The sequence below is a fragment of the Pelodiscus sinensis genome, chromosome 13 (assembly GCF_052426305.1).
Source record: "Pelodiscus sinensis isolate ZL-2025 chromosome 13, ASM5242630v1, whole genome shotgun sequence".
Lineage (NCBI taxonomy): Eukaryota > Metazoa > Chordata > Testudines > Trionychidae > Pelodiscus > Pelodiscus sinensis.
This window is the reverse complement of record NC_143064.1, coordinates 22,808,327-22,923,509: the sequence shown is the minus strand read 5'-3', so window position 1 is coordinate 22,923,509 and position 115,183 is coordinate 22,808,327. Positions and strand designations below refer to the sequence as shown.

At 43.3% G+C, this 115,183-nt stretch overlaps 1 protein-coding gene and 1 long non-coding RNA gene across 5 annotated transcripts; one reads left to right on the top strand and one right to left on the bottom strand.

Annotated features, from left to right (window-relative positions):
• Positions 1–4,769: 4,769 nt before the first annotated feature.
• AMOT (angiomotin) lies at positions 4,770–102,435 on the top strand. Of its 4 annotated transcripts, none has more exons than XM_075940902.2 (14): positions 4,786–4,921; positions 30,884–31,138; positions 45,989–46,156; positions 47,661–48,561; positions 60,011–60,464; positions 64,698–64,842; positions 66,796–66,888; positions 71,431–71,576; positions 86,897–87,046; positions 89,316–89,506; positions 92,030–92,152; positions 92,885–93,117; positions 93,698–93,922; positions 96,600–102,435. In XM_075940902.2, exons 4-14 carry the CDS (start codon positions 47,708–47,710, stop codon positions 96,698–96,700), a joined length of 2,715 nt encoding a protein of 904 aa, XP_075797017.1. In that variant the 5' UTR covers positions 4,786–4,921; positions 30,884–31,138; positions 45,989–46,156; positions 47,661–47,707; the 3' UTR covers positions 96,701–102,435. The 4 variants fall into 4 exon arrangements, with proteins under 4 accessions (XP_075797018.1, XP_075797017.1, XP_075797016.1 ...); XM_075940901.2 differs by lacking the exon at positions 4,786–4,921 and adding an exon at positions 30,079–30,517; XM_075940903.2 differs by lacking the exon at positions 30,884–31,138 and having other exon boundaries at positions 4,770–4,921.
• LOC142831235 (uncharacterized) lies at positions 55,671–56,561 on the bottom strand. The gene is made up of 3 exons (XR_012906906.1): positions 56,448–56,561; positions 56,258–56,343; positions 55,671–55,835 (listed from the first exon to the last, which is right to left on the bottom strand). It is a non-coding gene; the product is annotated as an uncharacterized LOC142831235 (long non-coding RNA).
• Positions 102,436–115,183: the final 12,748 nt, after the last annotated feature.

Sequence of the window (115,183 nt, the reverse complement as noted above, 5' to 3'; positions counted from 1 at the left end):
AAATGTGGCTTAGCTGAAACTTGGAGATCCTAGAACCATGATTAGAGAGGTTAATTGGGGAGCAAACATAGAAACTGCATTTTAAAGAGCATAAATATAAAATGAAAGCACCTCTCAGAAATTTCCACTGCCTGGTTTTGTTCTAAATATGTTAGGGTATGTCTACACTACCCCGCTAGTTCGAACTAGCGGGGTAATGTAGGCATACCGCAATTGCAAATGAAGCCCGGGATTTGAATTTCCTGGGCTTCATTTGCATAAGCGGGCGCCGCCATTTTTAAATCCCCGCTCGTTCGAACCCCGTGCCGCGCAGCAACACGCGGCACGAACGAGGTAGTTCAAACTAGGCTTCCTAGTTCGAACTACCGTTACTCCTCGTGGAATGAGGAGTAACGGTAGTTCGAACTAGGAAGCCTAGTTCGAACTACCTAGTTCGTGCCGCGTGTAGCTGCGCGGCACGGGGTTCGAACGAGCGGGGATTTAAAAATGGCGGCGCCCGCTTTATGCAAATGAAGCCCAGGAAATTCAAATCCCGGGCTTCATTTGCAATTGCGGTATGCCTACATTACCCCGCTAGTTCGAACTAGCAGGGTAGTGTAGACATACCCTTATGTAATAGGATGTAGCTGCTGTGGAGATTCTTAACACTAGCAGCTTCCCCGAAGGGGACATTTAGGGATGTGTTTCTAAAATACCCAGACTTCCAACAGAAGGAAAATACAGGGCAGAAAGGAGGTGGCGTACGCGGTGTCTTTTGGGACATACCATGTCTCAGTGAAATGTGAGGCCTGTGTTGTGTATATGCCTTTTGCATGCTGCAGATTTACATTTGTCCCAACATCCAGTTAGCTTCTTTCTACTGATTCCTTTTGGCCTCTTAATGGGTTAGTCACAATGTAGGCCCTATTGCAGTAATCTGAAACAAGACTGAGGTAAAGGCAGTGCGAACAAAACATTTTTAAAGTATAGGTATGTGGGTCTAACACACTATACTCTGACACTTGTGCATATAGACAAAAAAAATGTTTCCAAGTGGGTTGTAACCATGATTCACACATGCAAATTAGTCAGGTCACCCAAAGCGTGTTGCTTTTTGAGCACCTGTAAGACTAAGCCTCTGCCTTCCCCCAGTCTACTCTTTTCTAACTACTAGATCCACTTGAAAGACAACAGCCTTAATTTTCCTGTAACACCACTATTTCATGCAAGTAACTGCAGTAGGTCCCACAAGAACATCACGTGCTTGTATGTGAAAAGGGTGCCACCAGTGAGGAATTCTTTGTTAAAATATGGTCTGGATTATGACTAAGCTTGCGAAACCCTTGACTAAGAGAAATAAAACAAGGAAGATCAAAAATAATGCCTCCAAGGGGAAGAGGGTCTCAGACATGCTGAATCAGTTGTGACTCAGGAAATGGCTGCTGGTCTAGTTTACATACAGGTGCCATAGAAATTTAAATATGCAGGTTACGTGTTAACAATTGACAGTTCTTCCTTGCTTCTATATTTTTTGTTACTCTTCACTTACTAAATATCTTATTCTATACTATTTTCCCTTATCACCTTCTGATTTCTGTATTGTAGAACCACATTTCCACTATGTTGATTTATGACTAATATAATGTGTAGTTAACCCAGTGATGGGAAAACTAAGACAGTGAGTAAGCTGCATGAGTGGCCCTCCATCTGAATGAGCAGCAAGATTGTTGTAACCAAGACTGTCTTTCAGGATGGGGTAGTTTTGCTAACTCTGCTCGTGTACCTAGAATTTGTAAAGTATGCCAGTTGAACAATAGCAGCACTTTGACTGGATTGCAGAGGGAGTACATGGCACTCAGTCAATATTTTGTGCAGTTAGTATACCACCTCACTTCATGTGCCTTTGCTTTATGTGCCTGTCACTTTAGTAATACTGGTAGGAGGAAAATTACATGGATGGAAGCCAACAGAATCTGGCAACTCTGCAACAATAAACAAAGTGTGTCATGGGCCACACGTAGAAACCTGATGGGCCATATGTGGCCCACAAACCACAAGCTGTGTATCAGTGAGAACCTGTAATGTTTTTGATTTATCACTCCCAACCAAATTCTAAGCAAATATAATTAAAACATAAAAGCAGAATATTAAAGAAGATTATCATTTAAAACTATGCCAGGTTTATGTAAAAAAAATGCAAATACAGCAGTGTATAAGAAAAAGCCATTGACGTCATCTATCAAGATATTTATAAAGTATTTCATCACAGTGGTTTCTAGGTGCTAAAACAAATTTAAGGGTAGCATGAAATTTTAAATGGCTGAGAACTATGCTGCCTACTAATTCAATTAGTATGGGGATCTCCTGTATGCTCATTTTGCAATGTTCTTTTTTACTGTATCTTTGGCCCTGTCAGGATGGCATATGTAAAGAAAAAGTTCTCAAATCACATTGTGAACACAAAATGCAGGACTATGTAGCACTTTAAAGATTAACAAGATGGTTTATTAGATGATGAGCTTTCGTGAGCCAGACCCACTTCCTCAGATCAAATAGTGGAAGAAAATAGTCACAACCATATATACCAAAGGATACAATTAAAAAAAATGAACACATATGAAAAGGACAAATCTCATTTCAGAACAGAAGAGGGATGTGTGTGGGGGGGGGGGGGGCGAAGGAAGGAAGGTAAGTGTCTGTGAATTAATGATATTAGAGGTGGGGAAAGTTAGATGTCTGTGAGCTACCATTACATTTTTTTTAATTGTATCCTTTGGTATATATGGTTGTGACTATTTTCTTCCACTATTTGATCTGAGGAAGTGGGTCTGGCCCACGAAAGCTCATCCCCTAATAAACCATCTTGTTAGTCTTTAAAGTGCTACATAGTCCTGCATTTTGCTTCAGCTACACCAGACTTACATGGCTACATTTCTATTACTACAGGTAGTCCCCGGGTTACGTACCAGATAGGGACTGTAGGTTTGTTCTTAAGTTGAATCTGTATGTAAGTCGGAACTGGCGTCCAGATTCAGCCGCTGCTGAAACTGATCAGTTTCAACAGCGGCTGAATCTGGACGCCAGTTCTGACTTACATACAGATTCAACTTAAGAACCCCAGGCATCCCCAAGTTAGCTGCTGCTGAAACTGATTAGCGGCTGATTCCAGGAAGCCCGGGGCAGGGGCTTCCTGTAGTCAGCCACTGGTCAGTTTCAGCAGCGGCTGACTTGGGGACGCCTGGGGCAGAGCAGCTGGGGTGCTACTGGGTTGGTCCAGTAGCACCAAGGAGCGGTGCTGCGGGACCAACCGGCAGCGCCCCACCTGCTCTACCACAGGCCTGGGGCTTTGCTCCACGTCTTCCTGGTCTGCTGGAGCAGGGAGGGGGACCACTAGCTGCGCCCCCCCCAGCAGACCAGGGACACGGGGAGCAAAGCCGCAGGGGCGGTGGGTCTGCCTCCCCGGCTTTGCTCCAGGTGTCTCTGGTCTGCTGGAGACGGTCCCCAGCAGACCAGAGGCACCGGGAGCAAAGCGGCAGCGGCAGTGGAGTCTCGTGCCTCTGAGGCTTTGCCAGAGCAAAGCCTCAGAGGCGCGGGACCCCTCCGCCTCCCCAGCTTTGCTCCCGGAGCAGCTTTTCTCGCCCCGGAGGTCGAGGTGGCGGGACCGCTGCGCTCTGGGCAGTCCCACTGCCTGCGAGCTCTGGGGCGAGAGAGCCCCGTTCGTAAGTGCGGATCCGACATAAGTCGGATCCGCGTAACTCGGCGACTGCCTGTATTGTGAACACAGTGAGGCTTGGAATCATTTAGGGGCAGTGAGTTTTATGGGTTTAAAGCTACACTAATTCAGATAAGTGATTTTGAAACTGAAACTTTTTAAATATAAGTAGCAAATTTCATAATCAGGCAACAACAGAAATCACTGTGTATGGATGCTGCCCTTAATCACATTTGCTTCTGAGCAATTTTTATGGTGCTGATGATGGAAAAAAAATGTTGGTAGTACTTGATGGGCACATACTGACCTTTTACTGGAGAAATACTGAGAAAACTGCTACATAAAGAGAATTTTTTTATTGCTCCACCACAGTCTAAAGAGACATGGAATGGCACAGCATCTACTGTGCTGTGCTGTGTTGTGTTGTCAGTAGAGCTAGATGGATGAGACAGGACTGTGGAGTGCAGCTACCTACAAAACATGAATGATAGCTGAAGCCATACCTGCAAACATCTACATAGCTTATTCTGACCTGCATGAATAATTAAGATTAAAATGTTTGTTTAAAAAGCTATTTCTAGTTTCTTTTCTCCCACAGGCCAAATTGGATTCCACAATCTCAAATGTAAAATATAAGCATTTAGATTTCATGTGCAATCTACTAAGTGCAAATTTCAACCTTCTGAAGTTGTAGCTTTCCTCAAATTGAATAAAATCGGGGGAAGAGCTTTTATGGTCAGAGGGAGAGAGAGGGTGTGTGTAAGTAATGCCTAAAATAACACGTGCCTAAAACAACACTATGAGCAGCCAAGAGTGAATTGGACACCCTCTGCCTTAGCCTAACATCAGTCACTCAAGCAAAAGGTTGCTTTTTGTCTAGAGAAAAGACTATGGCAGGGGTGGTTATTTTAAATAGGGCTCACAACGCATTGGGATCTGGGCTGAGAACCCTGAATGCAGCAGCGGAATCTCGTCTTCCCTGGGGACCTTTCGGGGGTGGGTGCCATGGTGAGAGAACTACACTTCCCAGAAGACCTTGCAGCGGGTTCCCACAGCGGGGCATGCTGGGAGTTGTAGTTGGAGCCGCCTAGTGAAAGTTAATCCCCGAAGCGGCGTCAGGCAGTTCCCAGAGCTCCTCGGTGTGTCTCATTGTCGTGCCGCCTTGGTCACCTCTAGGGGGAGCGGCGCAAGATGGATGAGTGGGCGGCTGCTGGGGCAGGTGCCCACGGGGTAAGCACATGGGGCACTGCCCCCCAGGGTGCGTGGGGGGGATGATCTACCCGGCACACGAGGGCACCTTGCGCAGTCCCGCGGCTGCCGGTGCAGGCGAGCTCCGCCCCGGGGCTGTGGCTGCCGGGAGGCAGCGCGGCTTGTTTGCCGGGCACTGGGCGTTCTGCAGGGAGCGGCTCAGCAGCGCCGGGAAGGAAAAGGCGCCGCAGGAGCTTCTCCGCCGCTGCCCTTTGAACTGCTTTGTAGCCACTAACAAAGGGCAGGGGCGGGCTGGTTGCGCCGCTTCGCCCTGCCGCGGGGCTTTACTCTCCAGGACGTTTGCGGAGACGGATTTGTGGCTCTAGCTCCCTCCACTCGGCAACCGGGAGACACAAAACCTGCGGGATCCCCCCTCCCCCACCGGAGCCAAGAGGGGGGGGGGGGGCTGGCTTTACCCTGCTGCCCATCTCGTCCCCCCTCTGCTCCTTCCCCAGAGTCCACTGACTCCCCGCAGTTGACGGAGGGGGCTGCCCTCCCCTTCTGCCCCCCATCTGCACCGGAGCCAGAGTACTGAGAGAGGTGCAGGCTGGCTTCATTCACTCCTCCGCACACTCTGTATGGCTCCAAAGGAGCTGTCTTCCCCCCCCCCCGGCATTGAGAGACGGGATGTCTCCCCTCTCTTCCCCTCCTCTCCTTTTACACACCAGAGAAAGGAGCTGTGGGGTGAGTTTTTGTGGCTTGGGCTCTTGGAGACCTATGTTTAGTTCTTGGCTCTACCACAGATTCCTTTTATGATCGGGGAGGGGGGGGAGGCTGCGGCATTCATTAGTATCTGTGTGTACTAATACAAGAGGAGTGGGGGCATCGATCGGATAGAGGAAAGGACCCCACCTCCAGCTTACTTTATGGCCCAGAGAGAGCCCCCTTCCCCATCACCAAAGTGAGGGACTGTCCTGCTCTACCTGGATCCACAGCTCCAAACCTGTAGCATCTGCATAAAGATTTTGCTCCCTTTCCCTGTCCGCTATGGCCTCATTAAATTTGGAAGAGAGTAAGTGAATCCATACCCCTTGTCTGGGATGTGTTGCGAGGACAAGCTTTTCACTCAGTCTGCAATAATCCCAGCAGAGGCAGTAGGTCTAGTATTCTGCCACTTCCTGCAAATCACATGTAGCTCCACAAATTTATTTCTGTTTTTTAACAAGTGTAGGGATCCTGCTAATCACTGCAGCCATGGGCAGGGTCTGGGCCTAGTGATCTTGGAGGCCAGGCACTGAGGTGATGGCAAATCAGGAGAATATAAAGGTTGGGAGTCTGTCTCTGTTAAACCTATTAAATATCCACTATAAGCCTGACCTTGTAATCCAAGCACAGGGAGGGAATAAATCCCATTAATTTAAGTGAGCATTAAGAGCTAGATCTTGGGTTCTGTGGAAGCATAGCTCATAAAGTGGACTGAAGGTGGGTTTAAACTTTCTATGTTGGGCACAGCCAGGAACAGATAGACCCTTAACATCAGTTGGAGCAGCCCATAGTTCCCACGGCAGTAGCTTCCTAGGATCTGTTCTACTAGTGGATAATGCCTGCTGCACAAGTCTCTCAGTAATGCTCCTTTTTCCTGCAGCTTCCTATATTGGAGGAATCCTCAGCTGCATGGCTTACATATCTCAAAGGGATCAGAGCAGAGACCAAAGTGCGGGGTTTAAACTTCCTCTGTGTCACTTCACATAAATACACATCTGACAAAGCGTTTTTTTAACCAAGAAAGCTTATGCTATGGATGTTAAAAAGTGGTTAATTAGGTAACCATGTAACCACTGAAAATTCTCAGCAGTTACATGGTTACACTGCAGGCTCTGCAGTGTAAAGCTTATACTGCAGAGCCCCAAAGCACAACTGGCTCCTTGGGAGCAGAGCTGGCTGGCCCCACTCCTGGGGAGCTGGCAGCGCTGCAGACTTTGCAGTATAAGCTTTAAAATGCAGCCGGCTCCCTGGGCATACTGGCTTTTAAGCCGGCTCCCAGTGCATACTGGCTCCTGCCAGCTGGCCTGCTGCCATCCTGCATTGCAGGCTCTGATACAGAGCGAGCAGCACAGGGTGGCAACCAGCTCCCCAGGAATGGGGCGGAGAACCTGCATGTAACCGTTAACGGTAACTGATAAGCCTAGGCTTATTAGTTTAAATTATGGTACTATTACATCCCTAGCTTCTACACAAATAAATTTGTTAGTCTTTAAGATGCTACAGGACTCCTCATTGTTTTTGCAGATACAGACTAACAGGGCTACCCCTCTGAGATTTCACACACAAAAAATCGGTTTACTCTTAACAAAGATCCTAATTTCAGTCCCAAAATGGTATGAGAGAAACAAGAGATATGACTTTTTTGGGGAAGGAAAGCGTCTGTTTTAATTTTATTTTTATTCCAATATATAATAATAAATGGTAATACCTAGATTTTACTAGCACTTTTCATCAATAGATCTCGAAGTGCTTTAAAGAACAAGTATTAAGAATGCCTGTTGCAGGCTCTGAACAGATAATTAAGAAAACAATCCAATAATGAAAGCAGCAGTGGCAAACCACAAAAAGCTAGTTCATATAACCACAATTTCCACACCCCTCAAATAAAATTCCATACCTCCAGTACAGGCAGTCCCCGACTTACGCGGATCCGAATTATGTCGGATCCGCACTTACGAACGGGGCTTTCTCGCCCCGGAGATTGAGGTGGCAGATTGCTACCTGCGAGCTCCGGGCGAGAAAGCCCTGTTCGTAAGCTGCTCCGGTGCCCCTGGTCTGCTGGAGACCGTCTCCAGCAGACCAGGGACACTGGGCGGGTTCCCGCGCTTCTGAGGCTTTGCTGACCAGCGCTGACTACAGGAAGCCCGAGGCAGAGTTGCTTTGCCCCAGGCTTCCTGGAATCAGCCGCTGATCAGTTTCAGCAGCAGCTGACTTGGGGAAGCTTGGGGTTCTTAAGTTGAATCTGTATGTAAGTCAGAACTGGCGGCCAGTTTCTGCAGCGGCTGAATCTGGACGCCAGTTCCGACTTACATACAGATTCAACTTAAGAACAAACCTACAGTCCCTATCTTGTACGTAACCCGGGGACTGCCTGTATCCCCCAAATCTCAGTTCTCCTCAAACATTTACTTAAATCAAAGAGCTTTGTGGTGTGCCTTGTAGATCAATGTATTTAGGTTATTACCGGCTAAAGGAAAGGGAGCTGGGGAGTGAATTCCAAGGAGGGGCCTTGTGGGAAGGAATGTTCTGTCAGTTGGTCCCTTATCAAATTTCTGTTGTTTGAATAAATAGCTGAATGTTAGGGAGCTTATTAGAACCTGGAGTCTGAACCTGTCAGACCTGGGTCTACTTCTGTTATTTAAAAAAAGAGATTGCCCAGAATTGGAACTTAGAATCTAAATTCAGTTTATCATTTAAGATGAGGGAAACTTAGTGAAGAATGCTGGGCGAACATCTTATAAGTTCAGCATGTAACACTTTGCTATAAATTATCTGAATTCTCCTGTGTCAGCCTCAAACCCAAACTCTGAACCCTGTCCCTTGTGCTATCCCAGATCTGCATATTTCATCCTCTTCCTCTGTCTATTGGAAATGGAGCAAAATGCAGGACAATGTAGCACTTTAAAGACTAACAAGATGGTTTATTAGATGATGAGCTTTCGTGGGCCAGACCCACTTCCTCAGATCAAATAGTGGAAGAAAATAGTCACAACCATATATACCAAAGGATACAATGAAAAAAAATGAACACATATGAAAAGGACAAATCACATTTCAGAACAGGAGGGGGAAGGAAGGAAGGTAGGTAAGTGTCTGTGAATTAATGATATTAGAGGTGGGGAGAGTGGGATGTTTGTGAGTTAATGGTATTAGAGGTGATTGGAAATGGGACACCCTTGGATTGAGATTTCCCTTCCTTGTTCACTTTGAGTACCACTGCAGACAATATACTCTTCCACAGTCTGAATGCCTGATGTCCTGTCTTGTTATTCTATAGGAATGTGTCTGCCCTGCATTGTGATGATAATGCTCAGTGGTGACCTAATTGTAGCATTCTCACTGGATAGGAAAGTTGCTTGATTGTGGTCTGTTGGCTTGTCTTCTCACCATAAAGATCACTGCTTTGCAATACAATGTGCCCTCAGTTGCTGTCACTTCACTGTATTATATAATGAAATGTATAAAGTTGATTAATGCATCTGAAGACCTTGTCTAGAGCCCTGATGTCTAACCCTGTTCTGAGCAGGTGTAGACAATAGGGAGTAAAAATGCCAGTGTCTGGTCAAAGCTGGCTTTCCCACAATTGCTACCACTGTGGAATTGCACCAGTGCAAGTACAATAGTGCAGCATTTCATGAAAATTGCACTACTACAGAATTAGCGCTAAGATTTGCAACAGGGACTTAGACTCAACATGGTGGCATCTCATTTTTAGGGGTTGTACCTCCTAATAGACTCCACAACCCTGAGTTAGGTGCAGGGAGCGCCTAAGCTAGCCAATGGGAATGGCTGAAGAGAAAAGCGGTGCCTAAGTCTTGTCCCTCAAAAGGAGCTGAGCACCTAACTATGGGCCAAAGGGAAATACTGCTCTCTACTTGGAATGCAAGCTCCTTCCCTGAAGTTAGGAGCAGGTGAGCCCTTTCTTACATACAGGTGGTGGAGGATATGGAAGGGTTTGCCTGATGTGGAAGAGGGAGTTGAACCCAGGTTTCCCATATGAATGTAGCATCCAATGCACTAGAACAATGTTTCTGAACTTTTTTTTTAATAAAGTACTTCTTAAAATATAGTACGTTCAGCCTTCAGTTTTCAGATACACAATTTTTTTTGCTACCATTGCAACACATTTGTTTAAACAACTTAATTATAGCCGGGCCAGTAGGAATAAGGGATCTTCCGGAAAAGGCTTTATTTACCGCAAGATCCCGTGTAGACTGGCGCTTTTCTCCGGCAAAACCCCGAGCCGGAAAAAAGTGGCAGCCATGTTCATGCAAATGCCACGGGGGATATTTAAATCCCCCGCGGCATTTGCAATTCCGAAGTGTCTCATTGGCACCCTTTTCCGGAAAAGGGATGCTAATGTAGACACAGCCAGGGTGTGTATGAACAATGGGCACTGTAGCTCCATAGCATAGATCAGGGGTCTTAAACTCAATTTACCTTGATTTTAAGGTCAGTGACAGTTCTCAAATTCTCTTAGCAGGCCAGCAGCCATCCCCCTCTGGCCAGGCTTCAGAGGTAGGTGGGAGTCTCCACATGTCATCCCCCCACATGGCTGATGGCCTGCTCATCCCCTAGCTCCACCTGTCACCCCCAGATGATTTAATATGTCCTGGGGGCTTTTACCACAATCACCAGCACTGGAGCAGGGCTAGACCAGCTTCTGGCTGCTAGCGCCGCAATGCTGCCAGGCTAGGGTTGCCAGATGGTTTCAGAAAAAAATACCGAAAAAAAAAAAAAAAGGACTCAGAGTTGTTAAACAAACAAACAAACAAACAAAAAACCCCTAACCTCACAGCATGGCCCCTTTTAGAAATGCATGGTGAGGCTTTTTGGCTCTAACAGGTTCCCGGCAGTCACCCGCCATTTTACCTCCCTGTGCCGGGCCAGACAGCTCCCCAGTAAGCACTAGGGTTGCCAGAGTCCTGGCTGAGAAAAAATCAGAATGTATCGGACATTTTAGGTGTCTGGTATTTTCTGAATATTTTTACTGGACAGGAGGCAAAAATAACGAACTGTCCGGTTCAATACCGGGCACCTGGCAACCCTGCTGCCAGCACATCCTAGTGGCTCAGGGGAGGTGTGTGCAGAGCTGTCCAGTCTATAGGATATTTTGTGAGGCTGTCCCAGGCCCGGTGCTGTGGCTGGGTCCTGCGATGGCTGCCGCAACCATCCTATGGATGTGGCAATCCCCCATTCTTAAGTTAGACTGTGGGACCCCGGGCAGGCTGGGGGCCGGCAGCAGGTATTGGGCTCTCCACATTCACTGTGACCTGGCTGACCTGGGAAATGGCAGCGGAGCAGAGAAGGCTGCTGTGTCATTCCACTTTCCTGCAGTTCCTGCCGCTGCACCGAGTGCAGGGGGCCTGATGGCTGCTACTGCCCCTTACCAGTCCCCTGGTCAGTAATTGCCACGGCCACATCCCTCTGGATTAAGTAGCAAACAGTTAGCTCTCAGTCCCATGGTTATATAAAGTCCTATATAAAAGAGCTCAACACCAGGTTTTTGAATACTCAAGCATCACCAATGAGGGTTAGATTTTCAAGAGATCCACTCCCATTTATGCACCTAAATGAGGGCCATAGCTTCAAAATTGCTCAGCATCCAGTACCTCCCATTGTGCATTTTGAAAAGACCTCAGTGTATTGGGTGATGACCTCCTGAAAATTCCACCAAGAAGCACTGGGTAATTTTTTCCACTGTTGTGGCAGGATCACAAGTGGTGGAGACATGAAGCTGGATGTTCTCAGCCTGTTAAATAAATTGTAGCCTGTGTCTCATTAAATGTTACCTACAAGCAAGAGTTCTTGAGGCAGTGGCAAGGGTTTGATGACACTGCCGCAAAAACTCCACCGGCGGGTTTGTAGTGCTGTTTTTGCTGCTGTTAGAACTGATGGCGATGCATGTCATAGTCCTATGTATTTAAAAAATATGTATGTATTTAATACTTTAGACCAATATTTGTGAGGCTCTTTGAGATCTTTGGATTGGGTATATTAGGTAAAGGTCAGATCTCAAGCCCATTACAATCCATCAGAAGAGTCCCCTTCCTGCTTTAAAGACATTTAACAAATAAAACAAACCATTTAAAACAGTGTAATGTGTGTTTATTGACAAGGCAAGTCACCATGAAATAACTTGAATATCATGGCTTTTCATTACTATATATAAAGAAGGAAATCAGAAGAACAAAAAGCTACTTTTGAAAAGTGTTCAATGAGGAAACAAACTGGCAAAAGCCAGGAAACTCAATCCAAAGACTACTGAATACTCCGTCCTGAACTCACATTGTTTCTTTTGTTTTCCACACTCTCATGTGCTGCACACAGATTCTGTTTGCCAGTCTTAACCCTTCTGACTAAGGCCTGATCTCCATACAGTTTTTGTTCTAGTATACCTGTGTTGTGGGGTGTGATTTTTATTATTTTACCAATATAGTAATACCAGTGTAATAGGTATTGTAGACACAATACTGCTGATATAAATACCACTATAATTACATCTACACTAGGGGAGCTGTATCACTTTAAGTATACTATAATTTAACTAAATAACTTTTGTGTATAGACAAGCTTATGTGTACACCAGGAAAATTAAGATCAATGTTAAGCTGTTATTGCACTGTCATGGTGGAAGCCATAGTGTATACAGGGTTGAGAGCAAGTCTGGACTGCACTTTATTTAAAAAGCCAGTGACCAGCCTACACTTGCTTTTCTGCCTCCATGCTTGTGATCCAGTGGGAAAAACAATGTACTGTAGATGCATCTTTAATGTGTTGCTGTTACTTGTCTCGGCAACAGCAAAATTGATGGAATGCCAAGGGACAGCTGGAAGATTACCAGATTGTGTCTGGACTATCCAGTAGTGCAAAACAGGTGCTTTCTACTATGAACATCACTAAAAACTGGATGTTTAGTGCTTTCATACATATTCCAGTATGGCCCAAATTATAAACAATGGTTTCTGAGCTGGCAAAGATATCTAACACAATAATCTGCTAGGATGATTCAGTAATTTGGCCTCTTAAAAACAACTTTCTATCTGCCAAAGTTTAGCAAAATGCTTAGTGTTGCTGTGGTTTGTTAACTTGAAAGGGGTCTGATTTGTAGCCCATTTAAAAGAAAAATTGCATATTGTGTTTTAAAATAGAATTTTTTCTTTGTTCAGGTTTCCTCTAACTGAGCTATTTAAACTTGGAATCACCAGCAGAGGGTGCTGATGTTCTGTCAGAACTCAGAAGCAGTCTCTCTGCTCAGACAGAGCTCTGTGATCAAATAGGTACCTTTTTAATTTTAGGAAAATAAAGTGTGAATCAATTATTTGATATTCACTGTCTTGCTGTCTCTAATTGCGATTGGTGTATTTTTAGTTCCATCAAAGGAGGAATGTAATTTTTCTAAAAATTATCCATTTGCTTAAAAAAACCTTGATGTTGGTTGTCTTTTTTGCTCTCTCTGTGTAACCTTTGAATAGATTCATAGAATACTAGGACTGGAAGGGACCTTGAGAGGTCATCGAGTCCAGTCCCCTGCCCTCATGGCAGGACCAACTTCTGTCTAGACCATCCCTGATAGACATTTATCTAACCTACTCTTAAGTATCTCCAGAGATGGAGATTCCACAATCTCTCTGGGCAATTTATTCCAGTGTTTGACTACCCTGACAGTTAGGAACTTTTTCCTAATGTCCAACCTAAACCTCCCTTGCTGCAGTTTAAGCCCATTGCTTCTTGTTCTATCCTCAGAGGCCAAGATAAACAAGTTTTCTCCCTCCTCCTTATGACACCCTTTTAGATACCTGAAAACTGCTATCATGTCCCCCTTCAATCTTCTCTTTTCTAAACTAAACAAACCTAATTTTTTCAGCCTTCTTTCATAGGTCATGTTCTCTAGACCTTTAATCATTCTTGTTGCTCTTCTCTGGACCCTCTCCAATTTCTCCACATCTTTCTTGAAATGCGGTGCTCAGAACTGGACACAATACTCCAACTGAGGCCTAACCAGTGCAGAACAGAGCGGAAGAATGACTTCTCGTGTCTTGCTCACAACACACCTATCAATGCATCCCAGAATCATGTTTGCTTTTTTTGCAATAGCATCACACATGTTGACTCTCATTCAGCTTGTGGTCCACCATAACCACTAGATCCCTTTCTGCCATACTCCCTCCTAGACAGTTGCTTCCCATTCTGTATGTGTGAAACTGATTGTTCCTTCCTAAGTGGAGCACTTTGCATTTGTCTTTATTAAACTTCATTTCGTTTACCTCAGACCATTTCTCCAATTTGAATTATGACCCTATGCTCCAGAGCAGTCACAGCCCCTCCCAGCTTGGTATCATCTGCAAATTTAATAAGCCTACTTTCTATGCCAATATCTAAATCATTGATGAAGATATTGAACAGAGCCGGTCCCAAAACATACCACTGCGGAATCTCACTTGTTATACCTTTCCAGCAGGATTGTGAACCATTAATAACTACTCTCTGAGTACGGTTATCCAGCCAGTTATGCACCCACCTTATAGTAGCCCCATTTAAGTTGTATTTGCCTAGTTTATTGATAAGAATATCATAGAAGACCGTATCAAATGCCTTACTAAAGTCTAGGTATGCCATATCCACTGCTTCTCCCTTATCCACAAGACTCATTATCCTATCAAGGAAAGCTATCAGATTGGTTTGACATATTTGTTCTTTACAAGTCCATGCTGGCTGTTCCCTATCACCTTGCCACCTTCCAAGTCTTTACAGATGATTTCCTTAATTACTTGCTCCATTATTTTCCCTGGCACAGAAGTTAAACTAACTGGTCTGTAGTTTCCTGGGTTGTTCTTATTTTCCTTTTTATAAATGGGCACTATATTTGCCCTTTTCCAGTCTTCTGGAATCTCTCCTGTCTCCCATGATTTTCCAGAGATGATAGTTAGAGGCTCAGATACCTCCTCTATCAGCTCCCTGAGTATTCTAAGATGCATTTCATCAGGCCCTGGTGCCTTGCAGGCATCTAACTTTTCTAGGTGATTTTTAACTTGTTCTTTTTTTATTTTATCTTCTAAACCTACCTCCTTCCCTCTAGCATTCACTATGTTAGGCATTCCTTCAGACTTCTCGGTGAAGACCGAAACAAAAAAGTCATTAAGCATCTCTGCCATTTCCAAGTTTCCTGTTACTGTTTCTCCCTCCTCACTGACCAGTGGGCCTATCCTCTCCTTGGTCTTCCTCTTGCTTCTAATGTATTTATAAAAAGTCTTCTTGTTTCCCTTTATTCCCGTAGCTAGTTTGAGCTCATTTTATGCCTTTGCCTTTCCAATCTTTCCCCTGCATTCCTGTGTTGTTTGCCTATATTCATCCTTTGTAATTTGTCCTACTTTCCATTTTTTACATAACTCCTTTTTTATTTTTAGATCATGCAAGATCTCGTGGTTAAGCCAAGGCGGTCTTTTGCCATATTTTCTATCTCTTTGACGTAGTGGAATAGCTAGGTTTTGGGCCCTTAATAATGTCTCTCTGAAAAACTGCCAACTCTCCTCAGTCGTTTTCCCCCTCAGTCTTGGTTCCTATGCGACCTTACCTATCAGCTCTCTGAGCTTACCAAAATCCGCCTTCCTGAAATCCATTGTCTCTATTTTGCTGTTCTCCCTTCTACCCTTCCTTAGAATTGTGAACGCTATGATTTCATAATCACTTTCACCCAAGCTGCATTCCACTTTCAAACTCTCAACCAGTTCCTCCCTATTTGTTTGGATCAAATCTAGAACAGCTTCCCCCCCCCCCGATAACTTTTTCAACCTTCTGAAATAAAAAGTTGTCTCCAGTGCAGTCCAAGAACTTACTGAATAGTCTGTGCCCCGCTGTGTTATTTTCCCAACATATATCTGGATAGTTGAAGTCCCTCATGACCACCAAATCTTGGGCTTTGGATGATATTGTTAGTTGTTTAAAAAAAGCGTCATCCACTTCTTCCATCTGGGTAGGTGGCCTGTAGTAGACTCCTAGCATGACATCACCCTTGTTTGTAACTCCTTTTAGCCTATCCCAGAGACTCTCAACACTTCCGTCTTCTATATCCATCTCTACCTCACTCCAAGTGTGTTCATTTTTAATATATAAGGCGACACCTCCTCCCTTTTTTCCCTGTCTATCCTTCCAGAGTAAGCTGTACCCTTCCATACAAACATTCCAATAATGTGTATTATCCCACCAAGTTTCTGTGATGCCAACAATGTCATAATTGTACTTATTTATTAGCACTTCCAGTTCTTCCTGCTTATTACCCATACGTCTCTCATTTGTATATAGGCATCTAAGATACTGATTTGATCTTGCCTCCCAGTTTTGCCCTGACCCTCCCTTCTCTCTGCCATTATAGTCCACGTTCCCATTTCCGATCTATCTCCCAGGTCTCCATGTTTTCCACTTACCCGTGGGCTTTGCTCACCTGTCGCCGTAGAACCTAGTTTAAAGCCCTCCTCACTAGATTAGCCAGTGTGTATCCAAATAGGGTCTTCCCCCCTTCTCGAAAGATGAATGCCATCTCTGCCTAGCAGTCCTTCCTGGAATAGCATCCCATGGTCGAGAAAGCCAAAGCCCTCCAGGCAACACAATCTTCGCAGCCAGGCATTCACCTCCAGGATGCACCTGTCTCTGCCCGGGCCCCTACCTTGGACAGGAAGGATCGAAGAGAATACCACCTGCGCTCCAAACTCCTTCACCTGTACTCCCAGAGCTCTGTAGTCACTCTTGATCCGCTCAGTGTCACACCTTGCAGTATCATTTGTGCCCACATGGATGAGTAGCATGGGATAGTAGTCAGAGGGCCAGATAATCCTCGACAGTGCCTCCGTAACATCTTGGATACAGGCCACCGGCAGACAGCATACCTCCCGAGATGAAATGTCAGGGCGATAGATGGGTGCCTCCGTCCCCCCCAGAGAGAGTCTCCGACCACCACTACCCTACGTTTCCTATTTGCAGTGGTGGCAGCAGACCTCCCAGCCTTGGGGGTACGAGGCTTCTCCTCCTCTGTTGCAGGGAGTGATTCCTTATCTCCTGCATAAAGAAGAGCATAACGGTTTCCTAGTACCACGGCGGGAGGGTTCAGAGCAAGGGTGGAGCAATGCCTGCTGCCAGAAGTTTCATATGTTTTATCCTCAGCACAAAATATCTTCCTTTTTAGATAATGAATTCTAATTTTTCTGCTACTTTTTAATTTTTGGTTAGAATTAATATTTAAAGTCAGTTTAATATTTAATGCAGCTTTTATTAGGAGGATAATATAGCCCAAATCCTGTAATTAGTTCCACTCAGGTGTGGAGGGTGGCAGGAGCCGTGTGTGTTCACTGTTGGATTGAGGCTATATATTATTATTCTTGCAGGAGATGGATAAAAAGATCTCATTAAGTCTTTTTCAGCTTTGTGACCCTAATAGTGGATGTGATCTGCAAAGGACTTAAATATAAATGGACTTGTTCTTTTTATTTTTTGTTATTTTTGTTGCTTTGCTTCTTTATAATGTATAAAGAAGGTTTGAAAGATCTTTCTTTTTCAGAAAAGAAAATTTGCTTTTTTTTAGCCTTAGAAATACCACGTCTACTTTTTCTGGAGTACCCCTTGAATGTCTGAGAAGGTATTCTATTGTGCGTTCTCAGAATTTAGGCTTGAAATTTTAGCAAAGACTTCTTTTGGTCAAAATATTCATTAATTTTGTAGTTTAAATAGTTATTAACAACACAAACATTACACCATATGACTAAAAATCCCATTCTTTTTGGGGTGTTGTCATATTGTTACTTCTCCATTCATCATAGTGTTATACAGGGCAAATGGTAATTTTAAAGGTACATATATATTGGGCTTTCTTTATACAGCTCAAAGAGGCAGAAAAAAGAGATGCATGAATCTAATATTTTTCTTTGTAAGTGACCTTTAAGATAAGTAAACTGCAGTCTAGAGCAAAGGCATTAATTTTGATTGGGGGGAGTAAAGAAGCCCATGTATAATTTTCATTGTGGTGAAATATTGATTATACTGGAATTCCAAGTCCTCAATTAGTTTTTATTGTGACATCTTTCCTTAATAATGTGTCGACATTAGATAAAAGGAGATTAATATTAGTGATACAAATAATTACTGATATCACTGATGATGGTGCTTGCAATTGATATTTTCACATTTAAATATTCATTGATGAATATGAATTAGTTTTATCAAATGATCATTGTGATGGAGTGCATGGAAAGCAGTGCCTGCACTATGCCCTGCAATGCCTTTTTACACACTACTTTATAACAGTGGTTCTCAACAAGGGATCTGGGGGCTCCCTAGGGGCTGTGAGCAGATTTCAGGGGTTCTATGAAGCAGGGCCAGCATTAGACTTGCTGGGGCTCAGGATAGAAAGCCAAAGTCACATTGCATAGGGCTGAAGCCCTGGGGCCCCAAGCCCCACCCCCTGGGGGGTGAAGCTGAAGCCAAAGCAATGTAGCTCTGCAGAAGATGTTGTGACATAGGGTCTGAGGCAGTTGTCCCGTTTGCTGCCCTGTAATGCTGGCCCTGGCTTTTATATGCAGGAAATCAGTTACTGTGAGACTAGTGGACTAGAGTTTTTATAGCATGTAGAGGAGACCTCAGAAAGAAAACGGTTGGGAACCCCTGCATTATATCACACAGTGCACTGTGGATCTGATGACGGTTCCCTGTAAGGTGTGCACCTGCATGGGCGCGCATCAGGAATTTCAGTTCCGCCCAGCCCCTTAGCAGAGCCCGCAGCTGCAGCCTCAGCTGATCCTGGGGGTGAGGGCCGCGTGGCAGGAGCAGCTGGGAGGCACCAGGAAGGTGAAGGGGGTAAGGGAAGGTATCAGGTGCCAGGGGCATTGTGAGGGTGAAGCAGAGGGGTAGACACAGGGAGGGGAGTGGAAGGAAGGGATGGGCACCAGAGGGCAGAGGAGAGAGGCAGGCAAATGGGTAAAGGGAGAGAGGATGGGCAGGGGAGCTAAGGGAGGGGTGGGAACGGGGGGAAGGGCAGGTGCAGGAGTCAGAGAGGATGGGGAAGGGAGTGAGAAGGGCAGAAGCCAGGACAGCAGAGGAGGGTGGGGGCAGCAGCAGGCATCAGGGGAGCACGAGGATGGGAGACATGGCAGCAGAGGGGAAAAGGGAGAGGTTTATAACTTGGGTGCCACAGTGGTAAATGTCCGAACAAGCGCCTCTGACTTCAGTGTGGGTTCACAAGACAAAACTCACTCCACTCATGGATGGAAAATCTTAAAGGAAACACTGGATCAGATGCAATGGAAGTCTTTCCGTTGACTCCGTTGGGCTTTAGATCCTGTGAGGAGACAAGCAGTGAACTTTTACATCCTAAAACATTTCAGAAGGCCTGCCAAACCGGAGTGGGGGGCAAACGGGGCCCAGCGATTCAAAAGGGGTTGGGGCTCCTGGCTGCCACTGCTGTTACTGTGACAGCTGCAGCTCCCGGAGCCTTTAAATCATTGCTAGAGCACCACTGTTGACTGGTATTCCTGGCCGAAAAGGAACCCAGCCTAAAGGAACGTCTCCCTACCCACTTCTGTCATCGGAGTTTGTCTCAGCCCCTTAGGAAAGATATACTGACTAAAATGTGGTTCTAACAAACGGCCTTTATTTAACCTTTCACCCAAAGTAAAGATCATAACTATAACCAGGACCTCCATAACTAAAGGAAAGCAACACAAAGGTGGCGCACGACTGTGTCTCGGGTGAGTTCCCTCCCCCCAGGATAGGACCCTGGTAAGGAAATGGAGGATTATGAAATCACTACCATGTCCTGCAGCTTGTGGACCCTCGTGGTGGTAAGACAGCTCCAGATCCCGTCTCCAGATGATATCACAGGCAAAGAGCGATCCGGCTGTGTCAGCTGTGCTCCCACTCCCCTCCCTGCGCCATCGTGGGTGTGTGTATGTCCTTGGTGATGAGGGGTGGCAGCTGGTAGCACACCCCGTGCATGCAGGTACGTTCACCCTCCCACAACCGAAACCTATCTGCGTGATGCTGGCGTACTCCTCTATGTAGCGCCAGACTCTGCCACTCTGAAGGGCAGCCCCTTGGAACTCAAGAGGTAGCCCTGAAATAAGCTGCTGTTGCTGGGCAGAACCTAGCTCACGTGTCTGCCTAGTTTTCCCGCCAAACGGTTAAAAGAGCGGGAAAATGCCCTCAGGGGAGGAGGAAGAAGGGTGGCCAAGATAGAGTCCATGTTGTTGTTTGGACTTTTCCAAAATGGCATACGTGTGTTGTTGATTACCAAAACGTTCCCCCTACACTGCGAGGCACACTCCGGGCAGCTCTGAGGAATTGGTGGCAGGGCTGGCATGGCGCGCTCCAGGCCTTTCTGCCTGAGGCCCCACCCTTTCCAGGAGCATGGAGTCAGTCCCCTCCCTGTTGCCCAGGGGCCTGATATGGCTGTTAGCTCCCCACACCTACAGATGTTGGTGTGTTCACAGTTCCCCTGTGAAACTGGTCTTTATTCATATATTTGTAGAAATGAGTAAATCAAATCCTTTCTTAAGAATGTGATCTTGAAGCCCTTGCTCAGGCAAAACTCTCACGTAAATCCATGGGAATAGGACATGGATTTAGTCAGAGCAAAGCCAATACATTTAATTTAATTTTCTGTAGTCAGTGATTGCTTATCGGCATTCTGTTTCTTCAGGAATTGCTCTGTACAAGGGAGCCTGTGCTTGCTAATTATAGCACATCCCATACAGGCTGTAGCTGAAAGGGATTCCTGGTAGAAATATTGCTGCTTATTTTGTTTTCCATGTTCAATGGGTGAGGCTGCTGTTTTTGTTCCGTTGCACATTAAAGCACCAAGTAATCTGTGCTGGGAACTGGGTTAAGGAACTGTGTTTAAACTGTACCAATCCTACTATTAGCTGGAAAAAAATTCTGCATAAAGCCTGCAATAGATAGGGTCTGAAGCTGTCTATGGCCATGTCTGCAATACAAATTTTGGTTGACACAAGTTATGTCAGCATAAAGCTGCAGCAGTGAGTATGGTACTTGTGTGTGTCTGTACTTGTCTCCTTCCATCAGCATTAGGAATGTAGTAGTATAGTCGATTAACCAATAAGCAACAGCTTATAAGTCAATGGTATAGACTACACACATTTCCCTTCCCCACCCCTGCCAGTTATTTTTTTAGCAGGCTGGCCAGCAGCCTGGCTCAGATCTGGCTTACGCCAGATCCGGGACCTACCCCGGATAGCTCTGCATTTAAAGTGCACTGTAGCTCTGTATTTAAAGTGTATTAGGAGCCAGGTGGGCAGGCAGCCTAGCTCAGTTCAGGCTTGTGCTGGGTCTGGAGCTGAGCCCCCTCCTGGACAGGGCCTGTTGCTATTCCACCTTGCTGCCTCTTTATCAGAGGAAGCAGCACATGGTGACAGGCAGCCATTCCATGAGGGGAGCTGGATTTTAAACTGGCTCGCAGACCAGCTCCCACCTAGCACCCCATGATACAGAGGCAGCAGTGCAGAATGGCAGGGGGCTCCTTGGGAGTGGGGCAGGAGCCCACTGACTGCCAGCCCCTCTCCCAGAGACTATAAGATAGGCAAGTAACCAATAAGAATTCATTAGGTTGATCGACTATTCAGTTAACTGATATTTAACATCCCTAATCAGCTCTGCATTCAGCAGGAGTGCTTGTGTCAATGACGAATGTGGTAGGTAGCTCAGTGTGCAGCTCACCATTGTTCAACACACTAGCATTGGGGAAGTTTTGGCAGTAGGAAGAAATGAGTCTCCTAGGAGTGTCTGTGAGCCAGAGATCAAATTCCCAACATGCAACTCTCTCCATCCCATAATGTTGTGTCTAGCTTATAATTTTGTGCCTTTTATACAAATTTCACAAACTCATGCAGATCGTATCACTGTGAACCATCTCTGATAGAAATATGGGACTCACAACTCTATACTACTGTCATAAGCATTGGACTGTATTTGCAGAGCTGTAAGAAGAATATTAGCAGGGAACATGATGATTTTCTTGTTAGGGTAGATTGCTGTGGAACATAGTGAAAACCAATTCAAGGTTGGGTAGCTTTTATGGAGCAGTACTAGATAGTAGAGCACTACTTCTAGACCCAAGAAATGATCACTTACTGGTAGGATTGCATTGGAATGCAGGCATGAGATGACGAGCAATGGCTGCAGAACTTTCACATGCACAAAGCTATGTTCCTGGATCTGTGTGCCAACCTCACCCCCTGCCCTCCAGCATGGGGACACCAACATGAAGAGCTGCACTGAAAGTGGAGAAGCAAGTGGCAATCTCACTGTAGAAACTTGCAGCATTGTATTGCTGCAGGTCAGTGGGAAACCATTTTGGATTGAGAAAAATCCAGTGAGAGGTCTGTTGTTGTGCAAGAGTACAGGGCTGTTAGTTGTCTCCTGCTCCTCTGACTTTTGGTAAGGTACAGGACGTAAGGGATGCAGCAATGGGGTTCCCGAACTGTGGTGGAGCAATAGACAGCACGCTTGTCCCTTTTTTTGGCAGTGGACAAACTTGCCTCAGAGCACATCAGCAGAAAGGGCTACTTTTCTATGGTAGTGCAAGTGCTGGCGAATCCCGGGGACACTTGACTGACATCCGTGTTGGTTTTCAATACTGACACCATTTCCCACAGCAGGTAAGGGTTTTAGAGGCACTGAGAACACAGGAATTCCAAACACAGCCCAGACCTGTATGCTGTGAGCCTATTAACTGCAATGGTGCCTGCCAAAGTTATCATTGACTGGCGTGGGCAATTGTCCTACCATGGAGGAAAAAAAAATAGGGCTGCCATCCGTAGAAACCTTCAGCTGAGGACTGCAGAGGTCGTCCAGGAGAAGTTGCATCAGAACCTCTCAGGAGGATTCAAGGGACATCCTTGTGTACAAAAACAAACTGCTCCACATACACTCCCCCCCCCCCATTCCTTACCTCTACAGGAGACTGAAAAACAGATAACGACGCTCCCTCTCTTTGTTATACCACTACCTCTTCTAGTGCAAATAAATTAATGAGAAGTTGATGGCTGTGACCGGTTAAACTGGGGCACTGTCAGTATATCACTGTAATGGGAAATACATTTATATTCTTGCCTTGCATTGGGTTCACCCATGCTCGGCTATTGGGACTGAGTGGGTGGAGTATCAAACTGGTCCTGGATCGTGGTATAGCTGAACTACCCAGTCACATGTTCCCCATCCTCTTCCCCCTTCTCTTTTTTGCCCTCACTGTTTACACCAGCGGCTTATACCTTGGGCTACTTGAAGATATCCCTGGTGGCATGCATTGTCTCCACCAAGTTTGGCATGCAGCTCTTTGTAAAACTGGCAGGTCTGTGACTCAGCACTGGATTGACTATTTGCCTTCCTCACACTATTCCTTTGCTTTCACATGCCACTGCTGATGATCCATATTATATTCTTCTCCTGCATCCCCCTTGCAATCTGCTTGTAGATGTCAGTGTTTCCATTGCTGGTCCATAGCTGTGCTTGCATACTCTCATCTTCTCATATGTCCAGGCTTGGAAGATCCAATATCTCCAATTTACTTGAAGCTAGAGCACATCTGGATTGTGCAACAGAGAGCAAGATATGCTTGCCAACCTGGACAATCAGGGAAAATCATTAAAAAAATTCTGAGGTTTTTAAAGGGGAGGGAGGCCTCTCTGTAACTGCTGGGCAGCAGAGATCACAATTGTGATGAGAATGGTTGTTATTGGGCATTGTGGGACAGCTATTGGAAGACTGTTAAGGCTGACATAAGTAATGCAAGGTCTATACTTGTGCTGCGTCAGTCTCATTTCATAAACTGTGACTCATTGCTGCTCAGGAAGGTGTTATTACGTTGCTGTAATAGGGTACTTATATCAGTAGGAGACAACGTTAAGTGTAGGAACATGCACGACTAGGTAGATTGAAGGTGAGTTGTGTCAGCCCAACTTTGTAATGTAGACCAGGCCTATGTAAACATTTTCTACAATAATTAATTTGCCCATTGCAGTTTGGTAAATTATATGGTTATTAAAATGTTTACACGGCTACAATTTTATTGTGCAGAATTAGTAAACTGCTGTAGAAAGACACTGTGAGCACTGAGATGGGGAAGCAAGACCACGTGGCCCATGGGAGAGAAAAGGTAGGTGAGGCAGTATCTTTTATTGGACCAGCTTTTGATGGGGAAAGAGATGAGCTTTTGAGCTACACAGAGCTCTCCCGCACATATGGCCCATAGCTGTTCAAATGTATGAATTCTGGAAGGCAGCATTTTCCTAATAACCCCAAACATGTTCGGTTTTACAGTAGCAACTGTAAATATAATTGGTATGCAAGTACCCATCATTACCATCTCTTGGTATACTGTTTCACATTGAACTTATGCCTTATCTTCACTTCTGCTGGGACAAGTGGATTGAGCTTTCTCTTTTCATTAGGTGCAGTTTACCCCAATCTCACCAGAGGGGAAGCTTTAAGATGGCTCCACCTTATGTTTTTCTATTGATACTATGGATGATCCTTTCATATTAAGCCATTATTGAACTCAGTTTGTAGGTTTCTTGAAATTCCATAAATCTCTGAGTGAAACGAATGTGTAGGGCCTTATTCTCTGTTTTTCTTTGGCAATGTTGTACCTCACATACAGCGGGGAACTCACAGGCATTGGGGAGCCTGTCAAGTGTTCCCTCTAAAATTTTGCATGAGCGGACTGAGTTTTGTCTTGTGCACCAATATTGAGGTCATGCGTGCTTGTTCGGATGTATGCAGGTGTTGCACCCACCAGTTACTAACAAATATATTTGCATATATATGAATACTAAAACAGCCCTTTCCCAGTCACAAAGACTAAATAGAGCTGTTAAACCAGCACTTTCACCCACACATCTTTATTATAATGGTTGACCCTAAGTGTCAATGTGCTGTATTTTCCCGCAATCTGCATATCGACTGCCCCTGCACTATATGATTGTCACCACACACAACACAGAGGCCTTACAGCCGTTCTGAAGGAAATGAGTGCTTCCCAACAAATGAGCCTGTAAATAATGAATTGTGATGGGTGCAGCAGGTACAAGAACAATCCCATTTAAATTGTTTAACTATAAAAAATGTAGTTAAGATCAGAAAGCTGAAATCTGGAAGAAAAAGATGGAACTAAACATTGCTAAAATACAGAAGTTATCAAAGCCCAGGCCAAAAAAGATCTTAGCTGGAAAAAAACTGCAAATCCTCCAATGTGATAGATGTCAGCAAGTGCCAGCAGTGACCCTCTGTCATATTGGCCCAACTGATGTTCGAAAGACACAAATCAGATGTTTGAAATGGTAACATACAGAAACTTGTTAGGGAACATTTTAACTTGCCCGGGCACTCATTAATGGATTTGAAGGTGGCTATTCTCTAATAAGACAATTTCAGGAATCAACCAGAGAATCTGCAGGACTAGCCTTCATATGAAAATTTGATACTCTCTCTCACAGCTTGAACAAAGACATGAACTGGATGGGCCATTATATTCACCCAAATGACATCAAAAGCCAAGTAGCAGGCACTTACAGCCTACTCTATTGGACTCATTTTGCATGGACCCTTTAATTGACGATTTCTTCCCTTTCTTTCTCTTCCCCCTCTTTTCTGCTTTGTAGTTCAACCTCTGTGCCTCTTGCTCCATATTTGTCATCTGAAGTAGTGGGTTGTGCCCATGAAACCTCATGATACTATTTATATATTTTTGTTAGTCTCTAAGATGCTACAGGACTTTGTTCTTTTAGTTAGACTAACATGGCTACACCTCTGAGAGTTTTTAATGGAGTAATTGTAAAGAGTGGGGGTTAGCAGCCCCTCAAAAATCATAGGTTGCAGGGGGGGAGGCGGAGGGGAAATCTCAGGTTATCAAGTACTGCTCAAGGAGTAGGATGGGCTTAGGATTTATTTTTCTACTTCCAAATTGTTTCCACAGCGCCATTTATCTTCTCTGCCTTTGAATGCATCTAATGTAACCTTTGCATGATTGCATAACTTGGCCTGAGAATGCTGGCATGGTTTTTAGGAACTTCTTTCTTCTGCTGTTTCCTGAATTCCCACATTATAGTGTGATCTCTGTGTGGAAAACCGCTAACTTCCTTCATCTGGCAGCGCTTGAGTCAGTGTGTGCCATTAGCTTGTGAGTGCTGCACTAGGTAGAGGGGTGATGGTGCAGGGTCATAAAGGAAGAACATTTTCTGAGGAGAATTTGGATTTCATGCATCTCTCTTTGTTCTTTTCCTGTTCAGATAAAGCTGTTATCTCTGATTGGTTAAAAAAAGCGCTGCCCTAATGTTCTTTAGAATAAACAGAGGAAGATGACGACTTGAGGTTAATATGCCTTGGGCAAGGCAAGTCACTTTTCACTATGTGAATGAAAAATATTTTGCTTTGCTGATGAATCTCCATGCCACAAGTTTTCTTTTGGGATGCGGGTGGAAGGCATTTGATGTGTTGGGATATTTCAGGGTTATTTATAAATCTTTAATCTAAGTTATAGCTATATATTTCCAGTACACTCCTCAGGCACACCATAACTTCTGGCATACTATTCTAGCTGTAATGTAGGAATGTTAATGAATTGTTTACATGTTTTTGCTAAGAATTTCCAACGTATGAGCGTCAGTTACAGAAAAAAGATTATGTATTTATATGCAGGTTTTTGGAAATTTGGGAGAGGAGGGAGTTTGCTTTATTTTCTTGAAATTGTTTCTAGATTATTTTTATAGTAGATTTGTGAACATATGTAAATAACAGTCTTGTGAGTAAAGCAATTAAAAGGTGAAGGGCCACATCAGGCTGTCCTCCCTCACAACAATAGTCCCACTGAACTAACTTGAATAGGAAAAGTTTCAGAGGGATAGCCATGTTAGTCTATAACTGGGAAAATGTAAAAAACAATTAATGGTCTTGCAGCACCTTAGAGACTAACCACCTTAGAGATGGTATCATGAGGTTTTGTGGAAGTGAGTTGTGCCCACAAAATCTCATGATACCATCTACATTTTTTGTTAGCCTCTAAGGTTCTGCAAGACTGTTTGTTTGTTTTTTTTATAAAGTTTTTGAATAGGAAAAACAAGGTGGGTGAAATAATATCTTTTACTGGGCAAGTCTTGTAATGCAAGCAGCACAATTTTTTACCCAGTGGAAATTGCTGTTTGCTGAACACTTTTGGAAATTGGTGTTACTTTAAGGCCTGATCCTGTAAAGTAAATGAAGCTACTCAATAGTGCAAATATTTGCAGGCTTTGGATCTTAAGGTATCAAAGTGGGGAGATGAATTATCATTGTGGATACACATCTTCCCTCCTTTATTGTTCATTTTATTCTTTCTTGAAATTGCAAGTTACTGAAAGAGATAGTCACAAAACAAATAAACACTGTCACTGGTAATCTCCATCCTGCTTTTACAGACAATTAAATGACCTCACAGGGAGGCTATGTGGCAAACAAAGGATTAGCGCTTATTGTATGTAAACAAAGGAGGAGGTGAATTGTGAGAAAGGCAGGGAAATAGTTTGTATATAAATATTCTGCTACCCATTGGACCTTTTGAGAGAACGGGTCATATTGTTATCTCAGACCATATTTGGATGGATCGGGGAATTTGCCCTGATTACAGGGCAGGGGGCCATAGACAGGCAGCTGCTATTTGTACCAATGGAGTTTACCTGTTTCATGCTCCGCTTGGGTGCCAATAGTAGCTTTGCCTGTCTAGGTTGGAAGTTTGTACAGTTAAAACCAACGGTTGCGGTATTGCCAATTGCTAGTGTTGAAACACTAACAGGCAGACCCCCAAAATAATGAGATTGGATAAAAGATCATGAGATTTGGAATTATTACATTTTGGGTTCTTTGTCTTCTGTTTGGAAGGCACATTCAGAGTTGTGATTTCAAGCTTTTTTTCTACAATCTGGAGAGAATGAAGCTTCCTTTAAAAAAAAAAAAAAAAAAGGAGATTGAAGGAAAAAGAAACAAATATTGTGAGATGTCATAAGATCGTGAGAGTTGATAACATTATGGCTGTATTTGGGATAAATTTTCAAGTCTCAAGAATACATGGATGGGGCATACACTCTTCTTAAATCTGTCTGTCAGGGCAATTTTGAGAGGGCCATGGGGTTGTAAATGCACAGAACATACAGGTTTGGGATTTGGAAGAATATTTGTTTTATTTTTGAGTGAAACATTTAGCACAGGGGACTCTTTAGTGTCTTGCTTAAATGAATTTATCTAATTGTCATGTATTTAGTTGTCATCTGTCTTTGCCACGCTTTTAATTGTTTTCTGCATTTGGTGTAAATTGGAGTTATTCCGTTGAATCATTCTGACTTGGCTTGATGTTTTTAGAACTGTGGGGCCTAATCCTGAAAACACTTAACTGTATGACTGATTTCACCCATGTGATTTGTCCCACTGAATTCATGCTGCTTTTTTTTCTGCATTGAAGTAAGGATAGATTAGGTCTAAATAGTGTTGCCAACTTTCTAATTGCAGAAAACTGAACATCCTTGTCCTGCTCCCTGTCTCACCCTTCTCTGAGGCATGGCTCCCCCTCTTGTTCCATTCCCCTCTCCCTCTGTTGCACACTCTCCCCCACACTCGCTCATTTTCACCAGGGGACAGGGGCTTGGGTGCAGGAGGGGGTGAGGACTCCCAGTGGGGGTGTGGGCTCTCAGGGAGGTCTAGAATGAGGGGTTCAGGATGCAGGAGGGGACTCCAGGTTGGGGCAGAGGTTTGGGGTGCAGGCTCTGAGGTGGGGATCAGGGATGAAAGGTCTGAGGTGCAGGAAGGGACTCCAGACTGGAGGGTGGAGCTAAGGGGCTTGGGCATGTGGGAGAGGGGCTTCGGGTTGAGGTAGGGGGTTAGGATATGGGAGGGTTTACAGACTGTGGGCCGGGAGTGTGGGTTCTGGGATGGAGCCAAAAATGAGAGATTCAAGGTACGGGAGGGGGCTCTGGGCTGGAGTAGGAGATTGGGGTGTAGGAAGGGGTGTAGAGAGAGGACTCTGGGTGGCACTTCTTGGGCAAGCTCCCCATAAGCAGTGACATGTCCCTTGGCTCCTAGGTGAAAGTGTGGCCAGGGAGTTCCCAGCCAATTACAGCTGTGGAGCCGGTGCTTGGGTTGGAGGTGGCATGTGGAGAACCCCTGGCCATCTCTCCACTTAGAAGCCCAAGGGTCATACTGCTTCTTCCAGGAGCTTCAAGGAGCTAAGTAGGGAGCCTGTCAGCCCCATCAACTGGATTTTTAACAGCCAGAGCCGAGCTGCCAGGGCCCCTTTTCAGTCAGATGTTCCAGTTGAAAACTAGACACCTGGCAACCCTACTAATGAACCCAGATTCTTATATGTCTATATATTTATTATTATTTATTTATTAAATATCAGTGAGTAAAAACTGCACTTATGCACATACACAAGAACATTCCTTGTTTTTGCAACATCACAATTACTTCCTTACCTTGCAAGGATATTGTGAAGCTTAAAATATTTATAAAAGCACCTTAGAAGTCACTGGCTGAAAAGTGAAATCACTATATATTTGTTATATAATTTTACACACATTTTTATATAATTATTTAAACAAATATATTTTATGAGTATAGTCCTATTTATAAATCATATTTCTATAGTCAAATATAGACTTCAAGTTTTTACAGCTTGATATTTGTAAAAACATCTTGAAAGTGTTTTTCATCCAGTGATCTCAAAGTGCTTTTACAAATATCAAGCTGTAAAAATATTTTACTGCTTAAAATATGTGTCTTAGTATCCAAATAGGACTACACATATGAACTCCTATTTATATAGAAATTATAGGGCCAGATTGTGCATAAGATAAACACAATGATACACAGTTAAGAAGCTCACAGTGCTTTTTCACTTACAAAGCCCAATTAGCCACTGCAGATAAAGTGCCAACTATTACACAACAAAGTTTGTGCACACATTTAACTTTATTTTCTTTTAAGGAGAATTGCGGCACCTCTCCAAGGTGAAACAAGGTATCCAATTTCGGATGCTACAGCTTCCAATCTGTTGGAAGGTGTTTTAAGGAATTCAAGAGAGATGCTGCTTCTGTTATGTTTTCCCCTTCCGTCTCAAGATAAAAACAGATTTTTTAGCTGCTTTAGGGGGGCTTGCAGTACTTCACTAGTTGTCATTTTCCTTGCAGTATTTCCTGCAGGGGCACTGAGTCCTGGTTACACCTCTCCTGAGACTGGAAGCTCAGAATTAAGTCTCTCTGCTGCTCCAGCAAGAATACAATGGAAGCTTGTCTAGGCTTTCTGGTGTTTTTTTTAAACGTGTGTGGCGTGATTGACAAGTCAGCCAGCCAACAGAAAGCGGCACCGAAGTTGGAGCTGTCCAATAGACATAAAAAGAGTGGCTGGGGGGAGGCTTTCTTTCCCTCCTGACTCCTTCTGTGGCTCTGCAGCGTGCTGAAGCGGCTCCTTCCAGACTGAACTCAGTTCAGCTAAACTTTCGGAGGGATTTTCCTGTGGGGTGCCTCCGGCTGCAGAGCGGCGTTGCAGGGCTCCTGCTAGAGGGAGGTGGAGGAGGTGCGCTTCCTGCATTCCTCTCATAGCACACTCGCACAATCCCAGCTGGAATCCAGGCTGGGGGGAGAGAGAGCGCCAGTCGGAAGAAGGAAAAGGGAAGAGAGACGCTGCTCTGCCTGGGGTTGATCTCCTTTTGCAGGATTGTCGCCTCCCCAGCCATGTTTTCCCATTAATGGGAGCTCAGCCCCTGAGGTCTGCGGGAGATCAGAAGCCTTTGGATTCTGGTTGCACTTCTTGCCTGCTTTTTGCACAGGGCAGCTTTGGAAACAGAAACTCTTGGTGAGTGAGGGACATTGATTAAGAGCAGGAACTTCCATCCGAGGCCGGAATGCAGTGTCTGGATGGCCGCTTTCCCTCCCAGGGCAGAGGGGGACTGGAGTTTCCTGTGCGGTTCTGGGGCTGACCAGCAGAATTTGTACTTAGCCAATTGCACTAGGAAGGAGGAAACTTTTAAATGTCTCTTCTCCTTTTTGCCATTCTTAAATAAGCCACGTTCTTTCTCGCAGGGGAGCCAGGCCGCCGGCTCTGACTGCAGTTGGATTTTTAGACATCGATCTTTATTGCTTGTATTAAAAATCCTCCCAACACTCGAGCCACTGATGCGGTCCACATAATCCCCGGAAATCAAACCATTATTTTTTGCAGTTTTAAAAAGTCCACTCTCCGCTCGCTTGCTTTATCGACACGGAGGATGAAGGATTTGCAGTGAAAGCTCCCTGAAGTGCAACATCTCTGCACTCTCCTGTGAAGCCAGCCTGTTAAATCGTGTGCGGTAAAAGCAAGACAGAGAATACCGTTGGCAGCAAGGCATCCTTTGTGTAGCTGACCCAAAGAGCTGCAAGTGTGCCGTCAGTTTGGGGGAAAAAGAAGAAAATCTTTTGGTCTCCAGCTCACCAGGAGGTAAGAGGAGTGTGGAGCTTGCATTATTTGTGATAGCAATGAACCGAGGTCCTAGGAATTCGATTTTGCTCTCCTGTCTTCTGCTAAGTTTCTTCGTCCATCGCTGTGGTGTCTGAGGACTTTGTGTCGTTATTTGAACCTTCACCTCCTGCAAATATTTAAGCTTAGCCTTGCAGAATTGTCTGAAAGGGCACCCATGACATTTTATTTGCCCTGGGTGACAGGACAAGGCTGGCTTTGCACGAGGCTCTAGTTAACAGCAGTGGTGTTTCTCGTTTTCTTCTACTTCTGTGGCAAAAGAAAAGTTACAACCTGAGTCTACATTTCAAGCTTTTCTGCTTTTATTTTACAGAGAAATATCCCGGGATCAGTGTATGTGTGTGCACGGGTGGTGTGTGTAATCGTGGCTTCCATACTTTATTGATTTTTTTTGGTGCTTACATTGAAAGGTAGTTGTATATGAAGTGTTTAATTCAAGTGTTTTTTCTCTGTTGTGCTTATCGAATATAAAAAAAAGTGGTCACCAATGCCCAAAGCTAAGAGTGAGTCTGTATGAGTGCATAACAATGTATTATTTATTAAGCGTGGTTAATGAACTTGTCACTGTACTGAACTTATAGGTAGCGGGGAGCCTGAGGTGCCTCTTAGAATGAAACTTCCAAGTGAGATGAGCAGTTCTGTATGGGCATGCACAGAGAATGACTGGATGAAGGCCCAGTCTCATAGCGCGGCAATGTACTTTTTGTTGCATGCTGTTTTCGTTAGTGAGGCTAGTGTTAATCCATAGTGCACATGCACTGCGGCTCAGCTATGAGAGCTGTTTCACTGTGCTTCTAATGTTTCTTTTCCCTCTTCTCTCGCCTTCATTTCCTCCAAAACTCTGTGTCATGGCTACAGAAGTCTCTGTGGGATTCTACCTGGGCTAGGACTGCTCTTATCCATGGAGGGCTTCTGTGTTCCATGTTGAAATGTGAAGTGTCTCCATAGGATGGTTCTGGCTGAGTATTCCCTGTTGCAGTTCCATATTCTTTTCCCTGAGGATAACACAGGAAATTCCAAGTTTTGGCTTGCAACATTTCCTTCACAATATCCCTTTCTTTCTGGAACAGCAACATGTGAAGGGGAATGAAGAGGCCTTGCTCTTCCACCACCATGGAATGGGCAATTGTCAGGATCCTTTAAATAGGCTTTGAATCTCTGCTTAGCTACCCTGTTGGCCCTTCATGTTAGTAGGCCTGGCTTTTCAAGGAAGCAGTAGCATTGATGGCTGACTGGAAATTCAGTTGGGGATCAGATGAGGGCTGGAGTAGGGAGAGGGAAAGGAAAGGGAAGCACACTGTGGCCTGTGGCTGCTGATTTGCTCCACGTTTATCACCTCATTTATTTTGGAGACCAAGTCTCCCTACTCCTAGAGTCCTATGGCAGATCCCAAGAAGTATGCTAGAGAGCTGGTGCTGCGCCTGCTTTTCCAAAGTGGGAAGAGATGACATTTGCTCATGAAAATGGAGTGAAAAATATTGCCCTTTGCCATCCTGGCAGTCTACCGGCTGTGAGTTGAACCTGTGGTCCACATGTAATGTAGAATCTGAGATCTGAGGCACCTGACCATCCTCTTAATTTGAATGCATAATATCTCACTAGTATAACGTATACTTAAAAAGGTGGCTGATTTGGAAGTAGGTAAGGTCATAAGGATCACATTCCATAAGTTACTAGACCGGAATGCCTACATAAGGAATGTCTGTATGATCGATATGGAAGGAATTGGTAAGTATTTATACTTCTGCCCCACCACCTTCCAAAGAGACTATATAATGAAAGTGTCTTTGGAGGGTTGCCTTTTTACCACTTCTCTGTGCTGAAGTAGGTTATATGGTAACACTTGTGTGTACGTTATTGGTGAATTTCTGTGGAATTTCCACGGTGCTGTATATGCCATCCACATAAATAATCAAGGGCACTAATGTTTTTAAATGCAGAATAACTTACAATGCACAAGCACTTAAAGTTGGGTTTGATAGTTTATTTACTCATTATTACCTGGTAGGGATCTTTCCAGGATAAAGAGGAGTTATGAATGTAAATGAAGCACTGAAATACGTTCTTTCAGATGGACCCTAACTGACACAAGCCATTTGCGTTGTAAAAGAATATTAAGACTTTCAGAACAGGAGTATAGAAAATTAAATCTTTTTCCTCTTCCCTACCCCTCTCCTATATAAACAGACTATTTTCTTTTGATATTTAATAGTAGGGCTATAGTATTTCACTGCCAAGAAATCTTTACAAAATGCTAGTGAAATTGATGACTTTTAGGTTGCAAACTCTCACATCCCTTTTTTCTCTGCTAAACAGGTCTAGAAATAGCATGTTTCTCAATGGGGATGTCTTACTGGGTCATTGTGATCTGTATTTGTACAGTGCCAAGCACAAAATAAATAATAAAGTAAAACTTTCACATTTCACAACTTTCACAAAATAATAACAATTATGTAAAACTTCTAGTCCCCAATGAGTCTTCCATTTTTTTTTTAAAATTAGAAAATATTTGACATTGATTCAGGGCACCGATATCTTGAAACAAAATTAGTGATGCAATTTTGACGAAGAAATGTAGCGTTGAACGCGACATTCGAAAGAGGTAGACTTCTGATAATTTCCAATTCGACTGTCAACTTCTGTTGATTATCTTTTGTGTGCTGATGTAAAATTATTGTTTAATACTGAGTGTACCTACCCGCTGATAAATTTTTAGGGCACACTTCTGGTTTTCAGTTCTTCATTCAACTAAGTTATTGACTTTTAAAAGTGTCATTGATTTTATCCCAGTGAAAGTACAACAGTTCCTAAATGTTAAGATTTTACATTAGAATTTGGTCTAAATAAAAAAAACCTGGGTCTAAACACTTGTAAACGTAGGGATTTTCGATTTGGAGCAGAATGCTATATGGCTTTGGGACATGTTTTAATTTATAAAGGAAAAGCACATCCTCATTCTTGGCATATGGTTCCCACTCTTGGATTATGTTATCTTTTTCAATAATAATTTAAAAATAAGCAGGAGACCCTCTTTTGTCTCCCCCACCCATCCCAAACTTTAATGGTACATCCTGTTTTTATGGACTTTTGGTGCTAATCGTAGATGTTCATTGATTGGGAAAGTGTCTTGGAAGATTTTCTCAGGGTAATAACCTTGCAGAGTTTTTCTCTTATTGTGGATGATGTGGGTGGGAGTGGAATGTTCCTTGTTGCTAGTGTTTGCTGCTAGGTATGCCCCTTCCATGGAGACCAAGTGTTTGTAATATTGTAAGAACAGTCATGCTTAGTGACTGGCAGTAAGGTAGAAGGCTCTTTCTCTCCTTATAGCCAGTTGGAATATAATAAGGATGTGGCTTTTTTGGCTGTTCAGATAAGTGTTCCAAGCTGACTGTTGCTGTAGCTATGCAGTGCCATTAAATAGTAGAGGATTTACCAGAACCATCCATTGTGCAGTGTATAGTGGGGATGCTGAGAGCCACAGAACCAAACTGTAAACCATAATGGAAACTTCTTCAAGGCAGGTTTGGCCCATCTTGTAGTTACTTTAGATCTTCTATAGCCAGCTTGTTCACAGCAAGTGCTCTGTTGGTGGTCAGGATAAATGTTATACAGGTATCTTAAAGGCCAATGTGAAGTCACGGGGCATATCTCCTAGTGACCTGGAAGTCATAGCACAGGACGGATTGTTCTGATAGCAAACTTTTGTGCAGGCTCTCAAACATTTTTAAAGTCATCATACTCAGACATTACAAGAAAAGTGTAGGATCTGAAAAGAGTACACCACGCACACATGGCGGGTTTTTAATGTGACATCTGTAATGAGGATGGTAAGAAACGAGTATTTTGCTAATTATGCAGTCGATAAAATTTGTATCGACTACATGGTTAGTTAGTAAGGGGAGCCACTCTGCTGAGCCGCAGTGGGGGTACTTCTCAGAGCCGGTGAGATGGGACTGAGTAGTCTCGGCTTGCGCTGACTCTGGGATTGCTGTGCCTTTGCCTTTTAAATATAGTAAGAGCCTAGCAGCTCCTACTACATTTAAAAGGCAGAGGCGCAGCAGTCCTGGACCAGTGTGAGCTGGGACTGCTCAGTCCCAGCTCACGCTGGGTCCAGCAGCCCCTGTTCGTGGCGGCCCAGACTGACCGTGGACAGGGGCTGCTCCGGAACTAGCCCCTATTTGCGGTGGCTGGGGCTGGCTGTGGGCAGGGGCTGCTGCCGGAGCAACCTCCCCTACTTTCTCTGCCCCCGCTGCCTCTGATAGAGGCAGCATGATGGAGGGGGGAGAAGTGGCACTGCGGAGCCGGTGCTGTGGGGAATAGGCTTTTAAGCCGGCTTCCCCCAGCACCAGCTTCCCCCCCCACCCCATGCTGCCTCTCATACAGAGGCAGCATGGGTGGGCGGAAGTGAGGAGTTGAGTACTCCACCTGAATGTCCAATAAGCTTAGTCTTATCAGGTAGTCAAGTAGTTGAGAATTCACTTACATCCCTAATCTAGAATTGGATTTGCTGATGGATGATTGGCTTTGTCGCTCACCAATGGCATCATAGAAGATGAGATCCATTGATTAACGGCTCAGTCCATATTTTCTTGGGTGGCCTTTTGTCTGTTCCTTGGATTTGCTTTCTCCCCTGTGGGTCATTATCACTTTAGGGGTTGAGCTTTTCCACAAGGTGCTGAATTCCTCGCCCCTCCTCCCAATATTAATTTATTCAGCTGAAAACTATCTTTAGATCAGTGATACTCAGACTGAGGCCGAGGAGCTGCAAGTGTTTCTTTAATGTGTCTCCTACAGCTTTTAGCAGCACATGATAGTAAAACACTGTGATTTAATTATTAACCAATCACGATGCTTTTACTATGTTACTGATCATTTGTAGTTGATAAAATGATAATAGTTGGTCACTTCAGTCATTTTGCTGTGAGGAAAATATAGTAAAGGAAACAATGAATTCACACTACATGTAGCTCTTTGGGGTAATGCTGATTGCTAATTTGGCTCCTGAACCACTGAGTAATTTGGCTCCTGAACCACTGAAGGTCTGAGTATCACTGCTTTAGGTCATTGTCTTTTACAAGAGAGGTGGCAAATGGCTTTCTTAGGAATCCAAATTGGTGGCATGGTCCACTAACTTGTTAAGTTCTATTCAGAGAAAAAGAGCGCGTGTTCCAAAGCCGTTTTGGAATGCAGGGCCAGCCACATAGCATGACTACTGCATACTCAGTGCTATGCCTATAGCTTCAGTACTTGTAAAAGTATTTGGTTCATGCTTCAAGTATCTCTAGTCTAGATTTTCCACTTAGATGGACAATTTGTCCTTATGAAAATGTTGCAGTTAAGTGTATTAGAAGACACCATAAACACATAATATTTCTGTAATGTTTCATATAACTCAGCCTTGCAAAACTGTCATGAAACTTCAACAACTCAGGCAAAGATCTCTCAGCACCAATGCAATGACAGGAGACAATAAAAGCAAAAGAATCGTAAGACCAATTACAGTTTAAGTCTACAGCATAATATTTACTTTTCTTGTCTGTTAAACCCCTCCAAGCGAGTGGAGCTCTGCATTTCTTTAGACACCCAGACATATTTTTTAAATAATTTATTAAATCTTACCTTTATGAATGTGTTGTGTGTATTTATAGCCATGGAAGTGTGAATCAGACAATTGATTTTTGTGAGAGATCAGTGAACGAGGAATGTATGAATAGTTTTGATCTGGTAGAGTGAAAAATAAATAAATAAACAAGCAACCGTTTCACTTTGCAGTGGAGAAATATAGACTGCCTTGCAGTTTGTTTTTAAAATGGTATATTTGCTGTGGTGATTTTAGGTGAATGAGGCCTGTGTGCTGGAATCTTGCACAGTGATGTAGTGGAGGGAAGTCAGTGCTAATCCACCTGTAATAAAAATCTAATATGGCATGTTGTGGAGGGCAAATCTTATACCATTTTGGTGATGAAAATGTAATTGCCTTCTCCCTGTTTATGAGCAGCCAGCTCTTCACCCATTTTCTTTCACGGTCCACAGACTTGCTCTGCATTTGCTGTCCTGTAGAGAATGCTCAGAAACAGGCACTGCCATATAGTGCCTCTGGATCCTTTTTATTTTTTTACTTCTATTTCCCAGGATGACTTGTGTTAAATTAACCTCTGAATAGCAAACTTATGGTTAAAATACTTTCTGAGGTTCTGAATCATTAATGACTCATGCATATAAGCTTAAATTACAGTTATATTTTAGAACAAAGTATGTGAAAATTGTGGAGTGCTTGGATTATTTTGGGGTTGTTTTCCCTGCAACTGCTGTTAATGCATATACAGCCGATCCCCGAGATGCGAATGGTCGACTTAAGACCGTTTGCAGTTACGACCGAAGCTGTCGTAAGTGGCAGATCCTGAGTTACGAACACTTGGTCCAATTGCTTGGTCCGTAGCCGGTTCATAAGTCGGGAAGAGGCTGTAATACACTAGTGGTGGCTAGCACATAAACCTAGGACATTGCTTATACTAGACAGGTATACTAATTTGACTAAGTTGATTTAAAAATCTGCCTAGTCAAACTGGTGCAAGCCCTGAATATGATGACACTTAAATCAGTTTAACTCTCGGTTTATGTTGTGTTGGTAAATTACAGACCTAAATTAAATGGATATAAGCCAGGTGTAATATGATTTAAAAGACTCTTCATCAGTATTTGCAGTCTTTGTACCAAATTGATTTTAACAACCATTTCTGGTTAAACTAGTGCAAATTTCGTGTATAACCAAGTCTCCAATTTCCTGTGTCCTTTAGCAAAGTCATCTAGGCCAGATCTGTGTTTAAATGTTTTTTTATTATAACTAAACTGGCAAAAAAACCTAGTGTATATGCAACCTCTACTGGCAAACAAATCTTTTGCCAACACAGCTTATACTAGTTCCCTGTTCGAAATAAGTTTACAAGTAAAAGCAAGTATTACAATTGCATCCTTTCTAGGGCTTTTAAGAACATTACTATATATTGTCAAAAATATCACTCCCCTAACTGGCAAAATATGGGCAAAATATAGGGAATTAATTCTATGCTAACATCAGGCCATGGTAAAGTTTTTTGCCCCCTTAACCACTACCAGTTTTTATTAATATTAGAGATCTGCGCTAGCTTTTTTTTTTTTTTTTTTTTTTTTTTGCTTTTTGCCATGCTATACCTGACCTATCAAGAAAAACTACCTTAGAATAACATGTAACATAAATGTGTGGCTAGATAATACATGTCCGTGGCCATTGTGTCATATTGTAGGAAGGAATTCTGCTTTTTAAAATGTGGAACTCGATTCTGACCTTTTTATTCAATGCACAACTTAACATTTTGATCCTATTTATAGGAACAGATGAACGGCCCTAAATGCTTTGCTCAGTCTTGATAATGCAGGTGAAACTGATTTATGGATTTGAAGATTTTATTTTGACCTCAAGTGGTTTTCATTATCTGAAAATCCAAAAGAAAGGCCTGGACTAAATCAGCAAAGGAAGGGAGAAACCACACAATGAAATGAAAATGACGCTGATGCATACTTGGGATATTTGTGGGATGGGGCTGCTGACAACAGAAGCCTGAGTACAAGCTGCAGTAAGGAGTAAAGTGTCTATAAAAAAACCCCCAAAAACTAAATGTTGAATTCAAAAAGCTGTTTGAGTTTGACAATTCACCAGACCGCTCTGAAAAATTGAAGAATTATTGAAATCAGTAAAGTTCAACAAGAATGAATCTGGCCCAATATATATTTGCAAAACGGCACCAATAACCTTATTGTGGTGTAAGACCTGGTATTAGAAAACTTGCACCAGTTGAACAAAATCGATTCAATATGGATCTAGTTAAACCATGCAAACATCTATGGTAAAATTCCTATTGACTTCAGAGTAATCAGGATTTTGCTCTAGATGTACAGGAATTGCTATGTCGCTTGCTAAACAGTAGTCTCCAGAGTACAGGGCGTCACCACTATAAGTCGCTCCAGTATATGTCCCCTCCACACTAAAGTTGTTGATGCTTATAGGAACTGATGTGTTCTAAGTCTTCCTGTTCCCTGTCGTACAAAAAAACCCAAACCAATTTGCACAAATGCAAGTCAGCCGCAGGAAAAAAATTCCCCTCTTTAAGTTGTTTTGCTATAAGTCCCAAGTTTTTTTGGAACGTATCTTGGATTTCTAGCGAGGACAGCTTGTACATTGCTACAGCTGTGTCGGAGCACACTGCAGCACAAAACAGTATAGGACAAGAAGTGAAGAATATCATATCCCCTGGAAACAGCTGGATAAATTTTAACTCTATAGATCTTCCATTTCGACCAAGACAACAGGCTATACCTTTATCTGTTTGAGCAATGCTACTGAGTTTGGGTTTCCAGTATTGCTGGACAACCTTTGAATCCCTTATCACACCCTTTTTACTGAAATATTTAAACTCAAGTCCAGGAAACATTTCCATTTATACTGGGTTTTGGAAAAGCATTTCCTGCTTCCATTTTAAAACAACTAACGTTAATTATACTGGGCTAAAATTACTTGATCGAGTCCCTCTAAGGAAACTGATATTTTGTGATGGAAAAACAGGAATTGGGAGTAGAGGTGAAGTCTTTTACCTCTCTTTCGATCAGGCTCCTCAGCAGCCTGTTGCACTTACTGATAATATCACTCAACTTTTATTAGGTTAATTTTTTGTAGAGTTTTCACTCAGTACTTTCTGTTCAGGCTTGCTGAGGCTTTTCTTTATTTCACCCTGACCCACTTCCAGTGTGGTGGGGCTGTAAGGGAAGATATTGAGCCATTTTCATCAAAGTGATACAGTTCTTGCCAAGAGTGTATTTGCAAGTTGTGTCAGTTATTAGAACTATGTTCCATCTACCTAGGCCTAGGTCTGTGAGCCCCTCCCTCGCTGCAGTATTAGAATGCCTGATGATCTAATGCTAAAAGAGCGTGTGTAATTTGTATGATTCCAGGTGGCATTACTTCTTCTTTTTAGCTAAAAGGAGGAAGTTTTCCTCTTTTGTGTGGTGACTCTGTCTCTGTGGTATGAAGATGTGTAATGCTGGCACTGATGCATGCACCTGCTGGGTGCCACACCTGCAAGATCACCTGAGACACAGTCAGCAAACACAAGCAACTGAGAAAGGGATAATTGAATCCCAGATAGGGAAGCATGTTAGGTAACCAGTTTTCTTTGATGTCATTTACCTGGGGGCACTGTACTTTGAAATGTATTTGGTAACAATTGTGCTCTGTTCAAATGCAAGGGTAAAATATTATCAGAACTCTGAGGATTGGAACATGCCTGTCCCTGGGGTTTTAAGTGTTGGAGACAGCGGGCATGCACACCTATAAAACCTTTATTCTCAAGGGCAATTCTTCTCCTCCATATTCTTATCTCTCTTCCTTGGAAAGGGATGGAATATAGGTAAGAATGTTTAGTTATGACCTGCGTCAGGAGTGCCGGAACCTTGGCAGAAGAAGGGAGCCCCCAAAGCACTGCTCCTTCTGTGGTCCCATGCCCTGCTGCTCCTCCTCCACCTGACGCCCTACCCCCTTGCCAGCCTGGAAGGTGGAGCTGGGCCATGACAAACCTAGGAACCCTTCAATTATCCTTTGTCCTTGCTAGCTGGGGTGCACCACCCAGGGCAGGTGAAGGGCCCAGGGCAACGCCTCAGGGGGACGAGGATTCGGGTGCAGGACACTGAGAGGGGCCCACCCCAGGAAGAGACTGGCGCTATAGGCAGGAGTACAGCTTTGTGGCGGTGGAGCGGATCATCCTCTCTCCCACAAAGCACAGCACCTGCCTGTGCTGCTCCGCACTTGCTCAAGCCTTGTAATTTGTCCCCAAACTATACCAGAGTTAAAAATGGGGGACTGTGGTTCCCTGATCCCTGCTGTTCTGGCCCATCACCTACCTCACTCGCTGAACAGCTTTCTGCCCTCACTCTCATGAACCCGACATTTCCAGCCCCTTCAAAGGGTGTGCGCGCATGTGCAGTAACTGCATTTCTGAGCAGTCTGCTTGTAAGGGCTACTCCTGAATCAGAGATTGCAGGACTGGGACCGTATCCAGGCTGCCTGCTGAGGGCAAGCTTGCTTTCTCTGCTATAGATGACTCTGAATGTGAGCTACTCTGTGCTTTTCCCCAGTCCTGTCTAAGGTATCTATTATGCGTCAGGGTCCCCCTTCATTTAAGCACTTCTCGAGACATCTTTTGGTTTCTGACACAGTCCAAGCCCCTCATCTTCATGCTAAATATCTCCTCACCTTTCTCCTGGAGCCAACAGAGTTCTCTGAGATCACAGAACTTTTCAACTGGCTGTGAAAGCGTAGTTGGCAGAGAACCAAATGGTATCTGCTCCTGCTAGCATGGGGTCTGGGTGGGAGAGAGGAGGAGGATCTGCATCTCTAAAGAAATAGACCACGACACCAGCCATTAGACTCACTTGGAAATGCTCTTATTCTCCACTTTGAAGTGGCTGGATATATGGAACTTCTGAATCCATAAAGACATTGGATTATGTTTTATTTGTATGGATGGTATAGGGCTGAATAAAACTGAATGTGCTTAACTGTACTTCAGCCCTTGGGAAGAGGAGGTGAACCTGTTCTTATCCCTCCTGATACGCTAGTTAATTAGCTTCTTGGCTAAGCAGTAATGCAGGGCAAGTGTGTACAGGCTGCATACATAGGGAATCTTACATTCCACTTACTTTCGCAAGCAGAAATGAGACACGTCCATTTACCTGTGTTGTTCTTAGTGCTGCAGTCTCTCCACACAGGGTAATATGTAGCTATGCCATTGTAGCCACTCTTCAAGAGTGGGTGAGTATTTCACTTATCTGCTTATTTTCATAATGCAGGCAGAAATGTGAGTGAAGAACTGAAAATACACTGCTGTGTTTCCTGATAACCAAGCCCTGTGATCATTTTAAATTCTGCACTAAATCTGAGTGAAATGAGTGATGGACAAGGAACTCCTAGGATATAATAGTTTGGTCTTTTGAGGCGGGAGCCAGTGTGTAACCTGCAACGGGAGGCTGGGCCTGCTGTAAAGAGGGGTTGCTCTGATCGGAGCAGGTCCCCATGGAGCTGGAACAGCCTCCTGCCAGGGGCAGGAGGGGAATTGCTCCAGCCCCTGCCGGTTAACCGGGCCCAGTAAACATTACCCATTTTGGGTGATGCTTACAAGTTAGCTGGTTAACCGGTTAACCTTTCACATCCCGAGTGTGAGCTGCTCCATTCATCTTGATGGTAAAACTGAAACCTAAAGCTGACTATTTAAGTGGCAGCATCAATTATTTCACTGCCAATCATTTTGTAATAGCTACCATATAACGTGATCATGCCCAAACTCCAGCCTACCATGCCTTGCCAGTTGCCAAAACCTTCAGCTTCCCCTTGACAATTTGCAGTACCCTTCTGTATTTTCAATACAGAAACCTTTGGCATACTGAAAACTGAAAATATTGGGAGTTCATACCTAGGATTTAGAATCCCAACAAATAACACACAAACTTCAGTCCTGATTGTACTGATCATTGACATGTTTAATTACATAAAACCCACTATTTAAATTGATCTGCTATAGAATTTCCAGCATTCTGCATACAAGCACTGCAGAATCCAGGGATCTTGCCACAGAAGCAAGTTGCACAAAGCCCTCTTTGTGAGTGATAATTAAATAAGGTGTAGCTAACAAAGTTGGGCTAGCAGTAACGTTGCTAGCAACTTAAGTTTCAAGAAAGCAGGATCAATTGGCTAAAGCATTCCTATAGTATAACTGGATTTGTCTCATGTCCTGGTTTTCCAGGGATGGTTCCTAATTTGCACCAAAAGTACAGGCCAATTATGTAGTGTTCCTTAATCACACTGGTAGGGTTGTTTTTTTTGTAGTGGAATGTCGTCTTGTTTGTTCTATTGCTTCAATGCAAGAAGTTAGAGTTGTGTGATGTAAGAGGGTGTGTGTGAAATAACTATGGTCGTACTTAGTACTTTTCTGCTTCAGGAATATTAGAGGACATTAGATTGAACTGTTCCATTGAGAAATCTTTTACACTGAGAAACAGGATTTATGGAATTTGCCCTCAAACTACATTGTTTTTTAACGAGAAGATAAAATCCACATTTGCCCACTTAACACCAAAGAGGTACTGTAGTTGGGTGGAAAGATAGCATCATATTACAGGATAAAAGCCTTTGTGTGCACTCATAAAAAAGGTTGCGTAGGGTGACTTTGTAAAAAGTGAATAAATTATGATGTTGGTATGAACAAGACTAAAGATCCTTGAACCTTACATTGTGCAGTACTGGAAAAGAAGCTGCAAATTATTCTAGTTATCTGCTATCTTAAAGCCTGGGTTTAAAGGATCTCTTGCTGCATATTTTTAGCAGCTGTTTTCAATATATCCCTCTCAAGTTAAGTCACTTGTTAAGAATTTGACACTAGGTGTTAGTTCTTAGCCACCATCTTGCATGTAGCACACCAGACAACAGAGGCTTGTTCCATAGTTAGATATTGTTCATGTGTACTGAAATTGCTGCAGACACTCTAATTAGTTAACTTACGGATCTGAGATCATTTCTTTGGGTGTGGATGGGCACCATAATAAAACGGAGACAGACGTATTCATGTCTGCATTCTTTCATTGCATCTGCTGACTTTATATTTTGCAACATTCCAGGAAATCATGTTAAATTACATATTTCAGTGACTAATTTTGGGTTTTTTTTTGCTTGTTTTTGTTTTGTTTTGTTTTGTTATAATTGTCCATTCTTAAAATATGTGCATAGTTTATATACAACTGTGTTCCACTTCCTTTGCATTGATTCACTCCCTCTTCAGAGAACCTTGTTCTAAGGATGTTAAGGAACGGGTATTTTGCTGATTGTATAGTTGATGCAATTTGTATCAACAACACGATTAGTTAATAAGGGGAGCCTTGCTCCAGGACCGCTGCGCCTCTGCATTTTAAATGTACAGCCGCTCCCCGAGTTGCGAACGGTCGAGTTACGATCGTTCGCACTTACAACCAAAGCTCCCATAGAGTGGTCGTAAAGGCGGTTCCCGAGTTACGAACGCGACCCGCGGTTACGAACAGTGTGGTCACGTGTAACTCAGTGGGGTCCGAGTTATGAACAGATAGAGTTACGGCCAAGTGTTTAGTCCGTAACTCGTTCGTAACTCGAAGAGAGGCTGTAGTAAGAGCTTGGTGGGCAGGACCCCCCATGTATAGGGACTGCTGCTGGAGCAGCCTTCCCTACCCCCAGCTCGCTGCCTCTATTAGAGGCGGGGGGGAGAGGTGGCTGGAGGTGGCACCGCCCCCAGCATGAGCTCCTCCTTTTAGCCTCTCATACAAAGGCTGCAAAAGGGCGGGGGAAGGGGAAGCAAGTAGTTGAGTACAGCCAGTCCCCAAGATACGAACGAGCTATGGACCAAACACTTGGCCATAACTTGAAGTGTTTGTAAGTCGAACCCCATTGATTTACATGCGACTGCGCTGTTCGTAAATGTGGGTCGTGTTTGTAACTCAGGGACTGCCTTTACAACCGCTTAATAGAAGGTTTGGTCATACATGCGAACGGTCATAAATCGCCTGTTCGTAACTCGGGGATCGGCTGTACTCTACTCGACTACCCAATAAGCTTATGTGCATGCTTATCAGATAGTTGAATAGTCAACTTACATCCGTCCTTACCTCATTCAGTAGTAGAGTTAACATCCATCTTTGAGAGATTCAAGAATACACCCAGGAATTTATGTTTAACTTAATCTCTGTTTTTGCGGGGGGGAGAATTTGTATATAGACATAGATATAGAAGTTTGATCTAATTTTTGTCTACCTCTAGTATCTGAGGGTATGTCTACACTACCCTCCTAATTCGAACTAGGAGGGTAATGTAAGCATACCGCACTTGCAAATGAAGCCCGGGATTTGAATTTCCCGGGCTTCATTTGCATGGAATGAGGAGTACAGCTAGTTCGGATTAGGTTTCCTAATCCGAACTAGCTACTCCGTGCCGCGTGTAGCCGCGCGGCACGGGGTTCGAACTAGCCGGGATTTAAAAATGGCGGCGCCCGGTTTATGCAAATGAAGCCCGGGAAATTCAAATCCCGGGCTTCATTTGCAAGTGCAGTATGCCTACATTACCCTGCTAGTTCGAACTAGCGGGGTAGTGTAGACATACCCAAAGATATTAAAATATTTTAATTGCCTTTCATCCTAAAAGGCAAAGGATGATGCTAAAGACCAGGATTTGGGAGGTAGCTCTGGATTCTGCCTTATACGTCTATGGCAACTGTTCCTCATTTTTCCCATCTAAAAATTGGGATAATTCTTAACTTGCCTCATAGGGATGTTATGATGCCTAATTCGTTAATGTTTGTAAAGTGCTTTGAGAACTTCTAATGCAAGGTAATATATTTATTATTGACGTATTTATACAGTACTACTGAAAGACAGCCAATAAGGCATCTTCAGCAGTGTAGCTTTCATTCCTACCAAAAAGGAAACCAGTGGATTTAAATAATTAGGGAATTTTTATCACCACTTTTCTTGGAGGCACAAAAAAGAGAGAGCATAATTAGATGACAGTTGTTCTCAAAGCAGAAAAACTAATGATTAAGAAGTGTCTGGGGTTGGGTGTTAATAGGATTTGTTCATCTCAAGGGAACCAAAATTCATAGGTTCAGGAGAAGTTGAAAGTAGGTGAAGGGTTGGGGAGCATGGCATATTGATCAAGTTTTGTAACTCCTGGTGTCCTCACTGCTAGTTAAAATGTTCTCTCTTTTTCAGATTTTTTGGGGAGGATTGAAGAGAGCCTCAAGTGAGCCCAATTACTGAAAGGACTGAAACCATTTCTGAGTGGAGATTTTGGACCTTCAGGAGGAAGGCCAGGTGTCCCCCCCCTCATGTATCAGAATTGCTACACCTGGCTGAGGAAGTCAAAGTGACAGAAATAAGGTACAAGCCATAGAAGATATGATTTCAAAGGAGTATCATTCCAGTGCCTGTGTTGGTATCTAAATTTTTATGGAATAGGGCATGTTCTGATTTTCTCTCTAGAAACTTCTCTCTTGACAGTACAGTAAAACTCCAATAGTCCGGCATCCAATAGTCCAGCACTCCTGATAGTCAGGCATCAAAATGGCAAGAGCATAGTGAGTGAGCTTCAGCAAAAAATGAGTCATAAGGTAACAGCAGCAGCAGCTGAACTGAGCAAAAAGGGTAAAAAAGGCTTAAAAAAAGTAAAACATTACAGTATGCAGTATACAGTATGTACAATAAAAAGGGTTAAGAACACTTTATATACAGTATATAATGTATACAGTGTGTGTGTGTGTGTGTGTGTATATATATATATATATATATATATATAAAAATAAAACCAGCTTATAGTACCTCCTGATATGGCTGATAAATGTCGTCTGTAAGCTGTCATGACAGAATAGGAGTTAAGACACAGAATAAAGAGACTTCATAAGAATCCGGAGACCTTATTTCTATCCCTGGCTCTGTCACAGACTGTGGCACTTGGGGCAAGCAACTTTTTGCTCACATTTTCAAAAATGACCCTGGATTTGGAGTGCATCAATTCTTGCATGCCCAGTCAGGGGCGTATTAGGTTTATTTTTCAGAATAGTTGAATACTTGCAACTCTGACGGGAGATTTAGTGGCTTTGTCCCCTGTATCACCACTTTGGCTCACTGACCATCAAGCTCCTATTTAGTATGTATTTGTTATTGATCTATGAGTTTAAGTGACACTCGTTATGTTTTTCCTTTCAATTTCAGACTCGTACTCAGAGTCTGGATTTTGTAGACCTCAGTCTGATGACCCTTTCCCTCCCCTCCATAGTTGTGTGGTTACAACTGATGTCATTTAGGCATCTAACTACTTTATTATGCTTGTGTGTCAGGAGTTTAGATGTTTAAATAAAATCACATAAACCAATATTTAGTGGGTAAAAAAGGGAAACTGGGCTTTACAATTCTGCCCCCAAACCTATAACAATTATCTAGTCAGATGTTCATTTGTTTACTGTAAATTACCTAAGTGATGGGGATTCTCCTTTTTCACTCTTAAGCATATATATCTTGTTTTTTCCTTAAATTTAACCAATTATTTTCTTCTTGGTCCTTGATTATGATTCCCATTTCTGCCATGTAATTTACCATTGGCAGGAATTAGTATACTGTGGACAGGGCTTGGACATTTTTACCACCATGTTGTGAATTATAGATCATGAAAAACCTTCCTGTTTGGGTCATTCAGTCCACAGCCTGGTTACCTTCAGTCACTGGAGGCTTCGCCACGCAGGTGTCTGATGGCCTTAATGATCCTTATTGTTAAGAAATCCCTTTTAATCTGTTTTATAGTTTTTTTTTTTCAGTTTCAAACCATTGCTCCTAAATTGTCCCTTCCTTGATCCACTAAAGAACTACTAACCATATCTCCTCCCCTTAGGTCTAGGGCAGCTTTTGCATTCCACCCCAAAGGAACCACAGTTTGAGATGAGGAATTCAGAAGAGCAAACAGCTACGACAGTTCTACAGCGTCTGCTGCAGGAGCAGCTCAGATACGGAAACCCAAATGACAACCGCAACCTCCTTGCTTTACATCAACAAGCCACAGGGAATGCACCCCCTTTCAACAGCAGTGGGAGTCCAGGGTCTCAGAACGAAGGGCTGAGCACCCAGGACCATCAGCTTGTGACTCATGCTGCCCGCCAAGAGCCCCAGGGCCAGGAGATTCAGGTGGACAATAGCATCATGGAAAAGCAGCTTTCTCCAAGACTTCAGAACAGTGAAGACCTCCCAACGTACGAAGAAGCTAAAGTCCAGTCACAGTATTTCCGGGGCCAGCAGCATGCTAGCGTTGGGGCAGCATTTTATGTGACGGGAGTAACCAATCAAAAGATGAGGACTGAAGGGCGGCCTACGGTTCAGCGAGTGAACCCTGGGAAAGTCCATCAGGATGAAGGACTTAAGGACCTCAAGCAAGGACACGTTCGCTCTCTCAGTGAGAGGCTGATGCAGCTGTCATTGGCCACAAGCGGCGTCAAAGCCCATGCGCCCGTCACCAGTGCGCCGCTTTCCCCCCCGCAGCCAAATGACCTGTACAAAAACTCGAGTTCCAATGATTTCTATAAAAACTCAGTGCCCACGCCGCCCCAGCCAAATCTGAAAGTGATAGAGCACCGGGGCCCTCCGCCAGAGTATCCTTTCAAAAACATGTCCACCCCACCCATGAACTGCAAACCTCAGGACCCTGGGCATTTCTATAGTGATCATCGCATGAGCCAGCAGAGTCGATCCGATGGGCCTATGATGAGATATCAGCATCCTCCTGATTATGGATCAGTCAGGTGAGTGGCCTCTTAACTGCTTAGTCACCTTCCCAGCTCTGTGGTTTTTATCTTTGTAAGAAGCAAAAAAGGGGCAAAACTCTCCCTTCCCCCCCCCCCCCCCCAGTACAGGTTGAGTTTTTATGATGATCCCAGCTCTATTAAGCTATAGCTGTAGTATGGAAGGACTGTAGGCTGAGCATTAGGGGTTAGGGTCCTTGCAATAATAGCCTAACACTGTTAAATATAGTTTAATATTGCAGCATAGATGGGTCCACACTGAGTTCTAACCTACTTCCTGAGTCCTGCAACAGCTCTGCTAAACAGCCAAAGCTGCATGATTCACTGTTGAAACATTCAATCTCTTGCTTTAGCTGGATCTGCCAGGACAATAGACTATCAGGGTATAGACCACGCCTTAATGTCTTCATATCAGATCACTTAGGAAAGGGGAAAGTGCACCAACCCAGACTTGTTTGTTTATCACTGCAACCATTATTTCCTCCTGAATTATTGAGATCCTGGCCTACTCTGGTTTGCTCTAGTTCAGTTGCTAGGTCTGATCTGGGGGCAAATACTGATATCCAGGGGACGGTTGCCAACTCTGATTCAAGCTATTCTGGGAGTTTTTCCGAGCATGCCATAATACCATTTTCTTTCTCATTAAAATCTTCCAGTTTGCTTTTAGTAGTTACTGGGAGATTGGTTCCAATTCTCACTGACTCTAGGATAGGGATGTAAGTGACTAGCTGCTCCACCCCTTGCTGCCCCTATCAGAGGCAGCAAGTGGGCAGGGCAGCCAGCTTAAAAGCCGGTTTACCCCAACACTGTCTTTGCAGGAGCCAGGGAAGGTAGGGGGGCAGGCGGACCAGGCGCGAGCTGGGAATCCGCTAATTCCTGGCTCGCGCCCAGTCCCAGATGCAACACCTCTGCTTTTTAAATGTATTAAGAGCCTGCCAGTGCTTAATACATTTAAAAATCAGAAGCACAGCACAAGCTGTGGGAATCCGCTGTCCCGGCTCGTGCTGGTTCCCCCCTCTCCTCCCCCACTGGGTCCCTACCAGGGATGTTAAATATCGGTTAAATGAATAGCTGAGTAACCTCATGAAATCTTATTGGTTGGTCTTCTATTCTATAGTCCCTGGGGGCGGGGCCAGCAGCCACTATTGGCAGGCTCTTAATACATTTAAAAGGCTGGTGCGCAGTGGGGGGACCTTGCCTGAGTGGGAAATCAGCTGGCCTGCCAGCTCTTAATACGTTTAAAAGGCAGAGCTGCAAAGAGGTTAGCTCCTCGGGCTGGGAGCTAACCCTGCTGCAGCTCCCCCGCTTATTGATTAAACTAAATTTAACATCCCTACTCCAGGACAATCCTGGAGGATTGGCAACCTTTCCGGGTGGGAGGAACAGATCGAGTTTATTAAACTGGAATATAGCCTGGCTCTAATGTACCTTTTCTTTTGTCCGACCCAGCTGGGGTGGGCGGTCAGATTTCTCCCTTATATCAAGTAGAAGCCCTCTTACAATGTTTTAAGCTAGTGGACATCAGTATAATAATTTCTGCCTTGCTTGGTGGCTGGAAAATGTTCTAAAACAGCAACATGAGGTCAGTGAAGTATTACAAAGGTAGGCAGAGGAGGCTGTGTGTATTTGTGTCTAAAAAGTGGGGGAGGAAGAGGAAGAGAAAAGCCAATGTTTTTGGAATAGATTCAGAGTTCTGAAGAATCTGAATCTACCTGGATCCTTTCCAGCCACATTGGAAGCTATTTTCAGGCTTTGTTTGCCATTGTTTGTGCTCCAAAATGCTTTCTGTAGCAATTGGGCCTGGTGAGAAGGCTCTTTGATCTGCCTACATAAATCTGCTATAGATTTGAGAGAGTTTGTGCATCTGTGTGTCTGTCTGTGAGTCTGTTTGTTCAAGAACGCCTCCTAAAACAGTAAGAGCTAGGATCACCACATTTGCTATGCAGCTTCCCCTTATCATAGCTTAAAGCAAGGTGAGGGCTGGGTTGTGCCAGAAATGCCATTTTTCTCATCAGACAGAAGGGAGGGTTGTGATAGCACAGACAGTTATATTCTTGAATGACCATGGGGGGGGGGGCAGCAAGTGTTACAGCTCTGGGGAGCAGCTAATAGCAAAGATATTTTCGCTCACCACCCTGTGTTGGCCTCAAGGACCAGCTGACAGTTGCCCTTGCGTCTGTCATTAGCCCCATCTCTCCTGGGCCTCCCCGCCTCACAACCTCCTTTCCTGACTCATGCACCCCACCCTCTGCCCTGAGATGTTCCTTATCCCCTAACCCTGAATCCTGCACATCCTGAGCCCCTTCTCATTCTCCAAATCCTGAATCCTGCTCCCCTCACACCTTCAGCCCCCTACCATGAGCCCCCCACATCTCCAAACCCCTGCATTGACTCCTGCACCCCCCCCCCCACACACACACACCGAGCCTCTGCCCTGAAGTACCCAAGCAACACCGGGTATATCTTCTAATAATAAATGTCAGGAGAGGAGGGGTTTTTGTTTGTTTGTTTGTTTTTCATGTGGCGAATGACTGGAGAAGTTGGTTGTGAATGGGCCACACATTTCTATCAAAGCTGAAAAGGTCAAGAAATCTTTAACAGTTATTCCCTCACCATAAATATTCTTAGGCCAAGTTTATGCTACGGAAGGAAGTTGAACTCACATATGAAATTCCACCTACATGAATAAAATCTTAGCTTGACTTACTGGGACATCCCCAGAGTGGGAGGTTGACTTCCCTTACTCCTTACAACCCGGTGGAGTACCAGAATCAAGGGGCATAATTAGTGGTTGATTTATCAGGTCTTTACTAAATCGACTAAGTTGAACCCTGGGAAATCAATCTCTGCTGGAGTGATTTCCCAGTAAAAGGAGACAAGCCCTTACCATTAGAGACTTAGTTTTTTCTCTGTGTACAGAGAGAGACATTTGAAATCATGCTAACAACCAGCTTGTCTGTATTGGACACAATGATGGATTCAGAGAGGAGATTCAGTTGGCAAGTTTTGAGGTGATGGGAAGCAACTTTATTTGTCTTCAAAGCCCTAAGGAATCCACCAAGGTTACTGTTTAACCTGAATAGCTGCATAGAGCAGATACTTCCTTTGGAAGCAACTGCTGAAATGGTGGAACAATTAGAAGATTAAACTGTTAGCTCCTAATCCATAAATTATAGAGCAGCATAGCAAATGCTCTTCCCCCCCCCGCCTTTCATTAACCTTACTGTCATGAAAACAATAAACCTTCTGTGCTGCTAAAGGTGCAGCTGGGGTAATGGATTGGTGTTTTAAAAGCGCATAACTTTTAAAAGAGAGACACTTTCTGAGAACAAAGGAAGGGCAATGAATGACTTTGCAGCCTAGCCTGGAATGAAGAAAATCCTTGAATTTTTCTCTTGACCATGCAATGAGGCTTTTTCTCAGAATTTGGTTGGGATATTCAAATATATATATTTTTAACTGCACATAAAGGAAACAAAGAACTTTCTTTCTGCTACTGAAACCACACCCATTTCTGAGGGTTTTTTCCCTTCATTGTTCCGTGGAATTTGAGGGTGACCTAACAACCCAGTTAAATGAAAACTGGTTGAGCAAGATAAACCCTGGGGAATTCACAGCATTCTCATGAGTCACCCTTTTGAGTCTGGGAAAAGAGTGGTTGGTGTGGTAAATTTAACACTGATTGCAAACTGTCTGCCTCACCTGCTTCTGATGGTGTTAGTTTGGGAACATAGGTATGTCTACAATGATGTTAGTTTCATGGAAATATCAGTCCAGACAGAGATTCAGGCTGACATATCTGTGTTATTACTTGGCATTTTTGGATGTTTTAAAAATAATTTAATGCTGATAAGACATGTGAAACTTCACAGGCCTGATTCTCTCCCTCTTATCTGCCTGTGGCACTTCAATGTTCAGGAGGAATTCAAATTCCAGCCCATTTTAGGGCCTGATCCATGAGCTCTTTGAATGGGGGCCTATTTCTGTTGCCCACAGTGGGACTGCACTTGTTAATAAGTGCTGCACAATTAGGCCCATAATTAGTATTTTTTGGGCATACTGTTTCCCCCTTGATAGCCTTAGCTGTATCAAAGTAGATGATAATCAGATACGAATAGGAAAGCAGAACAAAAATACTTCTGTTGGATTTCAGATGTCTGTATGATCTCTTGAGAAGGCTGCTCATTTTGAATGTTTACAGCTTTGAGACAGGAATGTTGTGGGAGAAAGGGGAAGTGTAACTGCTTGAATACGATGCAGGTAGGAGTGAATGGGAAAAAGGAAAGCTTTTAACAACAGGCACATTCTCTGGTCTCTTTATTTCCCCTGGTGATCTTGTGCATGAAGTCTTGTATATAGTGTGTGCAACACTTAGGGCTTTTGTGCAGGAATCTAATTTTTTTTTTTTTTGCTTGATGCTCTTATTGCCATGTCTTATTTTCACATGTCTGTGCCCTCTCAGCTAAAATACCCGCTTTAGTGTTTTAATGGGCAAAATTCTCAAATCCCAGTATGTGATCTGCACTAGTCCATGTTGTATGCTGCAGAGATGCACTGTTGTGTAGTTCGATTTATTTTGGATCCAAAGGAACCAGGATACTCTAGGGATACTTAACCACTTTCTTAGTTATTGCAAACTTTAAGGAGTTAATACAGTTAAGTTTTACAAGCCTTAAAAACAATTACTATACAATTTAAACCTTAAATACTATAAATTCTAAAGCAATTCATATAGCGCAAAGCAATGCAAAAGCAATCAATAGATCGTCTACTATAATACAATAATAAAGCCTAATTCACTTACACTTCACCCATATCATGCAACCTACAGTACCGGGCAGGAGGTCGTGGTTCCTTTTCTTCCCATGCTTTGGAACACCATGCACTGGGTCACCGGCATGAAGGGCCTATTTACTTTTAATTACATTGAGCAGGACCTGTGGGTCAATCCTGCCCATTTCCTCCCATCGATTGTTCTTGCTAAGCCCATTTGTTGTTCTAATAACATTTACCAATTGATTACGTATTGTGTAGGATACGTAAACTGCCCAATACCCTAGTTGGAGTACATCCTGTCACTCAAGATGTTGCTGCTATGTGCATAGTTCACAGTTGTATGGCTGCATCTATAATTTTTGGTTATCAGAAACAGAAATACCAGAACAAGGTTGCTTGTTGTGTGTTCTTGACGTGGTCTTGCCTACCACGCTTAATCTGCATTGTTATTAAAAGCATTCCTGCGTCTCACCGCTTCTCCCTCCCAAACCGTGCTTTATGTGCACCAGACTTGAGACAGGCCTGGGTTTTGCTTTTTAGGGATCCGCACTGTGTTAAAGGCAGACATCACTATTTATTGTTAAGGCAGGGTAGTCCAGGCTCCCCTACATGCACCCGGGAGTGGAAAAGAAGCAAGAATTGTCTCAAGATGCAGTCTTGAAAGTGAAGAGGTCCCTTAGGAATCTCAGAGGGGTAGCAGTGTTAGTCTGTAACTTAAAAAAAGAGTGGTCCAGTAGCACCTTAGAGACTAAAAAGATACATAGATAATATCATGAGCTTTTGTGGGCACAACCAACTTCTTCAGATGATGACTCATGAACTGTTGAAGTAGGTTGTGATCATGAAAACTCATGATACCGTTTATATTTTGTTGTTAGTCTCTAGGCTCTGGTCTACTCTAGGACTTGATTTTGAAATGACCCCCCCCCCCCAAGGTCAAATTTATAAGGAGAGCGTCCACACTAACCATTCCCGTTATTTCGAAATAATGGGCCATGGAATTTAAAATCTGTGCTCCTGTTTTTCATCAGGGGTAACACTTATTTCAAAATAATGGTAGTGTGGATGCTCTGGTGTTACTATTTTGAAATATTTACTCCCTAGAGTAATTTGAACTAATTTCTTCCCAGTGATTCCTGGGGCTCTAAGTCTGAGGTAGCACGTCGACATGAACAGAGCCTGCCTTGGACTAATTTCAAGGTTTCTCTGTAGTGTAGACATGCTAGTTTGAATTTGTTATATTGGGAGTTATTAGGTCAAATTTACTATTTTTGGAATGGTTTAGACATGGCCTAAGACGCTACAGGACCACTCATTGTTTTTAGCAGTCTCTTAGGAGTTGGTCTTCCCAACTTTGGAAACACTTGATAAAATTATTGCTCTAGTTTCTTCTGCACCTGGAATTACTGATGTCCTCATCCAATATAGCTTGTCACTAAACACACACACGCAGGGATCCCGGCTGTATCCGGCCCCCAAGGCTCAGAGCTCCCTCCCCAGCAATGGGGAGCCCGCACTGGCAGTTCAGCTTCCTGCCGCCTGCCTGTGGGGTTGGAGAGCACTAGCACATTAGGCTCTGGTGTGTGTGGGGAATGTGTCGGGGGCCACATTTGTTTTTGGGTGGTGGGCTTTTTCTTTTTACTTGTATATGATTCCTGACTTTTTTTTTTCTGTGGGTCAGTGGCCCTCGACCCAAAAAAGGTTCCCTTCCCCTGCATTAGAGAGTAGAGAGTCTGTCTGTGAATCCATTTGTTCAGGAACTCTTCCTAAATGGTAAGAGCTAGGATCACCAAATTTGACATGAAGCTTCCTCTTATCATAAGTTAAAGGAAGGTCAGGGTTTGCTTGTGCTGGGACAATGGGATGTGTGTGAAATGCCATTGTTTCTCATCAAATGGAAAGGGAGTGATGTGATAGCAGGAACAGTTATACTCATGAATGATTACAGGAGGGCCAGTCCCAGAGAAGCGGGTGGGTGGCTTGCATGGCCTGTGCCACTCGTGGCCATGGGCCTGGGCGCGCGCGTGTGTGTGTGTGTGTGTGTGTGTGTGTGTGTGTTTAGAGAGAGAGAGATTATTTAACATAGTTTTTGAGCCATTTCTTGAGTTTGGATGATGTTGAGCATGTAGTAAGTAGAATTGTAAACAATATGTATTTTTAAGCTATGCTTAAAAGGCCAACCTATTAATAGCCCTTGTCTTTCACAGAGTGTAATATATGTTCAATTGATTAATAACTTTCCAGCCCCCAACAGCTCAAAAATAATGAGTTGGGCCTCAAAACATAATGCAAATGGCTTCAAAATCCTGAGCTCAAATACAAACCAAGTCATAGAATGTTTTGGGTTTATTTGTCTTTTGGTTTCTGCGCTTCTAGGGTCCAATCAGTTATATGCTCAAGTTTTTCCCTATAACTGTGAGAGTTAGAAACAGATTGTATTAAAATAAGGTGACGGTTGTAATTCTCTCATCATCAGAGGAATCCATGAGTTGAGAAAACTGCCAAACAAGAGAAAAATGCCAGAGTTAACAACACTGAATAAGAGTTTGAACTTGTATATTGAAGATTTCAGCATGTTTTAAAAAGGAGGTGGCATTACCCCTGTTTTACAAATGGGCAAAGTAAACACACTTTGAATTTGTGGCTTGCCCAAGATCGCACATCTAGTTAGTGTCAGAACTGGTAGTCGCACAAAGGAATCCTGGCTCTCCCCAAGACCAGCCTAATTTTAAAAGGTGAGATGAAGCATAGGTGAGCTTTGAGGTTCTCGGTCTACTGGCAATCTTGGAAATATATTCCGTTTAGCAATAGCTCAGCTGGGATTTCCTTTACCTACTTTTTTTCCTTTCGTTTTTTGTTTTCAATTATAACGGTTATCAGAAACACGTGTACAAAAACGGTAAGTCCCTTCAACACTCACCTGCTCCTGCTTTTTATTCATCTGCCATCTTCTCAACTTCACTTACCATTGCAGAGTAACAAGATACTTCCACTAAAATGATCTACCTTGAAATAGTAAACAATGTTGACATTTAAATGAAACTTATTAGGCTACAGAATTAACAAACCATTTAGATAAATGGAGGCAGTTGAAGTGTGTTGGTTATTACTTCAGGCTGTCTGCTGCGTACTTGGACAGAGAGTACAATGTCAGCTCATGACTGGAATGTTTTCTTGGCAAATATAAGGGTTGGCAACTTATTTATTTAACTTGTAAATTCATGCAGAAACTGATGGGACCACAGTCAGTCAACATAGTGCTGTGTTTGACATCATGGTTAGGTCATTATGGAAATGATTGACACACAGAGGATTATGATGTCACATGGGAATAAACCCTGAGAGGCAGTGAATTCTGAAGAAGCAAAAATTCTTGCTTTTCATGTAATTTTCTTTGATGATTTAATAAAATAGCTCAAGATTAGCTTCATCTGCAGAATTTTCTCCCATTGTGGTATTTTTTAAGAGGTTTCTGTGAGGCATTTGTGTCCATTTAAGATGGAATGTTAAGGGCCAAGTTCTCTTTGGTTTTATGGTTAGAGGAAATGGTTGTGTGTCAGTAAGACTCTGGATTCCTCTCCTGGTTAAAAGCATTGACCTTGAGCAAGTCATTTGACCTTTTTGCCTCACTCTCCACTATTAGGTTAAAAAATAAGTATAAACTTAACGCAGTGACCTCCCAAAAGGAAAACAACCAGATGCTGCATGTGAGCTGAACATTCTTGAGGAAATGAATTACACAGCTTCTGTTTCTGCCCCCAATTAAGGATGTTAAATATTGGTTAATTGAATAGTCGAGTAACCTCATGAGTTCTTATCGTTTAGTCGACTGTTGTATAGTACCTGGAGACAGGGCCAGCCGCCAGTGTGATCCAGCCCCATTTCCGAGGAGCCCCCAGCTGCTCTGCGCTGCTGCCTCTGTATCAGAGACAGCAGTGTGGGGTGCCAAGTAGGGGCTGGTCTGCAAGGGGAGACAATTTAAAAACCAGCTCCTGTAAACTGTTGGTCCTGTAGACCAGCTGACTGTCGCCCCATGCTGCTGCCTCTGATACAGAGCATCAGCTCTAGCATAAGCTAGAGCTGAGCTGTGCTGCTTGCCCTCCTAGCTCCTAATGCACTTTAAATGCAGAGCCACAGCAGGCGTAGGTCCCGGACTAGGTGTGAGCTGGGTTCTCTGTCCACCCAGCTCCTAATACACTTTAAATGCAGCAAGGGTAGGTTTGGGACCTGTTGCAAGCCAGGACTCAGCCTGCTAAAAAATGTACTGCCAAGGGGTGGGTGGGACAAATGCATGTAGTCTATAACATTAACCTATAAGCTTTTGCTTATTGGTTAATGGACTGTCCTATTACATCCGTACCCCCAATCCCTGAGAGCCACATTCTGCATCTGATCTGTCCTAGGGAAATGCATTCATTAAAATAATGCTGCTATCAAACAGTAAGTACCACAGTCACTAGAGGTAGTAATGAAATGGACAATAACCAGACCAGTACTTAGTTTTTCTGAAGTGACAGCGATTTGCCTTTCTAGCTGCATTTATTAGCCTGCTAGGGAACATGAAACAGAGCCAGAATGGGGATTTCTAACCTGTTCCTAGTACAGTAATGAGAAACAACAAATGTAACTTATTCCAGGTAAATGGGTCAATTTCACCAGAAGAAGGCTAGTTAAAAGTAACAGCCACATGGAGGATACAACGGTATGTGTTTATGTTAAGGCACAGGACATGTAACTCTGAGATATTATATCCCATGCAGAGGCTCAGAATATGTGACCTCTAAAATATCTTGCTAACGAAATGTGATTAATGCAGATGTTTCCTCTTTGGATGTGTATGAAAAGTTGATGCATTAACTTTTTACAGGAAGGTCAATTCTAAATGCTCGAGCATCCTCTGACAAATATTTTGTGTAACCCTTTAGCTCCTAATCCATTTAAGCACTTGCAATCATTAATTAATGCTTCTCTGGATGGAATGGAAAGGTGTACCTGGCAAATTCTACAGCACAGCAGAACAGACCAGTAGGTGCATTCCACTGGATATACTTGGTACATTCAGCAGTGCAGAGCAGCACAATGTGTCATTCTTCCTGATCATACCTGAGTCAGGGTTGCAAGTGCATTCCACATGTAGGTGTGAGCAGCAGCCAAAGATTTTAAGAAGCTATAGCAGAAGAACAGGAATGTTTTACAGAATGGGAAATATCAAGCTAGTCCCATACCAGGGTACTTCTTAGGAGGGGTTTGGACACTATTTGAAAAACTAGACTGTCCTCAGAACTTCAACAAATTGTACTTTTTATGTGCATGGGAGATTTATGTTGAGGTGAGGGGGGAGAGATCATCCAGTTTCCTCATCTTTTTCTCCTTCTGACAACAGCATGAGAGTTTTTTCCTCCAGGGCTGGCAGGGACTCCCCATGCAGGCTGAAGATGCTGGTTCACAATCAACCAGTAGGGAGTTTCTGGAGGGAAGTGCTTTGGCATTCCTTTCCCTATGGATGAGCAACCTATTAGAGATGTGAAGTGCTCAAGTGACAGCTGCCCTCTTGACCAACACACCAGGATATGGGGTGGGGAATCTAAAGCCTGGGGGCCAGATCCAGCCCCTGGTGTGCCTAGATCCAGCTCCCAAGGCTCGGGGCTCCCCCCCTAGCATTGGGGAGCTTGCACTGGCACTCCAGCCTCATGGGCCCCCTCTGGCTCCTTCTTCGGGGCTAGAACACAAATGCTGTCTCCCTGCTAGGCTCTGGGGTGTGAGGGCGAATGTGCGGGAGTGTCTTTCTGCTTCTGAGTTGGGAGCTTCTCACTTTTGTCCAGCTCCTGACTGATTTTTCTGTGGGTCAGTGGCCTCGACTCAAAAAAGGTTCCCCACCCTTCTACAACTTGAGTTAAAGTTGTTGAGGTGGATCTGTAATAGACTCTCATCCTCTGCATATCGGGTGCAGCATTGATCTGTAAAACGCCTGTTGTGCAGAGATGGAGGAAGTTTCTCGACGCAAATTCTTATCCCAACTGTCAGGCCAACTTTCACCTCCTTGTAACCTCTCTCTCTGCTGGCAGTGCTGCGACTCAGTAGTGGGTATTTCAATGTACTTGAGCCAACAGCAGCTGGCACAGTAATAAACAAGACCATAGCCTGTTTCTTTTAAATCTGTATCCTCAATTGCAGAAGGATTTTCTTTGTTGGCAGGAACTTTGCAACAGAGCCTTTGCAGTTTAGTACAGGACTGGCTCAGCTGTGCTCAGTTTTTCTCATTTTACATGGATAAAATATTAAAGTAAGTGCTTATAAAAGATTTCTCCTTGGTCAACAGCGCAAATTTGATTTTCCATAGTAAATGTATTGCCTGTGTATTCTGAATTGTAATAGTGTCATTCTGGAGCAGTTGAGGGAGTGGATCTCAGGTCGTTTTTGATGCCATCTCTGTACAAATGTACTCATGATCTTAGGACAGTGGTTGTGTTTGGGATTTTCTCCCTGCAGCAGTTAGTGGTTTTGAAGAGCTTCTTTAATGCAGTTGTTAAGTATGAAAAATCCTGTAAAGTCATGGAACATCCTTCCGGTAGCAGCTCTGATACGTACTTGGGTTCATCACCTTGCCAGAGGGTTCGATTGGTGTGTGGTGATCTGTAGAATTTCAGCTGAATGTGATCTTGTTGTTTTACAGGCAAAACCCTGATCTCCACCTGCAGTTACAGCAGAGACCCCCTCACCATCACAGCCCAACATCCTCCTTAACCTCCTTGGGATCTTTGACCTTACTACAGTCTCCACCACCATCCAGACTGTCTCCTTCCCAGCATCAGCAACCCCTGACTCCAAATCAGGGAGACCCGTGCTATCTACCGCGCACTCAGCAGCTGTTCCTACCTAACCAGGTCCATCAGGGAGACTTCTACCGACTATGCCAGCCCAGTCTCAGCCAGCAGCAGCAGCAAGGAGATTCCTACACGTTAATGCCAAGAGCTCAGCAGATACCTTCTCCTTATCAGCAGATGCAAGTAGATCCTTTTGCCATTGTTTCCAGAGCCCAGCAGATGGTGGAGATCCTGTCGGAGGAGAATCGATCCTTACGGCAGGAGTTGGATGGGTGCTACGAGAAAGTGGCCAGGTTACAGAAGGTGGGTGTAGAATGGAACTGCCCTTCTCCTTTGTATAATGTTCTCTGTAATGAAAATGACGACAAAACCAATGTGAGCTGGATGGTGCAGGGGGCTGGTAATCTGATCTGGAGCTTTTCAGAGCCAGACCCAGTTTGGAACCTGCCCAGGTTGGTAGTGCCTGTTCTTTGGCATCTGCTGGCATTCTGTTTATCTAGGTGTGCTGAGTTGGTGGCCTCTCTTCTGCACTTGGTAGATGATTGTACCTATTCCAGTTGCCAGTAACAGTGCCAGCCTCACAGAGGTGAATTCTTAGATTGGTTAGCTCTGTTCCTTAAAGCCAGTGCTAATAATAAGGCTGCCGCTGGTGTGATCTTCCTGTTAGATTTGGAGAAAGCTTAGATAGTATGGTGGTGGATTCCCTAGACATAGTTGCGATGATATAGGAGGGATGTGAACGGGTTATGTTTAGCGGGTAATGGTTAACTGGTACTTGGGAGCAGCTCTCTGCCTGGTGGGGCTGGAGCAGCCCCTCCACCTGCTCCCCTGTAATTGGTTAACCGTAATGTTTAACGCTATGTATAACTGGTTAACCAACTAAGTGGGATTTTATCTCTATTACATAGCCAAGAGACTATGTGGGCCCTGGGGACTGGACTACCTTTTTGCCCTAGAAATAGTCCTCCAAAACTGACTGACTGGGCATTGAGGGAGAAGCTTGCATAGCTGCTGCCCATCAGTGTTTCCTCTAAGCTGTGGGGCAGCACAGCTTCACAGGTGATTAATCAGTCCTGCCCAGTTAGAGGTTCAGGGCTCCAGTTCAGAGGGAACAGCCCGTGCTGTGTGTATCCCATTCTTTGGGTGTGATGAAGTGGGGATTGTATTCACTCAGTTTGCTTTGTTATGTTGCATGTGATTTCTACTGTCCTGTGGTAACCCTGTGTGTGCCTCAGTTTCCCTGGGCACGGCATCACAATCTAGATGGGGATGGGAATTCCAAGTGTGACTCACTGAAGGAGGATGCCCAGGCCTGCAAGTTCACAATGACCCAGGCTCATGGTAACCTGAGCCCAAGAAGGGAATGTGACCTGGTGACACCTTTTGCCGGGGAAGCTGGACAAAGGCTGGAGATGGGGTGGCTGCAGACAGATGAGTGGCTGAGAGTATAAGTGAGTCTCGCTGGCTTGGGGTGCAGAGATGGGGAGCAGGACCATTGGCTCCAAGCTCCCCTCACCCCCAGATGGATTGTACTGACTGTTACTGGTTCCGGAGCTAACAAGTCTGCTCTGTGCTGTATCCCTGTTGATTAATAAACCTTCTGTTCCATCTGCTGGCAGAGCCGTCTGGCTGCAGATGGGGGTGCAGGACACGGTGTCTCCCCACACCTCGGTGACAGTGGATAAATAAAGAAGTTTGGACCTACAGGGCTGTAAAGCCATCACTTCTCTCTGGCACTGTAAATTCACTTAAATCCTAACACAACACCAGTCATGTGTTATTCTAGGAGTCCCACTATTGCTTTCCTTATACAGCAGGGATTGTCAAAGTAAGAGAGACAGCCTTCGCAATCACACTGGCATGTATGTTTTTATAATTCTTAAAATAATTGTCAGTAGCGTGTGTGGAGTTGTGCTCCTCTGATAGACAGCAATTTAGAATCAGCAGCTGGTCAGCTTTCTCTTTACTCTGCAGCTGTAGAGAAAAGGTGAGCACTGGATGCAGTTCAGGACTCTGCAAACCTCTTTTGGGGCCTTGAACTACACTTGGACCCCTGAACAGCTTGCAAGTGCCTGGCTGTTCAACTTTAAGTGGGTTGTTCTTGTTCCTTTACCATGTCTGAATTCCTGTGTTTACTATTTCTTCCCACTTCTTCTAATTCCTAACAGGACTTCTGCCCAGGTTCGTTTGTTTTTTAGGGAGGTTCCAGTGAGGGAAGTATTTTAGTGAAGTGTTTGACAGCTTCCTGATAACAAGAGATAAAGGAATTCTCTTTCCTCCCCGCCTCCTCCCACTAATCAGCTTCTTGCTGACGGAGAGCTGGTGAGGTTTGCAGTTTGGTGGCTGTTAATACCAAAGTGACATGAGATCCTGCTGGTTTTGGAGAAAGTCAGTGGGCATCTATCTCTGGTGAGCAGTTCCCTGCTTAGACATCAAACTAAGAGACAGTACGGCAAGATGGGTTGGGCAAAAGCTATATTTTACTGTTTCAACAACTATGGCAATACTGTAAATTGAAGTTAAATGACCGACTGATCAAATAGTCTGATCAAATAGTTGTGTCTCTTAGTGGGTAGGATACTAGACTGGGATTCAGGACCCAGGCTATGTTCTCTGCACTGTCACTGTCTTGCTGTGGTACCTTGGGCAAGTTGCATCACTGCTCTGGGCCTCCATTTCCCTAGCAGTCAAATGGGTGTAGTGATACCAACCTTCATTGTAAAGCTCTTGGAGAGCAACTGATAGAAGCATTATCTATGAGTTGGGTATTGTAACAGGTTTAACCTCTCTGGTCCGGCAATATTGGTGGTCGGGCTTGATTTTAGTTTACCAGATGGCCTCTTTTCCTGGGTGTGGCCAAGTTTCCCATAGTCCTATAAAGTTTGTTTACAGCCACCAGTCCTGGCTCTCAGTGTTCTGGGCTGTTACTTAGCCCTAAATGAATTTTAAGAGCCCAATAAGCAGTGGAAGTGTTGTTAGTGCTGCTAGACAATATTGACTTCCCATGGTTCAGCACCAGTCAAGTCCTGAGGGTGCCGGACTAGAGAGGTTCAACCTATATTTATTAATTAGATAGAAGTTTAGTAAGTAGTACAAACAAAATAGGAGGGTTTAGTACCCACTATCGATTATCGTTCTGTAAATAAATACAAATCTGCAACTGTCAGCCGACGGTCAGGGCAGTGAGTCCCTTATTACCGGCTGAAGTTCTTTTAAATTGTGCTTGGTTCTGTTACAGCAACTGAAGGAGTCAGGTTAAAGCTTAAACAGTTACTATTTATTGTTACAGGGTAAACTTAGTTGTTAAATGCTACTACTGTGTTACAGATAACACAGACACTACAAAGGACAGGACAGAAATTACACTAATAAGACTTACAGGTACCATGAAACCCTTTGGTTCTCTGAGCTCTTATTAAATGCATGCAAAATAGACACATAGCAGGTATATATTCTCACCCCTGCGTTCCAGACTTGGCGTGGCCAGCGTCTTTCTCTCAATCCCTCGGGAAGAAGTAGGGCGAGGTTGGGCGTCCCACAGACCTCGGGAGACAATCAATACCTGCCAGCAGGTATAGATGACTGGAGCTCAAATAGGGTGGGCTGCTGAACCTCTTTTTATACCCCTTGGGTCATGTAGGCTTCTTCCTGGTTTCAAGTGGCCAATTAGGAAAAATGGCTTTGAATGCCAAGTTTCCCACGAAGGGTGCAAAGCATAATTTACACCTGGGAAAATGCAGACAATGGGCACCTCTGGTATGTGATGGGCGAAGATTCCTCTCCTGGGACAGTGCAGGCGTGTCAATTACTGGTACTAGCCATCAGGGCGACGGGAGGCCCCGGGTCGTCAGCTAGCCCATTTACTGTCTGGTTTCTGTTTATGGTAGAGTCAGGGACAGGCAGCAAACCTGTGTTCCCAAGGCATCAAAGGCTGACTGCCTTTCTCTTGCTCTCTGGGGGGGGGGGGGGAACAAGATGGGGCTCGTGGAAAAACAAGATGGGGTTTTGTGTCTGGCTACAGCAACGCACATCAGAAATTTACATTTTGATATTAATATTTATAAATATAATTTTATATATCTGCTTTGTATGTTCTCAGGTTTTTTTTTTTAATCTGTTTATCAAAGACCTTCTATGAAATTGCTTTTTGACCCAGCTCATGGTGATTTCACCTGGTAGTTATGCCCCTGCTTTTAGGCCCCAGCATCAGCATCTGCAAAAAGGCCTTTCTGTAACTGTAAAAAAGGCCCTTTCCAGTAACTGTTTCCAGTAATGAAGAGCAAGGGCCTGAGAGACAGGACTCCAGCACTTTATGTCTAGCTGTGCTTCAGACTCCCTTTGTGACCTATGATACATCACAGCCTCTTTGTGTTGCAGTTTTACCCACCCGTACCATGGCAGTAATCATGTTTTCCCTCCCACAAGGCTTAAATCTTTGTTCAATAAACCACTTTGAGAACCTCAGAAGAAAAATGCTGCCTAAGTGCCAGGTATTGTTAATGCTAAAGGAAATGGATTTATTAATTTGTTTTGCAGCTGGAAACAGAAATACAGCAAGTTTCAGAAGCCTATAAAAACCTGGAGAAGTCCTCCTCTAAGCGGGATGCCCTGGAAAAGGCTATGAGAAACAAGCTGGAAGGAGAAATTCGTAGGCTTCATGATTTCAATAGGGATTTGAGAGGTAAATCATTAAAAATTTCAATTTAAATTTTTTTGTATACTTGTCTGGTGAGTGTGTTCCTTTGTGAGTCACTTGTTATGGCTGATACACTTACAGAACATGACATGATATTCCAGGTATTCTCAACTGTCTAATGTTGTCAGCAGAGAGCTGGGAGTGTAGAAAGGTAAGGTTCAGTTGATTAGTGCAATATCTAACTTCCAGCCTGTTAATCATTAAGGAAACAGAAAGATAGCAACAAGCCAAAACTGTATCCCAGGGTATAATCCTGGACCTATTTCTCACGTTGTATTCTAAAAACATTGTGTACAAGCGCCAATGTGAAACTATGAATGCTGACATCCATGTCCTGTCCTTTGGGCCCTTTGCACTAACACACACAGGGCTAACTGCCTGCTCTTCCTGAAGGCTTTCAATATTCCTTATCAATCCAGACAGCTCTTCCTTCAGACTCCCCTTTCCCTTCCAGGGCAAGACGCTGCCTGTATTTCTTCAGTAATGTCTGGCTCCTGTAAGAAGTTACAGCAGTACTGTGGCTGGGAATCGGGAGTGTCAGTGAATGGTGTGCAAGCCTAGATTGGCCATGGTTAAGCTTTTAATTTTCAAAGGGAGAAAGTGGCTTGTGGTTTAAAGAAAAATAATAATTGCAGAATAATTTAAGCTGGTTGTTCAGCCTTTTCTATAAATGTCTCCTGGTTCCCCTGCATGTTATCTACTGTCGCTGCCCTCGTGGTCTCTACTCATTTAAAGCCATGTGACTTGGGAGAATGGGAAATACTTTGTGTTAGTCTAAAAGTCACCACAGGGTAAGTCTACATTGTTGTCTTAAAACCCCACAGCAGCCGTTCTTGGGCATTGAATCTTGGGCTGCAACTTGGATTCCCATGCCTCAGAACCTGAGACCCTGCCAGAGCCCAAACCTCTACATAGCTGTTTTTAGTACTCTGCATAAGCCTGAGACTCATTGGCACAGGTTGTAAAACACAGTGTAGACTTACCCATAGTGCCCAGTACTGCAGTGGAAGGTGTCATACAGAAGCTTGTAATAAAGAAATTAACCTCTTTTCCCAGCAAATCAAGCAGCATAAGCACTTAATATGAATACCCAAAGACTAATACAGACTTTTGTCTTTCAGAACACAAATGTTGATTTAGGGTTTTTCATTTTTTTGGGTAGTCAGGTAATCAGAAATCAGGCCACTAGTCCTTTTAGTTTTCCAACTTCTGCCCAGAATGCTTAGTAGAGGATTGCTAAAGAATTACATACCCTTATTGAAGTTAATTTTAAAAATTGATATCCTTTTTATAGGTTTTGTAACCATCCTATGTTATTTAAAAGCAAATTATATTCCTGGGATATAGTTCCATAGAATGGGTCAGCACTTGTGTGATTTTTTTTTTTAATTTTCCCCCTAAACTCTCACATGTGTTAGCTCTTTAGAGAGATAAGATGGGTGAGGAAATCTTTTAGTGGACCAACTTTGGTTGATGAGAGAGGCCTGAAGAAGAGCTCAGTGTAAGCTTGAAATTTGTGTCTCTCTCATAGACATAAGGTGGTTCAACTAAATATATTGTTTCACCTACCAGTCTCTTGAATATCCTGGAATCAACACAGCTGCAACACCACTGTAGTGCATACATAGATTTTTAGAGTAATTTCTATAGAATTCCATTGGCTTCATCCCCTGCTGAATTCTCTAAAATATTTCCATGAGAGTGTTGTAGCTAGAAATAGTTGAACAGCATTTGTATATGTTGTGAAAGCAACTGCCTCTTTGGTTTCTGACCCCAGCCGTTTGTTGCAAATCGTTTAGAACCAGGAGTCCTTTGCATAGAACTTGTTTTTACATATGTCCAAAATAGATGCAACTAACTTAGTGAGCTCTTAGAGCATTTCTGAAAGGTTTTTATTTTTTTGTTTCCCTTCTTAAAAAAAACAAACAAACCCTGCAGAGCGGATGGAGACGGCCAACAAGCAGCTCGCTGAAAAGGAATTTGAGGGATCTGAGGACAATCGGAAAACCATCTCTCAGCTCTTTGCACAAAGTGAGTCAGACGTTCATTGTGGTCTAGGAAGAATGTGTCACTCAGGCGGTTTTGTGTACTCCGTATCACCCTGTCTTGTTATGTGCTCTGAGATTATTGTGATGTAGGCACATTAGATAGTCTTTAAAACTACCAGTGAATAAAGACATTAAATTCAGGGCTTCTGTCAGAACATACAAAATTCTTCTGCTAACCTATATGAAGTGGTGAGGTATCCGGGATGCTGGAAAGAACACTAAGCAGTCTACTTAACACTGGGTAATGAAGATCTTTAACATCAAAGTGCTTCCATGCATAGGATGTAGCTCTGGACCCCTTTTATGTCCCAAAGATATGCTTGGGCCTGATCCCTCATATGGCCACGGTCTTGGAAGGGGGCCAGAGCAGATGAAGAGGAGCTAAGTTGGGATCCATGGGGTAGGGATGTTAAATATAGTGTAATTGAATAGTCAGTCATGTGACCACATGACATCTTAGCAGTTACATGACTATTTGAATAGTCCCCGGGGGTGGGGCTGGCAGCTAGTATGCTCCTGGTCCTGCTCCCGAGGAGCCCACTGACACCCTGCGCTGCTGTCTCTGATACAGAGGTAGCAGAGTGGGGCGACAGCAGCTCCTGACTGTGGGCAGCTCGGACCCCCTGGACAGGGACTGCTGCCACGGACCAGCCTCTGTCTGCGGTGGGCCCAGGCTTGCTGGAGCAGCCTCTGTCCGTGGGGAGCTGGGACCCCCTACAGACAGGAGCTGCTGCCGCAGACAAAGGCTGCTTTATGGCTACCTTCTCTGCGACTCTGCGCTGCTGTAGAGGCAGTAACATGGGGGAGGGGGAGAACTGTTTTTTAAGCTGCTCCCCCCAGCACTGGCTCCTGCTTGCCCCCCCCTTGCTGCCTCTGTGGGAGGCAGCAAGCCTGGGGGAGGTGGCACATGCGGGGAGCCTGCTTGAAAGCTGGCGTCCCGTACGTTTTGGCTCCAGCTTGCTCTGCCCACCCTCCGCGGGGGGGCAGGCAGATCTGATGCTTATGGGGAGCCTGCTTATGGGGATCTGGTGCTTATGGGGGAGCCTCCTCATGGGCACTGGCTCCTGCTTCCCTCCCCCTTGCCAGACGGGGTGTGCACACACATGTAGTAGACAAGATTAACCAATAAGCCCAGGCTTATCGGTTAATCGTGTAGTTAACTACACGTTGAGATCCCTCCCATGAGGTGGATCCCCCAGCTATTCCCTCGACAGTCGCTCATTGGCAGAGTCAGTTTAATGAAGATGCTGGCAGGGAGAATTTTCAGTCTGAAACAGTAAAAAGGAGGAACTCCAGTATTCTGCTGGGCTGGGCAGAGATACCCAAGGGTCATGACTTATTATCCACAGCCGTGGATCCATCACAGGGCAAACCAAAATTGTAGGTGTGAAATTTTGCCTTTCCTCCATCCTGAAATATCTTGAGGCTAAGGGCAGTGAGTCAGCTTCCCTCCTAATTCCATGGTGCACTCCACCCTTCTGACACTGTTTGCAGCTCTTCAGTTGTGTTATATAATGTGTGTATAAAAAAGGGGAGAGCATTGCAAAATAGAGAGAATTTGCTGTGGTGCAGTACATTCTGCTGCTCCTGCTTTGTGGTGTCGAAATCCCTCCCTTGTGCTGTCCTCAGTCTACCTCCATTGAGTTAGCAATTTGGGCCTTTGAAGTAACTGTTTAGCTTTCCATGTAAAGCCCTGAAAGTGGTAATAGGAAGTCTGCTTAGTTGTGAGATTAGTTTGTTTCTTTAAACTGGATTAATAGATGTTGAGATAAGGGGACAAGAGGGGGGAAATGCTGTGTTTTTATTGCTTGATAACTAGAGGTAGCCCACAGCTCATGTGAGATCTCAGTTTGCATATATGCTACAGGCTGAAACTTGTTCTCACTGAAGTCATTAGCAAAACTACTGTTCACTTTGGCTACGTCTACACTGCAGCACTATGTTGGGATACCAGAGGTATTCCGAAAGAGCTATCCCGTGTCTTAACAGCAAGCCCATTATTTCAAAATATAACAGGCTTACTATTCCAACGTTGCTATAAACCTCATTCCTCAAGGAGTAAGGGACATTTGGAAATAGCGGGTTATTTTGAAATTTAGCGCTGTGTAGACAGTGCCAAATTACGAAATAAGCTATTTCAAAATTGACTCGAAATAAGCTACGCCATTTGTGCAGGTCAGATTGCATAGTTTATGTTGAGCTATGGGTGCAGTGTAGACGCACCCTTTAGGAGCAGAATCAGGCCCTGCATGAGTGAATCTGTAGGTTACAGTCCTCCAGGCTGTGATTTAAACCTGTCGTACCAGCTGATGGTATCCTTACTCTATAGGAAAGAATCCCCTAGGGAAGGGCAGATAGTTTGTTGCTGCCTGTTGTCCTGTGGTGTTTCTGTCAGCAGAAACCAGTTCAAGGTTGTAGTCAGGGCTACATAACAGTTCCTACTTCAGAGGCTGCCCTGGGAATGTGCTGCATTGGCACATTTCTTCTTGGATGCTCTGACCATGCTCCCGCCCTGCCACAGCAACCATTTTTAGGCTGCTCTGATCCCCTCATAGAAGAGAATTTGTAGCTGCTGTATGCTGCCAGGACTCCACACTTGGCTCTTCTCTGATGGAAGAATGGGAACTGCTCTGAGCCTGTAGATATATTTATACGTCGGTGTACGCCACGCACTGTCTGTATTAACAGCTAAGGTCTGGCATTTGTTCTTCAAAGACTTCCATTGCTTGTCCTCATTCCATTCCATGGGATATTAGTTTTTGGAATGCATTTTCTCTGGTGTCATCAGAGCTGAATGTAGATTGCTGCAGGGGTGCATTCTGTGGCTGTTCTCTGAAGCTGAATTAATGTTACCAGTGCAAGTGATTGGCTTCTGCTGAGGACTGTAGTGACTCCGCAGAAAGCATGCCAACTCAGCACTCTTGTTCTGCTTTGCTTTATGCACTTGCATTATATTTTTCTGGTCCTGCATACTTCTGTGAATTAATGTGCAATGTAACTGCACAGATTCTAAGGCCGTGGTCTCCATCAGTTCTGAAGCAGTAGCCACTAAAGTGGACTAGCCACATTATTCTGAAAACGCTATAGTGAACTAGCCACATTATTCAAGCCAACTAGCTACACTCAATTGGCCAAACAGCAACGTGTGGCTAGTGTGTTGGACACCACGGTTCTATGGCATTCGCGAAGTTCATCTTTTGATGGATGGCAGCCTACCTGGAACAGTCAAAGGACTGGAATATGCTCCATGTTCAATCTTCTCTTGACTTGGTAATTTTCATCATAGGATGACAACGTGTGCGTTTACTGCTGGCATTTGTGGGTGTGTATGTATGTGGACCAGCTGGGACACTAGTAGCATGGCTTGGATTCTCCCAGTATGAATTAGACCTGATGAGTGTAGAGTTGACTGCAAAGAGAAATACTGTCAGGACTGAAATCAACCCTTTAGAAGACGGAGGAAGCAAACATGTAAAACAGTACCAATAGCTCAAGTAAACTTGTTTCTGAAAAAGATTTAAACTTATTTGCCTGAAGTCCAGACTTGCAATCTGTGTGCCTGTGCCTCCTTGCTAGCAGTGTGATCTCAGCCAACTAATCCCTGCATCAAGAAATGAGAAGCCAGCAAGGAGCAATGTTAAATATGAAATCCAAATAACTGAATAGATTTGAGGGCCAGAAAGAACCGTTATGATCTTTTAGTCTGATCTTCTGTACAACACATGCTTTAGATTAGAACCTCATCCAGTAATTCCTGCATCAAGTATCAGTTCTTCATCCAGTGTAAACAACAGGAAAGTGTATGCATTGGTGGCAGATGATGCCTGAGAGGGTGAGTTCCTTATGTAACCAAAGCTCAGGTACAGCTGTGACAGTGCAGGCCAGCATGCCTTGGTCCTGACCTGGAGTGTCACTTTTAAGGGCAGATGAGCTTTTTTGTTGTTCATTCATTTCCTGGCCCCTTTGAAAATGCCTGCAGAGGGAGCCAATTGGGGTGGTGCTTCAGTAAGGAAGGCACTTGCCCACCAGGAACTCACTGAGGTCAGTGAGCTGTATTTATTTATATGTCCGTGTTTGTGAATTAATTTAAAAATGTGCTCATCTCTGAATAGGGAGTCCCGAAAGCAAATATTACATCATGGCCCTAAATCAGACAGTTTCTCCCCCCCCCCCCCCCCATCCCTCAGCTCCTGGGCAGTGATGTTACTATGTTAGCTTGTTTTCTGATTTTAAACCAGTGATTTTAAACCAGTGAGTTTGAGATGAAAGGTGCTGCATCCTCTTAGCCATCTATCTAATCAGGGTATGATAAATAACCTAATTGAACATATTTTTCCAAGCAATTCATTTTTCTATCCCTCTGTATTTAGACTAGATAGAGATCTGCCCTTTACTCTCTTTCGAAACCAAGCAGCTGTTGAAAAGATCCCCTCCTCCTTAATCACTGGTAGAATTTAGGAGAGACTCCTAGAAGTCTGTGAGGGAAAGCTCCGTCCATTTTATATTTCCCACTTTATTTCTGTAGATAAAGAAACGCAGAGGGAGAAGGAGAAACTGGAGATAGAACTAGCTGCTGCACGCTCCACCAATGAGGATCAACGAAGGCACATTGAGATTCGTGATCAGGCCTTAAACAATGCTCAGGCCAAAGTGGTGAAACTGGAGGAAGAGGTAAGGTCACTCGTAGAGAGAAATTGGGGTAGCTCAAGGTCCATGTTAACTATTTGCCTTTCACAAACTGGGTAGGAAATCGGCTATCTTTAAGGCTGTTTGTATCAGTTCAGCTCGTGTGGGTGCAAAACCATCACTGACATAAAACAAGCCTGTATTTCCTTTAAGGACTTTCATCCTTTGAGCAGTGACATTTCATTTTCCTCTTGTTTTAATTGGTGATAAAGGTGGGCTTGACCTGAAATCCCAAATCCAAACACCCCTAGAATTTTGCGGGAGCTCATGTCAGGATGGACTTTTAACTAAGCACAAATTAAGTCCTCTCTCTTTGTTGTCAAGAGTTCCACTAACTCTGTGGTGGTGGTATGGCAGAGAGCTCCAATGACCATTCTATATTCCTTATTCATATCAGTGTTCCGTACTGTTATTTAGCTTTTATTTACCCCTAAATGTCTTCTGAGCAGTGGAAGTGTTGATCATACCGCTAGACAATATTGACCTCCCATGGTTTGGCAAATTCTCTGGTTCAGTACTGGTCAGGTCCCAATGGTGCCGGACTAGAGAGGTTCAATCTGTACTACATGAATAGGAGCCATGCAAATGCCACTTGGTCATTGCAGTGGAGTGGGAGGATTTTCAGACACTTTAAAAAAGGAGGGATTGATATGTCTGAGAGGGAAGATCTGAAGATACAAGTAGCTGAAGGAGTAAAAGTGGGATGTCTGGGGAAAGACTTTGCAAATTCTGAAGGTTGTGGGAGGAAAGGAGGGCAGAGAGACAGGTGGGTGTCAGTTGGAGGAATGGAACTCTCAACTTTATGCTGAGTTAGAGAGTTAATGGATATGGATTAGGAACTCTCCTCTGAACACACGAGGGGGTTCTTGCACATTAGGGTTGAAGTACCTGTGTGGGAAAAATTGTCCATGCTGCTGCCTGTTCTGGAGATAAGCAGAGGAATTCAGGCTTGGGGATAGTTGACCTAGCTTCCTCCACCAGCACTAACGTCACACCAACACTATAGAATATTTGACCTGTTGCAAGTCTAGTGCTATGCCCAGCTGTGTGGGAGACTTGGCTTTGGTCCTCAAGATACCAAGGGAAGTAGACCTGAGAGGAGGTGGGACTTTGTGAAGCTAGAGGAGGCTGGAGAGCTGAGAGGTTGCTAAAGACCAAGAGGCAAATTCAACCCTGGTAGCAGCCGTCACAACTCCATTGACTTCAGAAAAGCTGCAGCAGCTTATGCCAAGGCTGAATTGGGCCTTCTGTATAATCAGGAGAGTAAAGAGCTGTCAGGTGTAGGCTAATTTAAAATGTGGGACGATGCTGTTTGATGATTCAGACTGTTAAGGGGCTCGTTCCTGCAAGAGGCGGTGTGGTGTGCTCAGTCTTTGCAGTTCTGAGCACCTATTTGAATTCTGAAGCTGCTTCCATTATGGTGTCATCTGAATGCTTGCAGGTTAGTAGAGCCCTGCAAATCCGTGGATGTGGATATCCGCATCTCATTTTTGCAGATATGTATGTGGATGAGGATGCTAATTTTGTATTTAGAACACTGCATATTTGCAGATGTCCGCTTTATATCCACAGGTACCCACCTCCGTGGATACAGATGTGGATGCAAATGTATCCACGCAGGGCTTTACGGATTAGTAATGTATAAACCTCCACATGTTGGATTTCTAAATAGCCTTCTTGGATTAGTAAGAGATTTATGGTATGCTGCTCTTTTATAAATATTTTATGAATAGACTTTTAAAATATGGGTTATACGTAATGATTCCTGTTTTTAGATAAAATGTATTATAGTCCGTATGATGATTTGTCTTGGTTTTTATCTAGCCACTGCTTGAATCTAGGGCTCACAGGAAGTGCCACCTTTCCTGTTGCAGATGAATATGGAAGCTTTTCAGTGAGTGAGCAGAAATTAACTGGGTTGTACTTGTTAATGGAGGCATGGGGAGAATAGAAAAAAATGGCTATTCTTTGTAGGTCTCCCAGATCCCTTTTCATTAATATGCTCAGGATCATAAAGAATTTTTTGCCCTGCTGGCACTAAACTGTGAGGGCTTCTCAAATCATTGCTCTGCTCTTTCAGTAAGTTTCCAAAAGAAGGCACAGGAAGCAGTTCAGTGCTCAGAGTAACAATTTGAGAAGGCCTCGAAATGTCAGGCTATGATTTAGTGGTATCCAGTGACCAAGATATCTGAAGAATTTGTCAATGATTTCTTTTATTCCTGCATGCTTTGCCCGAATATGTAGTCCGCATAATTGCCAGGAATTTCCAAATTAGTGCTGCAGAAGAGGGTGGGGTTAGTTATGCTAACACTTGGCAGTGGCCCTGGTTCAAGCCCTTGGGGATGCTGTGTGTATGTGTGTGTAGTCCAGTTGTTGCATCCTGTAGTGTGGGGCTGGTTTATTTTCTTCCTTTTTGGCTTCCTACTCAGCAGATTCTCATCCTGCCTGATATCTATCAGATCCTTTAAAAAAACAGAATTTATTCTAGTTTATATCAGAGCTAGCAACTGTGTGTTGCTGAAATTTTGACTTTCAGGTTGAAGGAGTTCTTTTCTCAGCTCTGTTACTCACTGAGCTGGGCAGGTCACCTAACTTTCTGAGTTGTTGAATTTTAATGAATATTTCTGCATTCTAAAATCTTGGTGGCAGGATGAAAGGGTTCCATAAATGCTAAGTACTGTTAATATTGAGAAAGCAGGCTCCTTGAAGTTCTCCAAACACATTGTGGAGGCTGCGAAAGTAGCAGAAAGATGCACAGAGTATTTTCCTGCACCGTTAATAGAAGATTATATGTTTCTTTAAATAAAAATTTAAAATAAGGTGCAATTAAAATTGGATGATTTATTTCTGGGAAATAGCAAGGATATGATCACAGATACTTAAAGAGAACTCAGAGTAAGGATGTTAATGGTTAACCGATAACCTGTGGGGCAGCCCTCCCTGCTCCAGCCCTGCTGGACCCTCATATGGGGCTGCTGGCTCCCAGACTACATGGGAGCCAGACTACGTGGGAGCCAGCAGCTCTGGAGGTGCTGGGCTGGAAACAGCTGGGCTGAAGACTGCTCCAGTGCACCCACCCCAGCTGCACCAGATAACTAGTTAAACTTAACATTCAACAGTTAACTAATTAAATGGGATTTGACATTCCTAACTGAAAACAAATACAGGTACTCAATATATGGCTATGTATATCATATAATGTTTGCCTTTTACTGCTTATCTGTGGTTTACAAATTATTTTAGGGGTGTTGATCATCTATGAGGGTTTCATTGTCCTCCCATTGCCGGAGGGCCTTGGTAAGATCTTGAGAGAGGATCTTCATAAGGGCTTGAAGCTGTAATGTGAGCTACAGCTCTCCCTCCTCCTATTGCTCACCTACAGCTGAGCCAGCGGTAACTCCGCACTGCTATGCATGAGTTGCTGACTTGACTATAAGCTCTGAACTTACGTTCTTCAACATGCAGTAGGCCAGGGGCATGCCTTTAACAAGATAAGTAACCCAGGGAGAAAAAAACAGAACCTCATCTCCCTGTGTATTTATCTTAAGTGTTCATAAGGCACTTGTCTCATTGGTAGCTAAGGACTATGCTTTTATTAACTGTGCATTTAAAATAAAATGTTGCTTTTTAATGTATCTGCGAGAAATCTTCATGTTGTATTACGACGACAACATTCCGATGTTGTGTCTTATCCTATGTCATTGCTTTCAGTGGGGGGAGCTCCTGTTTAGCAATCAGTGCTAAGCGAAGACAAGTTGACTCACACGGCAAGTTTGGAATAGGGATGTAAAATCCCAGTTAATACTTAACCAGTTAAACATTATGTTTAGCTGGTTAACTGATTAAATGGGGGTGGGCGAGGTGGCCATGAGCTGAAGCAATCCCCCTGGCATGGTGGAGAGACTTCTCTGTCCAGGCTGGGCCCATGCGGATGGGAGCTGCTCTGACTTGGCTGGACTGCCCCCTTCTCTTGGCTGGAGCAGCTGGAGGGGGACTGCTCCAGCCCACTGGTTAACAGTAACTGGTAAGCATCATTGTTAACCAGTTAACAATTCACATTCCTAGTTTTGAGAGGAGTTCAGCTTTCACAGGATTCTCAGTGGCAGATGCTGGGGGCTGACCACTTGATATTCTGTTCAGCTCATTGAGGTGCCTAAATGAGAGCTCACTCTATAGAAACCAGGCTCGTAGTTTACAACAAAATGTGTCTAGTTTGGGCTGTGGGTGCAAATTAGTAAACACTTGTTAAGCTCCTGATCAAAGAATCTCTCTGTTTTCTTGTGTCATGGCAGTCTCATTAAGGAGAAAATTTACTTAATGTAGTTAAGGAAATGGCTGGCCCTAATGCCAACAATCTAGGCTAATGAATCTTCTTCCTCGCTGTTGGCTCAGGATGATCCTGAGGACAGCTATCTTGGTGGCTGTTGCAGGGATCATGGGAAAACACTGCTGGCTTTTTTGAGATGTTGAATTTAAAGAATGGGTTGGCTGTGGAGTCTAGTTCTTTCCTTTGCTTCAATGAGCGTGTGAGAGGCTGCCGAGGGAAATGTTAACCATTGCTATGCTGTATAGGGATGTTATTATTTTTTCTAGCATGTCAGAAATGTACAGCATAGGGCAGACGGGGAGAGAATTTGGTGCTGCGATTGGAGTAGGCACCTGGGCTCTGCTGCTGGCTGTGCCCCTGACTCTGTGGCTCCTTGAGCCAAGTACTTACATTTCCCCAATTGCATCAATTTTTCATCTGAACATACTTGTCCATCTCATAGAAGTGTTGTGGGCCTGAGTGGTTTAAAGCACTTTGAGTTAAAAGGTACTATTGAAATTCAAGTATTATAGCATTAGCACGGGTTGGCTTCATGTGTGCTGTGGTGTGTGGGGGCTACGTTGTTATATACAGTAGGTAATATATTTGTCAGTTTCCATCTCCCTCCTACTTTAGGCCTCATTACTAAGTGCCACAGAGTCATACCCTAATAAATTTGTTAGTCTCTAAAGTGCCATCAGACTTTTTGTTTTTTTCTGCTGAAACAGACTAATGCAGCTGCCTCTCTAAAAAAAGGTTTCCTCGTAGGACCTGAGTGATTAGAGTGTCGTACCAGATCCGTTTCTCGGGCAATATTCAGCCTTTTCCTCCTCAGTTAAAAATTCCGATTGTTTTTATAACTAAAGCATAGTATATATTGTTAAAAAATGGGTAATTAGGTAACTGCTGAAAAAAATCAGCAATTATTTGCGGTGTGGCAGCAGGCTCCAGGAATGGAACAGGAGCATGCATGTAACCGTTAACGGTAACCATTAAACCCAGGCTTATGGGTTAATTGTTTAAACAGTTATGCTCTTACATCCCTAGTGTACATGAATTCTGTATATCTGAACTAAAATACATACTGGCTGTAAAATGCCTTGCAGTCCCAATGGTCTGATTCTATACAGTGGAGTTAATACTCCTAGCTACTACAGAGACATTTCTTCAGCTCCCGTTGTAGGACTCAGTAGTTTTGGAGCACAGATGGCCATTCTGTGTTCAGTTGCATTGCAGAGTTTAAGTGGTTTTGGGGTACAGCATGCAGGCTGATGCTGGGATCATGGAAAAAATGCTGTCTTTTTTCAGATGTTGCATTTAAAGAAGAATGGACTGGCTAGGATTTGTTCCAATATAGGTCTTATCTGGAGTAGGATTTAAAATTGATATTGGCATGTGTTGGGTTACCTACTGACTAACAGGTTTTAAGAGTCTACTATGGGTTAGACATTATGCCTGCAAGTAGCACATGCTGATCTGGCTAAATTAAAGTTAACAGAGTTGCAGAGTCTACAAGACTGGCCATACTGATCAGTGATCAGACCCACTGACTGTGAGTACCAGGTGTTCAGTATGGCAGCAGGAATTTGTCTTGGGTACCTACTGCTGCACCCAGCCACAGCTGGTGATAATGGAGGGAAGGGTCGTCAGCACTGCTTTTATAAGTCTTTTGTTAAAATGACAATATTAAACTTGTGATTTTCAATTTCTCGTTAAGCCAGTCAATTCTAGGGATGTAAAATTCCATTTAATTGTTTAACCCGGGGTGGGGAACCTTTTTTGGATTGGGGGCCGCTGACCCACAGAAAAATCAGTTGGGGGCTGCACACAAGTGAAGCCAAACCCCCTTCGCCCCTCCCAACCTTCATCGACATGGCCCCTAACTGAGAAAGAGAAAGACATTCCCCTCGCACACCAGAGCCTAGTGGGGCCCAGGTTAGTAGATTTTGTGTGCTCCAGTCCCTCACTAGGGACTCCCCAATGTTAGGAGGGGAGCCCTGAGCTTTTGGGCTGGATCCAGGCAAGAGCCCCTGGGCCTGAGGTTCCCCACCCCTGATGTAACTGATTAAACGGGGAGAGGATGGGGATGACAGGGGGCTACTCTAGACCATATGGGCTGGAATGATCCCCTCCCACCCTCACGCCACTGCAGACAGAGGCTGCTTTGGACATCTGGAACAGCTCCTATCTGTGACTCTCCCGGGCCTGCCATGGACAGGGTTGCTCTGGCTGAGCTGGCGTGCTCCTATCCATGGCAGCTGGAACAGCCTCCTGCCTCTGGTGGGCAGGGAGATGCTCCAGCCCCTACCAGTTAGCCAGAGCCTGTGAGCATCACCTATTAAGGGTGATGCTAATCGATTAACCTTTTACATCCCTTGATGATTCCTAACATTCTATTGGTGGAGGGCCATACTTCAACTAGTCTGCCACATCTTCCTTCAAAATGTACCTTTATCTGGGTATAACTTTTGTCTTCATGGTTCCATCACTGAACAGACTCTGAGTGCCTTAAGAAAATAGTCCCAAACTAAAGCAATTGCCCCATGACATATAGATTACTAGATAACACACGCAAAATAAAGGAAAACAGCCTTGTCACAGATTTATAAAGTACTTTGGGAAGAACCATCAGAACAAAATTTGAAGGAAATATTTTTTGCAAAGGAAGCTTATAGAAGACATAAGACAGTATAGCCATAAAATGTGAACATAAACCAGAGCCAAGGTAGCATCGCTTTCCTGGTTTATCTACTGTGTAGGGGGATAATGTGCTATTTCTGATTATACTGTGAATTTTATCAGGGGGCAGATGTTGAAATGTTGACTTCTTAATGGTGTCTACTGTATCATATGCTTCATCTGAGATGTCATTCAGAACAGTCACTTTTAAAGGAAATACTTTATTTGCAAATAATGTTAATGCATGTGTGTATGGCCGTGGGGTGGAGAGAAAGGTGCTTTTACATCCCCCCCCCCCCCCGATGTGTGTATGCCTTTTAATGACCTCTTGCACTGGAATGACACAGAAATGGCTTTTTTACTGCTGCATTTCCAACTCTGTTTCTGCCTGTTAGTAATTTTCCAGAGGTGGCTTTGAGGCTTTAACCCAAACAAATGGAGAGACAATATTATGACATTCCCACGCAGCAAACTGTACTCCCTAGTACAAGGATAGTATTACCAAATTGCTTCAGCATGAGCTTGTACTGGAACTGAATTCGATCAGACGGAGGGTTCACAGCAATATCTTCCAACAGCAGAGAGGGAGAAAGATGGGCTAAACACACTTTCGCCATTTGCTTAGCATGTTCCAGCAATAGTGAGAAAATTCCTGTGGGGAAATACATTTTCAGCTGCATCTGAACTGATTTAGCTGTAGGATAAACCCATTATAGAATCAATACACACCGGATAGATTTAAAAACTTTGTAGAAGATCTCAAAAATGGTGGGAGGCAAATGCTAACAAGTGTTACCAATTTTCTGCAATGGTGCTATCCAAAACAAAGAGGGTAATGGCTGGGAGGGATTCTGAATCATTTTCTGGTTACGCAGGATGTCCCCTCAGAAATCCTTTCTGTGTTACTCATCTGGAGCTATGCATCTCTTTGAAGGGAAGGAATCCCCCTCTCTCCTCCCTTTCTCCTGCCATTTCTTTCTGGGCTGATTTTGCTCCACGGAGGGTGCTCCAGGCTAAAGGATGCAGCAGCCTCTGTGTCCGTAGTGCTCCCCTTGCAGCTAAGGACTTGAGGAGAGAAGGGTCTTCTGCCTTGACTGCCTTTGTTCCCTACATCTGAACTGCGCTTCTCACAGGATGGGTGTGACCTCCACTGTCTTTCTGCACCCCACTGCCTTGCCCCACAGAGCGGCATCAGATTTACTGCATGGATTCTGGAGCCCTGGAGGATGTTGCAGGATTTGTCTCTAAAGAGCTTAATAAAACGGATGAAATATATTTGTTTGGCTCTTGGAGTTTTACCCATCAGTCTCTTTCGGTGAGCAATTCTAATAACATTCAGCTGCCCGTATCTAGATGGGAACACATTGTTCTTTGCTATAACTGATTTTTGGACCAGCAGCTCTGCACGTCTGGTCAAAGGTTCTCTGTGGCAAAGAATATTTCAGGTAGCCTGGTGTTTGGAATTGGTAAAAAATTCTCTCCATTGTTCTGAGAAGTGGATGTTTTAAGTACGTTCCCCTGTGAAGAGCTTTGAAAGCTAGTTCCCGCTCTCCACAGCTCAGTGAATATATTTGTTTAATTATTTCATTCCTGGGTAGTTAGAGAGATGGATTTATTTCCTTTTGCTGGGAGCTTTGCAGTCCATGGATTTCAATGTGCAGTCAATTTTAAGCAATAAAATCTTTCTGACTAACTTGGAAACAAAGAACTGCTCAGGTCAGCCAAAACTCTCATGAACAATGTAGCCCTAGAATCCCTAGCCTGTCTTACTGCTCTTTATTGCACTGAAACCTACCAGAAATCTCTTGACTGCAGAAACAGCCTTCACAATAAAAAAAAAAGAATGAACTAACTACTTGATCAGGAGACTAACGGATTTGGGGAGGGGGGCAGGGCACTTCACTAACTGATTTTAAATTGTATTCAATTTATTCCTGTTACCTATTATGTTACCTTAGACATCTGCATAAAATAGTGGCAGGAATATTCAGTAGGAATATTTAGAAGGGGGAGTGTTGTTTTGGAATTCTTCCTGGAAAAATGACTGTACAGGCAATCCCCGGGTTACGTACAAGATAGGGACTGTAGGTTTGTTCTTAAGTTGAATTTGTATGTAAGTCGGAACTGGTACATATTATAGGGGAAACTCTAGCCAAACATTTCTCCAGAGCTCAGTTTTATTCTCCCACACCTCACTTCCCTCAGTCCTTTATTCTCAAGCTGAGGTGTCTGCTGAGAAAAGCCGCTCCTTGTCTCCCTGGTCTGCTGGAGGGGGGGCACTAGCTTCCCGTCTCCCTGGTCTGCTGGGGGGAAGCAACTAGTGCGGGGTTGCCTCACCCCGTTTGTAAGTAGGGATCTGATGTAAGTCGGATCCATGTAACCCGGGGACTGCCTGTACCTATTTTAAATGGTTAAAGTTGAACTTGTTGCTACAAGTAAAATGTCTGACAGAATTAAAACAAGACCCTAAGTATCTGAAGATAAACTTTGCAAAGTATCCAGGCAGTGAAGTTAAAAGGTTGCATATGTATGTATGTAGCCCTGTGTTTTTTAGATTTGTACCAGGTACCGTAGAAAATATTTTGTCCCCCAGCATTATTGTGCTGGGAGAACAGTGTAATAGCTGAAAGCCTCCCAGCCCTGAATGTGCATAATTGAAGTATTTTGGGATCTTTCGATTTTAAAAATGCGCTATTAATGCTGGAATATTATATGATGGAGTACTTTGCATGGAGTAAGCACCTCCCCCCAAAAGTGAGTTCCTATAAGTCATGTGAACGTTAGTTTATTACCTAATTAAATTCAATATCATTTAAAAATCTGTCATTTTGTCATGCCTGAGTTATAGTTCTCAGTCTGTTTTTTACAAATAAATCACAGTGAAGCATATAGGATTTAAATGAAATTTTGTGACTGTGCTAAGAGAAAAGATTATGTTGGATAAATTCCTGTTGTAATGCAAAGAAACAGCAAAGCTAGTAACCAAAGCATCCCACGTGGGTTAGATTTGCATCTGGGAGTTAAATAGTTTAGTGGCCATGGGAAAAATTTTAAGAAATAGTATAGAAGCCAGGAGTTTGTGGAGAAAAAATTGACCCATCAAACTGTTGATGATGGGAGAGAGCATATTGAATGTAAAGTGCTTCCTTGCAGGCTCTTCTTGACTGCTGGTGGTACTGATTCAAATTTGAAGCTGTTTAGTTGTCAAGAGTTTCCAGATCTTGTTGGAAGGGGAGGAATGGGAAGCAGATCATGCTGTCTACATTTTCATAAAAGAGCAAGAGAGAGCTGTTCAGCTGAGCACCTGTGACTGAGAGGCCAGTTACAGAAGGATTCGAGCAGCCCCTGCTGCCACCTCTCCAACTGGCAGATGTTGTTACGGCCATTGGCATGGAGCGGCCAGTTTTGTTTTGTTGTGGGGGAAAACCATGACAGTTAACAAAGAACAAACCTCAGCCTGCTGCTTTATTTTTTTCTCTTTTGCCTGCAGCATGTTGGCAATGTTCAAGAGATGCTGTTTCCAATTCCAGTCTTAGGAAAACATGCTCATATTCTTGATTTATGTTAATAAAGTCCCTCTGTCCTTGGCTGCAATATTCCTGGCCCTTTTTATATTGAGGACAAATTCAACCAAAAGATAAAACAGAATTAAATTTCTGCAGTAAGATTGCAGCTGATGAATCCAGGTGCACAGTTTATTGTACCAGCTGATAGTGATAATAGTGAAGATGTCAGAAATGGTGAAGATATTTCTTCATTGTATAACTTTGCCATGCAGAATATACTGTGTGTTGATTGAGAACAGTAATTGTAAGAGGTGGCATGTTATCTTGTGCATAAATTAGTGGGATACTTTAGGGAAGTCAAATTTTCAGAAGTATCGAAGAGTATGTCTATGCAGCAAATGAAGGTGTGGTTGTAGCATAGGCAGGGGATACCTATGCTAGCTTTAATCTAGCTAGCATAAGTAACAAATAAGTGTATAAACCTCGTAGCTAACAACAAGAGCACAGGCCTGCCAGGAGAGCTGTTCTGGTACAGGTGCTTTGGAAAGCAGAATTAGACTCAGAACAACTTCAGCAAACTGGAGAATTGGGCTGAATTCAAGAAAACATCAAATGCACAGCAACAAAATAGGGCACAGCTAGGCAGGTGGTAGTATTGCTTAAAAGGAACTGAGGGCTATAGTGGATCACAAATTGAATGAGAGTTAATGTTATGCAGTTGCAAAAAGGTTTGGAGTGCATTAACAAGGAGGAATGCAACAGGAGGCAATTACCCTGGTCTACTCAGTCCTGCTGAAGTCCCAGCTAGAGTATTGTGTCTTAATTGCGGGTACCACTCTTTAGGACAGATGTGGACAAATTTGAGTGAGACCACAGGAGAGCAACAGAAGTTTTAGAAAACATGACTATGAGGAAATGTTAAAAAAAGTCTTAAGACCATTGAGGAGAGGACCTGATAACAGTCTTCAAATATGTTAAGGGCTATTATAAAGAGGACTGTGTTCAATTGAATTTAGGACAAGAAGTAGTGGGCTTAACTTTCAGCAAGGGAAATTTTAGTTTAAATTTTCATAGAATCATAGAATAATAGGACTGGAAGGGACCTCGAGAGGTCATCGAGTCCAGCCCCCCGCCCTCAAGGCAGGACCAAGCTCCGTCTACATTTTAGGAGAGAGTTTCCAACTTGAAGGGTATTGAAACTCAGGAACAGACTTCCAAGGAAGGTTGGGGAATCTCTTATTGAAGGTTTTAAGAACAGGTTGGACAAACTCCCATCAGGGATGGTCCAGGTTGACTTAGGCCTGCTTCAGTGCAGGGAGCTGGACCTGATGACTTCTCACGGTCCCTTCGAGCCCTACGTTTCTGGATTCTATAATGGAATTGCTAGCTACTGCTGACTAGTGCTGCCACATCTGTGTGTTATTGTTGCCTGTGCTTGTGGAAATAAAGCTAGTGGGTTTGCCTACCCGTGCTGCAATCACACCTTCACTTTTAGTGGAGACATACTTAAGTGATGTTAACGTTTACCCACATCTTTTAATTTAGTTGAACAAAGCTGATTTAAAGTGTTTGTCTTCAGTCTCTACACGAGAGTTTTTTCAACTTATTTTTGTGTGTTTAATGCTGCTTGACATAGAAAGGATAACTCAGTGGGTTTTATAAGAGGAGAAGAAATCTGACTTTACAAAAAGCTACTGAACAAGCCATGCCTGTGCTTTAGGTTTGGTACATTAGCTAAACGTGTGCGGGCAGTGCTAATACATTAGGTAATCACCTGTATTACAACATTTCACCTGCAGGTTCAGCTGTTGGAAGCATTTTCAAAGTGAATGTTTGTTGGATTTCTGCAGCCTAATTCTTTTTTTTTTTTTTTTGGCTGGACTCTTGGTATTTGTTGACTGTCGGCCAAAAACTTAATCCACACACCTTCTTGCATTTATTTAATTATAAAACTACCACATGTTTTTTTTTCTTTTAGCAGGTGAAGCTGCTTTTTTTTTTTAATTGTGCTTTACAACATTTTGGAAAAATAATAATTCATTGGGTACTACTGAAAGCCCCAACATTCTTAGTTTATTTTATGCATAAGAGAATTAGAAAGATCCCAGTAATTACTAATTTTCCTGGGAGCTTGATGCCTGAATTAGTCTTTTTACATTTTCCCAAGCACTTTATCATAGTGCATTTTTACAGGAATTTTGACCCCTCTGGAAAAGCAAGAGTCTAGGAACCAGAAACTCGTAGGGTCTATTTTTGGTTCTACTGCTGATTCACTGCAGCTAGGGCAGTCACTTTACTACTCTGAGCCTCCTTGAACTGAACTGTAAAATGGGCACAGTACTACCCACTTCACTAGGGAATTAAAAATGTTAGTTTAATGTTTGTTGCGCACTTTGAAATCTTTGGATGAATATCTTCCTATAATCATTTTTAAAAATTAATATCTTTCATAGAAAGACTTTAATGTAAAAATATATTAAAATGTTCTTGCATCTCCTGCATGATCCAATGAATAAATATGAAATCTTGAGCAATCAAAAGGTAAAAATACCAACTCACTATATCTTCCCTGTCTGGGAAATCTTTGGTTGGCTTGCTCACTGTTTATCTTGCCTTTATAATAAAATATCTGTCTCTTGAAAATCCTCTAGGGCACCAGCATGTCATGTGGTGAGATTAGACATCTGCTGAGTTTGGGAATAAATGAGACCAGGCTTGGGACTTGTGAAAAATAAGATGCTTCTGCTTGGAGCTTAGCTATTGTTCTACTCATACTAGGTTCTCAATAGTCAGTACTTAATTTTTGCCAGGGCTGATCCACTAGGTTTGGCGGTTCCTAGCCCAGGCACCCATGGGCTTGCTGCATCAGTTATGAAACTAAAAAAATTGCTTGAGCCCTGTCATCTCTTTCATTGCCAATTAAGTACATTCTGTAGTTGGCTTGATGCAGAGGGATTGAGGAGCATATGACAGTTTTTTGAGGGACGACCTGACGAAACAAAGCAAATCTAAATTTTGCAGCATTGTTCCCTGCAAATGGGGCTCTGGCTCTCCTGGGGAGTGCTGCCTTTTTCAGCCAGTATTGTGGTGTTACTCCTGTTATTGTGTTATTTTGACAAATAAAATATGCAGAAATTTTGCAGAATTTTAATTTTTTGGGGCACAGAATTCCCTTGAGAGTACCAGGGTTCTGTGTAGTGCAATCTAGGTGCATGGGGGGGAATTTGGATGCACAGAGGCTTGGTGCAGGGTTTGGGTGCGGGGGACAGGGGGATGGAACTTTGCAGGGGAGTCAAGGTGAATATGGTTAGGGCACTGGTGCAACTTCTCTTTGCTTCCTTACAGAAACCACCATTTTCTTCATGGAAACAAACGGAATTGGGGGGCAGGAATTTTTCTGTTGCGCCACAGAGATGCAGAATTCCCGTGGGAGTAGAGTGGGTTGTCATAACTTAGGGCCCAGCTCTGCACTTAAAGCCCAAACCCAGCTAAAAATACGCAACTAAGGTTGAGCGGTCCCATAAAGTTTGTTTCCAGCCACCAGTCCTGGCTCTGTGTTTTGTGCTGCTATTTAGCTCTAATTTACTCCTAAATATCTGCTGATAGCCCAGTAAACAGTGGAAGTGTTGGTAATGTTGCTAGACAATATTGATCTCCTGTAGTTTGGCAAATTCTCTGGTTCGGCACTGGTCAAGTCAAGTCCCAATGGTACCATACTAGAGAGGTTCAACCTGTAGTTGTGTTTGTATTTTTCTCCTCGGGCAAACATCTTAATAGCTGTGTTGTAGGCCTCACTTAGACTGCAGTATCCACTGTATCTAAATACTTCAAACAGAATTGGGTTGTGGTTCCTTAGCATAGATAACACATGGTTTGGGCCTGACCATATGGGTAAGTCCAAGTCATATTATAATATATAGCATGGCTCTTGAATGAACTCTAATACAGTATTTAATATGATAGATTTCATACCGTAAATGGGACCATAGTGTGATTCCCCAAAGTAGTCTTTAATATCTCATTACTATGTATGCTGTCATTTTGGAGAGACAGTCTGCTGTGATCTGGTAGTACCATGATCCAGATAAAGCAGATTGCACTTGCTTGCACCAAATTAAGTTTATAACCTAGCTACAAAATCACACACATCTGAACTGTTTTAACCCTGCTGAGGCCCTCATGTTTCATAAATTGGTGTCTTAGCCTGCTAACTTTGATAGGTCAGGTTAATGGAGTGTGGCTAGCATAAGTCTTCGGAGGCAGTGAGACACAAGAATAAAGTGAAACTTCCGAGGTCACTCTGACCTCAGGAACAATGCTTAGAGGCACATAGACTTAGCACTGTTCAGTCTGAAGTGTGGATGGAACACAGACAGGTCTTTAACATGGTTAGAATTTGATTTGGTCCTCTTCACGGCTTGATGGTTATGACCTTGACGGGGGCACAGGAGTTCCAGGTGTAATTCTTTGTAGTGTTGGTCAGAAACTCACATTCTCAAAATTTCATTGAAAACCTTTCTGCGGTTTTTGACTGGCTGTAATTCCTGGTTCTGACACATGTGGCCTGTATAACTTTGGGCAAGTCACTTAACCTCTCTGTGCCTCAGATCCCCATCTGATAATCCTGTCTTATGGGGAGATTGTGAAAATACATTCATTAATACTTGTGAATGTTCAGATGCTAAATCAGTAGGTGGGGAGGGCATGTGGTTACCTAAGTAGGCCCTAACTGTAACTGAGAGTGAGAGAAAAGGAAAGAAGAACAGGGAGCAGGTGCGAAGTAAAGTTATGATCATTGTCCTCTCTCATTTCAGCTGAAAAAGAAGCAGGTTTATGTTGAGAAGGTGGAGAAGATGCAGCAGGCATTGGTTCAGCTGCAGGCAGCCTGCGAGAAACGAGAACAGTTGGAGCACCGCCTCCGAACCCGCCTGGAGAGAGAACTGGAGTCCCTCCGGATGCAGCAGGTAACCACTCAATGCACTGAGCAGTTTTTCATTGAAATATATCTCTTGTAAGGTGTTCCTGTCTAACCATTCACAAAACATGCAGCAAAGCACGATCTGTTCCCTCTTTTCTATACAGCTAGACTGTGTCTACACTGGGCCACTTATTCCGGAAAATCAGCCGCTTTTCCGGAATAAGCTGCGAGCTGTCTACACTGGCCTTTGAATTTCCGGAAAAGCAACGATGCTCTACTGTACAAAATCAGCCGCTATTCCAGAAAAACTATTCTGCTCCCGCTCGGGCATAAGTCCTTATTCCGGAACACTGTTCCGGAAAAGGGCCAGTGTAGACAGCCCAGTAGTCTTTTCCGGAAAAAAGCCCCGATCGCGAAAATGGTGATTGGGGCTCTTTTCTGGAAAAGCGTGTCTACATTGGCCACAGACGCTTTTCCGGAAAAGCAGCCTGCCAATGTAGACGCTCCTTTTCCGGAAAAACTGAAAACGGAATAGTATTCCGTTTTAAGCATTTCCGGAAATTCATGCCAGTGTGTAGACAGCCCTATAGTAAAAACATTCTTTTGCAAAATGTGGCCATTGAGGTTGCTGGGCTGCTATTGGTTTCATTCAATTTAAGTAAATCTTTAAATTCTATCCTTAAGGTTTTAAATTAAAAATAATAACAGATTCCTCATCTGGGAGGCGGCAGACATATGTCTAGTAATTGTTCTGGGCTCTTAATGATTCCTGGTGTGCCTTTTAATTTGTAGTAGGATTTTAAGACACCCCACTAAGATTTGTTGAGTGGTCTCATCTGTTCACACAACCTCAAACATTAAGCTTGAAGACAGAAATGCTGTTGATGAAATTTATAACCACTAATGTACAGTGTGCTCTAACAATTTATATCTAGTCTATTTTTACTCTGGAAAGAAAGGAATTTTTTTTTCCTCGGGATAGTATGAGTTGAATTTGAAATTTTAGTCCTGTTTGAAACCATATTAACACATGTTAACTAATGTGAATGTAAAAAAACCCAAACCTGTCTGCAGTTTGTATATGATGGTGTCTAATCTCAGCCCTTTTCTAATACTCGGGATTAATTTTGCAAAATTACAAGGGGTCTCATACATTGTCTTTTCCTACTTCTAGTTCTCTTGCCCCAAATGGCTTTTTGCCATTGAGCCAGACTCTTTCCATCTTTCCATTATAAATGAAGCTTGCTTATCTAACAAATTATATTCCTTCTCATAGTACATGAATGATACCACATGCTGTATCTTGTGATTGGAGCTGTGTTGGAAATCTGCTCAATACAGGCGCAAAAGCATTTGTTTAACCTAGTTAGGATTAGGGATGTATGCGAGTAGTAGAGTGGTCACATTCCCCCTTCCTCCCCCTTGCTGCCTCTGTATCAGAGGCCGTGTGAAGTGTAGGAAGCAGGAGCCGGTGCTGGGGGGACCCAGCTTAGAACCAGTTCCCCATAGCACTGTCTCCGTGGTGCCACCTGCCCCACCCCTGTGCTGCTGCCTCTATTAAAGGCAAGCTGGGACTGAGCAAGCCTGGCTCAGTCCAGACTTGTGGTGGGTGCAGGAGCTATTTCCTTGCATCTCTGCAGTTTAAATGTAGTAGGAGCTGGGCTGCCTGCCCACCTGACTCTTACTACATTTAAACCGCAGAGGAGCAGCAGCTTTGTACCTTATCGTCTAATCATGTAATCAGTAGACATTCTATCGACTACATAATGAGCTATTTATTTGCTTCTTTACATCCCTAGTTAGGATGTGACGTGGTCTTGTCCACACCGCTTAGTCAGGTCAGGCACAACAACGTTACCAATGATAGTTAAACTTTAGCCTGATTCCAGTCTTATTTTGGTGTAACTCCATTGAAGGTAGCGGTGTTACTTACATTAATGTAAAACTGAAGTGATATTGGAATTGGGGCCTCTGTTATTTTGGCTGTGTAGATGGACTTTACGCCTCACGTTTGAGTAACGTGATACAGCTTTCCAAGTAGATAGCAGTGGTGGTGTGTGTGTATTATGTCATATTTTAACTGGCATATCCTCAGTGATTTAGTGGAACTCAGCTGATTAGCCCCAGCTGGTGATTTATAGATTTTAAGGCTCGAGGGGGCCATTTTGATCTTTCGGTCTAATCTCCTACAGAAGACAGGCCATAGAATCCTACCCAATTATTACTCTGTTAAGTTGATAACTAATGTGGCCTCCTTCTGTGAAAACAGACTTTACCAAATGAATTCTGATGCATTTTGCTCTTTTGAAAATAAGCGTCAAGGTACATCTCAGACTGCCGGCGCTTCGGAGTACAATGCCACAGCACTTATGGAACTCCTGCGAGAGAAGGAGGAGAGAATTCTTGCCCTGGAAGCTGACATGACTAAATGGGAACAGAAGTACCTAGAGGAGAGTGTGATGAGACAGTTTGCTTTGGATGCAGCAGCTACAGTGGCTGCTCAGAGGTAAATGAGACTATTCATAGCAGGGTATTTTTCCAGGAGAATGTCATATTTCCTACCGACAAAAGTTACCCGTAGTCTCTCTTTTCCATGACTTTTTTGCTTGCCTTCACGTCATCAGCTAAATTCCTGGATTGGAGGTGGAGTGTGGCTGCTTTCGCTGGGCTTGCTGCCTACTTGCCAGCATTTAGAAACTTTGAAGGGACTGTTCCCTCTCATGAAAGAACTGTGTTTTCATGCAAGGATCCAGCTGAGCTGCTCCTAGAAGCTGCCTGACTCAAAAATAGATGGTAGAGCAGAAAAAGATTTATAAGAATCTGCCCTTGCTTCAGTCATGTGAGATGGGGGAAGTTTGGTGATTCACATCTTTCAGCCTGAATGCCACACTTGTTTTCCAGACTGCTTTTGCACATTACTTTGTAGTATTGTCCACAACACGGCTGCTAACCAGAGACATATACACAGAAATTCCGCGTAAAGCATTTGGTTGTGTAGAGATGGCCTCATTTGTGGGAGTGGGAAGGGAAATGTGTCTGAAATTTGGTATCTAGCTTAGATTCCGAGAAGACTATCCAGAAATGTTTACTGTAAATAGGTTTCAGTTAGTGAGCAAATGCTGCTAATGGAGTGCAAGGGGGGGAAGTGCTTATATCTGAGTTTATTGCTAACAAGTACCTAGATTCTGGCAGAAGGCTTTATTTTAGTCCATTTTGTATACCCGATTCAAGTGTAGATATTTCAACTTTGGTATTTTTGCCTAGGTTTGTAACTTATTACAGGATCATAGGCAAAAACCAGCTAAGAGCGTTGTTGCATCTGCTGTGTTAGCATTTAAAGGGTTATCTTCTCTCACTGCAGAAGCAGTATGTTACCTCAAGGTATTGCTGCTGCTTATGCACTTTTTTCCAGCTTGCCTGAGATTCTCTAAATGGCTTCTTTAATGTGTGTCCTAAAGAGATATGTTATATTTTTAGTGCACACTAATAGTAGTGAGGTCTGTTGGTTGTCACATATGGGGAGAGGACACATAAAGCTAATGAATGTTGTATTTAAATAAACAAGTAAGAAAGGTTTCCAGAATCAGTTTCCTGTTTCCTTCTAACTGATGGTTTTTAAAGAGACCGATCTTTTACTGCACTAGCATCTGACAGTCAGCAAGTTCATTCCAAATTAAGATTTTCCTCTATTCCTCCCATATATCCCGCATTTCAAGGGGACACCATTTTAAAGTTCCCTGTCTGAATAGTTTCTTTGAGTTCCTTATTTTGGGACTTGGCTGTTCACTGCATCCCCTGTTTGTGCTTGGCAAAGTGAGAGGTATGCTTGCCACTCCCCACTTAATCCTGCCAACTGTGGAAAAGAAAATTGGCACATTATAATGATTTAGTAGCTTCATTCTGTGTCTGGCTGCTGCATTCTTAACTGTATTTGAGCATGCATTTATGTTGTATAAATTAGAGCCTTCTAATTGTTAGGACGCACATGATGGCAGAATGGCATAACATGGTGATTGGAATCTAAGCAAACCATGGATGTAATGTTACTGTAGTGGTTTTATTAACCTGCATCATGTTGAAAATACAGGGTGCTATATAGTATCAACTTCACCTCACTTCTCATCCTGCTCTAATGCTTGGGCTGATACTCAGAATGCCACCAAAGAGGTTTGGTTGCCCACTTCTTCTTTGGTGTCCATATCCATAGACTGAGATTTTTTTAAATCAGCTAGAGGGTTTGGTGGTGTGATGTTTTTAACATAAATGGCAGGCTGGTCTTCCTAGGACGTGGCAAAAAAATCTATCTGAAATGTTAGCATATAGCAACATTAAATGCTTGGTGTGTGTTTGGTAGACTATACAAAGATTGCAGTAAGGGAACCCTAAGTGTGTTGCATAGAAGTTAAAGTGAAAGAATGCTCCATATCCAACCAGTACCCAACATATTTGAGCACTAGCCTGTAAGAGAGAGGACCACACCTAAAATCATCTCCTGTAAATTCACTATATTCTAGTTTAAAAGAGAATGTATCTAGCCTCCATTCTGGGGTGCTGTTTACCCAACATCTTTGTTCTTGACTACACACACGCATTTGTCTGGTTTTAAAAATATCCCTTTAGATCAGGGTTTCCCAACCTATGGGTCGGGACCCAAATATGGGTCGCCATTACATTTCGAAAGGGTCACCAGGTGTCTCCCCAGGTGGCTCTTAAGAAGCCATTCACACATTTTTTGAATTGCCCTGGGTCACCAAGTCTTCCTGAATTGTCAAAATGGGTCCCCATCTGGAAAAGGTTGGGAACCGCTGCTTTAGATGTACTGGTGAGGATTATGTGTAGAATAAGCTCTTGTTTTTAGTGACTTGAGGCATGTCTATTATTTCTTTAGTGCTAGCAGATGGATTTTCCTGGCTTGAGGTCCATGGAGACCTTGAACAAGCCTTTACTCAAAGAAGTGGCTATCTTTGCTAAATAGACCTGAGGACAGTGAATTATATGGCACTTTATCTGCTATATTGCTCATTCTCAGGGACACAACTGTGATCAGCCTCTCGCCTAATGCTAGCTACGACACCTCCTTGGAAGCTCGCATTCAGAAGGAAGAGGAGGAGATCTTGCTGGCCAATAGGCGGTGCCTTGACATGGAGGGCAGGTAAAGTGCAGTTCGTTCTCAGATAGCTTCTTTAGATTTGTAATTTTCAGTTGATGGCTGGAGCAGGCTTCTGGGAATCATCCTGTCGGGAATTGCCTCGTTCATATCAATGAAATATGAGAGATACCAGGTTTTGTTTACTTGGTTGAACAAAACAATTGCATGATCTTTCACTTTTGATGATTGTTTGGATTCATAAGTAAAATGCTCCCCTCAGACTCTTGAATCTGTTTTTTTTTAATGTTCTGTCCACATTTATCTGCTCTTCTTGTTCCTCTTCACCACCTTTGTACGAGACATGCCTCTAACACCAGGCTCAGATAAATCTGGATTTGTCTTAACAGTGCTGTTCCACAAAGGTGTTTATTTTGGTGTTTGGCACAGTACAGATTCTCTGAAGAGCATTAATCCTGGCTCTTCCTTACCCCTTGGGTTTCTGGCTACAGCTCTCAGCTCTCAAACTGCCTGTGCAGTTGTTGGTGTTTCCAATAGCCTGAGGTGGGCAGCTCAGTGAAGTTCTCTCAAGTGTAGAAAGTCTTACGCATGATCTGGCCCAGTGCCATGGTGGGCCAGTGAGCACACATTATTCAAGTCAGTTAGCTCAGTTGCATTCTCTTTAACAAAGAGCTGCACTAATTCTCTGAATGCCTAGAAAGCAAAGGATAGCTGCAAGAGCACAGTAGACTTTGAAGCATCAGTCTGAAGACACTGTACTTTTTGTTATCCTCTCAGGATAAAGACTCTTCATGCTCAGATCATTGAAAAGGATGCCATGATTAAAGTTCTCCAGCAGCGCTCCCGGAAAGAGACCAGTAAGACAGATCAGCTATCGTCAATGAGACCAGCTAAGTCCTTGATGTCAATCTCTAACGCTGGATCAGGCTTGCTGTCCCACTCTTCAACACTGAGCAGCACACCCATATTGGAAGAGAAAAGGGAGGACAAAAGCTGGAAGGGCAGTTTAGGTAACATGGCAGTCCTAAGAAAAACACTGCTAATATATTAAGGGAGCGTGGAAAAAACCACATGGGGGAATGTGAGCAATGAAAGTGTGATGTGCTAGGTGTGCTACAAAGAGATATGGAGATATGGTGGCAGCCTTCATTTGGAGAAAATGTGTTGTAATTAGTCCAGGTTATTATTTTTTCTGTAGATGGATTGGGGCTCAAACCTACTCCCATTGCAGTAAATGGGATTTTTTTTTTCAATTAATGTTCAGGGTGAGCAGGACTACACAGAAGTGAGCCATGGAGGGGTAGCAGCTTTATCTAGTGGTTGGAGGTGGGGCCTGGAAGATGAAACATATTCCAGCATTACCTTTATAATGCTGTGTGAGCTTGGTTGTCCCAACCTTGGTGTCTCACTTTACCCACCTGTAAAATGGGCATAATGCAGTCTATCATAAAATGTTTTGAGATTAGCAGTTGAAAGGAGATGGAGAAGTGCTAAACAATGCTATCCTATTTGTGAACTAGGCAGAGCTAAGGCTGTGATGCTCCTTATAAGTAAGTGCTTTAAAATCTGTTTCCCTTTCTGTCCATAAAGGTGTTCTGCTGGGTCCAGAATATCGCTCGGAATCAATTCCTTCAACTCCCTCGCCAGTCCTTCCCTCCACCCCACTGCTATCTGCACACTCCAAAACAGGCAGCCGAGACTGCAGCACTCAGACAGACAGGGGAAGTGAACAAAATAAAGCTGCTTCTTCTACTGCAGCCCTGGTACCAGGGCGACTCCCTACGACCAGTGTGCCCTATAATTCAGACAAAACAGGTAACTAGACCCAACTGATTTCCAGTGGGGCATTGGTATGAGGTCACTGTAATTTCTCTCCCAGGGTGCTGGTCACACAAAGCCTTTTATGGTGGTCAAGTCTTTGGGTTTAGTTCAGGGGTGGGCAGGAGGCAGCTTGCAGACCGAATCTGGCCTGGCCTGACCAGCCACTGGATTTGGTCTGTGGCCGCCTTGGCAGCACCCTCACTATAGAGCAGCTGCACACAGTTTAAACAGCAGGCGGGTAATTGCTCTGCAGATTGGGCAGGGAGGAGACAGCTTTGTGCAGTGTCCCTGCCCGCTAACAAAATCCCCAAGCTCCTATTGGCCAGTTTTCTGTCAACAGGAGATGGGAAATTTTGCTGAAGGCCGGGACAGTGAATGAAGCCTCCTCACTCACTCCGTCCCCCCCCCGCTCCCTCCTTCCCTTCCCTGTGCTGGAGTAGAGCCACATGGAGCAGCCCACCCAGCACATAGGCAGGTTCCTACAGAGCTGCTGCCTGGGAGCCGCTTAGGTAAGCCTCTCCCAGCCAGAGCCTGCCTCTGCCCCGCTGCTTTCCCCCCAACTACCTGCCCCAGGCCACCACCCAAACCTCTGTATCCCTTCTCCCCACCTCCTCCAGGTCACAGCTCCCTCCCAGACCCTGCATCTCCTCCGACAACCCCTCCCCACCCCCCCGGCCAGAATACTCTCCTGTACCCATTAACCCTCCTGGACCCTAAGCCCCTGACCCAAATCATAACCCCCTCCTTCACTCAAACTCTCTTCTACACCCCACCCACTGTCCCAGACCCCACGCCCCCTCCACAGAAGTGTGGCCCTTGGCCACTTACCAAAATCTTGGAGTGCGCCCCTCCCATTCAAAATTATTGCCCACCCCTGGTTTAGTCATTTGTAGGGTGATGTGAGTTAGATGATTATCACAGTAAAGGCTGGGTCTCAGAGGACCCTTTGGTGAAAGGTTAATGGCAAAGGAACGCATTTTGATTTTATTATATTGGAGTAAAGCCAGTGTGACGATACTGGTTTTATAACTCAGCCACTGCAGATTTATATATCTTCTCATGAGAGAGAGAGAGAGAGAGAGAGATGGAGGAGTGTGAGTGTGAGAATCTGAATTTTTATATTTGAAGAGCTGTTGTCAATCTTTTGGCTAGGATTACAAACTGTCATCATCTCACTAAATATTTTAGAAATGTGCATCTCTGTCTGTCTATCCACTTGTGAGTCTGTTTGGTCAAGAACTCCTCCTAAACAGTAAGAGCTAGGCCCACCAAATTTGATGCACAGCTTCCTCTTAGAATCATAGAATAATAGGACTGGAAGGGACCTCAAGAGGTCATCGAGTCCAGCCCCCCGCCCTCAAGGCAGGACCAAGCTCCACCTACACCATCCCTGACAGATGTCTATCTAACCTGTTCTTAAATATCTCCAGAGAGGGAGATTCCACCACCTCCCTTGGCAATTTATTCCAATATTTGACCACCCTGACAGTTAGGAATTTTTTCCTAATGTCCAATCTAAACCTCCCCTGCTGCACTTTAAGCCCATTACTCCTTGTCCTGTCCTCAGAAACCAAGAGGAACAAATTTTCTCCTTCCTCCTTGTGACACCCTTTTAGATATTTGAAAACCGCTATCATGTCCCCCCTTAATCTTCTTTTTTCCAAACTAAACAAGCCCAGTTCATGAAGCCTGGCTTCATAGGTCATGTTCTCTAGACCTTTAATCATTCTTGTCGCTCTTCTCTGTACCCTTTCCAATTTCTCCACATCTTTCTTGAAATGTGGTGCCCAGAACTGGACACAGTACTCCAGCTGAGGCCTAACTAGTGCAGAGTAGAGCGGCAGAATGACTTCACGAGTTTTGCTTACAACACACCTGTTGATACAACCTAGAATCATATTTGCTTTTTTTGCAACAGCATCACACTGTTGACTCATATTCAACTTGTGGTCCACTATGACCCCTAGATCCCTTTCTGCCATGCTCCTTCCTAGACAGTCGCTTCCCATCTTGTATGTATGGAACTGATTGTTCCTTCCTAAGTGGAGCACTTTGCATTTCTCTTTATTAAACCTCATCCTGTTTACCTCTTATCATAACTTAAAGCAAGGTCAGGGTTTGGTTGTGTCAGAATAATGGGATATGTGTGGAAGTTGATTGTTTCTCATGAAATGGAAAGGGAGAGGTTTGGTAGGAGGGACAACAAGGGGCCAGAGAGGGGAACCAGGACACCTATAACCCCATTGGGCTGGCAGGATGGAGAAAGAGACAGTTATCAACTATATATTTCAGAGAGTTTGTCTATTTGTGTGTGTGTCTGTCCACTAGCTGGGGGCCATGCACTCCTCCCCCGGCTGCGCCTGCTGGAACTGCAGTAGCTGTGGAGAGGCGCTTCTCACCTGGCCCCAAGCTAGTGCGGTGAGAGAGGGCTGAGGCTGTCTCTCTCCCTGTGGCAGCCCGCATATTGAACCCCTCATCCCCTGCCCTATCCCAAAGCAATGATTTAAATGAAGAAAAACAAAGCTTATTTGAGTTAAGGACTGAAGCAATGCCAGGTAAATCTTCTAGTTATGAAAAAGCAGGAATCTCCTTTGTCCTAGTTGTATCCCCATTGTAGCTGTAGTTGACAATTGGAGTTGATTTTTTCTGTTTTGTTTCTTCTTCTTGATAGATGGACCAGTTTTCCACTCTAGCACTCTGGAAAGAAAACCTCCTGTTCACAGCTTGGGGCAGGACCTCACTGATGCAGAAATGGTGGAATACCTCATCTGAAAGGCTGAACTTGTATCAAAACTGGGACATGATAGCAAGAATTTTTTTTAAAAAGACAATTTTATTGGAAAAAAAATGTAGTACCTGAGTAATAAAGGAACACTCAGCTCTTTACTCTTGTATATTATGTCTCAACAATGTGGACAGGTTAATTTATAATTTGTTTTAAATTATAAAATACTTGTTCTTTGAAAGTCATTCCCTCCTCTCCCTTTCTCTCCAAGCTTGTTTTTAATACTGGATCTGGTAACGTCTGGATAAAACAAAGGTCTTAAATGCACTAAATTCTATTTTTAATTGCAGTATTTTTTAAACCTTGTATTTTTTTTAAAGTACTTACTTTCACAGCGGTTGATTAATTTCTTTTGAACACTGCCAAGATGGGTAAAATGACTCTGCACAATGACCATGTCATGTCAGAGCTAGATTGTGTCTCTGTTCTGAATGTCACCAAAGGCTGTAGAGTACAGGTGTTCTGAGTAGCTTTGTAAAACTTATAAGCTAAGGAGCTTTTTTTTCCTCTATTGCTCTCTGTAGAAAGAAGTCAATATGGAGACCCCATATTCCAGGGCAGGAAGGATTTCAATTTTCACAATGTGCTCAAACTTATTTTGGTTTTTGTACTCTCACTATCACATTGATTTTAATAGCTCCAGAGATGGATGTCATCATCGTGTTTGTCATTTTCAGCAGTGCCAGAGAATCCCCTGTACTTTTATGCATATATAATTTTGAGTAATTTATACAGTAGATAATAAATAATATATTGCATTCAGGTTTTAAGTTATAATATGAAGAAACTGCGGGCCTAATTCTGATCTCGATAATGTTTTTTCACCATCGTAACTCCACTGCCTTTAGTGGAATTACTTTCAATTTCCACCTGTGTAGGTGTGGAACCCTGTAGTATTTGATTATTAGCAATTTGATCTGTTGCATTAGACCTTGATTGGGAATTATTTTTGGCATATTTCCCTCTATTCCAGTTCTCTGATTTGTATGTCCCTCATTCCGCGAGACAACAGATTGTCTGTCTGTCTGTCTGTCTCTCTCTCTCTCTCTCTCTCTCTCTCTCTTTCTTCTAATTGGAGAGAGCAGCATTCCTGAGTTTTAAAGTAAGGGAGGAAGTTACACATTAGTTCATCATCAGTTTCACTCTGTTTCTTAGCAACTAGCCCAAATGCTGCAGTGCTTGGTTTGCAAATGCTGCTGGGGTATGTTCAGACACATTAAAAAAGATTTGTCTTGAGCTATTTTTTGAATTGTATGAAAACACTTCAGCTACGTCTACACTGCAGGCTTCTTGTGCAAGAACTGTTTTGCGCAAGAGTTCTTGTGCAAAAGGTATTGTGCAAGAGCATCCATGGCAGTGTGGATGCTCTCTTGTCCAAGAAAGCTCTGATGGCCATTTTAGCCATAAGGGTTTCTTGTGCAAGAAACCCCTGTTGCCCGTCCACGCTGCCTTCTTGCACAAGAGGGCTTATTCCTCGTGGGGAGATAACTCTTGCACAAGAAGCCCTCTGTTCTGATGCTTTACTGTAAATGTACTTGCGCAAGAATGTGCGTGCAGTGTAGATGCGCTGTAAGTTTTTGCGCAAGAACAAGTGTTCTTGCGCAAAAAGCCTGCAGTGTAGACGTAGCCTTCTGTTGTTAGATTGTTTTTTAAAACACTTTGTTTACTTAAATTGTATGTCTTTCCCTGACAGCGCTGTGAAAGCATCTCAGCTGGTCCCAAAGTTCCACTACAGCAGGGATGGACAACCACAAATGGTGGGTGGGCCTCATGCGTGGCCCTCCTTCACCTCAGTAGGCTGCACCAGCCCGCCGCCAACAGGCTGCTGATTGCCCACCACTGCAGTACAGCATTATAGTAGCCAAATCTTGCCATGGAGCGAAGGAGCTTCTAATTAAAGCTCCTACAATGGGACGGGTCCCCTTAACTCCCAATGAGTAGAGAGCATATGGCACCTTAGCACATTAGGTTTGAAATTGCAGTGGCTGTCTGGAGGCTGCAGCACTGTCACCTGTTAGTACTACGCTTTCTTGCCTCCGGATGATTGGCTTTTAAAAGGACCAAAGTAATTGGTCTTAACACCCCCAAAATATGTCCTCAGATACCTTCCTTGATTTTTTTTTATAGACTCATAGACTTTAAGGTCAGAAGGGACCATTATGATCATCTAGTCTGACCCCCTGCACAGTGCAGGCCACAAAATCTCACCCACCCCTCCTAGAATAATCCTCTCACCTATATCTCAGATATTGAAGCCTTCAAATACTTTGAAGACCCCAAGATGCAGAGAATCCTCTAGCTGTGATCTGTACCCCATGCTACAGAGGAAGGCGAAAAACCTCCAGGGCCTCTGCCAATCTACCCTGGAGGAAAATTCCTTCCCGACCCCAAATATGGCGATCAGCTAAACCCTGAGCATGTGGGCAAGACTCATCAGCCAGACACCCAGAAAGTTCTCTATAGTAACTCCTATCATCCCTCCATTGACCTATTTCCCACTGATAATGAATGGTCAATTAGTTACCAAGATCATGTTATCTCATCAAACCATCGCCTTCATAAACCCATCTAGTTTAATCTTGAAACCAGATAGATCTTTTGCCCCCACTACTTCCCTTGGAAGGCCGAAGTTAACACTGTAACACCTAAATATCAGCTCAAAGTGGGATTATGTTTTACTTTAAGCAGTCATTCATCTGAATGGATCATGTTTTACTCTTGAAAGGCAGATCCTCTTGGTCCTAGTGGGTTTGCCACCTGCTAATTTTGATCATTGAGAAGTCTTAGAGCCATAGAAATTAAGAGAGGGCAATGCATGTTGGTAAGAGATGACGCCAGGGCAAATACCCTGACTTTGCCTCTGACCTCTTTCTCTAACAGCCTGACTCGACCTCCCAAACTGGACACTCACATTTGGGATAATTCAGAGGTGTACTTTAAGAGTTGGCCCATTTCATCCATGTAGGTCCTGGTCTTTCCTCTTGGCCAGTGCAGAATTTTTCCTTAAAGTTCATTCTATTATATTTTTCCAGGCAAGTGTTCTACCTCTTCTCATAGAGGTACCCTTCACAACTTTATAGCTCTCTCTGTTGAAAATAGCTAATGTTCTTTTTTGCTTATTTGTATCCCACTAAATCAAGTAATGCCTACCCTGGATGATTCTAAATGATTTCTCTCCCTCCTGTGTAGTCATTGGAAGCATCATGTGACTGTATCCATCTTCCTGTCATAAGATTGTTCCCTATTGTATCTTTTGTGGATTGGGTTTAATACATGAATTGCTAGGAAGATTGAAGGTATAGTGGTGAGAGAGATTTGGTGTCAGAAGTCTTTTTGTTAGTCTTTCAAAATCTGGAAAAGCAACCTTCTTGAGAGCTACTCACAGGCAGGTAAGGAATGTTACATCCTATGCCCATTCCTGCGTAGGTACTAAAATGCATGGACCAATTATGTACGTATATCTGGTTTGCCTGGGTCCATGTATGTTGAGTATTAGACTGGAACAGTCAGCACTTCTTGGTTGTTCTCAACTCATTCCTTATAACAAAATTCCATTGTAATTATTATAATGAGGAAAAGAAATAGAGGGTTGAGCTTTATGACTGAAACACAAAAGGTGCACAGCAATGGTCTCCACCTGAGAATGGAGGCGAAAGATCTCCTGAAATGCAAAACTTTGCCTGCTTCCCGGTTTTTTAGCATTGATGTCATGAGATTTTATTACAGTCAGCCATTTAAAAAAAGAAGGCATAAAAGGTGTATTATTCTTGTGTGACTGGGGATCTGAGATCCTCTTGCAGGGCTGACGAACTAGGAGCCAACAGGGATACGTGCTTTCCACTAAGCCTTCCCTAACTGACCTGATGTGACTCTAAAAAAGTATGCTTTCTTTTTGCGGGAGATGTGTAATATAGCTTTTGGTCTTTGTACAGATTTTTCCGTTTTCTTTTGAAACAGAAGCTACTTACAGAAGTCAAACTGCACACCTGGTCCCTTTCCTTATGTAGACTACTTTCTACTGAAATAAGATTGTAATTCAAAATAATTGCAATGAACTTAAATATCAAACCAAACTTTAGACTAAGAGTTTGTCTTAAACTCGGGTATTAGAAGCAGAGGTGCAGCTTTTATAAGGAAAACCACATATTCCTCTGGTAGAGCAGAACAGGAGTACATTTTTCATCTCTTTTTCTTTCCCCTTTTAATGCTCACAAAGTGTCCAGTCCCACAAATGCTTTCCATCGGCAACTCCCTTGAGATTTGATACTCCAAAGGACTGAGTAATAGGAGGTGGAGCCTTTTATTGCTAGACGATTTGTTCAAATCTGGTCCTGTGTTACTAGTGATTTTTTAACAGCTATTTGTGGATTAAATGAGTTGGTGGGTTTTCCTATGAGCTATCCATGCCTGTTTGCAGGATTCACCCCAAAATTGTCAAGAACACTGCATGCTCCCATGCAGATCGCTCAAATTATATGGTGCAGTAGTCTCTCTAGACATCCGTCCAGTGAATCCTATTACTAGCAGCCACCAAAGAGACTGGTGTTTATCTGGTTATTACAATGGTGGTAGTATAATACTGCTCCTTTAGTATGGACAGACTTTTTTGGGCCTTTGGATTTTAACATCTATTAGGACTGGTGAGCATTAGCAGAGGAATTGCTATAGTTCTCCATACCATGTCGAATGTGCCTGTGGTTATTTTTTCATATATTCATATAGGAACGTTTAAAAGAGCTAGTGATTTTAGGTCTAGAAAGTAAAAGACAGTAAATATAATTGTATTACTGTATTTATGAAGAAAATACTCCTTCGCCCCTCCTCCCCCCAAAAAAAATCTTACTCTTAGGTGATTTTAGTTTTTGGTCGTCAATAATGTTTCTTGGGCTTTCAGGAAAGCATTGAAACCCATTTTGTTTGCACTGTTGTGTAAATGTAAAACAAGTGCTGAGCTAAGGAGTTGAGTGTAAAATAACAGGCCTTTCTATCTTCTAACTCAAGCACATCCTTTTGGGTTTTTTAAAAATTGTGAATGTTTAAATAAGTATTCAGTCACCTCTGCTTTCTGGCTGGGACCAGAAGCAACTGTTGAAATAAATCTAGTGAGTGTCTTTGTCCCTTTGGGTTCCACTCAACATCCACAGGTCAACTTGATGGTGAGCAGAACTTGTAGAGGTTTGCCTCTCCACAGAGTTAACAGTCAAACTCCCATCGACTCCAGTGGTTTTGAGAGGTATTCTCCAGGATTCCGGTCCTTTAGTGTTCCATTTATAGAATAGTAATTGTTAGATGGATTACCATTTTATACTCTCTTGGTTTTCCTTTCCCTGGAGTTGTGGCCTACAGGGAAGAGCCAATAGAAACTGACCAATGTGCTGCTTATCTTTAGGGTCCAAAATATCAAACCATGAATGGAAATATGTAAGTTTGCTATTTAACAGCCTTAGACAATGTATCAAGAGATGGTCTTTTTTCTATATAAATCTATATTAAACTAAATTGTGTGGATTATGTTTTTCCTTTTTTTAAACCGTCAAACTGATTTCATAATTGGGGAATGAGCTGTTTTGTAACCTAATAGTTGAAATGGCCCTAAAATCTTTGAAGAATGTGGCAGCTTTAATTCTTTTTTAAAAAGTGTAAATATGCACTAAATCTTTTGTAAATGTCTGTATTATCATGTCTGTAGTTAGCCATAAAATATCTTCACTGAGTTTTAAAATGTGTTTTGAAATTAATTTTTATCATAGGTTTTGGGGAGGGGGTATTCTTAATTTAGCACAAATATTTTCTGTTTGCCAAAAAGGGGGGTATTAATACTCATTCCAATTTACTCTACCACTTTGGGACCTGATTCTGATTTAATTTGCGCCGCTGTAAATCAAAAGTCAATTCCTTGAACGAAATGGAGTTTGCACCAGTGTGCAGCCAGTGTGAGAGAAGAATCCAGTTCTCTGTTTCAGTTTTTCAAAAACTTGGTTGAAACATGGGAACATTTTTAATTTTTTTAATTTTTGGGAACATGGGACCCTTTTAAAATATTTTTAGTCAAAAAAGCGAAATGTGAATTTTTCCAATCAATTATATAGCAGGTCAGAAAAACAGGATATAATTTTTGTGAAAAATGTTTGACAAAAATTTCATCCTCTTTCTTTCTCCCCTCCTCCCACTGAAAAAATTACATTTGGAACATATCGACTAGCACTATGATTTGGGGTTCTTCAATTTTTGGTTTCCCAATTTGAAAAGGTCCAATTTTTGGAAATGTGGCAATTTTTGAGTGCCTAATATTGGACACCCAAAATCCTAAGTTACTTTTGAAAAGCTTGTCCTTTGTTTTTAAGCTGCTGATGTAAAGCTTGCTCATTTGCTTTGCTATAAGTTGAATATTTCCATTTCTTTTTTTCTACCCCTTATCTTGCATTGTAAGGGGAAAGAATGGTGATCATCTCGAGGTGAATGGGTCTCAGCAGGCTTGTTTGAGTCGATATGTTTTCATTGTTAATCTTTGAAAGAGTAACTTGATATTTCTAGTCTTCATGGGCTTCCAATGGTTTCTTAAATAATAAGAGGTCAGAAAATCTGGGATGCAGAGGTTAAATTAAAACAATTGGCCATAGTACTATGGAAATTTTAATAGAGGGCGAGTCAGTCTCTCTCCCTTGCTTGTGAGTTCATTTGTCTTATTGTTTAGCTGTGTAATCCATGGACCACAGCAGAGGCTTTCTGCACAGTTGGCTTTTCTGCAGTGCAACTATAGTGCATTTGCAGATGGCCTTTTAAACACGATTTAAACAAATTCCAGTTCATAACACAGTTTGGCCATTCCTTGTGTGATATAGCCAAATGCTATTAAAATTTGGGAGCCTTGTTCAAAACCCACTGAAGACAGTGTAGAAAGGCTCTTAGTGTCTACAAAGGCTCTTTCGGTCTACTGGAACAGGGCAGTTGCAGAGATAAGCCTGGTTCTCTCTTGTCCTGGCACTGGTTTGTACCCACTTAGCAAGTGTGTTTGACAGACGTTCTTTTAGCACACTCATACATGGCAAGCCTTACAAGATGGCTGTCCTCATGTGTTCTGACCTTCTGGATGCACCGTTCCCAGTACTATTTTTAGAAAAGTGCTTTTCTCTCTTCTGGCTCTTTGATTCTTCTTGTGCCAAGTGTTTGGATTTTAAAAAAACAGCAGCAACAAATTCTAATTTAATTGTTTTACTTTCAGTTTTTAAATGGCTGGATCACTAAATGGAAAACTTGATCCATGTCATTGCAGAATAATGCTGGAAAAATGTAGGGTTCTTTTGTTTCCTTGGCATGTATATACCTCCCATTACCTGTAAAAGGGGCTCTCATTGAAGACAATACACCAATTGGAAGGCTAGCATATAAGCCCCATATAATTTGTTGGCTAGTGTACACATGGCAGTATTCTTAAAGGGATGTTAACTGCTTTCCACTGAGCTTTCATATCTGGCCTGAGTTTAACTGAAGCACAGCAGCTTCAAGCATAATCATATTTTACCACCCATTTTATTATATTTTCACAGGTACTTTAAAATAATTGCAAAAATAGGCAGAATCCCAGTGTAGTTTGAATCACTTACATAGGCACATGAATGCCTCCCCTTTACTACGTAATGTAGAATCTGAGCATCTTTCATGTGAAAATAAATCCTGTAACACTGGAATTGACTTAGAAATGTATGAAATGGGATGACAGCAAATCCACTGTTTGCTCTTCCGGAGTTAAAGGCCTCTTAAAAGGGACATTTATGCATATGAGAAAATGATGTAAACTTTTGTAGTTTTGGGAAAAATTGATGAGCACAAATGTCTATAGTGAAGAATAGTGTTCCTATCAGACTATAATGATTTGCCCCCCATTAAAAAAAAAAAAGGTACATTTGTGTATGTATTTGAATAAAAAGCTGAGAAGTTTGTCAGTGATAGGTCTATGAGATCCTCATGATATAAAGAATATTTCCTAGGTAAAGTAACTCCTTTTTTCCTTATAACAAGAATTATTTTTGCACTATTTTCTTTTTCTGTTGCCATGTTCAGGAGCTGGAAAATAAAACTGTCTATGGAATTTTTTATATGTACCTTTTATTTATTCTAGATGAATTTTTATTCCTTTCTCCTGTGCATGTCTGAAGTTGTTCTGCCTAATTGGACGGTTATTACATAGGTTCTTGTGCATCCATCACCACGAAATAAGGAGTATAGACACTACGGCTGCGTCTAGACTGGCATGATTTTGCGCAAAATCTTGCCGCCTGTCTACACTGGCTGCGAGTATTTGCGCAAGAGCACTGACTTTGTAATGTACAAAATCAGTGGTTCTTGCGCAAATACTCTGACGTTCCCGCTCAGGGATAAGCCTTCTTGCACAAGTATTCTTGCGCAAAAGGGCCAGTATAGACAGCAACGGTAATTTCTTGTACAAGAAAGCCCGATGGCTAAAATGGCCATTGGAGATTTCTTGCGCAAGAGAGCATCTACACTGGCACGGATGCTTTTGCGCAAAAGCAAATCTTTTGTACAAAGGCACATGCCAGTATAGACGCTCTCTTGCGCAAATACTTTTAACGGAAAAACTTTTCCGTTAAAAGTATTTGTGCAAAATCATGCCAGTCTAGACGCAGCCTACGGGTACGTCTAACTGCACACTTATTTTGAAATAAGCTATTCCGGAAGAAATACTCCAAAATAGCTTATTTCGAAATAGCACATCTGCACTACAGGGAAGCCTCAAAATTAGTCCAAGGCTTCCCTAGCGTGGACTTGCTACCTCGATTCAGAGCTCCAGGAGGCACTGGGGAGTAATTACTTTGAATGACCCTGGGGAGGAGCTATTTCGAAATAGCAGCAGTGGAGCGTCCACACTACAACTATTTCAAAGTAGCTATTTCGGAATATCCGTTATTCCTCATGGAATGTGGTTGACAGAAGTCGGAATAAGCCTTCTGTTATTTTGAATTTATTTCTTGCACAAGAGGGCCAGTGTAGATGCTTCTGTTATTTTGAATTTATTTCAAAATAACAGAATTGCTGTGTAGATGCTCACATTGTTATTTTGAAATAACTTGTGTAGATGCACGCTGAGGCTGCACTGCACCACCTTCTTTCTCACCTCTGACATTTTTGCTTTCAATCCTAAAAATATGAAACTTGATTTTTATTAAATTGAAGCTTAAAATGTTCAGAAATAGTCCCACACGAGAAGAGTGAGGATATGGAATCACTTCATGCTCAGTCAGACTCCTACAGATGACCACTGGACTTTTGCACGGACAAACCATGGACAGAGAGGGGACAAATATGACTGGGCTGCATGCCCTCCTTCACCCTAAAATGTCTTATAGAGGACTTGTTCGTTTGGTTTTTTTGTATTTTGAGCTGCCTAACTGATACCAACTTCAGGGAAAGAAAACCTTCTGTACATACCCTGAGTAATGGTCTCAACATACTGTCCTCTCTCATGTTTGCAAGGCCCTTCTAGCTGAGAGTCTAAACCATAAATTCTCTCCCTGGCTTCCACGAAGAGGAAGAGTTGTGTGAAGCTCAGATCAGTTTGCTCAATCAGGTTTCCAAGTTTTGAATTTGCAACAGGTGTAATCTGTTCTCATAGCTCTACGGAATTCATATCAACGAGTGTGCATCCTCTGGCTAGTGCATTAATTGACCACCCTTCCACTAAAAATATGAGTAGCTCTCAAATTTCCCAAAGTTTTGGTTTTCATGAGAACTCTTGATGGATTCTGCCTCGCATAGCAGCAGCAGCAAAGTCACATTGCTATGATGTAACCCTGATGGCATGTAAAATGGATTTCCATCTTTTCAAATCTTTCTTTACCAGCAGTCCATATGGAAAGATTTAGGCATTTTAAATCCCTCAAAATTGCATCTTCCCACCTCATGGTTGACTTTGTGTTCTACTTCCTTCATCCTCAGCCTTAAAAATGTTCTGTAAAAGCTTGCCACCTTCTGCCACCACAACACTCGTCTTGTTCTCAACTAGTGGAAGCTGCAACTTTGGTGGGATTATCTAAGTATTTCTTTATTCATGGTTCAAACAAACAGGTGTTGAGAATACTGGTGATACTTGACGCTGAAAACAGTTTAGTTTCCTCTCCTCGCTGCTTTTAATGCCCATGTGTCTGATGCATCTGACAAGGTTGTTACTTGTACAGTGTTGAACATTCATATCTTTGTTGGCTCGAATAGAGGCCTTTGAAGACCCTGAAATGCCACTGATACAAGATTGATACATTTGATTTTCTTGGTTATAGAACCTTCTGCTTTCAAGCAGCTACGTAGAGAGAGTAGCTACTCACGCAGTCGGTGTCATTGTCACCTGCATGTAGCACTGGCAGATCATTCATTTCTGTTTCAAGGGAGAAAAGTGTAATGGGTCAGGCTTCTCTTATGACTGCTAACAGATGTGCTGAGACCCCACTGAGCCTGTTTTCCCTGCCAGCTTGGGCCCCCACAACTCTGTCTTTCTGGGTCAGACACGCTAGCCTTCTGCAGGAGACACGGGGTCCAGGCCATGCCCCCAAAGCATGTAAAGACAGATGCACAAACTCCTAGCCGCCACAGGTAACACTTACAGTGGTTTTATTAATAAAAGTGATTGTATTAAATATAAAAGGTAGGATTTAAGTGGCCATAAGAGAGCACACAGAACAACATAGGTTACTAAGCAAAGGTTACTAAGCAAAATAAAACAACACGCAAACTAAGCTTAATACATTAAAGAAACTAGCTACATGTAATATCTCACCCTCAAAGTTGTTCTAATGAGCTTCTTTCACTTCACACATTGGAAAGCCTTCCAGGTTGGGCCCAATCCTTCCTCCAGCTCAGTCTGAGATGTTTCAAGGAGTCATCTCGGGTGGGGAAGCCGGGGAGAACTGATGTACCAGATTACATCACTCCCCACCCTTAAATAGGTTTTGCATCCAGCAGGAATCCTTTTGTTCAGTTTGAATTTCCCCTCTGCTCTTGTGGAAAAATACAGCATTCCAAGGTGGATCACAGCATCAGGTGCCTTGGTCACATGTCTGTGCAAGGTCCTTATCTCCATACTATGCAGGCTGACCCATACATCCGCAGGTTAAGACTAGGGATGCGAAAATGCGTGTAACTGGCTAATGATGTAACCGCTGAAAATATCAGCTGGCTCCCTGTGCACATTGGCTGCTACCCTGCACTGCTGCCTTTGTATCAGAGACCGGGAGCTGTGTGTAACCTTTTGGCTAACAGATGAGGAGTTTATCGGTTGCCGGTTTAAACAGCTACATTCTTACATCCCTAGTTAACCCCCCATTGTCCCTTGCTACTGGGCCCCTAGCTCCATGTCTGGTTTCTTCCTTGTCATACCCAACGGGCTTTTCCCAGCATGAACACTTTGATAATAAATCTAGTGTCGCTATTCCCAACTGCAGATACAGAAATGACACTTGCATGTCAAGAGGATAATCATATTCAGTAGATTGCAACCTTTTCAATGCTCTCCTGGGAAGTATTTTGCATAAAGCATATTCCAGTTATGTCGTATTTTATATTCATAAGCATATTCCTATAAAACAAGGCTGGGCAAAATATGGCCCGAGGGCCGAATTCGGCCCGCCAAGCTCCAGGATCCGGCCCACGGACCACCCCGCCAGGACCCTTAGGCACATGCAGCTTCACACTCTGCGCTTTCCTGTTCTGCAGGGAGAAGGAGGCTTCGTGCGATCTCTGCGCCCTCAGCCCAATCCTCAGCTTCTATTGGCCAGAAACAACCAGCCTATAAGAACTGTCTTGAGCCAATCTCCCAACTCTTATTGGCTGGAAACAACCAGCCAATTGGAGGTGAGAGATTCATCTCAGAGCCTGGGGCAGTCGGAGTTGAGCGCCACGTGGAGGGAGCAGCCTGTATTTTCAAGCGGGCTGGGGCTGCCGGCCAGGAGACAATTAGGTAAACTCCTCCCAGCCAGCGCCTGCCTCTGACACCCCAACCCCTCCTGCACCCCAGCTCCCTTCCCCAGATCACCATCCAAACCCTCTGCACCTCCTGCCCCAGAGGACAACTGCCTCCCAGACTCTGTGCCCCCTCCTACAGCCCTCCCCGAGGCCAGAATCCTCTATTGCACCCACACCTCCTCCCTGACCTTACACCCCAATCTCCTGACCCAGGTCACAACCCCCTCCTCCATCCAAATGCCCTCTGAGACCTCATGCCATCTCCTGCACCCCCAGTCCCTTACCCCATGTGCGCTGCTGCACCCAACCTCCATCCTAGACCCTGCACCTCCCCCCCACAGAAAAGTGTGGCCCTTGACCACTTACCAAAATCTTGGAGTGGCTCCCCACCAAAAATGATTGCCCACCTCTGCTATAAATAATATGGAATGCCCCATCACAGAAGGTGTAACTGGCATGGATGGTGTAGCAGCATTCATAGTGCAATGAGCCACATGCAACATCTATAAACATGATGTTAACTTCCTTCTGGTGCTCTAATTGTTTTTCAGTAATATGCTGCCCAGCATAGATACTAGATCTGTACATCGACCTGTGTAAAGAACTACACTGATGGTCTCTCGTAGGGTTGAACCAGGATTTTGATCAGTTCAGTGGTATGATTAAGGACATGATGTGGTCACAGATTCTGTGACTTCCCAGTACCTCTGTGATGACTTCTAGATCAGAGCGGGAACCGTAGCTGCTGGAATAACTGACTGACTGCTAACCCCAGGGCCACCAGAACAGCTGAACAGGGGCTAGCCCCAGGTTTGCCAGAATAGTGGTTCCTGGACCATTGGAGCAGAGGTTTAGTGTTTTACTAAAACTACCCTGGGGTGGGTGGACAAAAGTCAGGGACTGGTCATAGGCTTCAGTGAATTTTTGTTTATTGCCTGTCCCTGATTTCTGCAGCGACTGATGTGCTCAGGGGACACCTGAGCAGCTTGGACAGCCTCTGAACTAGGTGCATTCACCATTGCTGGGAGTTTTGGACCCCCAACCCTGCAGCAACAGGAGGTTGGGTGTGGTGGGCATCAGTGTTGGTGTGCAGGGCGGTGCTTACCTGGGAGGCCCGCAGGCACACCCCTGCAGCTCCCTGTTATGATTCCCAGCCAATGGGAGCTGCAGAACTAGGGCTTGGCATGCAGTGAAAGAAGCACACATTGCTAAGAGCTGGAGGTCACTGCTTTCCAGGAGCTGGGTAGAAGCCTGCCCTAGCTCTGCCCATCTCTTCTGCACACTCAAAGTATCTCCCCAGGATGTGCCCCCCAAGTACCCATGGCACTCAACCTGCCATCCCCTAGCACCCCAAGGGCTGCCCCCTATGTTTTATTCAGGGGTATATAATTAATGTCATGGCATGGTCATGGGCCATTAATTTTTATGCCCATGAACCATCCATGACTTTTACTAAAAATACCCATGACTACAACATAGTCAATCATGACGATCACTCCAACAGGTTCTCTTAACTGATTGTTCAAGACATTTCTTTTTCTCTACTGCCCTTTTCTTCGTCTCTTCATCTATGCACCCAGTGCCCTGAGCATCCTTCCAGGGCATCCATTCCACATCACACCTCTTTTTCCCCCTCTCCCATAATTTGATGGTATCATCTGTAGTCCAAATGCTTTTACATGCTCAGTTGTTCTCCAGCAATCTCTGTGATGGAATGCAAAAATCAAGTCCACTCTTCTTCAGTGGTAGATAGCTGATTATCCATTGTAGACTATTTGTTGGAAATTACTACTGTATAATTATAAGCAATTGCTTAATCAATAAAGTTATTAATATTGAAGGGTTTCAATGCAGTAGACCAGGGTTTCCCACACTTTTTTGGCTGCAGAGCCTCTATGGGGTCCGGAAAATTTGGCAGAACCCTTAAAATACTTTGATTTTTAATACAATAGGTACCCAAATAAATAAGTAAAGTCTTGGAATTCTATTTTTATTTCTTGTATATTTCCTATACATTCTTTTTTCCCCCAAGAAAATTATCTGAAAATTAGTCACAAAATAACAGGGCCATACAACTGTCATTAATATTTTCTCACAGAGCCCCTGGACTCATTGAGTGAAGCATACTTTGGAAAACCCAGCAGTAGATACCTGTCTCTGGAGCTTAAATGGACCATAATTGTTGCTATTAGGAGTCAGTGATCAGATTCTGGAGCAAGATCAGCACTCCTAAATACATGTACAACCTGGATGAGTTTGGTCATGCATTTCTGAACAACAGCACGATCCAGTGTTGCACCTTTACCTGATACATATCAGAATCTATACTTCTGGCATTTCCCATTCAGAAACAAGGTAATGATTAAAAATAATTTGTGTAGAAGCAGATGGTGTGGATGTTGGTGGATGGTGTTGCATAAATTGCAAGGTTCGTCCCCTGGAGGCTAGTCTAATTTGCCCACAGAAGAGAGTCACACTTTCAGGCTGGGTCCAACTCCATTTTATTGTTTGCAAGCAATGGTCAGCCAAGGAGCTATTGCTCAAAGCAAAGCTGACCCTGGGCGTTGGCTAAGCATCCTTTTTTATACTTTCTTTAACTTTCTTATCTAACTTGGCACGTCTTGATTTGTTACCTTAGCTTCGTGTTGCCGCGTTATTGGTTAGCATATTTCAACTCTATTCCATTCAGTAACAACCACCAGTATAGCTTACTTAAGCAATAGCAATTAGCAAATTCCCCTAACTCAAGTAATACGTGTACTCCAGACCTTGAGAAATGGGTCTAAACAGCTAGTTCCTCTACAGCTTCTAAAACATGCGCAATCGGCTAAATGACACGTACTGTTTCAAGCTTAAGTAATGGAAAGGGGAAGAAGCACACATAGTTTTTACTATATTTTACTACAATGGTATGTTATGATTATTAGTTCAAATCCAGTTTTATCATAGATAGCCATTCTCTCATTTGTATGTCCAAAATTGACAATGATTTTGTGGTGATATCCTAGATATAATGTTACCTTTAAGATGACCTTGTGAACTTCTTTTCCCGCGTCAGGCCTTCAAACTGATAGTGGTGGCTATCAGGAGTGGGGAATAAGCCTATCAAATCTGTAGTGCATTTTGCGCTCACAGTGACAAAAACAGACCCATACTATTATGACCATCACATGTATCATAGACGTGGAACAACTGTCAAAACTGTGCTCTCAGGCTGTGTCTATGCTGCAGGATTTTGCTGACAGAGAGTATGCTAATGAAGCGCTTATTAGCATTTGTCGCATTGTCATTTGCATATTCTCTGCCAATGCTTTTTGGGCAAGAGGTTTTTGCGCAAGTGTAGACTGGTCTGTTTTGCGCAAAAAACCCCTTTTGTGCAAGATTCTTATACCCCCTTTTTTGAGGCATAAGGATCTTGCGCAAAAGGTTTTTTTTGCGCAAAACGGACCCGTCTAACACTGCTTGTTTTTGCGCAAAAACTTCTCGAGCAAAAAGCATCTGAAGAGAATATGCAAATGACAATGTGACAAATGCTAATGAGCGCTTTATTAGCATACTCTCTACTGGCAAAAGCCTGCAGTGTAAACATAGCCTCAGTGCTCAGATTTGACCAAATCTCATGCATGACACATAAGAACATAATATATATATCATAAGAATGGCCATGCAGGGTCACGCCAAAGGTCCATCTAGCCCCTGTATCCTGTTTTCCAACAGTGGCCAATGCCTGGTGCCCCTGAGGGAATGAACAGAACAGGTAATCATCAAGTGATCCATCCCTTATCTCCCATTCCCAGCTTCCGAAAAACAGGCAAAGGATACCATTGATGGACCTAACCTCCATGAATTTATCTAGCTCTTTTCTGAAGCTTGTTAAAATCTTGGCCTTCGCATCATCCTCTGGCAAGGAGTTCCACAGGTTGACTGCGTTGTGAGGAAATACTTTCTTTTGTTTGTTTTAAACCTGCTACCTATTAATTTCATTTGGTGACTCCTCATTCTTGTCTAATATCAACATTCAACCTTTCTAGTTCTTCAGTCAAGAGAGTCATTTTCCCAACAAATGGCAATGAATGAGAGTTCCATGATCCTATCTTCAGATACTGATATTGCCACAGAAGCAGATGTACTTGTTGTATATTGGGTTGTAGATGTAGATCTTCTTGTTACGGTAACTGAGTAGGTCACTGGGGTCAGCCCAGCTAGTCTGGGCTTGTTCTAGTGAGTTCTGTGCTATGCAATAAAATGGACACTTGCACCTACTCCAGCTCTCTGCCTTTCCACTGATTTCTTCCTATACTGTGAAACTCCCCACGACATAACAGTACTGTCTCTGTATTCCCCCCCCCCCGTTTAAGGAAGAATAATGATCATATGATCCAACTCTCTGCCTGTAGTAGAAGATTTGGATGGATTCTTAAATTTGATTCTGTTTTGAATAGGAAATGAAACTGCCAAAGGTATTTTCATCTGTGTCTCAAAGCTACAGGAGTTTTATAGGGTTGATTTGCAAGTCATTGCCCAGTTCTCCCTCTTTATTCAGGCTTGGGGCCAACCGTAGGAACACAGTACCAAAAGGGCACGGTTTGTTCCTTTCTGAAGCAAATGTCGAAAAGGTCACACTTGGTCAAGCTTAAGCAGTGTAACCTTGTGGTTGGAGCATAGGCTTGAGAATCAAGACCGGTGTGTTCTGATTATGGGTTTTACACTAACTCTCTGACTTTGGGTGAGTCAATTAACTTCTTTGTGCCTCAGTTTCTCTATTAGATTATCACCCACATTTTACTATTGCACCATGGATATTATGAGGTCTGATGACTAATGTTTGAAGTGTTGTGATATCTTTGGATGGACACAGCTGTTACACATACTGGGCCAGGTCTAGATGTGGGTGAGTAGGACTGGTGCCCTGGGCACCAACCTCCAGAGGTGTCATACGACTGTGTTGCTTGTCCATGCTTGGGCTTCCTTGTTTTGTTTTCTTGGCTGCTTTGGGAGGATGCCAAAAAATGTCCAGTGCTGTTCCCATGTGCGCAGGTGTGTGCATGTGCGTGCGCACACACAAATACACCCCCCCTCCACAAAACTTAATGCACACCCACCCCTTAGTATTGCAGAAAGGAAGGCCTGGAATGAATCTTGTGAGGTCAACTAGTCATCCCCGCCCCACAGACTAAAAGAGGATTAAGTGTACCTAGACCATGCCTGGCCAATGTTTGTCTAAGCTGTTCTTAAAACTCACCAATAATTATTGGGAGTTCACAACTTCCCTATGTAACCCATTCCAGTCCTTAACTCTCCTTAGAGTCAGGAAGCTTCCCAAATAACTATCCTAAATCTTCCTTGCTGCAAACTAAGCTGATTATATCTTGTCATATCCTTGTGGGCATGGAGAACAACTGATTGTTACTTTCTGTATAACAGTCCTGAACATACCTGAACACTTTTCATGTCCCTTCCCACAGTCTCCTTTAAACTAAACATGAGTAGTTCTTTCATTCTTTCCTTACATGTCATGTTTTCCTAAACCTCTTAAGCATTTTTATTGCTCTGCTCTGGATTCTTTCCAGTTTGTTCACATGTTTCTTAATTTTTTTCCCCTTCCTTGCATTATATCAAATGGGGTCTGTTCCATGTGTCGGCTCCTGCCAAAATTCTCTGTTCCATGCAGTATTCTCTATCACACCATTTGTTAATATGTCTTCCTTTCTTAAAATGTGGTATCCAGAATTGGACCTAATACTCCAACTGAGGCCTCACCAGAGCCTCGTAGAATGAAAGTTACTTCCTGTGCCTGATGTTATTACTTATATTAAATTTCAATTAAATTAATTCTCCTTCTACCTCGCTAGCATACAAATGAGAAAAGAACTGAACCATCTGCAGTTTTCATACAGAGATTTTTTTTTTTAAGATGGAAATATTTACTTGACCAATTTGGTTGACCTCCATGATGAAATCACAAAACTGTGGAAAGAGACTGCTGGGTGAGTGCAGAGGGAATTGGAGCTTGAAACACATGTTTCTTTTAGCTTACAAATTGCTGTGTAGTGTTTGGTAATTGCAACACAGCCCTGACTTAGGCAAGGAATCTGGAAAGGTTACAAATCTCCCTTTGCAGTATAGTCGTGGAAGAATTCTCATTTAAAAAAAACATCTGTCAGGAGTTATTTAAAGATCACTTGATTACAGTAAGCCCCAGTCATTTTTGGCTGGATGCTCTAACAGTGTCACTTCTTGGCAAAAGTAGCTCAGTGTAAAATAGGCACGACATCTTGTGTGTTGTCTCTCACCCCATCCTTTTCACCTTTACAATTTACCACAAGTACAGATATAGCGCCATGTAGCACCAGCAGTTGAAAAATACAGCAAAATGTTTGGGAGTCATGTAATATATAAACCCCTCTAACTTTCTACAATGAGTTTGAAGGCATTGGAGTTACTTGTATTATTATGAGTTTTAGCTCTTTGGGGAATTCATTGAGGAGGAATGTAAGGGG

Bases quoted from the DNA above. Each gene is read 5' to 3' on its own strand.
- AMOT (XM_075940903.2), top strand. From the start codon at position 47,708: ATGAGGAATTCAGAAGAGCAAACAGCTACGACAGTTCTACAGCGTCTG. The intron at 48,562-60,010 runs GTGAGTGGCCTC...GTTGTTTTACAG, and splicing joins CCTGATTATGGATCAGTCAG to GCAAAACCCTGATCTCCACC. The intron at 92,153-92,884 runs GTAAAGTGCAGT...TTATCCTCTCAG, and splicing joins TGCCTTGACATGGAGGGCAG to GATAAAGACTCTTCATGCTC.